The sequence below is a fragment of the Lacerta agilis genome, chromosome 10 (genome assembly GCF_009819535.1).
Source record: "Lacerta agilis isolate rLacAgi1 chromosome 10, rLacAgi1.pri, whole genome shotgun sequence".
In the NCBI taxonomy this organism is placed as follows: domain Eukaryota; kingdom Metazoa; phylum Chordata; class Lepidosauria; order Squamata; family Lacertidae; genus Lacerta; species Lacerta agilis.
This window is the reverse complement of record NC_046321.1, coordinates 44,885,497-45,029,675: the sequence shown is the minus strand read 5'-3', so window position 1 is coordinate 45,029,675 and position 144,179 is coordinate 44,885,497. Positions and strand designations below refer to the sequence as shown.

Sequence of the window (144,179 nt, the reverse complement as noted above, 5' to 3'; positions counted from 1 at the left end):
ATGTATATATGTCTGCTTTTAAAAAAAAAAAAAAAAAAAAAAACACTGAACTAAGCTGCCTAAAATAGTTTTTTTTTGGATCTTGGATTTTCTCTTGAAAACTTGCCCTGACAGACAAAGCTATAGTCCTCATTAGATAATTTGTCACACCTCCCAGCCCAGGCAGTTGCTGTTATTCATGGCAGCCATATTTGACTCTGAAACTGTAGAGTGCAAAGATAGTGCAGGTGAACCCAGTCTGTTATATAGCCTGTCTTGCACCAACTTACTGGAATGTCTAGTAGACTGGAAATGGGGTATATATACTGAAAGAAAAATGCATCAGAAAGTGAGTCCGCGATATTCATGTTGCTAAATGTTGTTTTAAAATTACTCTCATCCTCCCCTCCCAAGTCAGCAGAGCAGTTTGGGAAGAAATGGTGAATGCGTGCTGGTGTGGTCTACTTGCTGCACTGTCTTTACTTCTGGATGCAAGGTATTCAGTCAGTTTACAATTATGCTTCATTCTTCAGAGCTTTCTGTTCTTACCTTGGCTTTGAAACAAGTTTGAAACCTAGAACCTCAACTGTGTTGAGTGCTGAGGTAGCAGAGTTCCCAAGGACTAAAGAAGACATAATTATACATTGAGGGGGAAAGTATAAAACAGGGGTCGGCAAAGTTTTTGTGGCTTTCATGGTCCTGCAGACACTGTGGTGGGCCAGAGTATGCACGCATGCACACATGCACAAACACTATTTCCGGTGCTCCTTCCAGCGCGGAGAAGGCGTGCGCAGCCAATGGGAAGCTGGCCAGCGTTGCAGAAGGCAGTCCATGGGCTGGTTAAACGACCCCCATGGGCTGCTTGTGGCCCATGGGCCTTAGGTTGCCAACCCCTGGTATAAAAGATTGGACATGACTCAGTAATAGATTCATTGGGTGTTAAAAATACCAGTGTTATATAGGCCGTTTTTCCTCTCTGCAGTTATATTTTATTATTTACTTAGCTTTACACTGCTTCAGTTATAAGAATGCATGGCACAGCTGTGTGGAAATGATTTGTTTACTCTTCTAAGACAGCTTTATTTATTTATTCTTCACATTTTTACAGCAAAGAGTTTGCCAGTCAGTCAAACTGACTAAAATGCAGATAAAATAGCAAATGAATCAGTTAAAAATATTGTTATACATTTGAAAGTGTTAATCCCCAGCCCATTTCCAAATCAATATGGTTTAGAAAAAACACCTTTTGTTCTGCATCTATGAAATGTGTAGATTTTAAGAATACAGTATTATAAAAACTGGTGTTATTTTTTTAAAAAAAACTTGATCAGTTAAATGTCTCCTGTATCTTTATAGTAATTTTTTTGTCAGCGTATTGTGACATTTTGGTTAGTCCTAGTAACCTCCTGTGAATTTTGGGTTCTTCCCCCACCCCCATGGGCCAACATGGCTACTGATGCTTTTTGAGTATTTCCATAGAATTTTTTCCTCACGGTAAATGTGTAAGCATGAGTGTTCCCTTTTTGGCTTCTTCTTGTATGTATGGATCGTGCCTTTTACTTATTTGTACTATTTCAGCACCGATGAAGCTGCCACAGAAAATATTTTAAAAGCAGAATTGACTATGGCTGCACTGTGTGGAAAACTCGGGCTCGTAACATCAAGAGATGCCTTCATTACTGCCATTTGCAAAGGTTCCCTGCCTCCTCACTACGCCCTAACTGTGCTGAACACTACTACTGCTGCCCTTTCTGGTAAATGTAAGGATATTATTTGGTCTTACTTTTCTTCTTGTAAACAAGAACATACACAATTATAAGCAAACACCAATAACACGGTTGCTTTGCCAGACACATATTTGATAAACAAGTGCTTGGCAGAATGGTGTATGATGCTATGGAAGTGTTTGAGGTGAACCATAGTCTAATGTGAAATCATCTGGTTTTCCCTATCCACAGTCACTTGAGATATATCCTGATCCTGAAAAAGTAGTTTGTTTTTTTTCTTTCAGAGGCAGAACCACATTAACAGCCCACATGAGTGATCTGTTCTTCACCCCCTGTAAAGCCTTGCAGCTTGATTCCTGTTATAGACTGAAAATAATATTTATAGTTTTAAATGTAATGGAAATAGTATTAAGAACTTTAGGTACAGCATAGTCTTCATATCTTCCACAGACCATAAGTGTGACTATAACCCATTTTTAAAAAGAAATGGCTTTTAAAGCCTTTAGAGCAACTACACTCCCTTAATTTTTTTCTACTATATTTTCTTGTTTTTTTAAAACTATATATATACATGGGTGTCCTTTTCCTGTGTGAAAATCAGTGATGTGGGGTGGGAAATTATCCAGCTCTTTTATTTTTCCTATGAAAAAATTATATTTCATAAGTTCATTAGTAAGAATGAATGGGTGTGTTTCAGTGTTAAAACAGTATAAAAATAGTTTGGTGTTGGTAACTTAAATAAGTAAATTTACTTCTGTGTGTGTGTGTGTTTTCAAACGTCATATCCTTTTCAGAGGGTTGGATGCAGGCTTTATTTCCACAGGCGAAAGCAACTTCTGAGGAGAGTTGCAGTCCAGGGATGCTTCTATTGGGGACAGGCAATTTTTGACAGCCTCTCCCTGAAATTCACAGCAGCAGCACCCACTCTCTTCCAGAAGGTTTGGGAACCTTTCTGAGTAGTATGAGAGGTGGGAATTGCCCAAAAATTCTGTCTTGGGAAGGTAAAGTCTGTATCTTATAATTGAAATCTTAGAATTCTTCTTTTGCTTTTTAGCATATTCCATCCAGGGGCAGAATGTTCAGATGATTAGTCCATCAAGTGAGTCTCACCAGCAAGTTGTAGCAGTAGGACAACCACTCGCTCTCCAACCACAGGGAACAGTAATGGTAAAATATAATTTGTAAATATCATTTTCTTATTTGATGGTTTAATTTTACTAGACTTTCACTTTTATCTCAAAAGCCCAGTCACTCATCTGCCCCCATAGTCCAGCAGATATATTGGAGTGAGCATGTAATGCGGAATTGGATTTGAGGGACTTAGCAGGAGTATTTTTGATGCATGGCACATACTTAATTACCGTTGTGTGTTAAGGAAATGTCCCACTGTGTCCAGTTTTGGTCACCAGTATTTAAGAAGGTTAGCAATTCAGTTTATGTTGTTTAAAATATTAACATCTTAATTTTGCAGCTTTTAGAAAAGCACCCAGATCACAAAAAGTATCTAGAAGAATTCCAGTGGTTTATATCTTAATTTATGTGCAAAGATGGAGCCACTTAACATATTTTCTCCTATAAATATCATATAATAATAATAAATAATAATAATAATAATAATAATAATAATAATAATAATAATAATAATAATAATAATAATTTTATTATTTATATCCTGCCCATTGGCTGGGTTTCCCCATCCACTGTGGGTGGCTTACAGCATATATAAAAGCACAATAAAACATCAAACATTTAAAAACAGACTATCTTATAATTTAACAGCTTTTGGGATAAAAGTTGACTGTAGCAACAAAAAGATTATGGACAAGATCTGCACCAGCAGATGCAAAGGGATTTCCCCTTTCTTTCCCTCCCACGTGTGCTCTGGAGGGTCCTCCAACCTTTCAGAGCAGAAGTAGGGGAGCAGGGGCTGCAGGGAGAAGGACAGGAACATGAAGTCTCATGTGCACAAGCAAGCTGCATGTCATCCTAAGCCTGCAAACCTTAAACATACTTACCCCATTAAACACACATTGGATTGTGCTGTTAATCATGTGTTGCAAGTATGTGTACATCATAACATATGAATGGTAGCATAGAACATGGTCTAAATATACCAGTCAGGGAGTTGTATATGGCAGCTTTCCAAACCATATGTCCAAACAAGAAATCTTGCACTCAGTGCTTTTCATGCATTTTGAACCAGACGTTCTTTTAGGAACAAATCAGAATGTGAATCAGCATCTGGAATCTCGGCTTGTTTGCCATGGACTTTTATTCATCCTATTTTCAGCAATATAATAATTACACATTTATATAGGTCTGGGTGAATACTTCAGTTAAATGGTATTCACATTTCAATTTATATATATTCCCAGATTAGAAACTGAAACATTCCCAGGTCCCCACCTCAGTCACTTTCAGGGTCTTTTTAAAGTACATTCTCCTCCTTGAATGTCAGCCACTTACTTATACGGGGACAAGTACGGGGATGCTTGGGGAACCCAGCCAGCTCCTGTCTTTGTAGTACTGTTCTGTTGCATGGCTATGCTAGAATATAACCTAATGTTGGAATTAGTGCTTATAGATAGATTATGGGCATGGCTTATGAATTTCCTGTGTGTCTGTTTGTTGTCTGCTCTTCCTCTTTGTACCATTTGTCTGTCAAGCTGCTTCATCCATGTTTTCCCCCTTAGTTTTCCTTTTTCACCAATCTACTACGAGGAACAGCCACCCAGCAGAAGCAAAATTTGCACCAGCTTCCTTCCCTTCCTCTCCCCCCTGTTTCCTGCATGCAGAGAAGGGGGAGCCCAGCTACACACCCATCTCTTCAGGTACCCTCCCAGCAGCAAGGTGGCCATTTTGGATGAGGCAAGCCAGAGTGCCAGTCTTGGTCCCAGTCTTGGGACTTTCGTTGTCACTGTAGATTATTGTTCTGGCTCCTTCCTGCCTGTTCTTCCATCAGACATATACTTCTTCTATGAAACCAGCGCTAGGTTAGGAGCCTTGTAGTAGGTTTCCTTTCTAAGCTGACTGGATAGAGTACGTTCCCTCCTCTTTTACAGTATACAATTTCTGCTGCTCTCTATTAGTCCTTTTAAGAGTTGCCCGAGGTAAGTAACTTGCCTCTTGTTGCTTTCTCTTGCCTCACTTTCCAGTATTTTGGTAGCAAAATAATTTGTCCTAACTTGAAGAATACCCATTCATTATGGCTGGATTGCTGTTCCTGTGCTCGCTTACATTAGAATCCATCCTGCTGCTTTGGATCTTAACCTTCCCTTTTCTATTATAGTGCTGGTGAAGTGGGTGGTCATTCTATATTGCTGTAATGTTCACTGATTCTTTCTTGGATGAGTCTTGCCTTTTTCATGTTTTGTTTTGTGTCCCCTCTTGCTATCATACCATATACCTCCATTTGTTACTGTGAATTCTGTGGTCTGAATATCTAACAACGGTTAAGGAGGGGGGGGGGGAACTACAGTTCCATACTATCCTTAACTTTTAGCTGTCTAACTTAGCCCTGCTGCTACTCTCAATATGACCAAATTGAGAAGGAGATTGCTGTTTTGTTCCTAAAATCTTGAAAGACCATGTTTTACTATTAATGGGATAATACAGGTAGATATAGTAAAACAGGATTGAGCTTACAGGAGATACACAGTGAGTTTGTGATGCTAGGTTAAGATTGAGGTTGTTTTAATTTACTAGTTGCAAATATAAACATAATTTCTGCACTGGGAGGATGTTTCAGATTTCTAGAAATAATTCCTTAAAGTTAACAATATTTTTCTTTAAGAGGTAGGTAGCCGTGTTGGTCTGCCATAGTCAAAACAAAATAAAATAAAAAATTCCTTCCAGTAGCACCTTAGAGACCAACTAAGTTTGTTGAAAGCTCATACCAAGAACAAACTTAGTTGGTCTCTAAAGTGCTACTGTAAGGAATTTTTTTATTTTATTTTTCTTTGAATATTTTTCTTTGATATCCTGTATATTTAGATGAATCTACCAGCCAGAATAAAAGTTCTTTTCGACAGACTTAAAAGACCAGCCTTGTACTAAAATTCACAATATCAGTGCAACAAATGCAATGTACAGTTTTCATTCTCTGTGTAGATTGAGTGGCAAATGTTTGTTTATAACCCGGAGTTCTGCATCCATTGAAGTCAATGGGACCATGCTGAGGAAAGGGTGTGCAAAAAAAAAAATTCTTCAAACAATAGCTGTTTCTGTTTCACAGTATCAGTCATCTGTCCAGTAAATTTTAAAACTTGAAGTAAAACCGCAAATAAATAAATAAATAAATAAATAAATAAATAAATAAATAAATAAAGGATGCCAAGAATTTCACTGAGTATATGCAGGTTTTACTTCAACACATTCTTTTGTATCCCGGACTGATGTTTCCAGTTGGAAAGGAGAATCTTCTTTTTCTGCCCCATTTTCGCTTGAAGAGTAGAAAATAGTAGGACAAACTAGCTATCATAGTGATTTGCATGTTGGAATGGAAATAGAAGGATTAAGAGGTTTGAATGAATTAAAATGGTTAGGTTCTTCCAGTGCCATTTAGCTGCTGTAATTTAACTACAATATAAATTCATCACATACATGTGGGTCTAGACAGAGGGGGGGAAATAAAAGAATGGATTGCAGGTTTTTCCACCATTGTGTTTGCTATTACCATTTTTTTCACAAATGCTATTATTTTCTCTATTTCAAAAATTCTAACTGTTTAAATGCTCTCCTAGCTTACTTCTAAGAATATACAGTGCATGAGGACATTACTTAGCTTGGCTCATTGTCATGGAGCTGTCCTTGGTACATCCTGGCAACTTGTGTTAGCTACTCTCCAGGTGAGTAATGGGTAATGCTTGATTTACCTTTTTTGACTTGCATTTTGTTTTAACTTCTTGGGTGGATATCTCTCTTTGAGTGAAACTCCTTCCATGATGCAAATCAGCCACACACAATTGTGCTTTTCAAACTTTTTGTAATTAAAGCTTGGCTATTTTTGTAGCTTTATATGAACATGGTCAGCACTGCAGCACATCAGCTTTTTGTTTCCCTTACCTTTCTGTGACTAAATTAAATGTACCCACAACTGTAATGAAGATAGCCAAGCTCGGGGGGGGGGGCGGGGGGAACCATCCACAGAACAGTTGGAGGATTTAAGTAGAATTTTTAAAGTTGGAATATTAGTATCTAATACACTTTGGGCAGAGCCACACCATACATTTAAAGCACACCCCACACACATTTAAAGCACATGACTTCCTCCAAAGAATTCTGAGAACTGTACTGCCATCCTCACAGAGCTACAATTGCCAGCACCCTTAGCAAACTTCATCCCCCAGGATTCCTTGGGGGAACTAATGGGCTTTCAATGTGTATTGGATATGCTTGAAATGTATGATGTGGATCTGTCCTTTGTCGCAGAAGTGCAAATCTTGAAAACTATTTTTTTTAATGGCCTGGTTTGAATGTCACACTAACCCATAGTTTTAAAAAAAATTGTTTCATGTAAATGAGAAGTGTCTTGGTGCATGCTGCTCTTACGTTCCCAGAGCTGGAATCGTGGTTTGTTTCTTTTCAAACAAAGCAGAAGCCTGAGTTTGGACAATACAAGTCAAACTTTGGCTTGTTTCATGTGCAGCACGGCAAAATGCAAAAGAGAAGCACTGCAGAAATGTAGTGAAGTGTGCACCACATTCTGCTGCTCATAATGTGACTTGCAACCTGGACCTTTATGGAGTACTTAAGTTTAAAAATGTGTTTTTCATTTCAGCATCTTGTATGGATTCTTGGTTTAAAGCCTGGTGTTGGAGGTGCTTTGAAGCCTGGAAGAGCTGTGGAAGGACCTAGCACAGTAAGAATTTGTTTACTGTATAGCAAAATAAAAAACATTGTAATTTTATGCTATGCATTTGCTTACATAATTTAATTGTATCCTTTCAGGTTCTAACTACAGCTGTTATGACTGACTTACCAGTTATCTCCAACATACTTTCCAGGCTATTTGAAAGCTCACAGTAAGAGAACTGACTTTTAGATCACAATGTTTGTTTCTAATCCCTCTTGGCAATAGTTCTAATAATTTATCCTTCCCACAGGTACCTAGATGATGTTTCATTACATCATTTAATAAATGCACTTTGCTCCTTGTCTCTGGAAGCAATGGACATGGCCTATGGAAATAATAAGGTATGGTATATTTTATTCTGCTTTTCAGACATGCTTTTTATAAATTAACTAACTCCTAGCTTTGGTTATTAAATTTCTTGCAGTGCAATATATTATTTGTTAAGTCAGTATCATAGAATGAATTGTGCTGATGATTCTGCTACTGAATTTAGGGCATGATATGTGAGCTTCACAGGAAGGTATGCTAATGCAATTGTTTATTTAAAGTTTAAATGTACCATATTAAAATGTGGCGAAACAGCAAATAGAAGGATTAGCATTAGGAACTAACTCAGAAAATCATCTGTTTTAAGGAAGTAGAAATGCAAAGTAGAAATACTTTAAATGGAAAAATATAATGCAATAGGTTGTTAAGTCAAGTGACTGTTTTAAATTCTGTTTATGCTTAGGAGCCATCACTGTTTGCTGTTGCTAAGTTGCTCGAAACAGGACTAGTTAACATGCATAGGATTGAAATTTTATGGAGACCACTGACTGGCCATCTCCTAGAGGTAAACAATATTTTTTATAGCCATTAGGTGAACTTTTCTATTTTTCCTCTGTGGTATTAAAACTTAAAAACATAAGGTTTGGTGTGTGTTTTTGAAAGCCAATTATGCTACGTTGATTTTTAATTTCATCTTATTTTCTATTCTGTTTCTAGATTATTTTTTGTTTCTTATAGAATTTGCATTGTTTTTCGCTCAATGCTATTTAAGTGTGGGTTCTGTAGCTTCTTATTAAATCAAGCTGTTTGATGATCTTGAAAAGAAGGGCCCAGGCAAGTTGACATATCATGCTTAAAGGCATACATCTGCAAAGGCAGAAATAAAGGTGTAGTATCTTAGAAAATATTACAGAATGTAGACGGAGGAACATAATACTTACAGCGCAGTCCTATGTATGTTTACTCAGATGTAGTACCAGTGTGTTCAGTTGGACTTAATTCTAGGTAAATGGGATGGTGCTGTCAAACTGATTTTAATAATCTCAAATGAAAAGGCACCTAGTATTGTATCCTTGACTGTAGCTACTCTTCCTGGTAACCCAATTCTGTTCCATTGTAGTTCCAGGCTTAGGAGTTTCCCATAATATCACTTACTGTAAAGAGACTGTGCATGCAAAGAATGCTGGAAATCTATTTACCACTAAGAAACCTCTTTGTTGTTCACTTCCTCTGATAAATCCAGTATTGAGCTGTATAAGGGCCTTTGGTACAAGGCTGTGTGTGTGCCTGAGTACTTTTCCTCCTGGTAGGATGATGATTAGTTTGGAAAGGATCCACATGATAAACTCGATTACATAGTTGTGATGTTCTCATGCATACCATAGTTATTTCAAATAAGTCACTTGTGCTAGTATAGTCATCACCTGGGAAAAAATTATGCACATGTCTGTTCATAAGTCAACTATTAGTCTTGTTTAACTGCTTATGAATGGTTTGTCATATATGGATTTAAGTGCACATATGTGCAATCCCATCCTATAGAAACACTTATTGGAATCACTTGTCAGAAACTGTTGCTTAATTGCAAATTAGTGAAGGAAGCATCCTGATGATACATAGGAATATTGCTCTTTATACAATTAGGATAGAGCTGTTGTCTGTTCTAGTTATAACATGGCTGGTTAAAATGCCAGGATTACCTTAACAGAAAAATGCGTAGACATTTGCAGTCTATGTAAAATGTAGCATTTTTAAGTTGTCAATAAATGTTTGGTTGTAGATAACAAATGTATATATAAAATAGAAACAAAATGAGTTTCACTGGCTAAAATGGAAGGACTTGTACTACCATTTATACTGAATTTGAATGAATTTTTTTTGTCTCATAACTCACAAAATTCTCATATCTGAATTTCAAACTGGATCCTACTGGAAAATGCAGTTTTGGATTTAAATTCTATAGGATTGACTAACACCCTTTCTTACAAGTTTATTCGTGGAGCTTTCCTTTTTTATTACAGAGATCTCTGTAACTTGATAAGTAATAAGGGTGTTTTATAGAATGTTAGGTTTTACATACTAATGGTTGGAAAAAATATAAATCCAAGATGATCTGACAGGTGGTGATTCTCCACAATGGGGTTTTTCAGCCCAAGGACTGCATTCTCACATGGGGGTTGTTCTGGGGAACCATATACAGTCAAACCTTGGTTCCTGAACGGCTCCATTTTGGAACGTTTTGGCTCCTGAATGCCAAAACCCCGGAAGTAAAAGCTCTGGTTTTCAAATGTTTTTTGGAAGCTGAACAGCTTACAGGGATTTTTTTTCTTTTTTCTCCATTGACTTTGCCAACCACCCTTTGAATCCTCAGTTGTCAAACATTTCGGAAGTCGAACAGTCTTCCAGAATGGATTATGTTCAACAGCCGAGGTTTGACTGTATGAATGGAGGGCGGGGCCAGAGGCAAAAGTGGGTGGAGCAAAGGATGTGACACTTACTTTTATACACTAGACTACATTCCAGCCCCACAAAAGTCAGATGTAGAGTGTGTGTCTTCACCCACACACACCTACACTCCTGCTATCCAGGCAAGCAAGATATATTTTCATAGTAATCAGTCAAGCAGAAGGAAGGTGTGGAAATAGAGCCAGGGAGAGATGTGGCCTGGGGTGAAGGCATGGCCAAGGGGAGAGCCCAGGTGACCACATTCCTGTCACACACACACACACCCAGCCAGCCGTGGTTCTATAGCAAGGAGGGAAATGCATGTATGGATTTGGGGGAAATTCTGCAGCATCTCTTTTTAACATGCAGTGTATATATCTCTTTCATTCACAAGGGATTAGCAAATGAACTTTTTCACATTTTTAGGATTGATAGACATCATAAAAGTGGTTTAGTTTTAGAGGCTTGACAAACAATAAGACTTTTTCCCCTTGGAGAAATAGATCAGTTCTCAACATCTATTTTACAATATTACAGAACCATTCTAATCACACAGGACACACTATGGAAACACTGTATCTCTGTATTAAAACTGTTTATGGTGTAAAGCTCAGTGATGATATATTAAAGATTATTGCTCGCTGTCTTGGTTTCATATTTTTTTACTTCTTCCCTACTGCTTCCTCTCTCTTTTTATTCAGAAGGTAAGTTTTTCTTGCAAGTTTGTCTTCCTTATTTACTATTTGACTTTGTGCTAATGAGTGGATCTTTTCATTTTGCTGTTTGATGGTAATATATCATATTGTAAAAGCTCATAAGCAAAAAAAAGATTGAGCTGCAAAGAGAGATTTTGATATACATAGAATGACTCATTTGTAGCTTAGGGCCAGCTTGCACAGTTGGTAAATCTGCAATCACATATATCATTGGAATTGGATAGAGAATTTATTAAGATACAAAACATCTAAACCTAGAATTAATTATTAGTCAAATAAGAAATATGTATCTTGTATTTCCTATTTTCAGAAGCCACATGAGATAAGAATGACAGAGCACCATGCATGCTGAAAGGGCCGCAGAAATTACTATTAATATAATAACAGAGCAATTGTATATGTGTACCAGATCAGGTTATGGTTATCTGTATTTTAAAAGAATTCATAGATTGAAAACCTATTATTAATGTTGAATGTTTAGTAATGTGCATTCTGGCTTGAATAAAGGAAGCTATATTGTATATTTAGGTTTGCCAACATCCAAACTCACGGATGAGGGAATGGGGAGCAGAAGCTTTAACGTCTCTCATCAAGGCTGGGTTGACATTTAACCATGATCCTTCACTCTCTCAGAACCAGGTAACATAACGCTCCAGGAAATAAAAAAATCTTCTGGAAATTTTGCTCCATAGCAAGCAGTCATTGTGTAATTTATATTAATTGTCAATAAGAATCAGAAGTTATTTTCCACAGTTCTGTGCATTGTTAGCTATATAATGAATATATAGCTGGAATGTCTGTGCTTCTGGAATTTCCCATCCTACATAGCTGACTTGATGAAATAACAAGGCTGCTCTTCCAGCCAGTAGAAGTGGCTCCTTGTTGGGCTAAATAGCAGTGCTGCCCTATGTGTGCTGATTCAGATCTAACGGGCTTACTCCCAAGTTAGTCAGTATAGAACTGGAACCCTTGTATTTTGTTACAGTAGCTTCATACCTAGCTAGGTAGATACCAGAACAGTATGTTGGCTTCCAACCTGGAGGGTATAAGGTTGCTTCTGTTTCTGTTTCTTTGTTCTGCTCACAATTTATTTTTTACAAGATTCAGCACTACAATAAACAGGAGGCTTTATTGCAGAATGGAGGTTGTGGGGTATTAGGGGAATCATGTCGAGTAACAATGAGGCAATAACCCAGGCATCTTGTGTGGACTTTTCACTGTATATGAGTAAGCAGCAGAAGACACAGACAGCTGGTGGCTACTAGGCAATTACCGGTATATTTTCCCGCTCTTTTCTCCTCTCTTCTAACCCTTTTGGCATAGATCTGGCTGCAGCTACACTTCTAGTGATGATATGCTAGAAAAGTAGCTGCTGGCCAGGATCTTTTGAGTTGAGGCAGCTGGCAATACTGCCTAGGCTGGATTTATGCTGGAGACCACCTGTTGTAGAATTTCAGTGATTCGCTTTCTGTCCCTCCACAGCTACCATTGGTGTTCAATAGGTCCCTGCCTCCCCACTGAGCTTGTCACTTCTGTGTATGATGTTGTTTAGCTTCAAGATGCTTTAGGAACTAAAGTTCAGTCTCTACTTCCCTTTTATTTCTAGAGACTTCAGTTGCTGCTTCTAAATCCACTGAAAGAACTGTCAAACATCAATCACCCTGATATTAGGCTCAAGCAACTGGAATGTGTGCTACAGATTTTGCAGAGCCAGGGTGACAGTCTAGGGCCTGGGTGGCCCTTGGTACTTGGAGTCATGGGAGCAATCAGAAGTGATCAGGGGTGAGTTTCTTGAAGCCAGGATGCAAACATTTACTATTGCTAATCTTCATTGCTGCTTCTGTTTTTTAGGTCACTTTGTGGTGCTGCTCTGTAGTCTTATTTTTTTATAATTATTGCACCAAATTATTGTGCAAAATATAGTAACATTATTCCTAGGGTAACAAGTTTTCTATGGCTTTATGACTAAAAAATTAAATAATCTGATGTCCTCTAAGCTTCATCTTTCTTGCACCTAGTATTTATATGAAAAGAAAAGCTGCTTATTTTCACCCAAACTTTATTACATTTTAGCTAATACTCTCAAATATAAACCTTAAATGTATTTAGTTCATTGCAGTTTGTTCTTGCTTCTGTAAAGTGCCTATGCCACACATACAAGACATTGCATGATGGTCATATGAAAGTCGAAGAGAATGGTGGTATTACATGTGACAAGCCTTTAATGTGTAGACTTGCCAGTTCCATACAACTTGGTGGTAAAAGGTAAAGGACCCCTGGACCTTTAATTCCAGTCAAAGGTGACTATTCAGTGCGGTGCTCATCTTGCTTCAGGCTGAGTGAGCCGACGTTTGTCCATAGACAGCTTTCCAGTCATGTGGCCAGCATGACTAAACCACTTCCGGCACAACAGAACACCATGATGGAAGCCAGAGCACATGGAAAAGCCGTTTACCTTCCCACCGCAGCAGTATTTATTTATCTACTTGCACTGGTGTGCTTTCAGACTGCTAGGTTGGCAGGAGCTGGGACAGAGCAACGGGACCTCACCCCGTTGTGGTGATTTGAACTGCTGACCTTCTGGTCTGCAAGCCCAAGAGGTTCAGTGGTTTAGACCACAGCGCCACCCGTGTCCCATAATTTGGTGGAGGGGATTGGCTTCCTTGACCATGTTAAAAATTGTCAGGTCTGTACAGTAAGAAGCTAAGCACAAAGAGTTTGACTGATGCAGAGCTACCATGTATCAGTTGGGCAATCATCTGTTTGGTATTATGATATTTTATGACCATTTGATAAACCTATAAATTTTTGTTTTGCTTTGTTAATAGAGAGTCTCTAATAAGGACTGCATTCCAGTGCCTACAGTTGGTTGTGACTGACTTCCTGCCAACGATGCCATGTACTTGCCTACAGATTGTTGTAGATGTTGCTGGAAGCTTTGGGCTTCACAATCAAGAACTCAACATTAGCTTAACATCAATTGGTCTCTTGGTGAGTGTTTAGTTTAATCTCTAGCTGGGAACCTTAACTTTCTAATGTTTAGCATTATTTCGCATAATTTAACAGAGAGATTGACTTTTAAGTAAATGTGCATAGGACTGCCCTGTAAGACTTGGACTGCATACACATACCATACATTTAAAGTGCATCCCCCCCCCCCCGAAAAAAAAATTGTGGGAATTGTAGTTTACCCCTGACAGAGCTACAACTCCTTAACAAATAGCAGTTCCCAGGTTTTTATGTTTCAGATATTGAGAAATGCAATTCCTGATTCATTGATACAAAATAGGAATTGGTGTGCAAGTTCCAGAAAACATATTCTATGTGTTGAGATTTTTTGAACTGATTGGACACAGCATTCAAGGGAGAGTTAAGTGTCAAGTTCCGTTGATTTTTGGTGTAATTTAAGCAAATTCTACTTTCTCTGGATTGTGCTTATTAGTTAGAATCAGGCACCCAGTAGGAAAAGCTGAGTCCATTGAGATGAAAGCTAAGTCTTTCTTTGGAAAACTAAAGTCGTTTTACACCATTTCAAGTAACAGGTTCTGTCCTGTATAAATTAATAATGAGCACAATTGTTCTAAGACCTTCTTGCCAGAAATGAGTAAGAGGAGCATCAGCATGACATACTTTGAGTATTATTTTGTCCTATATAAAATACGGTTTATTGTTAAGTGTGCAGCAGGATTGAATTTGTAGCCTGGTCTTTTATTTATTGCTATAATTCACTGGTCAACCAGAATATGTTCTTAGATGTAACCCCTTGCTGCTGGGTTTATTTATTTATTTATTTATTTGTTCATTCATTCATTCACACTTGTTCCTTTATTTTTTTTTTAATGAAACTCAAAGCGTTAAGACAACCTCACTGTTTAAAGTAGTATTTAAAACCAGCTACCATAAAAACCAGAAGCAGCTTTGTCATGCTGGCCACATGACCCGGAAGCTGTCTACGGACAAACGCCGGCTCCCTCGGCCTATAGAGCGAGATGAGCGCCGCAACCCCAGAGTCGGACACGACTGGACCTGATGGTCAGGGGTCCCTTTACCTTTACCATAAAAACCCATTTAAAAGGGAACTCAACTTAGCACTTCTCAAAACTTTCCTGCATAAAAATGTGAAAACTAGCCAGCAAAACTAGTACTAGCATGGAGATTGACACAATTTTTAGGGTAATTAGTTCAACAGGATGGCTGCCATCCTTCTCTGTGCTCTGTAAATATAATTTATGAAGGTGCATTCTTTGTTTTTGCAGTGGAACATTTCAGACTATTTCTTCCAAAGAGGTGAAATTATTGAAAAAGATCTGAACAAAGAGGAAGCATTGCTACAGAAGCAAGCAGAAGAAAAAGGAATAGCACTGAACCGTCCTTTTCACCCAGCGCCACCATTTGACTGCCTTTGGCTATGTCTGTATGCCAAACTAGGGGAGCTCTGTGTAGATCCACGGCCTGCAGTGAGAAAGAGTGCTGGGCAGACCTTATTCTCTACAATTGGTGCTCATGGAACTTTACTTCAGCACTCAACGTGGCACACAGTTATTTGGAAGGTACAATATGAAAACCATACATCTTAAAACAGTAATAATACAACTGTGTCTTATCCTAGTTGTATTTACATGTGTTTGGTATTCTCATTTTTCAGTTTTGATTATCTTGGCTGCAATTTACTGCAAGAGGAAATCGCCCTATTCTCTATTGGTCCTTAGTGCCCAATCCATTTGTTTGACTTTCTGCCAACTTTTGCCAAGTAATTCAGTGGGCTTTAGCCTTTCCAGACATATAACTTACTTTAAACTGCAACATGGGCTTCTTAATAATTTGCCTTATAGATGCACAACTTCCTTCTCATGCATAATCTATTTTTCCTTTCAGTCTCTCTTATCTCAACATTCATGACATTCTGCTTCATGTGCATCTTAGCTAGGATGGAAGCTGTGCCGTTTTTGAAATATGAGCTTCCACATTTTCTACAAAGTCACTGATATTGGAACACACCTTTATGAACTCCCATTGCAGTCAGTGTCAGGCATGTTGCAGCAAATGCTTTTTGAGAAAACGTAGTGGAGTGCTTGCCAGCGCAGACTATTTTAAGTGTGGTTGTGAACTTCCAGGTGAACATTGTGTTGAAATGTACTGATACTTCTGAGCAAACATCTATGGGCTAAAAATGTTAGTGTTGGTAAAGTTAAGTAAACTGGGATCTTTCACATACTTCGCCTGAGGAAGAAAATGACTTGCCCACATTTCTGTTTATTATTTTGTAAGTTTCAGTTGCAAGGCACAGCTAGACTATTAACTTCTGGAATGCTTCGTTTTATAGGTTCTGTTTCATTTGCTGGATCGAGTGAGGGAGTCATCTACAACTGCTGATAAAGAGAAGATTGAGTCTGGTGGTGGCAATATTCTCATTCACCATTCAAGAGATACAGCAGAGAAACAGTGGGCTGAAACATGGGTGTTAACGTTGGCTGGAGTAGCTAGAATATTTAACACAAGGAGATACCTGCTACAGTCTTTAGGTATAATGCCTTCTTTGCATGTTTATGGCCAGTGAATATTTTTACTTGGGCAGGGGAAGATCCCACAGTTATAGGTTGATTTATTTATTTTTATTAAGATTTGTATCCCACCATTCATCATAAAATAATCTCAGAACAGGTCACAACACAACCTCTGCTGCCTGGCCTTATCCGGCCTCCAGAGGGTGGGGTGGTATGCTAGTCTTGCCTTTTTATAAATACAAATGCATTTTTAGCTTTTACTCTGTTTTAGTTTTTTCGAATGTGCTCTTTTTATAAGTCACTTTGAGTTACATTTTGTAAAAAAAAAGAAAAACAACTAATAAGTGCAAATAATATACTGCTTATTCTGTAGCCACAGATCTTTGGCAGGCATAAATGCTGCCCTGTAACAGTGTGTTCTTGGTTATATAGCACACCTATCCTCTGATTTCTCCTGCTGAGCTTTTTTCTTACGATGTATCATCGTTATTATGCCCCTTACTAAAAGTCATTTTTAAAAAGGAGAAAGGGGGGAGGGCATGATAATGAAATGGATCACTTTCTGAAACTTTTTTTTCCCCAACAGGAGATTTTTCTCAAGCTTGGGATGTCCTTCTTGATCACATCCAGTCAGCTGCACTCAGCAAAAACAATGAAGTTTCTCTGGCTGCTTTGAAAAGCTTTCAGGAAATCTTACAAATTGTGTCCCCTGTTAGAGAAACTGAAAAACCTGACACGCCACCTGCTATTAATATGCCTGTGCCTGTCCTCATAGGAACAGTGACTGCCACTGGCCTTGGAAGATCTTTTATGAGAACTGATTCTATAGGAGAAAGGATTGGAAGGTATAATGTTGCGGAACCTCCTGTAATAACAGATGAAATTGAAGACTTGAATCTTTGGTGGGCTGCCTGGAACAGCTGGTTTAGGATTGGCTCAGAAAGCACAAAGCCTCCAGTTTCTTGCGATAAAATGACTTTTATCCCCAGCCAGCCTTTTCTAACAGCTTTAATACAAATATTCCCAGCCCTTTACCAGCACATCAAAACAGGTTTCAGTATGGATGATCTCCAAAAATTGGGTGTTATTCTACATGGTGCAGTTTCTGTTCCAATCAGTTCAGATGCGTCCCCTTTCATCCTACCATCATACACGGAGGCAGTTCTAACAAGTTTGCAAGAAGCGGTTCTAACAGCTTTAGATGTCTTACAAAAGGTAATAATGTAGTTTTTAAATACTTTCTGAAAGGCAGACACTCAACTTCATATTGCCATCTATAATGCGAATAGGTTAAATATTGGTAGATATAATTGGCAATGATAATTGTTTTATAAGGTACTTCTGCTCCTTGAGAGCCTCTTCCAGGCCTCTCTTTTCTGCTTGCTGCAGGTTTCTTCCTGTTCAAACGTGACTTCAGCAGATTACATTTGCAGTTAGGTCATCTTCATAAAGTTGTTAAATCAGATGTTCATACAGAATACCAGTGAATCAAGAATAATTTTGTATGCTATTTTAAAGAAAATGTTAAAAGTTGATTATGTGAGAGGCGCAGGTAGCTTACGGGTTAAGAATCAGCAGCTGATGCTTTCAGCCGTAAGCTTTAAGGCTCCCTTTACACAGAGAATCCCTTGGAAGCCAAGACAGAGCCACCAGCAGCCTTTTGATAAATAATTAGCCATACTCATATGAAGAAGGAAGGAGTGTCATGCTAAACGCAGCAACCATTCTGCAGCCTCACTGTGGTGCTACTTATTCCACTCAATGTGCATAGAACACATCGTATTTATGTTTGCATTGCTGTGTGAGGGGGTTGGGAAACTATTTCAAGTAATAAATATAGATGACACGGAGACAAAGAAGAATGCCTACTTATAGGAATAAGCTCACAGTAATAAATATCATGAGCTGGTTGGTAATATTGAGGAGAAAGCAGTGCACTGAGAAACAGGAGAAGCAAGTTTCCATCACTGCTGAACCAGTTACGTTGCTGTGCAGTGTGAACATTTTGAGACGCCCAGGGTGAAAAAAGATGGCAACCCCTCATAGGAATAGTTTATTTCCCACTGGTCACACACTACTGTAAGTCTTACTTGTGGACTACATGACACTGGGAAAAACATACTTTATAAGTATGGAATTGGTGTCTAACCTGTGGAAAAGCAAGGGAGACGTTGGAGTGTGTGTAAATTTAATCCACTTCTTTTGATGACATCATGTTATGCCATTGTCAAGGACAGGGAAGATCTAAGAAAGCATAGGATTCAGACTAAGCTCCGCTCTGCACCTGCAGCACCCTGAAATCCACTTATTTTTGTCACATGCACTGGCATTGTGTACCACCATCACAACCATAACATTATATAAGATTCAGTTACAGGTGGGTAGCCGTGTTGGTCTGCCATAGTCAAAACAAAATCGAAAATTCTTTCTAGTAGCACCTTAGAGACCAACTGAGTTTGTTCCTGGTATGAGCTTTCGTGTGCATGCACACTTCTTCAGATAGGTATCTGAAGAAGTGTGCATGCACACGAAAGCTCATACCAGGAACAAACTCAGTTGGTCTCTAAGGTGCTACTAGAAAGAATTTTCGATTTTGTTTTGATTATATAAGATTGTATTTTACACACAGAGTGGAATTTTAGTTGGGTTCCCATCCGTTTAGTGTATTTTAAGGATAAGATGGTACTGAGAGTTCTTATTTGATCTTACTTTTAAATGTTTTGTTGTGGAATGAATGCAGAGCACAGGGTGGATAAAAATCAATTTTTTAAAAAAAAAACAGTTTTTTTAAAAAAAAATCAGGTTTTTTTTTTAAAAAAGTGTTTTTTTTAAATCTAATTTTTAAAATAAAATGCTTTTGGAGGAAAAATCTTTCTAAATATAGTTTTCTATTTAAGTTACATTATAGTCCAAACGCTATTCATCAGGAAATAAGGATTTGTTCTAAGTTTTTCATGTGTGCTAAAACTCAATCTAAGTTTTTTTAAAACAACAACAACAACAACCTTTTAACCACATCAGCAAACATGGATACATATGCTATAATGTTATTGTTTTAGTTAAATAAATTGTTTAAATTGCTATTAAGGAAATGATTATTTTTCTCCTTCCAATAAAGTAGCTACAGCAGAAAAGTTGTCCAAATATAAACAGTTAACTTATTAAACCTCACAGTAATTTCATAATTATCTGTCTATGTATTTCTAATAATATAACCAAATCAGTAATTTTTTATATAACTGTAAAAACTACTCTGAAAATTTATTATTCCAAAAATGAAATCTTCATCTGGTTGTAAATATTAAGATTATACCAGCAAGAATGGGTCTTTCTGTCAAAAAATGATTTAAATCAAGTTCTACTGACTAGTGATTTAAATCAAGTCTTACTGACTAGTGATTTAAATCAAGTCTTACTGACTAGTGATTTAAATCGTGATTTAAATCACATCCACCCTGGCAGAGCAGTTACCAAGTTAATCCCAGCAATTGATGCATATTTTCTGTTATAATATTACAGAACACCCCTTCTGAATGCTGTTGTCACAGTTCCACAGACTGGAATGCATCCAATGTATGTTTTGTGTGTGCTAGTAGTTTGTTGTCCCTTTCTTCATGCTTCAGAAACTAAATGCCCACAGCATCTCAGATTCTTGTAACACATGCTTTCAAATTGTTGACAGTGTGTAAATGTGTTGTGGCAGGGAAGAGAGATACTTCATAACCAACATCAAACTTAATCATCGTTGCAACAAACGGAGGTTGGGCTTGATGGCCTTTAAGGTCCCTTCCATTTCTATCATTCCATACAATATATGGCCAGAAATTAGTTAACCCTCTTGTTTGTGTGCTTATGCGATATACTGTTGATAAGAATGTAAGAAGAGGTCCGCTGGATCAGACCAAAGTCCCACCATCTAGTCTAGCATCCTATTCTCCCAGTAGACAACCAGATGCCTCTGGGAAGCTCGCAAGCAGGACCTAAGTGCAGCAGCATTCTTCCCACTTGGGAGTCCCAGCAATCGGTATTCAGAGACATACTGCCTCTGACGGTGGAAGTAGGACATAGCAATTCTGGCTATTAGCCATTGATACACTTCTCCATGAATCTGATTCTTTTAAAGCCACCCAGGTTTGTCATTCTAACTACATCTTGTGATAGCGAATTCCATAGTTCAGCCGGGCGCTTTGTGAGGGAGGTAATTTCTTTAATCTATCCTGAATCTTTTAAAATGGAGCTTTACTGAATGGCCCAGAGTTGCATTATTGCGTGCTTTATGTTTCTAGAAGAAATATTAATCCTTTCGTTTTGCTTCTTATAGGCCATATGTGTAGGTTCAGAAAGCATGCAAATAATGTATCCTGCTATCTTTGATCAGTTGCTGGCATTTGTTGAATTTTCCTGTAAACCACCCCAATATGGACAGCTAGAAACAAAGCACATTGCAAATGCAAAATACAATCAGGTGAGGTGTGTTGAATTTTAGCAGTTCTGTTTTTGAGGGCACTGGCTTCCAGATATGATCAGCTTTGCATGAGTTATTTAAATGCCATCATTTTCCTGCATTTGGACATTTGTGTTATCAACTAATTTAATAAATGTTTGCTGGTTTTTTCATTTCAAGTTCTTTCCTTTTTTCTTGTTACCTTTCCATTTGAGACTGCATTCTATTAGAAAACTATACATTTGTAGTGAAAACTAGCAAAATATATCTATATTAGCCTAACAAAGTTGCCTTAATCAACCTGCACTCAGTTTTGCATTCTAAATTTTCCTGTTAGGCTCTCTTTTCGTTCTTCTGTTTTGTGATACCATTGCTTTGAATGTATTTGCAATACTAATCATACTCAACAGAAGAATGAGTCATCAGAATTTTAATAGATATTATGTGTATGTGTATTAATTTTCCCTTATTCTGTTTATCATGCAACACAATGGAATCACAATAGATACAACTGTTTGCACCGGTGAGTTCAAATTCTTTAAAGATTGTGCTTAGTGTTCTTGCTGCATAAATTGCAACATTTCACTTGCTTAAAATTTACCTTTAAATTTCAATTGTGCACCCCTATTCTCAATTCTGTATATGTAAGGGCCTGGAAGATTTCTTTTTGTAAGTTTTTCATGGATCAAATATTTTTCCTTGTGGAATTTTCAAAATTGTTTGCATGGCATCAAAATAGGTCCATTGCAGGATTTGGTGTTTTTTTTCAGATAGTCTTGTTTCTCTACATGCACTGATGTCCTAATCTTACTTTTCTAGGCAGAGTGGGTAGCATTGAATTATGTACCATTTGCTGAGAGGTCTTTAGAAGTTGTAGTAGACCTGTACCAAAAGACAGCTTGTCACAAAGCTGTTGTAAATGAGAGAGTTCTTCAAAATATTATCAAGGTAAATATTCATATATAAATTTTAAGGTGATTCTTTAATTGTAGTTCTTCTGCTCTGAGGTTAGCTTGTGGAATGGCCCTGGAGCCCTAAGAGTGATTCTGTTTTGATTTTCGCAGTAACCATTTTCTGTTACAAAAATTACTGTCCATAAATATGTTCTGCAGAAAATTTGGGTCAACTTTGACAGCTACCCATATAGTTGGTGCTTGGATCTTTGTTTTAGTCCCTTGCACACTGGAAAACAATGCCACTGTTGGAGACTAGAATATGGTAATCAGAAGCAAGATGACTAGGTTACCCTAGTACTAGTGTAGTTGAATAAAATCTGCAGTTGGCTGGCATGTAATGACTAACCTCTATTACATTTAGGAACACATTGCTGAGTTTGTGTGACATTTGTTTTCTTCATGACACATACACACAGCTATACATATATAAATAATGGTGATAATCATGGATTTCCTGCTGGCATCATCAGGTTGGGCTCTTGCTGCACCAGGTGCATGAAAGCAAGAGAAGAAACTCTTGGGGATTGGACTCAGTTTTTGCTCCTGCCTAATGACAAAGCAGCCATGGCACACACAGACTGGGGGAAAGGAATTGGCTGTGACTTCTTGATATATGTATATTTCAAACATTACCATTTTTTTAGTAGGAATGCACAGCGAAAAATTTTTACCCCAAGAATAGTATTTGAAATTTCCACTAGTGCAAACCAAATGAAATGTGCAAACCTGTGTGGATTAGCATTTATATTCATTTTGAAAATGGGTTTCTATCAAACGTAAGTGGAGTATTCAGAACTAGGCAGTAAAAAGCATTCTAGTATTAGAATGGAAACCTATGTGGCCATTTTTGCTTCTTTTTTCTTTCTGTCTTCCTTGCCTGCAGGCACATTCTTTCTCTATTTCTGTATTTGATCTATACTTTAAGTGAGCTTCTTTCTTTGGGTGGGAAGCGTTAGTGTTACAAGTACAAAAAATAATAAAGTGCACATTTCTTTCTTGTACACCTTTCTGCTTGACTTACGTAAGCATACTTATTTTTGCAGACATTGAGAATGCCACTTAGTTTGAAGTATGCTTGTCCTTCAGAAAGCACCTGGAAGCTGGCAGTTTCTTCTCTCCTGAAAGTTCTTTCCATTGGCCTACCAGTTGCAAGGCAGCATGCTTCCTCTGGAAAATTTGACAGCATGTGGCCAGAGTTAGCCAGCACTTTTGAAAACTTTTTATTTACTAAAAGGTAAAGTGCAACATCTTGTTTGTGTGGGATTAAAGACAGAGTGAAGAAACTTAAACTAGAACACATCTGATTTTATTATTTATGAAACTGGCTCTTAAACGCCTGTGTCTTAGAACACTTGATTCTTCCTCAGACTTTGGAACAGTTCCATGACTAGGAAAACGCTAAGTAGACACAGATGCAAATTATGAGAATTAACACCATTATGTAATTTCCTAAATTATATTACCTTATGAAAACTTTGACGCTCATCATTTTTCCTCAATGTGTGTCACTAAAGCAGAGCTTTCCAACTGTGTGTTGTGACACGTTAGTGTGTTGGCTGCAGTGTGTGAGTGTGTCATGCGAACGCTCCCCACACTCCTCCCAAGGCTGGAAAGGGGTTAGTTTAACCTCTGGTTTGATAGTAAAACTGAATTACTGTGTCATGAAATGATGCAAAACTGAATTACTGTGTCGTGAAATTATACATGTCTAAAAAGTGTGTCACCAACATGAACAGTTTGGAAAGCTCTGCACTAAAGGTTCTCAAAAGCTAGATGGGCATGTGTACTAAAAACTTTGTAGTCTTTAGCTGGTGAATATAGGCTGAACTGGTCCAACAAATAAGGATGAAATAGCAGTACTGTACCAATAAGTGAAACCTAATCTTTTTTTAGTATAGGATGCATTAAGCAACTGTAATAGGCATTATATATAGTGATATATTTTCAGTTGTGCACAAATTAAGATGGCACATACAGCTTCTTCCTTTGAAAGACATTTCTGCACAGTTTCTTAAATTTTGGAATTAACATTTCAAATTAGATAGATAGATAGATACTTTATTGTCATTGTACATAGTACAACGAAATTGAATGCCATCCCACATTAACAGCCACATATACGCATTTATACATTTACAACCACACATACACACAATCCATTGCGACTCCCCAAAGATCATATCATTTGGTTACAGCATTTAAAATAGTTATAGCTCTTGGATAAAAACTGTTTTTTAATCTATTTGTTCTTGATTTAATTGTTCTGTATCGCTTGCCCGAAGGCAACCATGCAAACAGACTATAACCAGGATGAGATGAATCCTGTAAAATATTGTTTGCTTTTTTAAGACAACGGGAGCTATATAGTTTGTCCAAAGATGGGAGAGGATTAGCGATAATCTTTTGGGCTGTGGTTATTACCTTCTGGAGCATTTTCCTGTCGGTGACTGTGCAACTGGCAAACCAAGCACAGATGCAGTATGATCTTACTAGAATTAATGTTTTTACAAAGTTTACAGTCACTGGGTTGCATCCAATGGTATTGCTCAGCTGATTGTTAGATTAGTGTCAGCAGAAAAGGAAGGAAAACAGTTTTCAGCTACTCTTCTTCCCCCGTCTTCAGTCTCCAGCTCTCTTTCTGCTTCCAAACTGGCTCCAGAGGGTCACCCAGCTGTCTGTAATAATTGGGGTGGAGTGGAGGTCTGCTGTGCAGAGAGAAGGAATTGCTGAGAATTATTTCTCTCTCTATTTTGCTGACAGAAGCCTGTCAGCTTAGTAACACCATTAGATATGACCCACTATTTTTATATCAATATCCCACTGCTCATTTTTTGTTTCACAGAAAATGAATTTAAATATTTAGCTATGGCCAGCACAGTTTTTATGCAGTAGAAACATAACATAATGTTTTGGAGATGGTCTTGCCTTCTGTCTCTGCTGGCACGCAGTAGTTTAATTAGCCCTTTCAATATACCAGATAGTTTGCAATAGTTACCTAAATTGTGATAAAGGAAAATTCTGTGCTTGTCAAATTCTGTACTTGACATTTTGAAAAACAGTGAGAGGCTCTCTGAAAAGTCAGAATAATTATTCCTTGTTTTGAGATGCAAAAAGACATAATAGCATTCAACAGTGTTGTGTTCTGCCATGTGTCTTTGTCTCACTTGAAAGCTGAAAAGATAGGGATATATTATTTCATTTATAGTAAGTGCAAGAATAATCTGCTTTCAACTGTCCAGTTTAATGTACTAAGTTGATTAAGCATGAAATGAAACAGGGAGGTATAAAATGAAAGTGTGCAATAAATGTCTTTTTAACTCTCTGGTTCAGTGCATGATCCATTCTTTCAAATCCCGCTGCTGTGTGGCTTACTGGATATGAGTATCAGCCTCAATTCCCCATTTGCAAAATAAGAAAATTAAATACAATTTGCAAGTTGAAATATATAAGGATTGTAAACTATTAAATATACTCAAATTGCTCATAAACGATTTGCACACTGGGATATTTAGTATGCTCAAGGGTCTGAAAAGCTTTGTCCCGTGGTTCCTCATATAATATTGTGAATTTCATATATTAATTGCTTCTTGTGAAGCATCTCAAAATGATTTCACAACACAATAAAACATATAAAGCAATTGTGTGTGCGCGCACGCGTGTGTGTGCGTGTGCACACACACACACACACACACACACACACACAAATTGGTCTCTCAATCCCATATGTTAAGGCTATTCTCCATTTCCTTTCAGTTCCCCTCCAGATAATCTTTCTATTCAAGAGTTTCAGAGAAATGAAAGCATTGATGTTGAGGTGAGTGCATATTCCCTGTCAAGTGACTCGAAATATTTGCTAGAAAAATGTTTAATTAATCAGAACTAGATTACATAATTTAGTTAATATACAGGGAACCTATTCAAGTAAGGATTAATGCACCTTTTGGTTCACATTCAAGGTTCTGTTGATGGTGCAGGGAGGGTGTAGGAGCCCAAAGCTTGCTCCTGTGCTTCACCCTAGACATGGGCCATATGTGTACAGATCTCATGCTTAAAAGGCAGAGGTTCTTTATACTCGTGTTTCCTGACATTATTTATTTCTGCAACGGTGTCTAAATCGCCTGGGTATTAATGAACTTCTGGTGAATGACTTTTCAACATAACATTTATATGTTCTCATCTGTTATAGGTGGTGCAGCTCATCAGCACAGAGATACTGCCTTATGCTAACTTTATTCCCAAGGAATTTGTTGGTCAAATTATGACTATGCTCAATAAAGGCTCAATACATTCGCAGTCATCTTCATTTACAGGTATGTTAACCAAACAATAAAGTAGTATAAGGAGATGCATAGAAGGATTCCTTATACAGTAAACATTTGGACTGAAAATACTAAATATCATGTACACTAGATGAATAATTATGTGCAGATAACACCCTTAAGATTAGTGTAGTTTTGTTCTTTAGCACAGCTGAACAGTGCACAAGAGACTTATTTTTAAATGTGATTAAAGTTGTCCAGTTTATTTATACTTTCAATGTATATATTTATATATATTATCTCAGATACAATTTGCTTTTGTAATCATTATCCTTTCCCATATGCTCTGCTAGTCCAACAATTCATTTAAAATAAAATATTTCAGTAAGTACATTTAAATAGGGTTTGTTTTTGTTTTGTTTTTGACAGAAGCCGAAATAGATATTCGTATGAGAGAGGAATTTTCAAAGATGTGTTTTGAAACATTGCTTCAGTTTTCATTCAGTAATAAAGTGACAACTCCTCAAGAAGGCTACATTTCACGAATGGCACTTTCGGTTCTCTTAAAACGATCACAAGATGTGCTGTATCGCTACATAGAAGATGAAAGACTAAGTGGCAAGTGCCCCCTTCCACGGTATGTACTGTGTGTGTGTGTGTTTAAGGGAGCTGCTTATTTCTGCTTACTAAGGTTTGTATGTTGCTGTCCTCCTAAAGGCCTTTCTGTGTCGAGGTTCTCATGTGCCCTCCCAGTATCTAAAAGAATGTTGTTGCAAAAGCATTGGTAGCTGAAAGCCTTGTATATCTTGGTCACCTGAAAATAATAGTAGCTATGTCTTCTAGTTTACTACATATAATGACCATAACAAAAGTATAATAGAATCTTAGTTGATTTGGTAGATACTGATGATCAGTTAAATCTTTTTGACTAATCACCATGAATTTGGCCACAGCAACTCTTTAAGAAGCATTCAGAAACGGAGCGTGAATTTTACCACCCAAAATGTAGCTTAGGGTTAGGGAACCTTTTTGGCCTAGTGGTCCAATTGTTTACCTCCCCCAACTCCCATGGGCCATATTTGGCAAGTGGGTGATATGACTCCCACCTGTCAAAATTCGCCAGTTTGGGAGATAGTGACCAAGCATGACTGAACTCCCTGCTGATCAGCTAAGATTTGATCTGTTTGAATGGGAGACTTCCATGCCCCAATGCCGATGTTGTTGAGCTACAGCTTCCACCATCCCTGGCCATTGGCCATGCTTTGCTGGGGCTGATGGGAGTTGTTCAGCAACATCTGGAGGGTCAAAGTTTCCCAATACCTGCCCTAATGGAAGCTGCTTTTGAAATATCCCTTAATTTCCAAATGATGTGCCTGGGGATTGCTCACTGCAAAATTATTTGTATCTCTGCCATAGTATTTTTAAATTCCTAAAAATGATGCATATTAGAAACAAGTTGAAACTGCAAAACAGTTCCAACGTGGGGTGTTCCTGTTCAGGCTTCAAGCTATCTAGTGATGCCTTTTAGGTTATTCCCCCAATTCAGTTCCTGTTTTGTTCTGTTTTGTTTTGTTTTGACCAGCAGACACTCGGCATTCTGTAGCTGCTGATAATACTCAGAGCTTTGCTTGTACTTCTGCAAACTTCAGTTCCCCTGAGCATTTGATATCTGCTCCTTATTCTTCAGGGGATCCATCTTGGTTGGAGTCCTGTCAACATTCACTTGATGACGTCTCTATTGTTATTTATAATACTCTCGTACTTCATTCTGAAAATGAAACTAGATATAATCCATCCTAAATTGAGATGTCACAGTGAAAAGATGATAATTTTAAAAGTTCAGTTTTAGATTTTGTTAGAAATCATTGCAGAAATTTATTTTGCATAAGCTCAAGTTAATCAAATTTTCCTCAAACTTAAATTCACATCTGATTTTGTTTTTCCTTTTATAGGCAACAAGTCACAGAAATAATATTTGTTTTAAAAGCTGTCAGTACCCTCATAGATTCTCTTAAAAAAACTCAACCAGAAAATGGTAAGTAAAATAAAAACTGTGTGTGTGAAATATGTATCTTCATACGTTCCTCAGTGAGATGAACCCTTATAGTACTATACCATAGGTGCCAAGTATGTGGGGCTCGGGGGGGTGCCCAGGCACCCACAAATTTTAAATAAAGGGGCCCAGCCCGCCCAAGATTCTACTGGGCAGTGTGCGCACACCATGGGACAGGTGCGCATCACAACAGCATGCCCCCAACATGACATGTGCATGCCACAGTAAAAACAGCACACCCTGGGCACTCACTGTCATGGGGCAAGGCGGGCGCACCTGTACTACAGAGTTTACTTATTGAACAGTCTTAAATAATACTATGCATAGTTCTTTATATGTTGACTCATGGTTAGATTTGCCTGTACATTTTCTAACAAATGTATCTCTAAGCAAGTTCTAATTTTTACAGCTCTTGAATACCACAGTAAAATGATGGGTCTAAGGATGTAATAGTCAATTCATTCCGGTTAATTATTTTAGCCTTCTGAAGTTCACAATAAAGTATGAACTGGCTAATGCTTCAAACTGTGTGAGCTTGTTTTATAGAAGTGTACACAGATTCTGTCATTCAGATGGAAGAATCAGAACTTAAGGTTACAATCCTAGGCCTACTTTTGAATAAAAGACAATTTAGCAAAGAAATTAAGATGCTGAGGAAACATATATTTATTGAATCTAACCTGCAGTGGTCTTTAGCTAAACATAGTTTTTCCTGTTACATTTATTAGCTGGGCCGGTATGAGAGGCCATCTGCATTTACTTTTTTGTTATTCTGTGGATGATGTGTATCTTTTTCATCTTTACCTCGGGGTGGGGGACTTCAGGTGGGAAAATATTCTTTAAAGAATACACTATAAAATTACTTACTTTCATTTTTTTTACAGTTGATGCTAACACATGGGCACAGGTTATTGCTTTGTATCCAACTTTAGTAGAATGTATCACCTGTTCATCTTCAGAGGTCTGTTCTGCTCTCAAAGAAGCTTTAGTTCCCTTTAAGGACTTTATGCACCCACCAGCATCCAAGGTACAGAATGGAGAGTCCTGACCAAATTTTTGCTTTTCAAGAAAAATGCATCCATCAAACGAATGTTTGTTCTAATCTGAGAGATCTTTGACGAAATCTCATGACCAGTACTTGGCAAGCAGTGTTGACCGCCTTTAAACTGTACTAACCAGAATTCTGTGATTCATATCACTTCAAGCTTGCATCTCAAATGTTTCTGGGTGAATAGCAATGCAAGCCTTTGACTCACTGACTGGAATCCATTTTAAAGTACAGTACTTGCTACAGTAACTTGAAGTAGTGATTGAAAAGTGGGCTTATGTACAGCTTGTTGTGTATGTGTTAATGATGTAATTAAGAAAAAAAGAAACCTAATTCATTTGGATTTATTAGGCAGGTGTTTTGCACCGTTTTTTCAAGTACAAAATTGTACTAAAATTTTATGCAAGAAGGTACTGTAACATTCCACATTATCTGTAACCAGCCTTTGTAAACAAAGGGAAAATGTACTTGTGTGTATAATAAATCGTACAGTTCTGTAAAAAAAAGTTGCATTTATTATTTAAATTCTTTTTTAAACATCAATAATGTTAAAAGCTTGAAAATGTATTTATTATGAATACTAAGTTGTATGCTTGCATTTTTACTTAATATTTGCCTTCTTTGTTGGCAGATATGTTCATTCATATCTGATCATGCAGATGATTTTTTCCTTTTCTCTTTTGGCAAATTTGAATGTATCTTATCTGTGGCCAATGAATAACAATTCTGCTAACAGGACGTATGAATAAAGATAGTGGCAAAAATCTGTGAGCTGCCATGTTGAAATAAATGAATCTGCATAAGCAGAAAATTGCTGTGTAGCACTCAAAACACTACCATACCTCATTTCACTAAATAATTGTTTTGCTGTCAGCCCTTTTTTTTTTTTTTTTTTGGTAGCTCTGCTTTTTTAAAAAGCCTTTGAGTTGAAACGTATTTTTTCCGGTTTTGCCCTAAACAGCATTGGTCACTATTGTTGAATTATGACTAAAGCAAAATGATTTTAAGTATCAGCAATATTTTACTTGTATTTCTTGTCATTGTTTCAATAATTTTAAGTGCTATGTTTTGTAACGTCTTTTCAACCTGAAGAATAACTGTTCTACTCCTTGAGAATAATATGTGTGTGATACAAACCGAGAAGTGTATTTTTGAAGATAGTTTAGATATATAGTAAACTGTCATGAAGTAAAATTGTTTGTTTCCCTTTACTATGAAGTGCCATGGAGTGGGTATTTCCTGTGAAACCTCTTCATTGTTGCAAAGAAATCTTATCCCTAGACCACACCACTTAAATTTTAGTCAGATCCTAATCTTGATAATACTGTAATAATATGTTGGATAGAAAGTTATTCTATTGTCCATTCTCTGCTGTGAGAACCTCAGCAAAATAATAAGTTACTATGGAGGTGACACACTTTACAAACATGTCTGGTCACCTGCTACATAAATAGTGTCACAGATAAGGCACATGCCATTAACTACTGTACTATAATGGAGCCCTTTCTGTGCTCTTACCTCAGAAGCCTCCATGGTGACTGTTGTACTGTATGGTGCTTTGTAGACTTGCACCTTTTGCCATGGAACAGCCAAAAGGCATACTTGTATGGATTAAAAAACTATATATATATATATATATATATATATATATATATATATATATGAATGAATGTAGTACAGTACAAATGAACATGGTAAAGTCTGCACTTACAAGCCCAAACATATTTAGCTGAATCCTATCCTATCCACCATTAGTGCTTACTTTCAATTATGTGTCCCCAGGATTGCAGCCATTCAGTTAAATGAAGTCATCTTGACAGTTACAGTGGATCATGTGCTGTATATGATGCAAGCTGGATACAAAGATTGGGGAAGAGACTATTCCTGCTACCCCCAGGACATGCCATCTTGTATTTCACCAGAATCACCCAATGAGCTCATACCATAAGCTCTGCAATGTGCTCTCAAATTATGACTCTTATTTGCCAGCCAGATAGCTTGATATTTGCTTTCTGTGTTGTAGAACAATAATAGTCTTTCTGATGCTTACCTGCTCCAAAAAGCAATATGAGCCAATGATTTGAATTAATGTGATCTTTAGTAGTAAATTAACTTTTTTATAGTTTTCAACCAGTGTACACCAGTGTGGTGTAGTGGTTAAGAGCGGTGGACTCGTAATCTGGGGAACCGGGTTCGCGTCTCCGCTCCTCCACATGCAGCTGCTGGGTGACCTTGGGCTAGTCACACTTCTCTGAAGTCTCTCAGCCCTACTCACCTCACAGAGTGTTTGTTGTGGGGGAGGAAGGGAAAGGAGAATGTTAGCCGCTTTGAGACTCCTTCGGGGAGTGATAAAGCAGGATATCAAATCCAAACTCCTCTTCTTCTTTGTTTAGAAAATATCAGGCATAACTAGAAAATTTGATTTGAATTATTACAATTGGTATTTTCTCTTATTTTCTCATAGTAATGTAAGGCTAAAACTCTCTACATCAGTGTTTTTCAACCTTTTTTGGGCAAAGGCACACTTGTTTCATGAAAAAAATCACGAGGCACACCACCATTAGAAAATGTTAAAAAATTTAACTCTGTGCCTATATTGACTATATATAAAGCAATTCTCTTGAATAGGAATCAAATAAACACAAAGAAAGTATTTTATAATTACTTTATTATGAAATAGTAAGTAAACAGAAATATGAAAAATTATAAAATACTTCATTCAGTGCGCAACCAGGGCCTGTTTGGCTGAACACAAAGCTGATATTCTGGCTGGAATTTTTCCCACGGCACACCAGGCAACATCTCGCGGCACACTAGTGTGCCGCGGAACAGTGGTTGAAAAACACTGCTCTACATACTTACTGTACATGGGTAAGTCCCCCATATAGTGTATAGATATTTTTCAGATTGATTTACGTTTACCACACAATCTACCCTGACTTTATGATTAATATAAATGTGTGAAAATGTACATTATATGTTGGTCTTTAGCATGTTTAGCAGAGCAATCTGTCAGATGGGAGAGGGAGAAACCGAGGCAGAGGAAGTGTCAGTTAATGCAGCCTGGGAGGGATGAATTTCCTGCTTTTAATTTGGCCACTTAAGGCTGCTTTTGTAATATTTTTTCTCTCTCATTGGGAGTTTCCCCCCAGCTCTACTTCCTGTTCTAAACAAGAAAGCTTTTGATTATGTGGATCCACAGCTTCTTACCTTATCAGTAAACGTGGTAAACAACCTGTATACTCCTTGTATAGATCTTGTTTTTGTCACTTAGGCCTACACTCTTTGGGTATAAGTTCACTTTTCTGCCTGTAACTTTAAAGACAGCTACTAAAGCATGCATGGACAGCACAAAATATAGTAAAACAACTTTTGGATCTTGGCGCTAGCTGCTAATGTGTTCAAGTTTTTAGCTTTAAAGCCTTACTTCAGCCTTTGGTGGAAACACATAGTGCCACATGGGCTTGTGTTAAGCTCTTCTGGGGAGGCTTTCCTTCTGGAGATGATGTCAGTTACAGCAGCAACAAGCATGGTTCTCACTGTATTGTAGGTGCCTGCTAAAAACTTTATTTCAGCAAGTCTAGCCAGATAAATAATTTAGTTTTTAAGTTTTACTTTTTATTTTGCTTATTTTTTGCATATCATGTGCCCTGCTTATGTTTTGATTAATTTGCCTCTGTATTAATCTGTATTGATCTGTATTAATGGCGGTAGTAATGAGGTGGTAAGATCACCTACAACTTTTTTGTGGTTTAGGCTGCAAGCCAATACTTACTTTACGTTATAAATCCTAGTCAATTCAATGAGGCTTACTCCTGAGTAGGCATGTATAGGATTTTACTACTGGTTTCCCTTTAAAATCTTTCCACATACTATTTTAATATGGGTGATACATTTTAACTTATTGTTGTTTTGTATGTTGCCTGCTTAGAACGCCTAGAAATTATTTGCAGCAAAACATGAGTTTAAATGCATTTCAAAACGACGACGACCACCTTTGTCTATTACACTGCAGGTGATTAACAGTCTCAGTCAGATTGTATATATTACAGTGGGTTAAGTTACAGTATGGTGCTGCATGATTATTCAAAGTCCCGTTATGTTCAACGTGACTTATTTTTAGGATTTCAGCCGCATCACACAGTATTTTTCGCCTTTTATCTGTTGTGCCCCTATGCAGCTCGATAGGCAACTTAACGCCTCACAAACCTAATCGTGCAAATATTATTCGATTTCCCGGCTAGGCCTAGCTTGTCCTGGACTACATTTCCCAGCAGCCTTCGCTCGGAGCGCGAGGCTGGTCGTCAGGTGCCCACACCCCTCTATTTTCGCGCCGAGATTTGCTCTTCCTTCTCACGCGAAGAAAAGGGGGGGAACACATCCCATTTCCCAGCATTCCTTGAGGCAAGGACTTTAAAGCGAGTTCCTGTTTGCCCGAGGGGGTTTAATTGACCAGCGCCGTCTTTTCCTCGGGGGCCGCAGCAGAGAAGGTCGAGAGCACCGACCTCCCATCCCACCCCCCGCAACCCCGCTCCGTTGCCGGGTCTGTTCTTGTTCAACATGGCGCTGGAAGGCTATGTGGCGGGCCAGGCCTAGTAGTCACGTGAACAAAGCGTGAGTACTCGCGCTCCCCCCCTTTCCCCATCTCTATGGTTTGGGTGGCCGGGCGCGCCAAGAGGGAGGCGAGCAATAGGCGGAGGGAAGAGGGGGGGGGCTTTTCTCATCCTTCCGGAGAAAGGGAAATCGGCGGAGCCTCGGAAAGGGCGGGAGCGCGCCGCGGCGTCTTTCACTGCGATACAGCGCGCGCGGAGTGGAAGCGCGGGGGGTGGGTAAGGCGGCACGGAGAGGAAGATGCTTTCGCCGCCGTCAGAGGAGCAGAATTTAACTGCTGTCCTTTAAAAAAGGGACCGAAAAAACCGTGTTTTTGCTTTCTCTTCTCCCGCCTTCGTCTATCTGCTTGGCGGCGGCGGCGCGAGGAGGCAAGCGCCATCGTGTGCCCTCAGCCGCCATGAATGGCGCCTTGTCGAGCGCCTCACCGCCTTTTATTCCCTCGGGGGGGGGGGGCCGGCGCGCGCGCTCGGGCGGTTGGTGGGGGGGGGAGCTTGCAACGGTCATGTTCGAATTTTGAGGGGGGAGGGCACCAGTTCCTGCTTCTCTCTCCGCCGCGGAACGATGCCCTAAAGCTGAGGCGAAGGCGAGTATCGGGGAATATGGGAGCGCGAATTTTCTCCTCAGTTTTTTTTTTCCTCCTTCCCTCCCGCGCCTTCGCTTTTCCTTCTCGCGCCGATTGACAATTAAGCTCCTGGGGACTGCACCAGCTGGGGCCTGTAATGTACCTAATAAACGAGACTCCCTCGCGTCAGTTTCAGGTCATGCAAGGAAAAGGGCAGAGCGGGCGGCGGCGGCGGGGTAGGTGGGGGGTGGCGGCGGCGTTGTTGTAATGCGCGCTCTGGGCGGGGTTTCCTCCTGTCCTTCGCAAAGAAGGGAGTCTGGATGATGTCTGCTGCAGATAAAGGAGACAAGAGGACCGTCAGAAAGAGCCCGAACCCTTTTGCAATGGCTCCTTCCCCCTTCTATCTCTCTCTGGGCTCTTCGTTTTACTGTGGGTGGAACATGCCCGCCTTTCTTCTCTCCTTCCAGGATGGGGTCGGGAGCACCATGGCCCTGGCTGAGGTAGTAGTTTGTGCTGTTGGTCGGGTTGTGACATTGCCCGCTGTGGAGATAACTGCGCAAGCTACTGCCTTGCTAGTGCTGGTGATGATCAGCTGCAGATGAAGACAATGACAATGGGAATCCCCTTTGTTTTCCCAGGGATTACTTGCGTACGGAAGGAGGGGTGGGCAACAGAACCAAGCTTGCATTTGCCGTTTCTGTGTGCGTGCGTGTGTTTAATGCCTCTCAGTATATGGCTTTGCAGAGCTTGGCTTCGCACAACTGAAATGTTGCATTTTCCAGCTTTTTATTTCCTCAGAAAATGTCTGAATTTTGAAATGCACAGTATTTATGTCGGTTTTGCATGTTGTATTCCTTAGTGACCTCCTGACAGATACTGTACTATTCAGATTATTAGTTTGGCTAAAGAACATGCCTGTTTGTTGTTATCTATTACGTATCCGTGGAGAGCTAAAATGTGTTGTACGTCTTGCATGTGGTGAATAGACAGCATCTCATACGACAAATCTCTTTAAATCTTTAGATGGGCACTTACATCTTTATAGTGAAATTTTGATACTTGTATTACACCAGCAAGGACATATGTTTAGATTGTGTTGCTGGGCTGATGAGTTAGGACATAATGAGTGGCAATTACTGTTTGAATTCTGCTTATGGAAATGACATCAATAAAACACCATTTATGATGTTTTCATAAATTTTAATGACTGTACATTTATTCTGCACTGCATATAAAATACTGAAAAACAGTTGCATTGAATAAGACAATGATATCAATACCTAATATTTAGTAAGAATGATACATAACGTCACATGCCTTCCTAATGACAGATGCTATAAATTAGTCTTCAGCTTTAGAATTGATTAACAGTGCAAATCTACACATGTCTACTCAGAGTCCCATTGAGTATAATGGGACTTATTCCCAGGTAAGTGCATAGCTTCCTAACTAGTTTGTTCCCCCTCCAGTGTATCTTTTAACTAATATTTAATTAAGTATAGAGGCACTTAATGTTTCATGAATTCCAATATCTCCATATTTTAAAACCTTAGGATAAAAAGTAAAGTGAAATAGTGACACCCAGCATTAGTCCTGCTCAGAGTAGATTCATTAAAATCAATGACTTAAGACAATTGATTTCAGAGGACCTACTTTTGAGTATGATTCATGTTGGATATAACTCAATTTACCCAAATTGCACTATTATTAGATGACAAAATTAAAAATAATTGGCGAAAGAACTGTGGATAAAATATCTTAAAGGCTTTTTAACACTAGTATGAAACACAAACTAGTATGATCACAATATAAAATCTCATTAATTAAACTACAGTTTGTCCTTGCTGAAATGAATATACTGAGCTATAGATTGGAAAACAATAGGTTCTTTACTTGTAAAGGTTCATTGTTCAGTACTTAGTTTTGTGAGCAACATTCTCTCTGTGTTGTATGCTTTATTAGTTAGGTGTTGGATTTCTTTTTTCTTCTTCAAACTTTGTATGGCTAAATCATGAAAAGATAGGAATACTAGTTAATTTGAAAAGCTTCCTTATATAATAAAACACATTTATCTTTATTTGATATCTTTGGTGCTGTATGATGAGCTCCAGTGAGTTTCTTTGTTTAAAATAACACCTGAAACTTAGAAAGCTGTAAGGTAGGGTGGCCTGTTAAAAAAGATTTGATGAAAAAATAAATTGAGGACACAAGTCAGAGCAGTAATGGGGAAATGTACCCTTTGTGGCAGACGTGTTATTTTTCACTTTATCTAAAATATGTAGCATAAACTTGGATCTAGAACACTTAAAAAAGTACTTTCAGGAATACACAAGGAAACTTTCTGATTAATTTTTTTAAAGATTCATTAAACACAAACATTTCTACATTGAATAATTTTATGAAACCTCAGGAAAAAAATTCTGACCATATTCATCCTCTCAGTAGTATTGTTGGAATGATATGACAGCTGACAACAGTATTCCGTAAGAATGGGGAGTGAATGTAGGATTTTTGAAAATGTGCAAAAAAAAATTCCTTGTAGATGATAACATGAGGTCAGGATTGTACTTCAGATGAAATTGCTTTTTAAATTTTAAAAGTTTCAGCATCATCAGTTAGGAAACCAATCAGATTTTTGCACACAACAGGGAACTGTGATGCACATTTACTCATCCAAGTTCAAAATGTCTTTGTAATACAGTTTGAAGCACATAATTGCATGTGGGTACACCAAGTAAGAGAGAACTTTGGTTGTATCCAACTAAGTTCTACTCAGAGCAGACCCATTGGAATTATTGACCTAAGTTGGTCGTGTTCATTAATTTCTCTGGGTGCAACCCTTCATGAACTTTAGCCTACATAGCTTTAGGAGTAATGTTTTCATTTCAGCTGCTAGTGAATTCTGCAAAATGCTCAGCACTTCTCAACAAGATTTATTCCATTAGTGTAGTATACAAAAAATAGGGTAGAATTCACTGTAAAAGCAGTTTGTGGGTTGCAAGTAACTCTTCTCTGTATGTGTGCATACATAGGTAGATATATATTGAGTACAATTTTCTTCCCCTCCCTAGTTCCAGGGTTGGGAAGAATATAGTTAGTTCTGCAATTTACAAAGCATTGAATAATTGGAGCAATTTACCGTATTTTTCGCTCCATAGGACGCTCCGGACCATAGGGCGCACCTCATTTTTAGAGGAGGAAACAAGGAAAAAAAATATTTTTCTGGTTTTCCTCCTCTAAAAGCCCTGGGGTTTTGGGGTTGTTGTTTTTTTGGAGGATCAGCTAAAGGTTTTGCTGCTGTTTTTGCAAAGGCAAAAGGCCTTTTTTGAGAATCAGCTAAAAGTTTTGCAGCTTTTTTTGCAAAGGGAAAAGGCCTTTTTTGAGGATCAGCTAAAGGTTTTGCAGCTTTTTTTGCAAAGGGGGAAAAGCAAAGCTCCTTTTGCAAAGGGGGGAAAGCAAAGAGGAAAAGCCCCATTTTTATGGGGTTTAACTCACATTTCTGAAAAATCCTAAGGAAAGGGAGCCATTTCTACTGTTTTCAGACAGATAATCTAATCAGCCAGTCACATGTCCTGGGGAAACAAACAACCTCCCTCTGCAGCACATTCAACAAAGGAGGGCGGGGCTGAAAGGGAGCAGGGGACTCTTATCTCTCTCCCGATCTCTTGCTGATCAGCTGCTGAGCGGGTCCTTTCAACACTCCCTTTTCTCTTTGTAAAATGAAAAGCACAATTTGCTTTTGGCCCCTGGGCAATTCAGCTCCAGGGACCACCATTCGCTCCATAAGACGCACAGGTATTTCCCCTTACTTTTTAGGAGGAAAAAAGTGCGTCTTATGGAGCAAAAAATATGGTATGTTTTGCTCTTAAGTAGATATCTTTCCCATAGCTAAGTCATCAGTTGCTCTTCTATTTTTCAGACTAGTGCCCATCATTCCAATATGACCCCTACCACTAGCAAGACAGCACAGTTCTATAATTTAATCCTAGCAGTTATACAGCTGGCACTGCTTTTTAAAGATATATGCACAAAAGCAACATAACTGCATGGAACTAGACACAATTTAAAATTCATTAAATTAATTGAATGGGAGCTTTTCTTTCTCGTGAGTTTTGCCTATAAATAACCTTTTCGGGTATTTGCAGTTGTATTTCATTGGTATCAGTAGATAAGGCATTAATGCCTGGGGCTGAGTTCAGTATTACATTGATCTTATTGAAGCAGAAATAAGGGCTTAAATCCAGAGACCTGAGAAGGATGAGAAAATGTATTAGTCCTGTTCTGTGAACTTTTGCAGAAGCTACCAGAAGACTTTCTTTATGTGCCACTCTGTCAGGGTATGAGAAATATGTTGAAAAAGGAAGACACAGACTGACCTTAAAAACAGCGTTACAGAAAAACTTAGTACTTGGGTTCACTTTTCTCACTACTAAGTTGGGAACCACTTCCATGAACAAAATAGCTTTCTACTAACTAAGCCTTTATTCAAGCTATTGTATTAAAATTGCATTCCATTCCCTTCAGGCTAATTATTTTAGAGGGCATTTTAGGAAAGTGGGATGGGCTAGTAGAACTCTTACACAGGATGGGTTTAAAGTGAGCAGCTATTACATGTAGGTGTAGTTAAGAACATAATTGGTGCTGAAGGTGCTGTTAAATGTTACATTTCCCTACACTATTCCAAGTTTTTTTTAGTAACTTAAAATTTGTGAAATCTGCATGGCTCGAGAGCAAAGTTTTGAGTACTTGTGGAAAATACTGAGTTGTAGACATAGATTTACCGTATTTTTCGCTCCATAAGACACACTTTTTTTCCTCCTAAAAGGTAAGGGGAAATATCTGTGCGTCTTATGGAGCGAATGGTGGTCCCTGGAGCCGAATTGCCCAGGGGCCAAAAGAGGATCGTGCTTTTTATTTTACAAAGAGAAAGGGGGTGTTGAAAGGACCCCGCTCAACAGCTGATCAGCAAGAGATTGGGAGAGAGATAAGAGTACCCGGCTCCCTTTCAGCCCTGCTCCCTTGCCCAGGCCTCCATTGTTGAATGTGCTGCAGAGGGAGGTTGTTTCTTTCCCCAGCGACATGTGACTGGCTGATTAGATTATCTGTTTGGAAACTGTAGAAACGGCTCCCTTTCCTTAAGAAGCTGTAGAAATGTGAGTTGAACCCCATAAAAACGGCTTTTCCTCTTTTCTTTTCCCCCTTTGCAAAAAAGCTGCACAAATCTGAGCTGATCCTAAAAAAAATACCAGGGCTTTTCCCTTTGCAAAAAAGCTGCAAAACTTTGAGCTGATCCTAAAAAATACCAGGGCTTTTCCCTTTGTAAAAAAAAGCTGCACAAATTTGAGCTGATCCTCAAAAAAAACAGGGCTTTTCCCTTTGCAAAAAAAGCTGCACAAATTTGAGCTGATCCTAAAAAAAAAACGGCTTTTAGAGGAGGAAAACCAGAAAAAAAAATTCTTGTTTCTTCCTCGAAAAACGAGGTGCACCCTATGGTCCGGTGCGCCCTATGAAGCGGAAAATATTGTAACTAGTATAGTGAGTCTTTACCCATTTATTAAAGTATATCATATCCTGCCTGTCTTTCACAGAGTTTACCATGAAGCCAAACCATTCAGAAATGCTGCATAGTACATTCTTCAGATTATTCCATCTCATGAACGGGAAGAGAATGCTTGAATATTTGAATATTCATCAGTGTTCTGGAATGGCTCTTGTTGGCACTTCTTCAAAATTGTCAGTGGGGCTAAAAAGTTGGATGCAATTATATGATTTTGTATACATCACCTTCCTGTAACTTGTTAAGAAAGTGCTTACTACAAAATAAAACTATAATAATAAATTATATATAATACAAGATTTAAAATAACCACAGCCACAGAGAACAATGAAGTAAATCTACTTTTCCAACACCTGGTAGAAAGATTTAGTTACAGGTAGGTAGCCGTGTTGGTCTGCCGTAGTCGGAAAAAAATTGAAAAATTCCTTCTAGTAGTACCTTAGAGACCAACTAAGTTTGTTATCGGTATGAGCACACGAAAGCTCATACCAATAGCAAACTTGGTTGGTCTCTAAGGTGCTACTGGAAGGAATTTTTTATTTTTTTTATTATGGTAGAAAGAGCTAGTCTTGGCCAAGTTCCTAAAGACTAGCTGTGGTTATGGCAGGCAAATAATGGCTGGGATCATACCATACATTTGAAGCATATGATTTCCCCCAAAGAATCTGGGACCTGTAGTTCACCCCTCACAGAGCTAAAAATTCTCAGCACCCTTAAACTAGCTTCCAGGATTCAAACGGCTGTTTGTTGCAGCAGCCCTGGCTACAAGCTCTCCAGGCAAATGGTGCCTCTGGGGCTGGCCATGGGGTGCTTTCCAGGCCCCTGTGGGCAGTGTGAGGAGGCACCTCTCTGGGGTGGGGGTGGGGCAGCTCAGAGAACAGGGCCCGTGGCTGCCCAGACCAACTCCTAAGGTGAGGGGAGAGGAGATGAGGCTGAGGGAGGGTGTTTGGAAAAGGGTGAGAAGCTACCAGCTCTGCAGGCAAGGGGTGACATAACTGGACTCCAGATTCCCCACAGGGGTGCTGTAGAAAGAATGTAGTTGGTTAAGAAAGCCATGGACTCAAAAAGATTGAAAACTTCTGCCATGGAGGCATGAGAGTTGTGCCACTTAAGAAACTCTTACAAGTGCTCATTCTTTGTATCCTCCTAACTAGATCTGGCTCCTTGGCAGAAACACCCTAAGACCTATTTAATTTTTCTGGATACACCTTTTAATGTGCAAAGTTTGCTTATAAATGTTTGGCACAACTAACAATTATATAAAACTTATTACCCATGGCTGGAGCTGAATTGTTTTTAATGTTTATAGATTATGGGAAGGGAAGATATATTTATTATCCAACTCCTTCTAAGGGAGATTGATGCAGTCATTGTTTGCCTTTTATAGAACACATCTTCATTCAAGTGGACTGCACATTGCAATGCCTTTTGGCTGCAATTCAATAGGAGGCAAATATTAATTTATGAACTACACATTGGCGTTTATGGAAGGTTATTCCATGAGTTGTGCCGTGACATAGTTGTATAGAAGATAACAGAATGGAATGTGACGATTTTACATGCTGTTACACTCATTCTTCTTGTGTATGCAATAGAGGCCATAGGAAAGAAAGCAGTGTAATTCATTTGTTCCTGTATCAGTAGCCTTAAATGTTATGTATGTGCATAAAAATAAAAAGCCTTTATACAAATTAAACTGTTCTTTAGACTAGACTAAAATCTAAGAAGATTAAGGAAGAGAATGTGATTGTGCATTGATGCACCACTACTAAATAGCAACTTAATTGAAAGAGATATCATTTACATTTAATGCTGTCACTGGCAGCTTGCCATTTTTAAACTAGTCCAATGAACGTGGTTGTTGTGCTGGTCCATATTGTCATCTTTGTATGCCTATTTATTGCTATCACTCTTCTATGTAGGCATGCCACTTTAATACTCATGAAATCACTTAGCATAATGCCCACTGTTCACATTGGTACCAAGTCATGCAGCTTGAGATTTTGTTATGTGCCAAAACGTTTCAGCTATATCTTTAGCTTTATTCCAATATAATATAGACCCTAGCACAGATTGCGTAATGCTGTCTCCTTTTACAACCAGTAGAATGTCATGGGGCTTTAATAGCACATGATTTTGTTTTTTAAAAGACTGTCCTACTGAGCAACAACAACAAAATGTTACTACCAGTAGTTCTGACATACACTTGCTGTCACTCCACTACACAGCAACACTTGATCAGTACAATAAATTGTTACCAATGGTGTTATAAAGGGCTTTAAAAAGTATTGAGGGTTCAGTTGCCAAGTACATCTGACTCAGTAGTTCAGAATTAATAAAGCCACTCAGACACATAAAACCTAGAATGACCTATCGTTCTTGTGGTGCCGTTGCTACCGCTGCTGTTATCAGATAAATCACTTTCACACTATTGAATCAATAATCATAAATTAAATACCTATTGTTATACCATCTTAAGAGAAATTCTCCTGGGTTAATTCAATAGCTGTAGTTATCTGCCCCTTCCAAGAAAGAAATAGCTTTAAAAAAGCAACTCCATTGTGATTGGGAAATTTATAGTGAACTATTTGTTTCTACATAATATATATATAAAATGGAATTCTTCAGCCTATCCCAGCTAATTCATGTTTCGATTGTACCCAGCTGCTTAAATTGCACTGCTCAGAGATTGCCTTGATCCCCAGGTGCAGGTATTCCATCTGTGCTGCTCTGAAAGACTATTTACGGCAGAGGTTAGGCCAGTGATTGCTGGGATGGAAAACTCATTTCTCAGCCAGGCTTTTATTTACACTCTTATTAAAGATCCTTTCACTCATGTTGGAATGGCAGCTAGTGACTGCAGCGAGTATTTGGCACCAAGCCAAGCAGTAAAATTACAATGTTGATGAAAGATAGCCTGCTTCCATTTTAACCTTTCCCTGTTCACTCCATCTACATTTGCATGAAGAAGAATGATTATTGAACAAGATAGTGGGGGACAAAGGGATAAGGCAGGCCTGGGCAATTGAGCTCTCCAAAGAAAATCAACTGTGCCACTGATTTTGAAACAAGTCATTGCTTTGCTAATATGTAATTACCCTTAATTATTATTAGAAATTATTTTGAAATAGAATGGTGGCGCCACTCATGCCATTTTTCTCACTTTAAAATTGCTGCCTATTTCGCAATAGGAAAACGCACACGCAGGTTTCTATTTCAAACTTCATGTGAGCAACAAAAGGTAATGCACAAGGAACATCCTTAAAATGTCTTTTAAATGGTGATAGTTTATAAGAAATTCATGGACAAAGTATAAAAAGCAGTATTATGCTTTAGAAAGGAAAGTTGTGGCTCTTCATTTTCTGGTCCCATGGTAAAATTACAAATATATTAAAAAGGTCTGGAAGAGTAACCATATTAGGGTTTAGCTAGAGCCAAATACCTAGCTGCTGCCATCCATGTGCCTCTTCCTCATAACATCTAAACCAGCACAATTGTTTCTCCCTTTATGTCATACTTCAATTCTATTCAAATGTATTCTGCCTATATATTCCTATATTGAGGTTAAAATGAAGTGTATACTTGCTACTACTGGTGTGAAATTCTGATTACTGGTGTAATATTCTTGCACTTTCTGTTATGGAGGGTGAAAGTAGAACTTGAAAAGTGAAGTTAGTTTATAGGTGGTCCCTGCAAGGCTAAGTTTACAAATGGCTCCCATTTGAAACAGTTGAGAAGCAATGGGTTGTATACAACTCTGCTGTTCTGCTCAAGCAAGAGACTTTCCACTTGCATGAATTGACTTTCCCCTTCTCCATGTGGTTCCCCATGCATCCTCAACATCTGCACCAGAGGGTTGAAGGGTCCTCTGGAGCAGATTTTGGGACACATGGGAGGAGAGGAAGGGGAAACACTGGTACACAAATGGAATTCTGCTGTACAGTGTTAACTACAACCCACAGGTCTATCTCATTAAGGCCTTAGGTCTGGAATCAAGTAACAAGTCCTGCTAGCAGAAGCCCATACAACTTATGATCGCTGATCAGATGGTTGGCAGTTTGAATCCCTGCGACGGCGTGAGCTCCCGTTGCTCTGTCCCAGCTCCTGCCAACTTAGCAGTTCAAAAGCATACCAGTGCAAGTAGATCAGGGTAGGCAACCTAAGGCCCGTGGGCCGGATGTGGCCCAATCACCTTCTCAGTCCGGCCCACATACAGTCTGGGAATCAGCATGTTTTTACAGGAGTAGAATGTGTCCTTTTATTTAAAATGCCTCTCTGGGTTATTTGTGGGGCATAGGAATTCGTTCATTTCCCTCCCCCCCCCCCAAAAAAAATATAGTCCGGCTCACCACAAGGTCTGAGGCACAGTGGACCAGCCCACGGCTGAAAAAGGTTGCTGACCCCTGAAGTAGATAAATAGGTACTGCTGCGGCAGGAAGGTGAACAGCGTTTCCGTGCACTTTGGTTTCCGTCACAGTGTTCTGTTGTGTCAGAAGCGGTTTAGTCATGCTGTCCACATGACCTGGAAAGCTGTCTGTGGACAAACGCTGGCTCCCTCGGCCTGAAAGTAAGATGAGCGCCGCAACCCCATAGTTGTCTTTGACTGGACTGAACAGTCCAGGGGTCCTTTACCTTTTTACTTTTATGATAGCACAACTGGGCTTTCCCTCTATGCTATCCTCGCAGTTGGCTGGGGTCAAGAGACCACCACCACCCAGGGGGAAGATTGTGTTAGGATTTTGTGTAGTCTCTGCTGCGTCAGCTTGGCTAGTGTGATTAGTTTAAATCACATGAGTTGTCTGAGAGAGTGTGAGACTGTCTTATCTCTTCCGTCTGAGAGTGTTATTGTAATGTGATGTACTTTCACTTCTGCTGTGTGCAGTCTTGTTCTGCCAGAGCTTGGAGAACACAGATGTGGAAATGGATTCTCTGTATATAGAATGTAAATAAACATAGTTTAGATCTATGGATGTTTCTGTCTTCTTGCTGCGTGATGCTAGAAGACTTGTGTGCACTTTTCATAAGAGAAGTGTCACAGTGAAAGGCACTCTGGAGCATAGCTGTCAACCTTCCCTTTTTTGCGGGAAATTCCCCTATCAGTACTATAGTCTATGTAGTATAGTACTGATAGGGGAATTTCGCACAAAAAAGGGAAGGTTGACAGCTATGCTCTGGAGTGAGGGGACATGCCATTCCAGAGGGGGCCTTCTGGGAGATGCTCAGGGGTCTTGGAGTTCGCCGTTTCCGAGATAGCATCATTCCAACAAATTGGGGGGGTGTCATTTTGTCTGGCAAGCTGAAATGCTTGTGCTGTTAGAACAATTGCTAGAAAAGGCTGGGGAGTAGTGCATTTTACATACCATATTTTTTATTGTTGCATACACTTTAGGGATTTACTTCTTCAACAAATGTTAATTTTCAGTTTGTTATCCAGAGGAGTGTTAAATAATTTTGATCCTGTAAAATTAAAACAATGGGGGAGACTAACCAATAGCCTTCAATTTCTTTAAAACCGTATCTATACATATTTACAGTGGTGCCTCGCAAGACGAAATTAATTCGTTCCACGAGTGCTATCGTATAGCGGAAATTTCGTCTTTCAAAGCACGGTCGGAGGAAGCGCCGCTTTACGGGGGGGGAAACCCGCAAAACGTTTTCGTTTTGCGAGTCGCAGCCATAGGAAACTTCATCTTGCGAAGCACCCTTTCGCTAGCGAATGCCTTTCATCTAGCGAGGCATTCGTCTAGCGAGGTACCACTGTATCTGGATTTCTCTATTTTTGTGCATCTATTCAGAGCATTATGGCATATGCTCTATCTCAAAGGATGATGAATGAACCTGCTGCTGAGGATTGTTGCCCTTCTGGAAAGCAAGGCGATCCAGCTGAGCATCAAGATGCAGACAGGCTAACTGCTATTGAAAGAAGATTGGACAATATAGAAGCGCGTCAGACTGTGATACTACATCACATTTTTTTCATCACATAATTACATCACATAATTGCCACTATGGTGAAGAATATCCAAGCTGTCAGAATGAGAATGGCAATTTATACTAAGAGGGATGAAGCTGGAGGATATATTGGATACATGTAATAATACCAATTTTATTATAGCTTGGTCTGTCTATTCCCTATTGGTTTAAAAAAATAAAATAAAACAATGGGGAAACCTAGCTTCCTTCCCTAGTCCATTCTCAGTCTTGGGTACCTCATAAATCTATACTAAACATATTATGCCAGCATCAGCAATGCCATCTCCAAATATGTGTGTATGTTGAATTCAAAGAACTGTGCCACATATTAGGAACTAATTCTCAAAACAAACAGTAGTGCCTATTATGAAATATTTGCAAGTACAAACAACGATATCAAAGAGAAATATTTATCCTATATATTCAACCAATGCCTTCACAGGAAAACAGGGCTCCGTATGTTATAAGATTATTTTTAAAAGAAAGAGAAAGAACTATGGTTGCCTTGCTCAAGAAACTGCTTTTAAAATAAACTCGGACAACCTGCAATATGATTCTGTAATCAACGGTGGATTCTCCTGAAACAGAATGTTTATGAATAGGTAACAAGGGTAAATCTAACCTTTGGAAATTGCTATCTGGCCCCAGCAAAGCCTCCAATACGGAGAACCTCCATCATACATTATACATCTCACCTTGATTCTTCCATGGGCTATAGTTAAGTGTCCCCCCCCCTCCAGCTGGACCATCAACCAAGCTTAGAAGAGCTTTCCCCTTATTATGCAACCCATCTGCTCACTTCACTGCACAGGCAAATCACTGTTTATCTGAGTGAAAGTTATAAGAAGAGGGCCCTGCTGAAGCCCCTGTTACTATACACACTGGAAAGGAGAGCACTGGCTAACCCTTTGCTGTTATCTTTTTCTCTCATCCCTCTCCCTTGTAGCTAAGCCACCCCTTCCTCATCAGCTTAAAGCCTTGCACATGGAGCTAAAATATTCCCACTTCCCTTTGTTGTCTCAGCATTATACAAAACTAAAGTTTTTAAGCTTCTTGGTATTGTTTGATGTGTCTAAACCATTTTTAATATCCTTTCAATTATTTAGAAACACAGAATCCTTTTAAAGCTCTCCCTGATATCTGCCAGTATTTATAATACACTTGCAGAACAGAATTCATTGCTAGCTGTGAGTTATGGAGTTTGTCACCAGCCAAACTTCAGAAACATGCATTACAGCTTTCTCCAAGTTTTATTATTAAGCAAGCATTTATCTTCTAACTTCTGTCTAATTACTGAAAAGCAATTAAAATACTATAAAAACTATAAAATGCTAGTTCACATATTATTCACTTGACAGTAACAGTAAACTTTTTAAAAGTAATTTTGTCCATATGTAGCAACAACAGCTGTTCACTTATTATGTGCTTCTGTGGAATTTTACAAGCAGCACTCCACTGACCCAAATCATACAAAAATCTAAACCAACTGGGCATTTGCTCTGGAATTCAGTTGGGTGATTTTACTTACATCAATTTTCTTCTCTGCTTATTCCCATTTTGTTCTTTCAGCAAGCAGAATTGATAGCTGAGTGCTTGAACATGCACTGCAAGAGAACTTAACACATGGGAAAATTTTAAAAGAAGGTGCAGTATGCACCTATGCAACTATAGTTTGGCTGAGACAGCTCAAAAGAAAGCTGAAGGATGGGGAATTGTAGACTATATCATATTTTCACTGACCACATTCACCAGCTATATTCCCCAGAAAAGAAGCTCACAGCAATACTACCCAAAATAAGTTTTTATATTTATTTATTTTTTACAATATCATTTTAAAACTTTGTTGTGCATACATTTTTCCAGCTTCCTTATTTCACTGCACTTAAAAGTTTCAAAACACATAAAATATATCCCTTTACTAAACATTTTTGTTCTCGGGTTACAAAAAAAGTTTTGACATTTCACAGTCACAACGCTTAAGTACCGGTACATTGATCCAAACAATTTTTATCCAGAAGACTCTTTTCATTGTTTGGAATGCTGAGCCCAGAATATAGTACATTCCTTGCTTATAGTCACTGTGCCAATAAAGGAAGAAAATGGCAAAATTAAAATGAACTACAATGGAACATCAAAGTAAAGTGGAGGTTGACAGGGAGAAGCCTCCTTCAAGTATAATGTAGGTAGAATTTGGCAGAATGATTGAAGAGGTATTTGGCCACTGTCTATGTCATCTTCATACGACAGGAAAGAAAAATTACATGTGTGCAATTTTCACATAACTCACAACATAAGATACAAAACTGCAAGAGTGCATTAAGCAAAGGGCAAGAAAACTAAAAGAAATTTAGTAGGATTGTGCTATATGAAAGACAAGTACCTCTAAAGTTCAAGCAACAACCTACAAAATATTTTATTTCAACATGTCACTTTTAGAAGTACTTATAGAATAAGTATCCTGGACTGCTAGTTTTAAAATTGGTGCTGCAACTCTCTTTATGAACATAGGGCAAGTACTGAAAAAGAACTCTTTGATTATTTGATAAAAATAGAATAATATTGGTAAATTACGATTAGGAATTAGTTAGACATCTGTTAGACATGAGTTACAGCTGTCAGATATTTACTGGAAAAAGGAATTTCCCTTGAATTGTATGAACTGGAAAGGGCAGGCAGAATCAGGAGGTTGTTCTAGAATGTTTTAAAATCGGGGGAGAAGGAAAGAGTAGATAAGCTAAGTGATCTAATAAAATGTGTCTCAGGCAATTTCTGTAGTGCTGATCTGCAACTTTGGACAATGTTATCATTGAATATTTACAATCAGATAGCAAACATTGATCATGTGGCTGTAGCAGCTCCATAAGACAAGTGAATTTCCTCTCTTATCTCTATCAATTTTTATTTGCCTAAAAGCTCTTCTAGTTCTGGCCTACGTGAGATGGTATGAAAGACTGAGTTTTCGCCATTTTCTTTAGGCAAGTTATTCTAATAATTTCCAACACTGTTACCAACGCTGTTGAAATTGATGGTGGCCCAGTGACGATTTTCCAACTCACCACTTTCCCAAGCTATAACCTTAATTTCCAGTAACATTTCACCTTTAAGATATATGTAACCTGTTTACTTTTTAAGCATGATTTTCAACCTTGTCTTGGATTATACAACTGTTGACGCAACAGCAGCAGCAAAGTGAATTATTTCTAGACAATACTAAATTCCATATTGCAATTTCTTTTTAAAACAAAAAAACAGTATTACTACACACCTGGAATTCAGTTATTGAAGTGTGAATGAAATTTTGCTGTCCAGTTTGCATAGCTCTCAGCTAGGCTTGGCAAATGTCCTGTGCTGCAGCCCAATAATAAAGTGCATGGGCAAGATCCATCCCTTACTGAATGCATGAGCAGAAAACACTTGCTTACCCACAGAAGCAAAAGTAACAGTTCCAAAAGTTGCCTTAAAGTTTATAGGATGTCAGTCTGGAGAGTTTCCAGCAGTGAGAGGAGGCTTTTAAGGGGAGTAGGGGTTGCCACTCACTTCTTTCTGAATCCTGTCTACTGGCTCTCATAAAATGTATTCATCTAGATAGTGCATTGCTATTTTGAAAAGATTAAAACAATCTAAATGTTCTATACAGCTCTAAGTTGGTGAAAACCATTACTGAGTGTATCTTATAAAGATGGGGGCAAGTAAAAGTTCAGAGTAAGTTGACTTAATTTCTAAATGAATTGAAAGAGTTTGTTTAGTTTTAATTAAACACAAATTTTATTTAACAATCCAGAGTTTAGCTTTGGTCTCTGGGAATTGCTCAGTAGCAAATACAGGATTACTTAAGCAAAGCCTTTGAAAGGAATGGTGCAATTTGGGTTATTGATTCAGTCCTAACAGTATATCTTGAACAAGTTTGTGTTTTTCGCTACTTTGATTTACCGGTAAGCGTTTCACTGCTGCCTCTCTTAAAAACAAAGTGGCCATTTCCAGGATTACTCTTAATGATGTTACTACTGATATATATTTATTGCATACTATTCAAATTAAGCAGCATTTGAAATTGTATCACCAGATCTGGATGAAGTATCGTAGATGTGCAACACTGATAATTAATGATTCATTTAAATGTTTCAAAAATTATCATTTTTTCATGACATGGTAAAATGTAGCAGTCTAGATAATATTCTAGGAAGAATTGGATGCACCTAGAACTGCTGGTCATTCTGAACTAGTTTGATGTACAGGTGTTTTCTGGAGCTGCAACCTAGGTTACTATCATATGTAGCGTGTTCTTATGAGTCAAAATGAAAATCCAATCTCAAGTTTTCCTGCACTGGCAAACGTTTTATTTTGGTTGGTCCAATGGGATTGTTTGCCACTAAATACGTTCTTTTCACATATGGCACTGGAAGTGGGAAATGTGTTCAAGTTCTGTGCAAAAGTATACAAACAGAATGAAGACAGTAACACCTGTAAATCTTACCCAGGGTGTATATATTGTGTTAGAAAGTGTTGTTACATTAATAGTAACATTCTACAAATGAAATGTTTGCTGCTTAAGAATGTCTCTCATCATGAGATTGAAAGCAAATGATGACCTGATGACCCAGAAAAATGATATTGCCTGAACTGAAAAAACAGAAAGGCTGTGTGGAAGGGCTACACTATCAGTTTTTTAGGCAAAATGTGTCCACCTAATTTGAACATATGATTGGAAAAATGAGGTACTTTATTGAGAATGAATTTGAGAAGTATTGCTGATTTGTGAAAAAACTGCATTATGAAAATCTACTTTTCATGAAATTTCAGATTTTATGATATCAGAAAAACATTATTGCAAGCAGATTTACTTAATGTCAGAACTAGTACTTTTCTGAACTATTCAGTTGCAGATTGAAACTTATTTGGTGCTGCAGCAGCATATTGAAACAACTTAACATCTGGTGCAAGGGTGGAATGCAAAGTTGACTATAGTAGCATTAATAAAATGCCTACTTGCAACAGAAATGTACAATACCTTGTTTAAGCAAATAATTATTTCCAGGCTAATTCTATTAAGAGTATTGGGGGGGCAGAATATAAACACAGAAAGACTTATGGGAACATGTGGTACCATCCCCTTGCTATGTTGGTAGCTTCTCTTCAGAAAAAAACTTAACATTTCTGAGATTGCTCATCAACCGCCCACTATCACTGTCAACTCATTTGCTCTCAGCTACCTAAAACTACTGGGGTTAAAAAATAAATAAAAACACCACAAGGATATGTTTCTCATCCTAGAATACATAAAATGTGTGGTTGTACAGGTAAATGTAAAACCTTAAGTTTCTATTCTGATGCTATGTTAATATTCAAAAGCCTAGGTACAGAATGTCAAACAAACTGATGAGTCTTATCACTCTGCAATGGCTCCTCCCTCCACCTTTTGGATTAGCAATGTGTACTGGCCCTTGCAATATCAGAGAAGCAATAAACAAAATTGATGCTTGAAAGGGCATTGGAAAAAAAAGATGAAACGCTACTGTTCTGGAGGAGACTTCTGAAACATACCAGCCTTACATAGTTAATAAGAGAGAAATCAAAAGACAAAAAAATTACCAAGTACAATAAATTAAACAGTACGTATATAACGATCCTTTCAACAGGATATAAATTAGAGGAGACAAAAGCATTCAATGAATGAAAACGTGTGGTGCCAAAGGAATGGTGATTTCTGGGGAAATCTTTCTAAATCAAGAATTCTCCCAGTCTGCTACATCATAGTTATAAATACAAAAATCTTGACAATAAGGAACACATTTCCCAGCCAAACAGCTTTCCCTATTCTCTTAGGCAAGTGTGCTAACAGGAAGTGTAGATTAGACCATGTCAAGAGAAAAGGTTGGCTTCAAAAGGTTGGGTAACTGTGAGGTTCCAAAGTATTTATGATGGTAGAAAAGGAAAAGCTTGATTTATTGACATAAATAAAACTCATCTTTTTGAAATTACCCACTGAAACTAACAGGATTTGAACAAAAAAAAATTAACTGTCGTGTCAGGTTTTGTTCACCTTAATAACTTACAGCTTAAATTTGCTCAAAAGCAAAGTTAGCTAGTCAATTAATAATGGAGGAAATGGGCTACATTACCAATGTTAACAATAGCTTTCCCAATTTGCATCTCATGTGTTATTTCTGGCTACATTAAACTGGGAAAGAAAAATATTCTATCAGGTTACACTAGGGTCCTCACCAGGAGGGACATTAAAAATAAATCACTAATATACTAGCAGCATTAAAGTCCTGGTCCTGATATGCACGCACACAAAAAACAAAACCCCACAGGGAAGCTGCAGTTTCTAGGAGATGCCTTTAAATCATTGCAATTCAGCGTCTATGTTTCACGTAGAAATATCCCAGTCTAACCAAGCTTAGTACATAATTTTAAAGTTAAACTTGATCTCTTTTCTTGATAGCCTGCCTTTTCCAGAGGTTCTTACTGTGTAAAAAAAAACCCCCAAAAAACCCTTTCCTATTACCAGTATTCGTGCTTGTTTTACAAGACTCTGTTTCCATGTATTAAAGGAATGACGAAGACAGAAATGTCATCTCCTGAGCCCAGTCTGTCATTGGATATCCTCCAGCCTCTGTCTTTCAGCACTCCTCTGGCTCGCATTACCAAATCCTGAGCTGCTAATGTGTACCTGCATGAAGAAGAAATAGTCACAGATTATAGATGATGTATAATAGTAAAGGTTTATTACTTGCTGGGCAAAGAAAGCATTCCATATATCCCCTCAAAAAGTATAAGATTTGAAGTGCAGGATTTGTGTTTCTATTTTACAGAACAGTCCAAACGGAGAAGCCTGCCAGCCCTCTGCTTGTATGGCTGTCTTTTTCCAACCCAGTCATCCAGAACACCTGGAGAGCACACCATCCATCAGCCTCAAGCAGCATGGCCAATGTTCAAGGAGGATAGGAGTTATATTCCAGAACATGTGGATGGCACTAAGATGGGGAAGGCTGCAATACAGGTTGTTTTACAATGCACAGGAAAGATACTGATCATGTGGAAGAACCTGGCAGTGTGAACATCCTTTTAGTTGGATAGGAAAGGGTAACGGTGCACATGTCAAGCACAGTTGCTAGGAACAGTCAACACTGCCCCAACATTAGATCTATGCACAGTGGTAGAACTTGCAGCAGTCAAAAACAGTAAACCTGAGAGATTAAGAGGCTTAACCATTTCTTCTTCCAAAGTCCTTTCCATATCGGAGATCATAACTATTTTATCAAGCTTTAGAATTTTTGTAAGGATGTTTGAGGAAGGGGCATAGCGCAGTAGTAGAGCACATCCTTTACATGTGCAAATGGTCTCCTAGGTTCTTGAGGTCAACATGTCCAGGGCGGATATACAAAGGCTCCCTGGAAAACTGCTGCCAGTGTATACAACAGTGAGCAAAAGGAACCAGTGGCCTGGCAGTGATGGAAGGTGGTTTTCTAAGTTCTTAAGAAATAAGTTGGGAGAGGGGTTGTGGTTGATATTTTTTTAGATGTATGTGGAAAATGTTCCATTTGTTTACTTTTTGATGAGTTTTATTTATTGTTTATGACTACTTTTGTTATATTTGTAATTGTGCACATTTTTTCATGTTGTAAGCTGCCTTGAGCATGGTTTTAACTATGAAAAAGTGGCATACAAATAAAATGATTAATATATGAATGAGACCCATGATCAGATCTCTTTCTCTAACATACTCATGCAATCAGCCATGCAGAAAGCCAAATTGCATCAGGATCTCATCGCTGAGAGACCTTTCTCTTTGCACCATGGGTCTTAATAGAAAGATGTCTGGCAAATTTATGGGCAGGGGTTGGTTATACTTTTGTACCATGTATGGAAGATTCTTATTGTCTGCTGGATGTTCTCTCCTTTTCAGTAAGGAACTGAGAGAAATCCTGTAGAAATTTGCAGTCAATAGCAGAAGAACCTAGGGATCATCATTACTGGACAAAGCAATTAAAACAGATAAATATACATATATATCAGACACTAAGATCCACAATGTGTAAAGACTTATGGTAGAACTGCTGTATTTCAAGGTAAAAGCATATTATCTTCATATTCTTTAAAATAAAATAAAAAGATGGAGGGGGAATTGAACTGAATTATATTACTATTACTATTATTTATGCGTCTCCCATCTGACTGGTTTGCCCCAGACACTGGCTGGCTTTCAGCAGAAAATAAAAATGCAATAAAACATCAAACATTATAAATTTCCCTATACAGTACAGGGCTGCCTTCAGATGTCTTCTACAAGCCATGTACAGTGGTACCCCGCAAGACGAATGCCTCGCACAACGAAAAACTCGCAAAACGAAAGGGTTTTGCGAGTTTTTTGTTGACTCGCGAGACGAATTCGTCTATGGCCGTGCTTTGCCAGACGAATTCGTCTGGCGAGGTACCACGTAAGCCGCCCCGGAGCCACGCGACGCCGCGTTTTAAGGCTGCAACAAGCGCTGCAGCTTTAAAACGTGGCACCGTAGCTAAAAAGGCTTACCCTTTGGCTCCGGTGGGGAGGGGTGTTTTCCGCGTCGCGTCCGCCATTTTGGATCGACAGCGCGTGTCTGAGTCAATCCAAGATGGCGGACGCGACGCGGAAAACACCCCTCCCCACCGGAGCCAAAAGGTGAGCCTTTTTAGCGATGGCGCAGCACCGCGTTTTAAAGCTGCAGCGATTGCTGCAGCTTTAAAACGTGGCACCGTGCCGGTCGGGAGGGGCGCGGGCTTACCTTTTGGCTCCGGTGGGGTGTTTTCTGCATCGCGTCCGCCATTTTGGATCGACTCAGACATGCGCAGTCGATCCAAAATGACGGACGCGACGCAGAAAACACCCCACCGGAGCCAAAAGGTAAGCCGCGCCCCTCCCGACCGGCGCCGGTGCCGGCCGGTGCCCCTTCCGACCGGCGCCCCCGGACTTTTTTCCCCATAGGAACGCATTAATTAAATTTTAATGCGTTCCTATGGGAAACGGTGCCTCGCAAGACGAAATTTCCGCAAGACAAAAAGTCTTGCTGAACGAATTAATTTCGTCTTGCGAGGCACCACTGTAGTTGTTTATCTGTTTGATATCTGATGGGAGGGCGTTCCACAAGGTGGACACCACTGAGAAGGCTCTCTTGCCTGGTTCCTTGTAACTTCACTTCTTGCAGTGAGGGAATCATCGGAAGGCCCTCAGAGCTGCATCTCCATGCTAGGCCTGAATGGTGTGGGTGGAAATGCTGCTTCAGGTATATAGAGCCATGGCCGTTTAGGTCATTAAAGGTCAGTACCAACACTCTGAATTGTGCTCGGAAACATACTGGGAGCCAATGTAGATCCTTTAGAACTGGTGTTATATGGTCCCGGCAGCCACTCCCACTCACCAGTCTAATTGCCAAATAAGCATTAATTCAGGAAAATCAATGCTAAACATAAGGAAAGCAAGCAGTGGCAACAGGAAAACACACTATACATAACTGGAATAAAAGAGGGAGGCTGCCCCTTCTTAGTAACAAATAAATGAGAGAGCATTTCAGGAGCTTGGAGATTAATATCTGTAGCAGTGCATTACTGAATGCTTTATTCACTAATGTAGCAAATTTGGAATGCAACTGTCAAGGCAACTTTACAAAACTGCTGAGGTAGTTTTCAAGCAACTCATTCTCCTTAATGAAGGACCTAATTGGAATAAAGCTTTTCAGAATGTGCATTTGTTTCTGCTTAAGCTTCTAATATTGATCAGTGGAAGCACTGCAAAGGCAACAAAACACTTTCCTGGCAAGCAGTCTGAATCTGAAAAGCACCTTGCTAAGGAAATATAAAAGGGAGAGATTACAAACCTGTGGGGGTCATCAGGGTCACAGTTTGGCAGGAAATTAGTGACCGCTTCTGCCACTTCTTCATTTAATAGTACATCCCAGAGTCCATCTGTTGCCAAGATCAACACATCATCAGGTCCATGCTCATACTGGAGAAGATCATATACCCTCACCTGAAAAACAAAAGCAAACCATTAGGTGAAGGAGAAACAAGGGTTTGTTTTTGTGGGTGTCTTTCTAATGAATGTTGTATGTTTCTGCTACCCAAAAAAGACCACTTTCTGAAGGGGGACTCCGGTGAGTCACATCAGCATTATGCCTGAGTGCTGCTTTCACTCGCTTTACAGTCACCTCTAAGTCAATACGTTGAAAATATTCCTTTTTCAACTGAGCCTCATCAAGTAGTACAGGAAATCACTCGGCATTTTATTTATTTTAAAACAGACCTAGCTGATCTGGAAGCTTTGGAAGGTTCAAGGCAGGAATACCATTACAGACAATTCCAGTCCATTTTAGTTTGCAGCAGCAGCTTTTCACTAAGCTCCCACCTCTATAAAGGCAAAACACTGGGGAAACATGTACGGTTCAGCTGCATGACAATCAAGAGAAGGTAACATGCCCTAGTCTGACAAACCAACCTGAAGATGATCTATGTATGTGACGATCAGGATATTCTCAAATGTTTTGAAAGAAATGGAACTAACAGAAAACTCACATACCAGAGTATTTCTCATAGTCCTGCATGCTGATAAAAAAACTTTAAAAAATAAATGTTCACTTACAGCCTGCTGAGTATGGCATCCAAAATATTCCTTGGCTGCACTGACAGATTTTATTGAACCAGCTTGAGGATAAAGGTCATTTTATCTATTTCCAAATGTGTCTTCTGTGAGAGATACAGGTCTTCTAGCTGCCTGCTTCATACTTCCCCATTGTCAAGCCACCTGGCTCCTTGAAGTCCGAAAACAAAACCTTCAGGAGTCCTTCTGAATTACTAACAGAGCACTTTAATTACTCCAGCAGTAGCTGTATTTTCAGAGAAGTGAAGTGACCTTGTCACAACTGACAAAAGGAAGTTATTATCTGGACTAGGATTTGGAAACAGCACACCTGGCTGGGAATGCTGACTTATCCTTATGGCTGGCAGGGTCAGTGCTCTACGGTTGTGTTGGGAAACACACTTGGCATTGCTGGAAGAGAAGCATTTATCCTCTCTTTGTGTTGTGCTATCTTTGAAATCCAGGATTAGGAAATGTATATGGAGTATTTAGACTTCTTAATGTAGTTAGATCCCAGTGCAAACATTCAATATTCCCTTTAACTAATGGAGAAACTTGGATTTTAAAAAATGAGATATGTCATTTACCAAGGTGGAAGATGTGATTAAGGACTTAGAAGCTGATGAGCCAGACACACAATTGTTCATTCCTCATTCAAAGTGTCAAAAATAAAACCCAAAAGTTTTCAAGTCCACTGCAGAGGAACATAACTCACACCCTCTAGACACCAACGAAGTGTTACAACACCAGAGACCTATAAACGCAGCACAAAGTATCCATTCTCATTCCCCCTTCTCATTAGCTAAAAGCAAGAAGATAAATGCAGTGCATCTCTTTCATGCAACTAAGGTTTAGACCTCCCTCCTATTAAAGTGTGTATCAGAACAAACAACAGAATACTTAGTTGGCCTCTAAGGTGCTACTGGAAGGATTTTTTTTATTTTTTGTTTTGACTATGGCAGACCAACATGGCTACCTACCTGTAACAGAATATATAGTGGCTTCTGCTTGTTTATAGCAATGTACTGGTAGCCTTTAAAAATATAGTTAAATCTATACAATGAACACAAAATTACACAGAGGCTGTATGTCAACACTTAACCCTTCTTTGCTTGCTTTATGTATTTATTAATTTTCAGAGAAAAAAAGCCAACAATTAAACAGCAAGTTGAAAGGCAAGAACCAGATAAACATTCCCCAACCCCAGAATGGCAGAGCCAGCTTCCATATTTAGTGATTGTAATCCCACAGCTTTTCAGAAGTGCCAGTCACAGTGCCAATATCCAATGTCTCAAGAATCGACTACTAAGTCATTTCTTCCTAATTAAATATGATGTGTGGGTTGGGTGGGCTGGATGGAGAGCTAAGACAACTAATGATGGGATAAATGTGGCACATTTGAGAAACAAAGCTTGCTCTCAGTGCCCATCAGCTGACCAATGCCGAATGTAAGCCCTCTGAAGGCACACTGTCAGCTGACTGGATCTGAGAGCATGCCTGCAAAGGGTCTCACTGGATTCATTACACCTGCAAAAATGGACATTTTCTTTTCACTGCAGATTGGTACCGGAGTCCAAGCTACCTTGCCAGCTGAGCCCTGGCTACCAAGAAAGAATCAACAATACCTACCCTCCACAACATGTCAGTTGTGGAGCAGGTAGGGTATGGGGGGGGGGGAAATAGCCTCATGGGCCAAATTAGGCCTATGGGCTGGGGGTTCCCAACCACTGCACTATGTGTTCCATCACTATTTTCCTATAGTGTGTGTGAGGGTGATTCAAGATAGCTACCTGTTTTGAGCACACTCTTCATTTTTTTGCTTTATGGTGCAGCACCCAGCTAGGAACAAGAGCAGCGCCATCTTGATACACTCCAAGACCTGCATGTCACTTGTCTCCTTTAACCTGGGAGTTATTCTGGGCTTAAGAGTTTTATGTGAAGATGTCCAAAATGACAGGAAATGTGTTTTAAAAGCTTCACCAAGTTCAAAGCACAACATGCAACACTCCTGATATGACCCATTTTTCACTATGGAATTCAAGGGAAACATAAGCAATCCTTGGCTACTTTACAACTGATCAACAGAGCTACTTAAATAAAATAAATCCCCTCTTAATTGCATTTTTCCTTCTTATCCAACTCACTGACAAACATAGAAATACAATGCAAATGATTTATATGTATCTTTTAAAGTCTGGTACTCAGCTTTATTATCTGCTGTACTTGCCAATTAACCCCCCCCCCTTTTTTAAGGGTTTGCTTTAAAAAAAATAAAACACCAAACAGTTCCTCTATGTTTCCTGTCCTGTAGTCAATTTCCAGTACAGAGTGCCAAATGTCCACTTTATGGTTCTATAACTTTTATACTAATGTTTGTCAAATGTGTTTTATGGGCTTTCTAAATCCCTCTAGACAGCTATAAATTTAACTTACATCCTCTAGCCGTATTTGACCACAATCCTAAACTTGCTTACTTGGGAGTGAGCCCCACTGAACAAGGGGACTTACTTTTCAGCAAACATGCATAGAATCGTGCTCTTAGACAGGGGAATGAGTTTTGACCATCTTTTCATTAAGCCATGACCATTCAAGGTGTTCATTGCAGCCATTTGTCATGTGGCGACCTCCTAAACATTTCACAAGCAGGTTAAGACGTGTTGCAAAGATTTTTAAAGCCATAGTTTAGGTCCCTTTTCCTGTCCCCATAAAAAAGGTGTGAATGTTTTACCTCTGGCGACGAGGACAAAAAAGGTTTGATGTAGATGTTTGAGTCATGCACCTTCAAGTCATGGTCTCCAAGTCCTCTCGTAACCCCAATAGTTGCCATGACACGAGCCTGGAAACGGAGAAAGAAACCAGTTACAGAGCTGTTCTGGAAGGCAGGTGTCTATGTGAAAGCTGTTACCAGCAACTGCACCAATAAATCCTACTCAAAAGCTCACTTCACATGTTTGCTTGAATGCATGAAGGGGCAAGTAGGAACATATGAAGAAGTCACACCCCACCTAGATTATTTATGTGCTGGATATCCTCCCCAACAAACACACGATCAGCATTTGTTGGGTGGGGGGTTGCTATCTTATTCCTACGTAGAGTTTCCAACATGGGCGCATATTCAGAGTTCCTGCCCCATGTTGGAAAGCCTACACCCAAGGAAAACAACCCCCTTGAGTCTAATCTTGTGTTGGCTGGGGAGTATGCCCACCACAAAAAGGCAACTGGTAGAAAGCTGTTCTCATCACCACAGCCATCCAATCGTACAGAAGCAATGCTGGATCAAGAAATGGCCTCAAGCTGCAAACCAGTTTCTTCAGGGTGAGGGCAACCCCATCCAAGACAGCCTGCATTCCAGACCCTGAAGTATGTGGTTACATATCAAGAGCCCCTATCCTGTCATGAGTCAAAGCCAATATTACCAAGAAGTTGAGGGAATGTTGCCCAAGACTAGTGACCTGAGACATGCAGTTATAATGTGTGACAAATCATATAAACTCACCTACAGGGCATAACCTGTACCCTTCTTTCATTATACAAAAAAAAACTTTGGCAAGGACTGGGGAGGTTTTGGCCTAAAATAGAGGCAACAATTTTTTTTATAAAGCAATGAACACAACTACAAATACCTAGCAAGAAAACTCTTGAGACAGCCTCCCCCAGCCTGCTGCTCCCAGAAGTTGACTACAACTATAACCATTACTGACCACTAGCTGTGTTGGATGGGGCTAATGGAAGTTGTAGAAGGGCAGAAGGTTACAGAAGGCCATCACAGGACAATTAAATGTCCTCTACCAACCTCCCTCCTTCCTGACACCTTTGCATCAGCCCTGGGGTATTTCCAAGATCCCTTAGCAAAAGAGTAGGATTCTTGAGACAGCTTATGATGCAGATACTGTACCTCATTTTACTGATGATACTGGTTTACTGACAATACTGGACACACTCAATTCTGGCTCTAAAATACACTGCGAAGTAAACCCACTAAGCCCAAACACAAAAATAGGCAGAAAAATAAATTTAGAAGTAGCAAGTGTACAAATACTTCTGAAAACAAACCAGCCCATCAAATCGTACAGATACGCCACATCAGGTTTGAGTCCTGCATAGCTAGATTAATTCTGAAGATAGGCTATTAAAACAAAAATCAAATAAAGCCATTGGGAAAGAGTTGCTTAGAAACAGTATGAGCACACCAATGCCAATAATCTTAAGACTTCAGTGCCCTTTTATTGATCCTAGAGTTGTGTATCTCAGGCATGCTGGGATCAGTGCAAATAACCTTGCTGTTTCTAATTATGCATCTCTTTCAAGAGCATTCTCAGTCTTTCCACACACACCCCTCTCCTGAAAGATAATTTTATTCCTAAGCTTGAACTGAGCAGTGAATGCAGCTAAGAAGACACACACAAAATAAATTCATGCACCAATTGTGCAAGTTCAGTCTTGCTTGCTCCCAATACACTAAGACTCTGCTCAAAACTAACTAAACAAACATTACGTCTTTTGTCTTTTTCCAGCTTAGTGGTTCACATTTAACATAGTAGTCAAACTGCAGTAAGCTGTCTGCAAATCAAATAAATAAATATTTTATTTTCAAAAAGCCTCTCAGTCACGATTGCTTGAAAGAAAACAAAATAATTAAGTGGGTGAAAAAAGAAATTCATCCGTAAATGTTATTAAACTGCTTTCACACACCCCCACAGACTGCATTTCCCCCCTTACAGACAGCAGGAACTGATTTACGGCAGGCACAATATTCTTTCAAGCTGTCAGAACGATAAAATAAAGAGATAGCAAGTGGAAAACGTTGGACTGCTTGAGGCTAAATTGAGTAGTAAACAGTTATAAGGCACCATATTCCTTTGAAATGGCAAAACACTGGTTCCTACCTTCTTGCCTTCTCCATATATAAGAGGAAACTTCAAGTCATCCTCTTCAATGGTTTTGTATGCCCTGTGGGAAGATAAAACAGCATTTTATAAAGCTTGCACTCAATTATTGACCCAATGCCCTGACACTAGGTGACTGTTTGTTTGTTTTTGCCTTTTCCACACAAGTTTGTCTAGGCTCCAACTTTATAATGCATTCCTGATTTCTCTCTCTTTCTCTCTTCATACTACACCTGCTGGATGGTACCATTTTTGCAAAAGAAAAAGTTAAGCAAATAACATAATGTAATTTTATAAACAAGCCCTACCTTCTCATTTTAATAACAGATGGGAAAGTAAGTTGGGAAAACATTCCAATTACTAGAAGTGTGGGCCACAGTGTCCCCCAAACAACAACAACCCAAATCCATTTAAGAATTAATTTAAGAATTAATTGGTAGCTGTGAGAAACAGCAGGGTTTGTAGATAAAGGATGACATAAACCAGCTCTTTTTTTAAAAAAAAAAATCCATACATAAATACATAAAGGAAAGCTTGAAGTTTGATATAGCTTTCATCAGGTTATTTAATGCTCACTTGACCTTGACTATGACATTCAAACTTGCCAGAAATTCTCAGTGCCAGGATCCCTTACACCTTCCAAATAATTACTGGTAAGCCAATATGGAAAGAAACTCCCTGTTGGAATTATCACGCCAGACACTTGTAGGTTGATTGGCCTATATGGGTGCTTATACCTGCTGCATGTGCCCTGAGAAGCTGTAAATGACTGAAGGGTCCACTATATACAGGGATAGTTTACTGCATACTACTTTTTGTGCACAATTACATTCCACATGGGGAGTGTCCTTACCCAGGGTGGTAAGAAGCCACCCTAAGAAATAAAATAGGCAGGTCTGCTCTGCTTGTATTTCATAGAATCACAGAATTGTAGAGTTGGAAGGGACCCTGAGAATCATCTGGTCCAACCTCCTGCAAGGCAGGAATCTCAGCTAAAGCATCCATGACAGATGGCCATCCAACTTCTGCTTAAAAACCTCCAAGGAAGGAGAGTCCACCACCTCCTGAGGGAGTCCCACAACCACTATTGTTTATCTGGACACTGAGGGATGAGCATTTAGGATTCTGTTAGTGAGAGACAGGAAAGCACAGAAATCTACAGCTGATGACCAAGACTATGTACCATTGCCAGTAGATTTGAGCATGAAGATTCTGAAAAACAAGATTTTCATGGATCTGGCCATTGAGTATTAGACTTGGGGAGGGGTCCTGCTTTTTAACCTTGGCTAATGGTTTATTGTTCTGGGACATGGACAAAACTGGACCTGTCAAAGAAGAGGAAGCAGCTCTTTTTCTAGTTGACAGGCTAGCAATTGTTGAAAGGGACTCAAAAATAAGCTGTAAAAAATTGTTCAATACACCTGCCCAGTCTCCCTCTCCCATCACAACATACGCCCCATTTTTATTTTACAGTGCACACCCATCTGGGCAATTTCGCTTGACAGCAAAGCAATAAAACTATGTTTATGCTGTCCATGTCACTTATAGGCAGAGCACAATGTGTTAAATATGCTGTGCCACTGCTGTCATCCCACAAACCCAGATAGAGAGAAAGAGAATAGAGGAAGCCCCTTTTCAAAGCCTGCCAGCATGACACCTCTGGAGAGATCTGTTTAATCCAACAGCACCAAACAATAAAATCGCAGCTAAATGGCAGCTCCACTGCCTTTGAGAGTCAACAGCTGCCAAAGCATGACAGAAACTGTAGTAAAGGTGAGGCTGCAATATGGCCCTGAGCCTAACATTCTCTCGGCACCAGATCACATCAGGATGGCTTTTAAAAGCAAATGCAGGATTGTATATTCTGAACGCTGTGTTTTCGAAAGTTGCTGCTGCTTCCTTCCATCTCACCACCCGCATGGCATTTGTGAAGGCCTCTTGCACTCGACAGGAGCGCTCATTAAAGGGTAAGCGTGTGTGCAGGCTGGCGGTTGGATAAAAATTGAAAACGAAAATAGTAGCATTCAACATTTACAAAAGGAAGGCCAGAAAAACAACAACACACATAGCAATAGCTTGGTACCCCCTCCACAAAAAAACACCTGGGAGTGGCACAGTAGCACCACCAATTGGCCTTGTCCCAAGCAAACTCCACAGAAACCTAACACAGACTCTGTTGTAGTTTTTCTCCCCTTTTGACAAATTGTCCCTACCAGGCTTTTAATTCAGTGATGGGCATTTACCTCCCCACACTTCTTCTTTTTTACACCCATGCTTTCACACAGACACCATCTCTTAGCTTGGAGGAAGAACAACATGGATGTCACTCACTAAACAGGTATGTATCTTTTGCCCTAGTCCAAGCTCTTTTCAGGCCTTTTAGGATGGCCTGGGGTGGGGCGGACATACAAGAACACAGGTGGGGGGGGTGAGCTTGCAGGTGCATGTTCCTACTCCCCAATTTAAGCCCCACACACCTTTTAAACGCCTGAATGTGCCATTGACTGGGAATCCTCTTTTCTTCATATCTTGTTATCAATTTAAAACTGCCTTTTAAGGACAACAAACAACAAAACAAAACAACAACATAGTGTGAACATACTCAAAAAGAGCACGGCTGGAATTGCTGGGGCCTGTTCCAAGTGTACAGCTTAAAGGCAGGTGTCAGGATTTTACCTCTATTATGGATACAAAGGAAATACAGGGATTTCCAGACAACCCTGCGAAGGACATAGCAAATTTTTCAACAGCATCAGGTAGGGAGTAGGATGTAGCATAATGATTTACGGTCCCAAATTAGAACTGCCTTGCTAAAGGTCTAGCTAACACAATAGTCCACTTCCAATAGTGCTCAGCTGGGTATCCCTGGGAAGCTGGTAATCCTGACAAGCAGGTCACAATGGAGACATCCATCTCCTCTTCCCGACAATAAATTATTCCTTTTGTTCTTTGCCTAATGACCAACAGCCCATTGAAAGTCCCAATTCTCTATGAACTTGCCTAACATTCTTACAAGCTAGGTCCCATCAAGTCTCACAGGATTATAGATGATATTTGACCAAGTCATACATCGAGTACATTCAATGTAATCACAGTATGATAAAGTTAATTTCAATGGGTTTACTTAATTTGTTAGATTTCTTACCCACCATAACTTTCCCAGGCAGACTACAATATCAAAGACAATACAAACTGAAACAAAACCGAACATCAATACCAAACAACCACGGAAATAAGATGCAACTTCAGGAAGCTCATAAAAATACTTTTCCGTTGTCACAAGACCAGGTAAAGAGGTATGTCTTTAGCACATGCCAAAAGTTGAAACAAAATCAAAAATTCTTTCCAGTAGCACCTTAGAGACCAACTGAGTTTGTTCCTGGTATGAGCTTTCGTGTGCATGCACACTTCTTCACGAAAGCTCATACCAGGAACAAACTCAGTTGGTCTCTAAGGTGCTACTGGAAAGAATTTTTGATTTTGTTTTGACTATGGCAGACCAACACGGCTACCCACCTGTAGCCAAAAGTTGAGTAACGACAACGCCTGATGCACTTCTATGGGGAGGGAGTTCCACAATTTTGGAGCAACCACAAAGAAAGCCCTCTCCCAGGCTGCTGACCCTTGAACCACTGAGGGTGGTATAACTACCAGGAGGGCCTCTTCTGCCAATCATATTACCCAGGGTGGTCTGTAGGAATGGAAGACATCTTTCATATATTTGGGGCCCAAATTTGGGGTTTTAAAGGTCAACATGAGCACCTTGAACTGGGCTTGGAAATAAATTGGCAGCCAGTGCAACTGCTTTGAAGCAGTTGGGCTGCTACTACGTTCTCAAGCACCTTTCCCAAAAAGGGTCATTTAGGTGGCAGTTGTTAAAACATTTTTGGGTCCAGGGAGGTCCTCTTAACAAGTAGGCACACCACCACCTTCTCCAAGACCTTCCCCTCTTCCAATAAAGTATTGATCACTTGATCACTCGCCTAGTCACCCCCCCTTTAGCTAGCTTTAATAAGCCAAGATGGGGAACGGTCAAGAAGATAAGTGGAAGGAAGTTGTTCACTGACAATGTTCTGGACACCTCCATAGGGCTTGCTCCATCTGTGACACATAATTCTGTCTTAATCTCAATGATTTATCTGAAGGGCCCTCTCAGTAGTGGCACCCACCCTGTGGACGCCCTCCCATCAGATGTCAAGGAGATAAATAACTATACAACTTTTAGAAGACATCTGAAGGTAGCCCTGTATAGGGAAGCTTTTCATGTTTGATGTTTTATTATGCTTTTATATTTGTTGGAAGCTGCCCAGAGTGGCTGGGGCAACCCAATCAGATGGATCAGGTACAAATAATAATTTTATTATTATTATTATTATTATTATTATTATTATTATTATTATTATTATTATTTTTAATTATCCTAGCAATATTGTCCCATCAGGCTGCTGGCGGAATCAGAGCACTGCTCTCCTGGCCATTCACCACCCATAAGACCTCTGCCAGACAGCTAAATGCAGGTGCAATGCCAACACCACCACTTGATAGGTGCAATAATGCTCCCTCACCTGTGCTCATTCAGGTTCAGGTTGGAATTTCTGCACCTGCCCTCTAGCTGCTGTGCTTCCTGCTTCATCACACACAGATACCTGGAGTGCCAAGGCAACCTGCACAGTCTGCAGGATCAGTGTGGGCAATTTTACCTGAACTACTGTAGGTTGCCTAGGGGACTATGTTATATACGGAAACAAATGTCTTGAGGTTCATTCAAGTTTGCTATGTGTTGATTCATACATATTCAGAAGGGTGTGCTAGTAACTCAATGCCCATGGGTAATCTATATTTATGCAAACATAAGCAAGAGGGGAAGTTCTAGTAGGCAGCTGCAGGAGGTGTGAACCACCCTTTTTTAGTAAATGGCAGTGGGGAATAAATAGAGACTCGCCTCTTAACTTTTTCTCAGGGCTACAACCAGTGATGCATTCTAAAAGGTCTGCTCTCACACTTTGCTCTCCTCCAAAGTCCCTAAGCAGCACAAGTCTCTTGCTTATGCACCGCTTCAGATTCCAAATGCAATTCCTTCCCTTGAAGAAATAAAGAAACCATAGGAGGAAAACGAGGCCACGGAAGATGCAGAGCACCTTGTGGAAAGGCCAGGAACAGACCCACAAGGATGAAGGAGCTAAATCCAATTGCAGCTTGGTAAGAGTGAATGTGAAAGAACTGTGGTTGCTTTCATACTATGCAATGCATTATAAGAAGGTGGTGATGGGATGACAAGTGAGGTCTGAACACAGTATGAAATAAAACTGCAGGTGCTAGAAGTATCCAGTACCAAAGGGAAAGAAAAAAATCCCAACAGGAAGACAGTGCAAATCAGTATTGTCAGCATTTTACATCCTTGCAAATGCTTTTAAAACGGGGTTCATTTAGCATCAGAAGATTGCCGGTAACTAAGTTTGTTCTTCAGATATCTGAAGAAGTGTGCATGCACACAAAAGCTCATACCAAGAACAAACGTAGTTGGTCTCTAAGGTGCTACTGGAAGGATTTTTTTTATTTTTTATTTTGTTTTGACTATGGCAGACCAACACGGCTACCTACCTGGAACTGCCACTTTTCCAGGAAATGTAAAGAAAGAATCCTTTCAGGAACAATCTCTTTTTTATTTTGCTAAAAAGATATGTCATTGGTGCCCTTTTCTTGAAATGTGAGACTTAATCCCAGTCCATAAGAATGCAAGAGGAGGGTAATTTGTTATTGTTTTTTTTGGGGCGTGTAATTTTATAACAGTATTTACTGAAAGTCAATAAAACACACAGAGACACTTTCTATATTAAAGGGGGGGGGGCGTTCTGGATTTTCAAAGCCTGGCTAAGCAAGATTCTTCAGTCAGCTGTTTATGCAGAGTAAGAGAAATCAAAGCTAAGGACAAGCCCATTAAACAACATGCACAATTCGGGAATGGCTATTTTCTTCACTCTTGCTTCAGCTGTGTTGCTGTCAAAGATAGTAACACTTAACAAGCAAGCCAAGGCAGCAGTGTTCCAACGATTCAAACTATCCAAGGGTTAGTCTATTATTACCATGTGCCAACACAGCTGAGTGTATTGTGCAAAATCCTTAGCAATGTCACAGAGAATGACGGCCAGAACACACCTCTCAAGTTCATGTGATGCTATCGCATGGGCTAGCTCTGTACAAGAGACACTTTCAGATAGAAGAATTTCATACAGAGGCATTATTATATATATATTATTTAGGGCATAAGAAATAGAATCTAGAGTGAACCCAGTCTGAAACTCTTGTGTGACACTTCATTTCAGTTTTATTAGTCATTGTCCTGGACCAAATATTATTTGCACATGCACTTCCTTATCGGAGGATTTCTTGTTTAAGCCTGGATTTGTGCAAGTGCAGCTATGTGCTCGCTCTCTCTCTCTCTCTCTCTCTCTCTCACACACACACACACACAATTGTTCAGTTTACCAAATAAAAAGATCAACCAGAATTCCACAGACCTCACATGTGAGATCAAAACCTTAGCTTCTGTTTGTATTACTTGTGTAGGCAGATAGATAGGTGCAACATTAAAATGTTTGCAAGGTTCCAATAACGAAAGAGGAGGGGTGATAACAATTTATAGGAAGAGGAAAATAGAAAAGTTGCACAAGCGTAAGTTGCACAAGACCATGCACTACTTTAATGAGATACAGTAGGTGAAGCTGGCAGTGGTAGAGACCACCCAGCTGGCTTCATAGGTGAATGGGAATATGGACCTGAGTTTCCCAAGCAAGCACACAGAGAGAAGAACATAGGAAGAGCCTGCTGAATTAAAGCAGTGAAACATCTAGTCCAGCATCCAATTCTCACAATGGCTAACCAGGAGTTGCTTTATCATTTTGGTTGCCTTTTTGCATCTTCTAGTAATGATACCACACTGGCATCCAGAATGCTGCAAGATTAAATTATCAATTAGGAATATTCAGGTACCAATTAAAAGTACTTATTGCCATCCAAGGTCCTTCTGTGTTAATGTGGAAGGGAAATGACACACTAAACGTATCTTGGGAGGTTTACAGCAAAATTGATAAGGCAGACTACCAAAACACATCTTGCCCTGCTATTCTTTCCTTCACAGTTAGGGGGTGCCTATGGGGCTTCTCTGGTTTGTTTGTTGTCTCCAGCTAGCCCTGCTCCAACAGCACTGGCTCTGTTCCTCTGGCATGTGTGCACTTAGGGAAAGAAGAGTCATTTGTCATTGCCAGGAGATGTGCTGTACACAGCAGGTCAGATCTCCTCCCCTGCTGTTCCTGCAGTCAGAGCTGCAAATCTTGAAAAGATGCAGAACATGCATGTTGTGAACAGCCATTTATCATTCCAGAAACGTGTTACAAACAGAATACAGGGAGCTATGTTTCTCTGGGGCACATGACACCGGGAACCCAAAAGTACCCGTGCAAAGCACTTTTGTTAAATCTAATTCTGCTTCTATCTTCTGTCTCCTTCTGTTGTCAGTAGCTGCAGATTAACACAGCAGTCATCTTTCTTTAACCACCCCCCTCCCTAAAACAGGACTGCTGTCTCCATAACTATTAAAAAAACACAAAAGCTACTTGAATGAAATATATATCACATGCTGGGTGGGGGAGGGGTTGTTTAATTACGCACTTGAGACACGTTCCCTCTCTCAAAATCATGATCACTGCTGGAAGTTGAAATGTTTCACTCGGAAAAACAAAGCAAAACAAAAAAAAAAAACCAGCTAAACACACAGACACCATTTTCCATGGGAGCTCATGAGAATTATACGAATTAGAAAACAAGGTGTAACTGAGCAGGTGGAAGCATAAGGCAGGCAGGCTGCGGATTGCTCTTTGTACCCTGGAGTCAGACTGTTAGAGAAGACCACTTATCTGAATAAGACTAATAAGAGCTAGCTAATTAGGCCCGTCGGCATGGGCTGGCAGATAAATCCAGGTCTGGGAAAGGGACATTGCCACTTTAAATACTGCCTTGGGATCTGTGGCAAAGCTAATGAGGACTGTCAGTTGGGCCTCTTTTATTAGGTGGCTCTCTGGAGGATAACACCTAAGGTTTTGGAACCAGGGCTTCTGCACTTGATTCAATAAATCAATTTATATTAAAGAGGAGGGGAGGAGGCAGTGACGGTCTGGTGTTGGCTTCATAAACTATTCTGTGGCATTTCTCAATCTACTTATTCCCTGCTCTGCCAGACTGCCTGGCTGGGCTGTCAAGTGCCACTGAGCAGAGCAATAAAGAGGAGAAGCGCCCACAGCTACAACATTTGCTGAACGCAACATGCAAGTTACACAACACAAAGCACACATGAGCTGCTGTGTTTAGCAGGCTTCCTCTGGGACTATGGTTTGTGGGGGGTTGGGGTTTTTTTGGGGGGCAACTGGAATTAAACAAGCAGAATAGCTTTGGCGCTTGTTGCAAGAGAAAAGCGAAAGATCAACCCCAGACGAAATTAGAAAAGAAACAGGAAGCAAGATTAGAATGCAGCTGCTTGTTAAAATCAAATACTCAAGAGACCTGAATACCTGCTCTATCAGGGAGGGAGGGAGGACAATGCCAACTTGACAGGCATCATTCCATTTCAGGCTGCTCCTAGGTTGCTGGTTGGAAAGGTTTAAGCTGGCCCACAGAAAAAAGGCATGGGAAACATTCCAAGCACTTAATACAGTCACACGAGAACTGTAATTCAGGCTTTTTTTCTGAATGTCCCAATTTCTGCTTTCAATCCCAAGGACATGAAGTGTACTTGGACTTTAAAATGTAATTAAATGTGACCAGGTGGCAAATTTCAGTCTGAGGTACCTCAGGTTCTTGTCCTGCAAGAAACTGTTCCGTAGCTACAATGCCAGCCACAGTAGGTGTCAAGACACTGAGGATAATAAGCATCAATCTCCCATCTATGTAACACTCTAGGAAGTTTAGTTCCTGACAAAGTCACCAAGCTACAGTGATAGGTGATGCTTGAAGAGAGTTAAGAGTAGCAGCCTTGAACCAGCCCAAAGACTAAATGGATGGTCCAAGTCCTGGGCATGAGCCACCTTCAGCAAACCTATACAAGCTGGCCAGCCAATTGCTCTGAAAAAGTTCCGGAGCCCAGGAGAAAAGAAAGTTTACAAAGAAACCAACATCACCTCAAATCGGACCCATCTAGCGTAGATGTGAAATTGTACAATATGGAAAATAGTTTTAATAATCCAGTTTTGCCTCCCCCCCCAAAAAAAAAATATTCTAATGGAATGTGGCATTAGGGAACTGGCTTTTTGAACAATATTGCTAACATGTCGCACTAAATTTCATTCGCATCACAGGACGTGCAGTGACACAACAACAAATGCCAATGGATGATGTCGCTACCCACCCACCCTTTCTGAATATGTATGTGCTTCTGTTCTTCCACAATTCCCCCAGGAAAACAGCAGCGAAGAACTATAAACCAGTACACTGCCCCAAATTTCATCACTTTACTCCCACATTTTTCCAAGTTAAGATGGTTGCAAACGGATTATCTCTGGACTCAAATAACGCGGAAATGAGTGCTGAGCATGCACTATGGTCCATTAGTTTTCCAGAAGTGGCTTTTTGCATGAAAGCCCAAATATAATGCAGAAATTAACTGTTAGGGAAATGGAACAAACTGCTGTGTGGATGCTGCCTTTTAAAAAAAGAGGAGGCGTTCTTACCAGCCAGTCATATTGAAGTCTCTGTAGAGCATTCTTTTCCCAACTTCCTTCCTCTGGACCCTCCTTGGAAACTCAAAGTGTGTAAACTCGTTTCCCAGCAAGTGTGGCTGCATATATGCCTACAAGATTAAAAAGGGGGGAAATGAAAGAGGGCAATCATTATTGGAACTCTTGCATTGTTATTCTCTGTTTTCAAGGAGAGGTGGTAATTGTAAACAAATGATGAAAAAAACCTCAGAAGCCCACTATTATAAAGTCTTAAATAACTTCCACTGGATAATGTCTCCCTCTCCCTACCCTCAAACCTTTGAACTACTGCAAAAACATTTTGTTACCTCTTCTGTCCTCAACTTACACCACTGCTGTGCTTCTGCCAATTATTTTCGGTTCAGGACAACTTGCCTATAAAACCTGGTACAGTACTGTACATAGTTGAGGGTAGGCACTGAAATGTGGCTCTTCCATCACCTTTGGCACCAGTTTTGGCCTTCGAGTTCTGTACGCACTACTGCCATTTTAGATGGGTGCTACAGAAAAATCTCTTTAGACAAAAGGCTCTGCCCCTGTAATGATGGAGAGGTAGAGATCATAGGGGACATTCTCTTACGCTGCCCCTGCTACCAAGATATAAAGATAATTGCCCCATTATTTGAAGGAATGCCCAGAGGTTCTAACTGGGAATTGTCCCATTTACTACAGCATTGGTTGCGAGATTTTGTGCAGCAGCCTACAAGATACGCCAGTTGTTCTTGCCTACTGGGTCTACACAGTCTTCCTGTTTCTCTTTTAAATTGCTATGTCTTCAGTTTTGCCAGCCTACCATTCTATTTTCCTTTGTTTCATCCCTATTGGTATTTGCTTTGTTTGTTGTATTTGATACAGCATGCTGGTTTTTAACCATATAATAAATCACTGCTAGTACCATGCACAATGCTCTAGCCTTTTGTACTGTCAGCACTGTTGTTAGCTCTTTAGATCCTATTGACCAATTGTTGGGAGGGAGGGGAACAAGGATGTCTGGATTCAGTCCTACCCAAGTCCATCAAACTAAACTGGGTCAGCTGTCTGTTCTGCATATGGGTCTGTTCCAGGCTGGAACAGAGCATGTGTGGCCCAGGCTACTAGATACTGGGGTGTTATGTTTGCAGTGGTACCCCGCTCGACGAATGCCTCGCTAGACGAAAAACTTGCTAGACGAAAGGCATTCGCTAGCGGAAGGCTGTCTCGCAAGACGAATTTTTCAATTGGCTTGCCTCGCAAGACGAAAAATTTTCGCGATCCCCCCCCCCCGTCAAACTGCTCTTCCCCCATTGGTGCTTCGCAAGACGAAATTTTCGCTATACGACAGCACTCGCAGAACGAATTAATTTCGTCTTGCAAGGCACCACTGTATAATAACTTTCCTATATATCCCACCTGTGTATGTAGTACCTGTTTTACACGGGGATTCTGAGATGTGGTGCCATTCAGAATAAAAAGTGGATATTAATACAGAAGAACAAGCACATGACGTTTGAGCTTGACTTAACCTGAGTGTCCTTGGCAGAAACAAATGAGCAAATTAAAGGAAACATGCAAGCTATTTGCATACTCGTCAGAGTATCAGTACATTTGCTGAAATAATGGACAGCATATGCTTGCATGAAGCAAACCAAACAAAATTACCCGGAGATCTGCTTAGTTCAGCATTGTCATCAGGAGTTTTGATACCCTCAGCTTTCCATGAATGGTTCCAGTTCATTCTAAGCCAACCAAAGCAGTTAAAAGTTTTCCTGATCTTTAAAAACAGTTGCTGTGCTTAAAGCAAACCTAAAGAGCTATTTTGTAGCACAGTCATATCTTGGTTTTCGAACGCCTTCTGATTCTAACGTTTTGGCTCCCGAATGCCACAAACCCGGAAGTGAGTGTTCCGGTTTGCAAACTTTCTTTGGAAGCCAAACGTCCGACACGGCTTTCGATTGAGTGCAGGAGGCTCCTGCAGCCAATCGGAAGTCATGCCTTCATTTTCAGAAATCGAACAGACTTCAGGAACTGATTCTGTTCAAGAACAAAGGTACAACTGCATTCTTTTAAAACCAATCTTGCTCAAAGCCCTCAACTATTGGGAAAAACGTTTGCTTGTGTGTGTAGGCACAGTGGTACCTCGGGTTACAGACGCTTCAGGTTACAGACTCCGCTAACCCAGAAATAGTACCTCGGGTTTAGAATTTTGCTTCAGGGTAAGAACAGAAATAGCGTGGTGGCGGCGCGGCAGCAGCAGGAGGCCCCATTAGCTAAAGTGGTACCTCATGTTAAGAACAGTTTCAGAATACATTCAGAAATGGAAGGAATTTTTTGGAACCAAATTCCCTAAGACACCAGAGGCTTACCTCATAGGTATAACTATACCAGATATACCAAGAAAAATGAGGAATTTCTTCTTATATGCCTCAACAGTGGCAAAAATTTTAATAGGATCAAAGTGGAAAAGTGCAATAATACCAAGCAAGAGGGAATGGTTATACAAAATGTTAGAATATATAGAGCTTGCATATATCTCAGAAAAGATAAAAGATAATTCGAGAGAAAAGTTCATTGAAGAATGGAGCAGCTTTTTGCAATACCTAAAAAAAAGATGTAGCATTAACACAGTACTAGCTTTGGAATAACCCCTGTCATTTTGGAAAACGACATAGGAATAAAAAGACGCACGAGATTATACCATCATGAACTATAAGAAATAAAGTAAATGAGGTCGGTGTCATAATTTTATTTATGGTAAACAACTTTCATACATATTCTAATGAAGAGGTGGACAGGGAAGTCGATGAATGAAATTATTTAACAATTTAGTCATACCGTGGTAAGCGGAAGGCTAGAAAGAACAAGTCTATACTTTTTAAAAAATAATCTATGTAATAAAAATATATTTTGTCTAAAATGAGTTTGGAAGATATATAAATATTTGGATATATGTATATGTATTGGTATACGGTATTATAACTGTTATATAACTATTATCATAACTGTAATTGTATGAGTGTAATTGGGTGTGTGCTATTTGTGTATGTGTGAGTGATGTGTAAATGTAATTGTATAATGTATTAATATATGTGATCAATAAATAAAAATTAAAAAAAGAACAGTTTCAGGTTAAGAACGGACCTCTGGAATGAATTAAGTTCTTAACCTGAGGTACTACTGTATATGTGTGTGGGGATGGAGATAGTTAACTTTCATTTGTTTTGATACTTGAATCAAATCAATTTTTTTAAAAGAAAAATATGCTAATTTATCAAGTGTTTATAATAGGAGTTCATAATAAATTTGGAGGAAGCTAGGTAAGGTTTCCAACAGGGAAACAAATTTAAATTTTAAAAAAAGAACTACGTGAAGAGGAAAAACCACAAGACCTCCTTGAAACAAGAGTCAATATGGAAATCCATGATGGAAGAACTGTGGGAAATAAGTCATAGATGGCTCAGAGCTTAGAACACAGAAAGCAACTTCTAAAACTGGAATTGGTAAAATACTAGAAATTTATCGTCTAACTTTTTTAATGCAAGTCTTACAGGTTCAATGGCTTATTTGAGATTCCTCTTGCTTGTTGACAAGAGCCTAAGTAATACAATATTCTCTTTTTCTTGTAATAACTAAACTGTTATTTCAATTTGTGGACAGGCTTAATGCTTTTATATATAATTTGCAAATAACGTATTATGTGCTTTCTTCAGGAACTGCTAAATGGAAGAGAAGGGAACATACTCAGGCACTTCCCTGTAGCAATTTTTTTTTAAAATAAAAGTTGATGTGCATAAAATCACTTTTATTTATTGAAATATTTATACCCTGCCTTTCCTCAAGGTGATTAGCAAGAAATATTAAATTAAGAAACAAGTCACATGCACCTTGCTTTAATGTACCAAAGAAAAGAAGCAGTTCTGTTTATTTCGGGCAGCAGATTTTTACCCCAAATAATTCCTTATAAAACACGAAATCAGATTAAATATGAAGGGAAGGGTAGGGATGGAGAGAGGAGAGAATCAAATATAAGGAAAGGACTTCTGAAAGTTCTGTCAATATTAAGCTATAACAACTGTAGACAACTGCAAGGAGAAGCGCATGAGTAAAAATGCTAAATCGAAAAAGTGGTACAGAATACTCTTGGGAAAATTATTGACATTTGTTTTTGAAATCATCAATTGCAGGAGTACTTGAAATTGCAGGAGTACTTGAAACAAAACAAGAGTAGTCATAAACCTAACAGCAGTAGGTGAGAACTGGTCAGAAATATCAATGGTCCTAAAATTATCTTCTACATGTTACTTCCAGTGCATTTGAAAGGATCTCTCTAATGTGGTTTCACACTTCTGGTATCTCCCACCTACTTCCTTTGAACCTGATAGCCATAACCCAAGCGCATTTGCTACATATGGGGATGCAGTAAACAAACAAAGGTAAAGAAAAGAGTTAGGGGAAGTAGCAGAAATATTTTTCAAGGCAGCTGCTATTTTCAGATCTAACCAGAATGAAGATCAAAAGAGGCTGAAGGAGGGAAAGACCCTCTCAGGCAATGTTTTATCTCTGCTTTCTTCAAATGAAACCCCAGTCTCAAGATGCTACAGATCCCTGCTAATTTAAAAGACAAACACGTTTGGGTTGTGTGTGTGTGTGTGTGTGTGTGTGTGTGTTTTGCAAATGCAGGCAGCATAAATATTTATTGCAGATGCTTTGTATTCATCACCGTGAAAAACGAGACTCCAAAAGTAGCTCTTCCCTCTGAAATGTTTCAGACTCTGGCAATGTAAACAGCAATAAAATCAGGGCGCAGAAGAGTACGGTCGCCTCCCTGCAATCACCACAACCACACACATTCCTTTCAGCATTTATAGTCAGCCAAGCATTGTTCTACTGAGAGCGAGCATTTCTGAGAAAAGAAAGGCCATCTGGCCTTTACAAGCTTGTCCCCATCAGCTTCTGGACACTGTGGGAGAGGACATACGTTGGTTTTAAAGTGAAGTTTCAGAGACAGGGAGAAACAGGCTGGTTTGGAGCATCTGCCTGAAGTGCCAGTTGCACTGGTGGAATTTAAGGCACAGGCAGATGCCACAGCCTTACAAAAGGGATTTCAGGGTGCGTGTTTTCTTATACCCACAATGGCAGCTGAAAGGGCAAGGATGACCACTGCCGGGTTACCCTTCCAATATCTGCCAATTCTGGAGAGCATAATAAATTGGGTGAGCTGTCAGTTCTGAAAGATACAAAGTACCCTTTCTCAGAGAAAGCCTAAATGTATCACTATTATAGATACCAAGTAGGGCTGGGCGATATATCAATAAATCATACAAAACTGGTTAAAAGTTCACATCGTGATAATTGTTTCATAATATTTGAGCTGGAAATATATCACCAATGACAATGTGTGTAAGGTCTAAGCCAGGGGTTAGCAAACTTTTTCAGCAGGGAGCTGGTCCACTGTCTCTCAGACCTTGTCGGGGGTCGGACTATATTTTGAGGTGGGGAGGGAATGAACAAATTCCTATGCCCCACAAATAACCCAGGGTTGCATTTTAAATAAAAGGACACCTTCTACTCATGTAAAAACACGCTGATTCCCGGATCGTCTGCGGGTCGGATTTAGAAGGCGATTGGGCCGCATCCGGCCCCCGGGCCTTAGTTTGGCTACCCATGGGCTAGGCGGTATCTGGTTTCCGACATCACAATAACTCACCAGCTAAACATTGCAACGTTATCACCAGGTAAACCTAACAATATCACCAGCTAAACAATGCAATCTACCACAATGTCTGAAATAAGGATGGGAACTATACAGATGTGAACAAGACAATGTCCTGGCAACTACTAGTACTTAGGGGACTAAAATGGATAAATGACAATATTATCAATAATCACACACTCGGTTTCATCAGCAGGCAAGCCAAAATGCATCACAACAGGACTTTTGGTTTGGGGCTTGGCTACCAAATGGTAGTATTCAGGACAATTCAAAGTACGGTGATGAGCCATAGTGAATACGAATACAGTGGTACCTCCGGTTACGGACTTAATTCATTCTGGATGTCCATTCTCAAACCGAAACCGCTCGTAACATGAGGCGCACTTTCGCTAATGGCACCTTCCCACTGCTGCCGCGCGACTTTCGCTTGCATCCCGGGGCAAAGGTCGCAACCAGGAGCATCTAATTCCGGGTTAGCGGAGCTCGTAACCCGCACCATTCGCAAGGGAGATGGTACGTGACATGAGGTTCCACTGTAATCTGGGACTGCCAGAATGCCATGAGTCCTCACAGGCCACTGCTGCTACAGCCGTCACTCTCTATCACCACCGCAAGGCCTTGCAGGTTGTCACAGCTACTGCTGACATGTACCGTGGTCGTGGCAAGCTGTTTCTGCCACTGCTGCATCTGCCTCCTAGCAGGCCTGCTGGCAGTCTGGCAATCTCAGATTATTTATATTCACTATGACTCATTACCGTACTGTGGATTGTCCTGAATACCACCATTTGGTAGCCAAGCCCAAAATGCAAAGTGGATGCATTTTGGCTTGCCTGCTGCTGAAAAGTGACCATGAGGTGACTCATATTATCATCATTTATCAGTTTTAGACCCTTAAGCAGTAGCAATTGCCAGGATATTGTCCTGCTTGCTTCTGCATAGTTCCTTCCTTATTTCAGATATCATGATATATTGCAATATTGAAAAATTATCTAATACCTACTTGCCAACTCAAAATATAGTGCAGATCCCCTCTCCTACAGCCTGATGGGAATGGGGCAGCACATCTCTCCATCAGCTTTGCTAGAAGACCAGCAACTTTTAGTTCCTCCTCTTCTTGAAAATCTTTCTATTATGGCTAGTCATTACAAGAACTCTGTGACTAAGAAATCATGACCGAGTTTGCTTTTCCTCCCTCCTCCCTCCCAATTCATTTTCCTTTTGGATGTAAGCCTGTAAACCTGACAGCAGGGTATATTCACCCACATTTCTTCAGCCTTTTTTGGCTGAAGTGCAGGATAACAATATAGTTCCAGAAGGACAGTACAAGTTTCATTTCAGATAAGGGCCGAGAAAGTGATAGCTCAATGCACACCACCACCCACTAATCCAAATCTTTAGGCCCCTTACCAGATACTGAAGACGCTGACGTTCTGTTTCTGGAGTAAATTCTGAAGACATTGGAATGACTTCTCCATTTCTGATTATTATGGCCCTGCAATGTAAAAAAACAAAAACAAAACAAAACACAGTGAGGGAGTGAAGGAGATCCATATTTTAAGAACTGCTAAAAGTCTATTCAGGCAAAGCCTAGACCCAACAGTGTATTACTAAAATTGCCAGACACACTACTTTTCCATTGCATTTAATCCAAACATTAAGAAAAGCCTATTTGCATAGGGGACTTTATAGCACAGATTAGAGGACAAACCATTGTACGCTATGATCTCTGCGGTGTCCGATGTGCTATAAACCTTCTGGCTTCAGATGACTCATATACCGGTAAGTTGCTTCCCAGTCACTCTGGTTGTATGTCATGTCAGAACATGACCATTCTAGCAGCAAATGGAGAAGGTATAGCAAATCCTGTCTAAACAAAAATTTAACTAGGTACCTGCCAAGGGAGACAGGAAATGGGATGATTGATAACTAAACTGTCTCTCTCCCTCTCATCTCAGAAAAGCCTACCTGCAAACGCCAATGGGAAAAGAAAATCCTCTCCAACAATGGGCATTTTCCTGTTATTTCCATGGCATAACTGTCACTCTAAAACCTTATGAAGGAGACATCAGACAAAAAGCTATAATTTGATCTTATATGACCTTGAAAGGTGACTGCCCCAATAGTGCAGTCAGGATGTTTGTTGCATCCTAATAGTTGGAAGTTCATTCTTCTTTATGTTTACAAGTTTTATCTCTTTTTGTAGTCTGGCCTCATTTTGCTATATTTGCTCAGAGAAAGGGAAGGCAGAAAATGGAAAGAAAAGGGAGGAGCTATGAAGGAGAGGAGGACGCGGGTGGCGCTGTGGTCTAAACCACTGAGCCTCTTGGGCTTGCCGATCAGAAGGTTGGCGGTTCGAATCCCCGCGATGGGGTGAGCTCCTGTTGCTCGGTCCCAGCTCCTGCCAACCTAGCAGTTCGAAAGCACACCAAAAAGTGCAAGTAGATAAATAGGTACCACTCCGACGGGAAGGTAAACGGCGTTTCCATGCGCTGCTCTGGTTTCACCAGAAGCGGCTTAGTCATGCTGACCACATGACCCGGAAAAACTCTCGGCGGACAAACGGCGGCTCCCTCGGCCTGTAAAGCGAGATGAGCACCGCAACCCCAGAGTCGTTTGCGACTGGACTTAGCTGTCAGGGGTCCTTTACCTTTACCTTTTTTATGAAGGAGAGGGGATGTGTGAAAAGTATTTAAATACTGCCAAGTATATAAACCTTGTCAGGAACCAGCTACAGCTATGCAGCTGTACAAAATTTTATCCTGAAACGAGAGACTGAACGAAATCCAGAGTGCAACGGCTAAGTGAAAACTATCAACTCATTCCTTCTTTACAAAAATCAGACCATAAACAATGAATTTAAGCTCCCCCGCTGGGTTAAATAAAATGCCACTTTCATTTGTGCAAATACCAAAGAACATCTACACTGATAACTATCAGCGAGAAGTAAGAAGCATCCAATGACAACTCTTGACTGGTTTCAGATATAATGCTGTACTATAGTTATCATTGCTTTTCTCAGCAACTTTTGGATTATAACATGGGTAGGCAAACTAAGGCCCGGGGGCTGGATCCGGCCCAATCGCCTTCTCAATCCGGCCCGCAGACGGTCCAGGAATCGGCGTGTTTTTACATGAGTAGAATGTGTCCTTTTATTTAAAATGCATCTCTGGGTTATTTGTGGGGCATAGGAATTCATTCATATATATTTTTTTCAAAATATAGTCCAGCGCCCCCCCCCCATGTGCTGAGGGACGGTGGACTGGCCCGCGGCTGAAAAAGGTTGCTGACCCCTGCTCTAGAGCAACTGACTTTAACACACACACACATCCATCTAAATCACTAACGAGTCCTAAGTAAGTACTGTATATTCTGGAGTATAAGACTACTTTTTAATCCAGGAAAATCTTCTCAAAAGTCGGGGGTCGTCTTATATGCCGGGTGGAGAATCTGCGGTCGAGTATATCTCAAATTCTATATTTTAACTGGAAAAGTTGGGGGTCGTCTTATACGGCCAGTCGTCTTATACGCCGGAAAATACGGTAATGACCTGAGTGGGTCATGGTCATTCATTTCAGTGCGTCTACTCTTGAGTGAAAACCTTTTACCTATTAAGGAGCCTAGAAATGCTTATCCAGTTCTCATGCATAAGAAAATGATCACACAAAGTAAAACAAAACAGAAGTAGGGCACTGGGATCTGGGAGAAGTTAATACTGTGGAAGTAACCTGGAATGAAAGAAAGGTTTATTCTCAAGAGTGAGTGGGAAATGGTTCTATTTACAAATGTGTGATTGGATACCCACAGGTTGTTTTAGTTTGTTTTTTTACTTCTTGGACCCATAAAATCTATTTCGAAATGGACTCAGATGACCAGAGGAGCAGGAGGAGTGATACTACAATGAGTAACACAAAAAAAGTCCAATGCACCCTTTTCTACACTTTCAATTTTTCTCTGCAAGCACAATCATTGAAATAATGTTTTAAAGCAAAGGTAGAGTACTAATGTATTTCACTTGGATTCAAATGTTTCACAAATATTTAAGGTAGAGTACTAACATATTTCACTTGGTTTCAAATGTTTCACAAATATTTGAAATGAGCAAGCCCTGCATGAAATCACAATGCACCTAAAGCTACATTTCACTGGCAAGAAGGGCAAACAAAATCTCTGAAAATGACACCTCGTGGCTGGAATCCAATGAGCAGCTTTAATACCCAACAGGATTGTTTGCTTTTACTTTCTACTTTCAATGGCAGACCACCTCTGCCCCTTGCCATGCTTTCAAACTGATTTTGAAATGCCCCTTAATTTCAGGAGAGGTTTGCCATACAGAATTTGGGGTGGGCATTGTGTATTGAAAAACTTATGTTCAAATCCCTCCTAGTCACACTGAACAAATTGCACAGTTCTTCGGATCCAGGCCAAAGGTTTTTTTCTTTTAAAACACCTGGTGGGAAAAGCTGTTTTATCATTTTAGAGGGGGGGGGGGGTACCAAAGGGCTTACAGATTGTAAGGACTGCCATAGCTTGAGAGTCAACCTGATTTTTCCCCCCAGGCCTACATTATTTTATAGATGACCAGATTTTTTTAAAATGATCCTGAATGTTCAATGATTGCACACCACTAACCTAGTGCTTAGCAGCTGTTTTGGACTATAATTCCCATCAGTGCCAGCCAATGTTGATGGGAGCTGTAGTCCAAAATATATGGTGGGCACTAGGGTTCAAGAAGGCTGTATAATCACACACAAAAAAGTGTGTTTTTGTTTTTAAATCATTTATTAAAACTCAGGCGCTCTCATTAAACAAAATACATGAACTACCCTATGACATTTCCATCACCTCCTTCCATTCACCATGTTCTTGCTCTGTAATAAAAAATATCGTAGCTCCAGATCTTTATCGGTTCTTTCCTGGAAAACACAGGTACAACTTGTGATTAAATATGTTGCTGTTGTGCCCATCTATCTGAATGCAATTACGGCCTTTGAACAAGGCAGTTACAAGAAGTGAGAGTGTTTTTCAAAAGGTCAGCATGTATGGACAAGGTAGCCCAGCGATGAAGCTTCAGAAAATGCCACCCAACTTGAAATTGTAAGATAACCATAGGAATATCCTTCAAGACTTTCTTCTAAATGGCCCCCATTAAGACAAACAGGAGTTATCCAAAGGGTATAATTGGTTGATTGATTGTGCCCGGAGTAAAACTGAAGATAGAAATTTAGAAAATGGAATATATAGATTTTTTTTTAAATAGCCATACTCAGAAATACAACTATTTGTTTTATCAAGAATGACAACAGCAACACCTAAAATGGAAAGTGAAATGAACCTAGTCCTCAGGCTTACAAGCATCACCCAGAAAATGCTGGTAGAAGAGTGGAAAAGGGTGTTTTGAAGAGGCACTTGAAAGTACTAAAAACCAAGAGAGTGAGATGTCAAGTTTATGGGCATTTCTGTAGTAGGGAGAAGCAAGCAACGAGGAACGGAAAAAGGATTTCTTAATGGGAAGGAACATAATGTAGAAAAAGAAGGGGAAAGAGAAAGCAAGAGATAAAGATGATATGTAGACATTTTCAAAATATGGTAAGCTTAAAGTGAAGCTGAAAAGGAAGGACAAAGAAGCCAGCAAAGTCAGCTATATAAATATATGAAATGTTGAATTGTTTTAAATTATATTTTATACATCACACAAACACACATCGGGGGGAGGAGATAAGCAGGGAAAGCGCCAAATGTACGATGGGCAGCAACACTAGAGACGGAAAGCTCAGTGACAAGGGAGAGCAACAAGGAGGATGTTGCATGAGACTATGATAGAAATAGTAAAATTTTTGATACTGTACGTAGGGAGACAAGAGAAAATCCTAGCTTAGTCAAGTGAAAACGGCATGAAGTGACCACAGGATGGACAAACAGGCGAAAGGAAAGAGAAGAATTAAGAAAAGCAGGACTTTTAGGAGTGGTTTCATGCATAAGACTTGCAACATTTGTATGGTGCAGTTGGTTGGAAGGCAGATAATGTACATGTGTGGATTCAGAGTCATGTTGAATGCTGGCTTCAAAGAGCATATTGTTTGGATATAAAGTATTGACCTCTCAGGCTGAAGCTGAATGGCATGCTTCTGGTTCTCCTAAAGACCAGGGCTCCACAAACTTGGGTCAACAGGTTGTCCCAGAAGCCTTTCACCTTTGTGCCCACGTTTATAGCTATCATTTCATGTGTACCAGTTACACTTAAGGTTCTTTGCCTGGCAGTTCCAAGTAAACTGAACGTCATGGGTTAAGCTGGTGTTTTGTTGTGGGCAGGGGAAGGAGGGTTGACTGGAGTTTGTCGCTGTTACTGCAATTGTTAAACCTGAAATTCAATAAGCCTTAAATAAATTTAGAATTAGGAGGAGATAACCATCAACTAAGAGCTTTGATCACTGGACAGACCCTGTTAAAGGCTCTGCGTGGGCCATGTGGCAGACTCATGTGGCTATGTGCTATTCAGCAGCTGCTATGTCGCTGTCATGACATTTGAATTGGCCTCTAATCAGTCTCAGCAGATGCCTGCCCAGTCTCATCCAGTCTCTGCCAGCAGCACTTCTACTGCTGACGACGACAAACCCTTTCTGTAGAAATCCTTTTTAATTCACCGACTATCAGTTCAACGCACACACACACACACAAACACACTTTAGAGCCACTTTGACAATTACTTTAAAATGCAGTCAATTAAAAGTACAATCTACTGAGAGATTGGACAGCTAAGAGCATTAAAGAAACACTACCCAGCTTCGTAAATAAACTCTGTAATTTTCTGTGGCCTTCAGATGTGGAATCCAGACCTGGTAATGCATTTGCAGAAACATTCTTCCATCATTAACGTTTATATATTTAGGGTCTGGCAGAATGAGTAAACCAACCAAACTGGCCAGTAGAAGTATTATGTCCTAAATTAATGCATAAATTTGATCATTTCCATTTCAAGGCAGGATTGAAGTGACAGAACTGTACACTTCAAAACCCTTAAATATGTACTTGAAGGAAATATCTAGATATGAAAGCTACTGGATTCTAAGAGCCAGGGCGATTCAATCTGTCATACTCTGTATTGTCATTCATGTATTTTACAAATATGCAGTCAGATTCAGTAGTACCACTGCTAGATAAGGCAGGCTGACTTACGTTGGTGAAATGAGAACATCAACATTAACTGAAGGGCCCTCGGTGATTAAATATCTCTACATGTGCTCCATCTTGAACAATACATCTTTCAGCCCAAAGATACATCTTTTCAGATTAAGTGTCTTGTTAGTATTTTTAGCACAATATGTTACAAAATTAATCCAGAATGCGGCAGCTAGACTGGTGACTGGGAGTGGCTGCCAGGACCACATAACACCGGTCCTGAGAGATCTACATTGGCTCCCAGTATGTTTCCGAGCACAATTCAAAGTGTTGGTGCTGACCTTTAAAGCCTGAAACGGCCTCGGTCCTGTATACCTGAAGGAGCATCTCCACCCCCATCATTCAGCCCGGACACTGAGATCCAGCGCCGAGGGCCTTCTGTCGGTTCCCTCACTGCGAGAAGCAAAGCTACAGGGAACCAGGCAGAGGGCCTTCTCGGTAGTGGCGCCCTCCCTGTGGAATGCCCTCCCATCACAGGTCAAGGAGATAAACAACTACCTGACATTCAGAAAATACCTGAAGGCAGCCCTTTTCAGGGAAGTTTTTAATGTGTGATATTTTTGTATCTGATTTTTGTTGGAAGCCACCCAGAGTGGCTGGGGAAATCCAGCCAGATGGGCGGGGTACAAATAATAAATATTATTATTATTATTATTATTATTATTATTATTATTATTATTACAAAAAGACACACATTGTTCCAAACAATTAAATGGAGTGATATGGTACACATCCTTGGTCTACATTAAGAAGAAAACAAGATGTGTGATTCATACTCAAGTCCCATCAAGAAAGTTACTGTAGGTAAACCTGAAAAGTTCCAGCAGGGGAGTCTTTAGCATATTCACTGACGGGGTGCAAAGATCCGCCCAGCTCCCCCAAGACTGACAAGCGCCGTCTTTGGTAAATGAATGCACAAAGTCGAAAGTCCTTTAGTGAAACAGTATGTATACATTTTGGTGATACCTAGGTTTATATGTATTTTGTTTTTCTAGCTTGATCAAATTTATTATTTCATACCAGCTAGATAGTTAAGAGCTTAGGCGGCTTCAGCGGCGGGCACCTAGCACCCCCCAGAATTCGGTGCCCAGGTGCCCCACACCTCTTGCACCCCCAGGTAACGATGGCCCTGAGTTCCAGTTGCTGTTTTTAAAAGAACTTTGTGCTTGTGGGATATGATGGCAATAAAATGTTAATGGATGAGAAACCAGGATACAAGTAATAAATTCCAATATTTCAAACCTGATGACTGTTCCACCCATGTTCAGATTGCTGACTTGGATGCGGTGCAGAGCTCTTTGCAAATCAAGGGCCAGTCTCAGAAATGTGCACTTTCCCTTTCATTTCTTTGTCAGCTTAGTTAAAACACAGCATCTGCACTGACTAACCATAGTTACACCAAGCCATAGTCCCTCATATGTTTCACATCCTGGAACAAACAGTATACTTTTTGAAACTTAAATCTTCTTTGCAGTGAGGATGTTCACAAATTTGGGCTCATAACTGCTGATCCATTTATTATTTCAGCTAAAAAGGGATCCTCACATCTCTAATATAACACTGGTGCTAACCATGGTTTCCCCCCCACAATCACTTTTGTTGTTGTTTTTGCTAAGGTTCACAACTTATTTTTTTTAAAGACTACTGAGCTGAACTGATGAATTTAAGGAAGACAAAAGTTAGGCCTATTGATATTCCTATGATCAAAACAACAGCAAACTTTCCTCCCCCTGTTAAAAAGAGTATTCACAGCGTGCCCTGATTCTATTGCACACCTTTTCAGCCAAAAATGATCTGAAACAGAACACTGAACTGCACATTTTTATAAGGTATACTAAAATCTGGCAAGAAGTGACAAAGAGAAACCAATTGGAAAACTCTGTTTGACAGTGTGTTATGAATTCCAAGCCACAGGGAGGATGTGCTCATTTTGTCAACAGGCAGTTGAACATGCAGGTGAGCTAGAAGCATCTGGCTTCTCTGAAGAGGAATCCAATATGCGTCTATTGCGAAAGAAGAAGAAAGTGGGCAACTGAGCAGATGGACAGAATAAGGCAAGGGGACTACATTATGTCAATATAAGTAGATTTTGATTATATGGGTCAGAAAGCAACCAAAGCAGTTGGAAGAAACTGAAGGCTACAAGTATAGATTCCCTCCCTCCCCCCCAGCCGTTTGCTTACTATGGCAGCCAAATATGCACACAGAATCATGCCTGGAATGCATCCACTGATTGTTTACAGAACATAAGGAGCAGCTGAAAATAAGCTAAAAAAACTTCTCTTTTCTTTTAGCAAGCATATCCAGGCATATAATTTTGTTATTTAAAAGTCTGCTGGTTTTATCTCTATATTGGCAATAATCATTTTAGTTAAAAAGGTAAAGGGACCCCTGACCATCAGGTCCAGTCGTGTCCGACTCTGGGGTTGCGGCGCTCATCTCGCTCTATAGGCCAAGGGAGCCGGCGTTTGTCCGCAGACAGCTTCCGGGTCATGTGGCCAGCATGACAAAGCCGCTTTCTGGCGAACCAGAGCAGCGCACGGAAACGCCGTTTACCTTCCCGCCGGAGCGGTCCCTATTTATCTACTTGCACTTTGATGTGCTTTCGAACTGCTAGGTGGGCAGGAGCTGGGACCGAACAACAGGAGCTCACCCCGTCGCAGGGATTCGAACCGCCGACCTTCTGATCGGCAAGCCCTAGACTCTGTGGTTTAACCCACAGCGCCACCTGGGTCATTTTAGTTAGATGTTTATAAAATCTCTTAAATCAGAGGTTTCCAACCTTTTTGAGCCCACGGCTCCCTTAACCAACTACATTCTTTCTGCGGCACCCGTGTGGGGCTCAGGAACCCAGTTATGTCACTACTTGCCCGCAGAGCCAGCAGCCTCTCACCTTTTTTCGAACACCCTCCCTTGTGGAGTGTTCCCTCAGCCTTCTCTCCCCTCGTCCTTGGGAGTTGTCTGGGCAGCAGCCGCTGCCTCCCCTGGTCTCTGAGCTCCCCCCCCCCACCCGTCCCAAAGAGAGGTGCCTTCCAGAGGCACCCTTTGCCCACGGAGCTTATAGCCAGGGCTGATGCAATAAACAGCTGTGCAAGCCTTGGGGAGGCAGAGACGCAAGAGGCCATCAGAGGAGGGAGGGAAGGAAGGAGGGACAGAGGCCAGTGTTGCCTGCGGCACCCCTGACCATCATTCAAGGCACCTCAGGGAGCCATGGCACACTGGTTGAAAACCACTGCCTTAAACAAACAATTACATTGCTGTTTTCTAGTAATGGTTTAAAAACCACTGGCTTACTTACTTGTAATATGTAGTATTATGGAGGCTGAGGCACTGTTCAAACAAATAATCTGTGTTGGTTTTCTCCACTTGGATTACATTATTATTATTATTAAATTTATATCCTATCCTTAATTCTCAAGGATCCCAGGATGGCAAACACATCTATAATAGTAGGTAAGTAGGTAGGTAGGTAGACAAACATTCTTTCAACCAGCACTGTCTTTCAGCCATTTCTTAATTCCCTTATCAATAAGAAGAGAGACAGATACACCTCACCAGAGAGGGCATTCCACAACCTTCCATGAAAAGGCCCTTTCATGGGTCAACGCCAAGCAGGCATTCCTCAGGTGTGACAGCACCACACACCTGTGTGGAGAAGATCTCACATGAACCCAAATGACCACATAGGGGAATGATGGAAGGCATCTCAATAAATTGTGGTAACTTGGAGAAATAGCAGGTGCACACATGAAAAATGGATATAGGAGTCCCCATAGATAGGGCCAATTCCTCCACACACAAACACACACACACACACACAACTTCTCTGTTTGTTTATTTTAATATATGGTTATGCTATTGGACATGTAAACAGAGTTTTATGCATGAACCAGTCATAAGTAAGGACAACTTTTTTGTTTCATGTGTTTGTTAATGGGAGATTATTATTCTTTTTGTTTCTTCACTGGAGTGCTAAACCAGAAGAGTGGACAGTTTTGAGTTGGCAGGTGCAAAGCAAGGGCGGAACTGGTAGGAGGGATGGAATGAAGCCAGTGTCTAATCATAGTAGCCTCCAGTTATTTTATCCCCCCCCCCACACACACTTTCAATACCTCAAAAGATGCAGTGGACGGAGACAAGCCCAGATAAGCAAATGAGTATGCAAGCCAGCAAACAGTTTGCTAGGCTAGGACATACCTGTCAAGCAATGCAAGCAATGCTGAAAATCAATTTGTTCTGAATTCAAGCACGAGCAGCTTGCAAATCAGCTACCCATGTGTCTAGGGATGTGAAGGGAGCCTTTATGCTTACTCTACAAACAGCATTCTCCTAGAATACATTGCAATAGTGGGAGGTAAAGAAGTGACAGTGTTTGCTGTGTGTCATCTGCATTCCTGGATTCCACCTGAAAACTGGTTATCTTCCCTGGCACTTGAACACATCCACTCACCAAGCAAGCATCCTTGTTTTGGGAGTTACACGGGGGCCCAGGCAAAAGCAGTGACACCATATCATAGCTCCTGCTGTGTGAAAAGCACTAGAGTTGCATTCCTCCCATGATCCTACACCACTACCCTGTGGATCTGCAAGCCCCCTCTCCAATCACCATGTGAGCTGCTGTGACATCACAGAATTCTCAAAAAACATTCTGCCTATTGAAGGACAAGATCCACATACTGAAGCAATGGGTCAATAAGCGTGGCTGAGGAAATAATGGTGCAAAGAGGCAGATAAGTAAAATATTCAAAGGAGAAGTTACTACCGGTAATTAGAAAAAGGCAAGAGGGGCTGGATTGTATATTGATCCAAAACGACAAATTTCTGGCTACAGATGTGTAACAGCTATTACAGCAGAGCTGTAAATTCTTTACTGTAACAGCAATAGTTTAGTCTAGAGTTTATAATGCACATGCATTATAGTGCATTGTGCCTAGCACTGTAAGGTGCTGCTGAAACATTAACAGAATAGTAAACAGCAATGCTGCAGTAGGTGAAGAAAGGCTGAGAGAACATTGCTGAGGTTGGTGCCTGCATTTCTTTATGCAATTTCCGAATGACAGAAAATCAATGCTTTGACCTTGATATCAACCCCTTTGAAAAAGAACATACTGGAAAGCACTCTCCTCCACCCATCTCAGGAAAGGAGACGTTTGCCAAGAACACAAAATAAGACACTTTGGATAAGATTCAGATATAGATTGTGACCATATAAACCAGTTGCCTTTATATGTCAAAAGCCAAGAATGAGCTAACACCATTTAATGTGTGAATAAAAAAGGGTCACATTAGCTCTTAAAGGTAAAGGGACCCCTGACCATTAGGTCCAGTCGTGTCCGACTCTGGGGTTGCGGCGCTCATCTCGCGTTAATGGCCGATGTACAGCTTCTGGGTCATGTGGCCAGCATGACAAAGCTGCTTCTGGAGAACCAGAGCAGCGCACGGAAACGCCGTTTACCTTCCCACCGGAGTTGTACCTATTTATCTACTTGCACTTTGACGTGCTTTCGAACTGCTAGGTGGGCAGGAGCTGGGACCAAGCAACGGGAGCTCACCCCGTCGTGGGGATTCGAAATGCCGACCTTCTGATCAGTAAGCCCTAGGCTCTGTGGTTTAACCCACAGCGCTACTAATCAGGTTCAAAAGAAGCCACCTCGTTGGGTTTTTTTTTTAATGTATCCTGGATTGTATAACAGGACACTTGCTTTCTATTTGAGGAAAAACTTTCCTGTCCTCCATCCCCGCAGCAGGAAAAATCTCATCTAGATTTGCTGTATTCCAGGACTCCTGACACCAATGAACTTGACAGATGATGGGTTAGATATTTTAACATTCACCAGACAGGACTGAGTCATAAGGCTAGCTTCCAGCAGGTTGGTAGCTGCCGCTTACTGAGAGGAGAGCTCAGTTCTGCTCAGGAGCTGCTTGCTGTGTTCCCATAGGCATCTGATTGGCCACTGTGAGAACAGAATGCCACACTAGATGGGCCTGTGGTTCTTTTCTTATATGTTCTTAACTTAGCAAGAAACGTGAAGAATTGTGCCTACCTGCTATCGCCAGCGTTTGCCACATAGAGCTTTCCTAGCAAACACATCACAATGAGGGCTGTACAGCCGCCAGATATATTGTACACAGCCCTTTCTCGCTCTATCTGCAAGTCCTGAGGAATAAAAAAAGAGAGAACCTGTCACAATTTAACGCATAGAACCACATACTGCCTTTCTTTTCCAGGTGAGCGGTAACACCGTCTGAAGCATAGTTATATAGAAAAGCAGACAAAGCTGGATTTTCTATTTCAGGCGCTTCAGAAAAATCAAAGAAGTTATAACAAATGTTTGATACATAGCAGAGAAGACCAGAGACTGAGGAATGCAGCAAGAAGCTGACAGGGAAAAGGCAGAGGAGTACAAGAAAGAGCAATTACCTCATGGACAGAACAAAAGGAAAGCCCAGTCTGCATGTGTAGCAGAATGGAAGCAGGGTAGTGGACTGCATTAATTCCGCTAGTGAGGACATTTATTATTATTATTATTATTATTATTATTATTATCATCATCATTCTTGCTACTATTAGAGACTGCCCATCCAGTTTTGCCACCTGAGGCAAAATGGGAAGATGGCAGCCCACATGTGCCATCTGCCCACACCTGCTGCCCCTGTTGAAGCCTCACTTATTGGGGTCACACAGCTGTGGCTTCTGGGTTCCAGCAAGATCTTGAAAGAACCCTGTGAGATCTCACGGGAAGCAGCTACTTCTCCTCACTTCTCCTCCAACGGCAGCAGGGAGGGGGGCGCGCGAAGAGGCGACCCTTAGATTCCACCACCTGAGGCAGCTGCCTCAGTCTGCCTCATGGACGCAGCCCAGCTCTGTTATTACAACTTCTACACTGGGAAACATCTAAGAATGCAATTCCCTCTTCCTGTAGACTGTAGTGGTATGGTCCATTCTACTACCTCGCTCTGGAGCCATGTGTATAACCACACACACCTGTTTTAGGCAAGTAAGAAACCGCAGAAGGAGAACCAATAGCAAGAGGAACCATTTTGAAATTTGGTAAAGCTGCAAGCCTAATCATGCCAACTCAGGAATAAGTCCTATAAATTCAATGGGGCTTACACCCGGGTAAGTGAGTTTAGGATTGCAGCCTTATACACAGGAAGGTATAATAAAGGAAAGAGAAAGAAACACAAACACACACACTCAAGCCAAGTCACATTCTCACACTCTAGAACAGGGTTTCCTAAACTTGGGTCTCTGGCTGTTTTTGGACTATAGTTCCCATCATCCCCACATTTAAGCCAGCAACTGCTTCAAGAAAGTCACTAGAATATTCAGATCTCTGCACAACATACCAACCACTTCCATGGTATTGTCTTTAGAGCAGGGGTCAGCAAACTTTCAGCAGGGGGCCGGTCCACTGTCCCTCAGACCTTGTGGGGGGGGCAAACTATATTTTGGAAAAAAATATGAACAAATTCCTATGCCCCACAAATAACCCAGAGATGCATTTTAAATAAAAGGACACATTCTACTCATGTAAAAACACGCTGATTCCTGGACTGTCCGTGGGCCGGATTCAGAAGGCGATTGGGCCACATCTGGGCCCCGGGGCTTTGTTTGGGGACCCCTGCTTTAGAGCATGAAGTACTTTGTGGATGTTGGGTCATCCACAATTAAGAGGCAGCCTGGAGGCAATGCGATTAAAGCTTACATAACAAAAGGCATTGGTTGGAGCCTGAGCACCCTCTCACCCTGCCATGTTGCCAACCAAAAGAGTCTCTCAGCAGCTGCTCTTTACATTTCAGACAAATTATCCACAGTACCTTGCTATTTATATAATAAAAACTGTATTTCAACACAGTTAAAATTCAATTTCTATATAGTTTGGCCCCCAAAGCAAGTCATTCCTACCCTGAGTTTAGAAACAACGATAATTCCCCACGAAGTATGAAATAAAAATTTAACTGCACAACAGGTGGACTTCTGAAAGGCACACCTCACCACAAGGGCAATGGTTTGCTGTTATTATCTTATTCACTCCGTTTATATAACAGGAGGAGCCCTCTGGACAGCTCAGAAAACACACACACACAGAGAGAGAGAGAGAGAGAGGAGAGATTCAAATGCCATATAAATGAAAAACATTTTTTTTTTAAAACTGAAATGCAAAATTTCCAACTCAATTGGTCAAATGCTGACCAACAAATGGTCACACATAATACAACTGGAAAGCATAACTTAAGCTTTCATGACCAGAGATGCATTTAAACACTTTCAACCATTGCATATACTGCAGAAAGGGTTGGGAATGAAGTGGCAAAATGGACTGTACCATTTTAGGCTGCAGGCGGAGGTTCACTTTTTTAATGTTACTTATGCAAAAAAAAAAAAAAAAAAAGCAGACTAGCCAGACTTCAGAAAGAGTTTGAAAACTTTGTACCTTTTATACTTGATTCCCCACCCCACCCCTGAAGGGAGTTGCTTGTGTCAATAGAATCTGCCATGTGCAGGGAATCACTTCTGAATTTTGCTATAAAAAAAAAAAATCAATACCAGCTCTGAGCTACTTCCAAGCTGGAGCATCCAACATGGTGTTCTCAAGGCGACGTAGGCTATGGTATCCATCATCTCCAGTCAGAATGACCAATGGTGAGGGATAACAGGAATTACAGTCCGTGTCCGAAGGGCACCAGGTTGCGAACCTATGTTGCACATTAACAAACTTGTACCGTACTTTTCCGTGTATAAGACTAGGTTTTTTTTTACATTAAAATAATGTTTAAAAATTGGAGTAATCTTACACACGGATAGTGCTGAGTGTATTTTCTTAATTTTGACTTCCCAAAAATAGAGGGCGTCTTATACAGGGTGTGTGTGTGTGTGTGTGTGTGTGTGTTATACACGGAAAAATACTGTACGTGTGCCAAATGTGCATATCCAGCCTTTTTGCTTATTTTCTTTTCTTTTTTAAAAAATCTTGTTAAGATAGCTGAGGGAACAGAATGCATAACATTAGCAAGAGTATCAATATTGAACGGCTGCCAAAAGAGCCAAGTTGTGTACACATAGCACATTGCCAAATGGGAGACAAATACATTTCCTCACAAAGAAGATCACACTTGCCGTCCTTTTTGCAGGCCCCTGAAAAATACAGTGGGATCTATTCATTTCGTTTTTCAATGCCCTGGAAAAAACAACAACCCTGAAACAGGCCGTTTGTCATTATAATGTGGAGCATTCAGAGGCTGGATCAAAACACGCCGAAGACAAACCAACCGCATTGCTTTCCACATATCAAAAACAGCCAATTTGTTTAGCAATTGCCATTAGTCACCTGCCATTTAATGTTACTAATTATAAGACTAGTCTTCTCGCAGGAGGAAAGGCTGGCTAGTGGTTTGTCCCCTGGCCCTTAGCTACATATTCCCCTTTCAGGTCAAGTCTTGCCCCAGAAGGGCATTCCCAATCCCCTTGTGGAAAATAAATGTATTGAGGGCAACACACAGTAACAAACAGCAGCCATGACAACTAGAGATAAGACACACAATTCCTATTGACAACCAAGCCCCACAATCATGCTTTTAGATCCAGTAGGCACCAGGTTAAGTAGAGCAATAGGAAAGTTATTTTGCACATGAGAAATTTAAGAGGATTGCTCGGCAGGACTTGGCAGCAAGCGCTCCCCAAGTGGGCTGAAGCAGGGTATATGGATTGTGATGCTAATGGCATCTGTCACAAATAAGATTCTGTGCAGTTCAGCACTGAGGGCTCAATCCCATTTGCTCTACGAATTTCTGTGATGGTTTTGTGACAGGCACAAGCTGGAGCAAGATGTACTGGTAAACTGCCCAACGAGGCCACCTTCTGGCTCAAGTGTGAACTGCACTTCAGGCTCCTCCAGACAACCTATTTACTATTCAGTATTCGTCGTGTTTGATGAACACAGAGGTATAAAAGTAACAAAGCCCTCAAAAGCTAGTGAAGTTGTTCATATCACAAACGCACTAAGTTTATCTCCCCACTGCTTTAATATTTTTATTGTACGTTTTGTTAAATTCAGCATGGAGAAGCAATCTGGAGATGAGTCAAATGGTTTATTATTAGCCGAATTTATTTTTAATACCTTTTTAAAAAGAAAAAGAAAAACATGCACATTTGAACATGATCCACAAGGAAATACTGCTGCATACGGTTTTGTTCCTGTGCACGCTTAAAGTCATCTCATACAACAGAAAGGCAGACCGAACTCACTGCATCCAAAGTTGTTACTCTGATAAATGGCACTATGCAAACTGGGTATATATTTTTTCTAGTTGTATGTGTTTTTACATCTAATCTCTTCAAAATTCACCAGTGTTAAAATAAGATGTATATAGGATTTGCAGCACTTCTATATAGAGATGGTTCTAAAGGTAAAGGGACCCCTGACTGTTAAGGTCCAGTCGCAGACGACTCTGGGGTTGTGGTGCTCATCTCGCTTTACTGGCCAAGGGAGACGGCGTACAGCTTCCAGGTCATGTGGCCAGCATGACTAAGCCGCTTTTGGCAAAACCAGAGCAGCACACGGAAACGCCGCTTACCTTCCCAGCGTAGCGGTACCTATTTATCTACTTGCACTTTTTTGGGCGTGTTTTCGAACTGCTGGGTGGGCAGGAGCAGTGACCGAGTAACGGGAGCTCACCTCGTCGCAGGGATTCGAACTACCGACCTTCCGATCGGCAAGCCCAAGAGGCTCAGTGGTTTAGACCACAGAGCCACCCACGTCCCTCAGAGATGGTTCTAGTGAAGATCAAATCCCCTGCATATTGATACGCAAAGTAAATCAAGAAATTCGGCATGGTAGTGCAGTAGCATGTTAAGAGGTACCAGTTCCAATCCTTGACATCTCCTACAAAGTAGGGCTGCAAAAGACCCTGGTCTGAAACCCTAGAGAGCTGCTGCACTGTTGTATGAGATGACAGTGTGGGCAATGCTGATTCAGAAAGAGGCAGCTTCCTACATCCAAATCCAATTACAGTGGTACCTCGGGTTAAGAACTTAATTTGTTCTGGAGGTCCATTCTTAACCTGAATTACCACTTTAGCTAATGGGGCCTCCCGCTGCTGCCGCCGCGCTGCCACCGCGCGATTTCTGTTCTCATCCTGAGGTAAAGTTCTTAACCCGAGGTGCTATTTCTGGGTTAGTGGAGTCTGTAACCTGAAGCGTCTGTAATTCGAGGTACCACTGTAAAATCAGCACACAGCATTCATTTGCGAAGCAAGGACCATAGCTCAGTGTTCACACTGGATGCAGAACATACCAGGTTCCCCCCACCAGGTTCAATCCCAGGCAGGGCTGGGAGAGAGAGCCCTGGAGAGCTGCTGCCTGTCTGCGTAGGCAATACTGAGCTAGATGGGCAATGGCCTGACATCGGCATATAAAGGCAGCTTCCTGTGTCCCTACAGATCCTGCATGCTTTATTCTGAACTCAAGAAACCAAGTGACGTTTTGTTTACCCTTTGAAGGGCAGTGTAATGGACGGGAGGTAGGAGATTAGTGCCGCAGGGGCAGAGTGGTGGGTTTGTCAGGAAGCTCCGTAAATAATGGAGCTTTTTACATTTACTGGCCCTATCCAGCTCTATCTGTACATAAACAAAATGTACAGACAAACTGCCTAAAAAACATGGATGAGAGCACATATCCAAATACACACAGGACCGCACATCCAATGGAAAGCGATGTGACTAAATGCTTCAGACTGAGACTGGAACTACAGGCAACAATCTAGCAAGGAAGAGATGCCTTAGTTGGGTCTGGGCAACCACTTGCAGCGTGGACCCAAAGAAACACAGATAGAACTCTTCTCATAAGACAAGGTTTCCCACATCCCTCCTCTTCAACTGCTGCCCTTGGGGACCTCCAAGATGCCAGTTCTGAGCATGGAGCATGCAAGGAGAGTGACAGAAGACTGCACACATCAATGTGTGCAGAAGAAGGCAATATAAATCATGGGGCCAACTTGCATGGGTCAGAAAAGTCCCTTTCTACTCAAGCAAGCCACCTCTGAATCAAACCTGTGGATTTCTCAAACACATCCAACTGTACGGACTAGAAACTGCCCATTTTAAAAAGGGCATAAGATTCTCAAGGTTTTGCACTTGCTTTGCACATTCCTGTAGGTGTGAATGCAAGAAAACCTAAAATGCAAAACTAACATTTTTACCAAGGGGTTTCCAAGCATTAACTTATTTTTTATATTCATCTGGTGAAACCAATTTTTTTTCTACATAAGTTCAGTAATATTCTGGTTCTCATGTTTAATCAATATGAATGTTTTAAACAACTTTTAATTTTATCTTGCTAATTCATGCTTCTGCCCTCAATTATTTTTCAGCCCCAATTATTTTTAAACAACAGGGTCTCTCTAGGGCTTCTGAAGCAGTATCAAAGAAGGGAAAACCACAAAAGATGTAACCCATGGAGATGATCAGAACAGTAATTATCAAACAATTTAATGATTTATAGTTACTGAGAACAATTTAATTATTAGCAGCCAGTGGACACAAAGGAGGAAAAATCCCACAAAGTCTGTACAAAGAAAGGGCCGTTTTTTTCTCCACCATAACACATGTGACCAATACGACTTGCAAATGCAATCTCAGAATCTGATTAGTCTCCATACTTTGTCCTAAATTAATGTTAACTCGTTTAATTAGAACCCAATTCATTCCCTATATTTCCAAAGTTCATGGGTGACTGTGAATTTAACAGCAGGTTTGGGGGAACCTGAAGGTTTTCAGAAATAATTTTTTTTTTAACCACCCCAGATGGAAAGACACCCAAAAACAGTCTTATGAGGACTGAGAATCCTAAGTGGCTACAGAATGCCGACTGATCGTTAGGGCCAGAGGAGGGAGAAACAACAAATCAGATGGCACAGAATGGAGTGTCATAGAGAGGGGCATGGTTGGCTAACGGGAAAATGGCAACATTTTGTCATAGCTTCCATGTGTAAAATAAACATTTCTAGCTTCTCACACAAATACATTCCAAGACAAAACAGAGGGAGAGAGAAGGAGAGAGCAAGAGGGAAAGAGGGAGCAGTGCTTCACTCATAGTCAGTTTGCAAATCTACTCCAAACCATGGTTTATGAAGGAACCATGGTTTGCTATGGTACACAATGTAACATGGTTAACATAGGAAGGGGGGAAAGTGGTCTATAAAGGAGAGATGAGGCACAGGAACAGTAGTTCACAAAACTAGTTATGGAGTACAAATCATGATTTTATGAAGTCAGCGTTACATTCGCACTGGGGAAGGTGATGCAATGCATCAGCTACTGGCTATACACTCTGGTTATACTCTGTCATCAACTTAGGGCTCTTCCGGTGAAGTCTACCATAGGCCCAGCAAAGAAAAACAGGTCTACGTTAACTGAGTCGGGTCACAGATTCTTGGGTGCACCACTGCAATAGTTGCCACCTGCTTGCCCTCCACTGCCACATGGATCATGACTGTCGCCTAACTCTAAACCAGTGTTCTGTGCCCTCTTTTAGACTGCAACGTGGAAGCTCTCACCTGTGACACTGAAGGCACACACTGTCTGCCCACAATTACTCATATTAGGACCGTTACGCAGGTTTCTAGTGGAGGTTCATTTTGCCAGTAAAAGCCCAATAATACTATTAAGAAGACTGGCATTTAGTTTATCTTTAGCAGACAGACTTATTAAATGTGCTGACGTCGGCATGTCAATTCCCCCTCCCCACCCCCCAGCTGTACCCAAAACAACAGAGAAGGATCCTACCAATAGATTACTAAGCACAACAGAAGAGACACCTACCATTTCCCTGAAAGCTGTCTCAATAGCCCCCATAATGAGGCACTGGTGAGATATCTTCTTCTCTGTAAAGAAGCGAGTCGGAGGGGTGCTGGGTGATCCCGGGGCGCCGACACTCCCCCGTAAGGAGGCTGCTCTGGTTAGAGTTCGGGTGTTAGCAGCCATGCTTTCTGGCTCCTCCCCCAAGCAGGTCGGGGGAGGGACGGCCGAGTTCTTCAGGATGTCCACAATCTCCTGCAGCTGCTCTGCAATATGATGCTGAAGCAGCTTTGATGCTACGACAGCCGCCCCAGATCCAGCGTGCCCATCAAATAACGACCAGTAGTGGAAAGATACGCCGTCCGATTCCTGCGTAAGTATTATATATATATATAAAAAAAACATAAATGAATGGGGTTTCAAGAGTGGCTCCAGCCATGAACAAATGCATTTCCCAATGTCAATTCCCAATTCCAAGGATGGCTCGATCATGTTAAGATCTGTTTTAAGTGCTGGTCATTTATAGTCATTTAGTTCCCTTTGTATTTCACCACTGAGATAGGACACCCAGAAATAATAACCAGTTTCGCTGTGGTTCTGCCACAGGAAAACCTAAAAATCTGCCACCAGATAGTTTTTTAAAAAAATAATTAAGTGACACATTTGTGTTATTTTATTTATAAAAGTATTTTATAGGGAAGCTAAAGGTAAATGACCCTCGGGCGGTTAAGTCCAGTCAAAGGCGACTATAGGGTTGTGGCACGCATCTTGCTTTCAGGCCAAGGGAGCCAGTGTTTGTCCACAGACAGCTTTCCGGGTCATGTGGCCAGCATGATTAAACCGCTTCTGGTGCAAAGGGACACTGTGATGGAAACAAGAGTGCATAGAAACGCCGTTTACCTTCCCGTTGCTGTGGTACCTATTTATCTACTTGCACTGGCGTGCTTTCAAACTGCTAGGTTGGCAAGAGCTGAGACAGAGCATCAGGAGCTCACCCCATTGTGCGGATTCAAACCGCCAACCTTCTGATCGGCAAGCCCAAGAGGCCCAGTGGTTTAGACCACAGCGCCACCCGCATCCCTGCTAACTGGCAGGTCTACTCAGAACTAAACCGCAATAAGGTCAATAAGACTCACACCCTGCATGCAGGGTTTGATTTTCTGAGCATAGTTCAATATATATGAATAAACACTCACTGCATGCATCTAACCAAGTATCCCCTGGCCTGTGACAATTCATTGCACAATTTCATTTTACATTTACAATTAGATCCATACGCTGCTTTTCCACCCAAGGCCCTCAAAGCAGGTTATGACCAAAAATAAAAACACAAGCCTCATTTTATGAAACAAGATTGGAGTAACCCAAGACAAAACAAGATCAATCAGATATTTGATAACTATGCATAAACATTAGATTATTAGCCGCAAAAACAAACAAACAGTAAAATCCAAAATTTGAAGCTTGGCTGAACAAAGAGAGGACTAATTGCAGTCGTTAACAGTAATCAACAGGTTTTCCACACCCATCAGCCAATCACCCATTCCCACCACCCTTCTGAGTAATACCCCTCCTCACTCTCTCACTATATATAAGGGTCTGGTGACTTCTATTTCAGTGTATCTGAAGAAGTGTGCATGCACATGAAAGCTCATACCAAGAGCAAATTTAGTTGGTCTCTAAGGTGCTACTGGAAGGATTTTTTATTTATTTATTTATTTTGTTTTGACTATGGCAGACCAACACAGCTACCTACCTGTAACTAATACAGTTTTGTGTGTGTGTGTGTGTGATAATTAAGAAAAAAGCACATGTCACAGTACTTAAAATTGCTTTAAGGAGTACACCAGTACATTTCCAAGCTACTAGATTTTCCCCCAAAATCTTTCTGAGGCTGTCTGCAAGTTGATGTGATGCTGGGAGACTTCTCCTAAGTGCTTGCAACCCTCAGGTTTTTATCCATTTGCTTTAATAAGTTTTGAGAGATGCAACAATATCTCAGCAAGACACACAGAATGAAATGTCTCACTTCTGTGCTACTACCACACATTAATGTGGCACACAAGGAAGGCCAGCTTCAGATTCTTTTAAAAAGGGAGCCCAGTGAAATGGGCTAGCTTCTGGAACAAGACTGCCCTCTAGTAGCAAGCGTTTCGCAGCAATCATATTTTAAAGCTAATCTCTTCTGAAACACTGAAGCTCAATAAACTCGGGCTATATATTTCAAAGCATGTTATCATCTATACATATATTAAATTCTTAACCGGTTTTCAAATGAGGCACCCAGAGAACTGGGAAATGAACCATGGAACAGCCAAAGTACAGTTTAACATTTGTATGCTCAAGTCTAACTTAAGACTATTGAATCTTATTTGAGGACAAGAAGTTCCTTCACAAAATCTACAACGCAGAGAAACAGGTGTGTGAGCAAGATTTTATGGGTTTAAAGCAGAAGAGGGCACAGATTTGCATATGATGATTTATATTCTAGGCAAAATTGTGTTCTCATTTGCGACTGAGGTACAGGGACTGAAACTAAATGAACTAAGATGTCTGACAGTGAGGTCAGCAAATTAAAACTTTTCCGTAACTGTATTTCTATACTAGAAATGACTTAACCTGTTGAATCTCTGCCTGTCAAAGAACTTTCAGGCAGAAGAGCCCTGATCTGCAGCAGTGCTACCACTAAACCATGCAAAGCCAGTTGTTGTTTTACTACATTTTCCTTTTTTAAAAAAGCCAAGAGACTAGAGTGTACGATTCAGGGTTGTCGTACACTCTTCTCTCAGTCCTCCCACCCTCAATCCACCTACCACTGTATAACAAAATTGGGCTATATTGGAGGGGTGACATAGCCCATGCTCTCTCTCTGCCGCAATGCCCCCCCATATATGGATATACTAAAATGGGCTGGACGTGTGTGGCAATTCTTTTAATGTTTGCATACTCAAAAGAGGGGGAATCACATTTCTGAAAGAAATTAAATCAGTTAGAAAGAGCAAATAATCTCCTGTGTTTGCAGCCAACTTTCGGTTTTGGGTGGGGACACCTAAACTAAAACCTTGAATTCCTTGATTGTTTTCTCTGGGCAGCAACCACTTCTTTACCAAAGAAAAACAAAGGACAGCTTCAAAATGAACCAGCAAGTCCTCCATTGTCTCAAGTTACGTTGTTCAGAGAAGGGACTTCCTGGTTAAGGCCATTTTTGGATCTTCCCTGGCACACACACCTGCGATTCTAGAATTTCTCTACAGCACTCACAGCTGTGACTTTACTCTCATTTTCTAAAAGCACTGAAAGGCAGGAGTGGATTCATTTCACACATTTTGCTTTATTATCTCTCATTTTACAAGTGCTAGAGACTTTCATTTCTCAAAAGTTTTTTTTTGGGGGGGGGAACAAGCTCAGAGTCTCCTCCCTCTTGTTGGCCCCAGGTAAACTGGCATCTTTTGGGGAAAGGGAGAAGCTGCATCTGTCTCTGGCTGCACCTGTTATTTGATGAACCTCAAATCATGTACCAGGAGCAGAAGCTGCAGAGCTGTAGCCAACTGGCTCACCCTGAAGAGTAGATGCTCTAAAACCAATGGACTTAAATGAGCATGTCCATTAAACTAAATGGGTCTAACTTAGTTGGATACCACACGTAATTTTGAATGTCACTGCTCCCAAGGTGAATCATGGAGGCGAACAGGAGCTTCTGCTCACAGCTAATGAGCCTTACAACCTGGGCATCCTAAGCAGTTTCACCCTCTGCAGCCACCATGACCAGCTGTAATCACCTAACCCTTATTTATCATACTAAGAAGAGTTCTGCCAAAGGCTCATCTGAACCCCACACCCCGTTCTCACAGGGGTGAACCAGGTGCCAATGTCAACTTCGGAAATAGGAATGAGTGCAATAGCGAGTCTTGCCGATAAGTCTTCTCCTCTCTGGATTTGTCTGGTCCTCTTTTTAAGCTGCCCATGAGCTGAAGCAATCATTGGAAGCATTTCAGGGGGTGAACCCAGAGCTTATAAGTCAATCCACATTTTCAACACAATTGTTCTTAGGGGTGCAAAACAACCTGAGCAATCAAAGACAGCACCAGAAGCTGGAAAGAATGGGAACTATTGCCCATTCTACCCACAACTGCCATGCTTACACACATGTGTTTTACTGAGAGAATGTTGCAGCATAGACTACTTGCACAAGGATTCTGCAAGTGAAGCAACCATCTCACTGTGGACAGATTAAAGAAGGAAACGGCAACTTACTGAATTCTCTTTCAGCTGCAGTCCTTCCCCATTTGGCAACGAAGACCTCCGTTTAGTAGAGGAGTTTTTGTTTGGTGTGGAATTAGTTCCTCCTGCTTTCTTCTTAACTGAAAGTACTTCACAACTGGCCTGGTCTTCATTGTGTGTACTTTTACCCGCATTGATCACCCTAATAAATAAACAAAATATAAATAAGCTGAGTAAGAAGTTATTAAAAAAAAAAAGACAACAACATGTGTTTGTGTTTATTTGAGGAATTTGTACGCCACCCTTCAATAATATACACACAGAGGAAGAATACATACAAAATTTTAAAAATACAACATTCAGATTCAATTCACTTGGAATAAGCCATATGCCTACTCTGGCCTAAGCAAGGGCTGCTGGGAATAAAGCCAGAAAATTCAGTCTACAATTCTGTAATTCTCCACAATCATTTCTTGACTTGGAGGGAATCACACTGTTGGGACACTTCTGAAGGGACAGGAAGCTCAGAGCACAAAATCCATACTGGATAAAATTAATGGTCCATCTTACACAGCAATCTGCCCATCAACAATGGCCGCACATCTGTTTCATGGATGCTCAAATAAGGACATAATGGTGGAACCCATTCCCTGCTTTTAATCCTAAACATATGGTAAATAAGGACTGTTTATCTCGGAAAACTGAGGCTGCATTTTGGCTACCATGGCTAGCAGAACCCAAAATTCCTATTCATGTATTCATCTAATCTACTTATTTACAGGGATTTCTGCCATACACCCATCAACTGTGATTAGAACAGCTACTGGCAGCTACAACTGCAGTACAAGATTATTTCTTATCCATCCCCTTCCTGTGTCCAATGTTACTCAATATGGAAAAGGCTTGTTGCCAACATTTTTTCCCACATTGTGACATGCAATGGCATCACAAAATACAAGACAGCAAGGCTTCCAAGGTGGCATGGTGAAGTCTTTCAAACTCAGGAACTTCCTGGGCTCATTGTGAAATTTTGGTTGGTCCCAATAAAGACGTCGCCTGCTGCAGCTTTTATAAAGTTTTCTAGGAAACGGGTCTTTGATAGTATCAACTGTTTCCTTGCCCCTTTGTCTCCCAAATATTGTTTCTCAAATCTGTGAATTGGTTATCCAAGTATATATGGCCAGAGGGAAAATCTCAAACATTCATGCTGTCATAATTAAGATTTTGGACAGCATGGCAGTTATTTCAATCTGTATCTCCTGAGGTGCCTGAAAAGTAAATAGTCACACTGTTTCTGAAAGCAATGATGATATTACTTTGAGATCTCAGAACAGCTAAATTATTTCACAATAGTGTAACATGCGAAACGGGCCTCGTGGCATCAGCATTTCCAGACATTCTATGAATGAGATGGATTTTTCTTGACTATGTTGAAAAATCAGCCTTCCCCCAACCTTCAACTACAACTCCCAACAGCCCCAGGCACAAGAGTCAGGGATGCTGGGAGATGTCTTCTGAAACATCTTGTGGGCACCAAGTTGTTAAGGGCTTCTTCAGATCAAGCCTACACAGCATATAAGCCGCCAAGCTGAACATACTCCCCCCTTGCCTCATATTTCACCCCACTAGAGACTAAGAACTCTTTTGCTTTTTGCTGCCTGCCTGTGATAACAGAAATAGGGAGACCACAGTAGATAACCAACAACCTGCATTTGGCTTAGTGGGGCTCTATCTGTGCAGAGCTGCTTTGGACAACAAGATTTTAAACAAAGGTTTCTGCAGTGCTGTAAATGCCACCAGCAAACACCTGGGAGAAAGCCTTATGAAACAGCACAGTAAACTAAAGCAGAGGGAGACAAGAGGAACACTCATATACTGGGGGTAATCCATCCATCTCAATACGTCATGAAAACTGTATCTGTGAGTGGTGAGCTGCCAGGAGCAAGAAACTAAAAATTTATCCAGCATCGACCTATACCCTGGTTTTCCTCCCAAAGGTGCCCAAAACAACTACCCATCTAGAACACAAAAAAACCTCAAATCAGTTCAAGAAGTTACAGAAAGAGCAGCAGACTAAACTGTCAGCTGGAATAATCAGGTCTTTTAAAAAGGCACCCGAAAACCATTACAAATCTAACTGTAGCTACAAACAAAATAGGAAATTCTTTCCAGTAGCACCTTAGAGACCAACTAAGTTTGTTCTTGGTATGAGCTCATACCAAGAACAAACTTAGTTGGTCTCTAAGGTGCTACTGGAAAGAATTTCCTATTTTGTTTCGACTATGGCAGACCAACACGGCTACCCACCTGTAACTGTAGCTACAAAAAGGTTCTCTCCTTCATGTCAAACATACCTCCCAGACCAGTGTGACACAACATGGAGCTTCCTCAACCTGATCTCAAGGTGAAGTTCACAGAAGGAGGGGAAAGAGATTTAGGCATTCTGGCCCCAGACTGTATGCAGTCCAGACACCCAGTTCAGACCCTTGGGACAAATGGGTCTCAATAGTCAGCAATAGGCAGGCTGACAGTTCTGTTTTATTACCTCCCTTAATCATAAGAAAACCTGATGCATCCAAATGCTTGCTTTCAGCATCGGTCATTCAAAAATGCTACCCTTTCTTCCCAAGCTATCAAAATTATGCAAATTGTGACACCTTTGTGCCTAGGTGCAATGTGGAGGTGCCAATTCACACTCAATGGGTGAAGACGAGCTGAACTGGGTTGTTATGTTACAAACAAACAAAATATTTAAGTGTGGGACTGCACACACAGCAAAGATGAAAGCAGACAAATGAGAGGAACCATTAACTTTTTCATTAATTTTCTCTTACGTTTTCCAAACAGGGCCTTTCAGATGGGACATGTATGAAAGGCTCCCCCTTCACTCCAGGCAGACATGTTAAGACATTCTTTAATCTGCCCTATTACCGGTACCTTATTCTCCTCCCTCTCTAAAACTATCCCCCGTATTTACAGAAAAATCGAATGTAGGTCTCCTTGGAGACAGCTTCAATTTTGAATCAATTTTATTAAACATTTTCAAGATACAATACCATAAAAACCAAGCAAAGCTATTATCTAAAGAGAGAAAAATAATAAAAGGGGAAAGAAAAGAGAGAGGAATAGGAAAAAAAGAAACACACCCACACAAACACAAAATGTTATATTCTATCAACCTTCTATCTTAATCTACAATACACAGAGACCCACATCTTCCTGGCTCCCTGGGACTTATACTTAATATTATTTAATATATATATATATATTTTAAAAACTATATTGGTGGTAGTTTCTATTCACTTCCATGATACTTGCTCCCAAAGTAGTTCATATACAACCATAACCTAAATATCACAATAATATAATATCCCACTGAAGGCACACATCTTTACCCTGGCCTAGAATATTTGTGTTGTGTGTTTTCAGGACCCCATCCTATTTCTGTGACTGTAATTTGTTTTAGATGTTTTGAATACTGAATGTTAAATTGCTATAACTCACCCTGGGACCTGCTGGTGGAGGAGGAGTAATAATAATTAATAATAATAATAATAATAATAATAGCAATGTGGCAATCTGCAGACTTGGGGTCTCCCAGGGTTCAAGGAAAACAAGATAAATGGCTTATGTAAAATTATTTCAAGCATTTAAAATTCTCCTTCACGTTTAATATGTGTGGAAAGTTTAAACTGAGAGTTTGGCAGTGGTGGCGCTAATCCATTTTGATACAGCTGTCAACTTAAATTAGCACACAGCTATTCACGTGACTGGAACCAGTTCACATATGCCAACAGAGGATTTTTTTTCCCTTTCTTAGTACTCACTCCCTGCAACATACATATATAGCATGAAATAATGTCATCCGTTTATCAGAAAACTACTGCAGCAAAACCAGAAAGCAACACACCATCTTTGTGTGAAGTTCTCCCCTACATATGCATGTTTGCTTGGAACCTGATTCTAATGGTGAGAAGTTGTAGTGAGAAGTTTTAGCAAAGGAAATCTATTTTTTGCTTTTGCAATTAAGATTCGGCAGCTTTGTCTTATTACGAGACAGACATGTGGTCTCTCAGCAGCAGGATTCTTCTTATGTTCATTACACTCAATAAGGGAAAATAATATATTATTTATTTATTTAATCTGTATACTGTATTCTGTTCACAACAGAAAATTACAGTATACAAATCACAAAATATATAATAATAATAATAATAATAATAATAAATAATAATAATAATAATAATAATAATAATATAAAAACACAAAAGACATAAAAAACAAAGACAGTAAAACATGGCGTTTCACTCAGCAAGATAACTCCTCCTAAGCACATTGTGAGTCATCCTTTAGAAAACTCCCATATGTCTTTTCACTGTGATTCTTGCACTTCTTGCATGTGTAGAGGATGCTAACAAAACCATCCCAAATCAGGCTCAGAAGAGAATTCAGAGACTCAGTGAAGTTTCTCTCAAAAGGAAAGGCAAACTTTACAAGGCCTCAAATACTTATCTGGCTCAGGTAAAAATCTGAGCCAGAGAAGAACTGCCAGTTTTACTTGCCTTTCATGACAAAAATATCCAGGGTAAATCCAACAAGAGGTCACTAATCTGATGGAATAAAGAAGAGTTAATTCTTTGCAAACTATCTATTACATACACCACCAGTTCCTATTAAAGCACTGCTGGCATTTATGTGCATGCAGGCAAACACCCAGGTCCCGCAAGAGCTCCCTACTGGAGAATTGAGACTAAGCATATTTTGTTAAGGTCACTGTGGTTCAATAACTTTTCCCTTTCCTCCAGTCAGATATACATCTTTATATGCCTAGAAGCATGAGATGAACTACACTTACTAATAATGATATCATACAGTTTGGCAAATTAGGTTTTGCTATGCTTATTACATCAATTTATAGATGCTAGACAGCGGCTATTACAATTTAGCCACTAATCTCCCCACAAGTTCTAGCATGAGGATGATAAAATATTTAGAAGGAATCTGCTCGGAAGGCAAATGTTAGCTTCTAATTAACATTTTCAAACCACCACAACATGATAATTATATCCCTGAGATATTTATGCTTCGTGGATCTGTAGCATACATCGTGCCCTGGTTATATTGTCAGAAGACTGATTTAGAGGCAAATTAAAAACAAAACAAAACCAAGTGCATTAAGAGCAGCTAACAAATCCATAAACTTTTTCAACAGGCTTTCTCAATCATAATACAGAGCATTATAGCTATGCCAAGATGTGATGGCATAGCTATAATGCACTGTTTGTAATAGAAATAAACAGTGCAAATTTTCTTGCTTCACTGGTTGTTGCAATCCTGTTACCACGTGGCTACAAGAGGCAGTGGCTCTGTCACAGTGACAATGTCCACATTGTGGCACATAAGCCAGTCAGCCCCATCTATAGAAAGAGTAAGAAAACGGCGAGCACCCAGAATAAATCAGAAAAAGGGGAAGGAGAAAAATCTCAAGATGTTGGATATGGTTTTATTTATAAGCAAGCCCAATGTGTCAATTTACGCAAGCTAACATGTCCACATCTTGATATTTCCCCCCTTCTTTTCCTTTTTCTCTCTCCTTCCATTTGGAACAAAAGCAATCCATGCATCCTGCAACATGAGCAGTGGTGGGGGCCCTTTGCGTAAACCACCACCTTGTGGACCTCCTTAACCTGAAACGAACAGGACATGGAAGCCAAGACTTCATCTTGGGCACACCTTACAAAGCAAGAATGGCACTTTTGTTATGGCAACCAGCCCTCAGGCAGGTTTAGGGCACTAGAGCAAAGTCCAATCATGCCATCCTTGGGAGCCAATCTTGAACAAGATCATTATGCCCTAAGACACCCTAGGATATCAAAGGCCACACGATGCAGTGCTATCCTGGATTGGCAGCCCTGGGCTCAATCTTGACCATATCAGTCCATGGGATCAAACCTGAAGCAATTGGATTGTGTTCTTTTTCAACCATGTTCCAGTGAATCACATACTGTTAATCTGGAACATACGGTATCTGTAAATGTTAAAGTTTCCCCTTGCCCTTAAATTGGAAATGGCTACCAACACCCTAGGTCTCCCATGTTGTCTCGCCACCTCTACCTCCCACTGAGAAAACCATCAAGAAAGCACATACATATTTGGCATGTGCTACCTGATTACAATCACATCTGGAGCAAGAGCGGGTTTGCACTTCCTGCATCTGCCCCCTCTATTGTATACTAATTGCCCCAGTCTGCACTAGGTAGGGCTGGGCAAGATATCAATATATAATCCAATACCGGTTTGAAGTCCATAATGTGTAATCAGTTTCTTAAATTTTGAACTGGCAATATATCGTGCATCAGTGTGTGTGAGTATGTGCACTATGCAAAAATCACAACGTGGGGGAAACGGCTAAGCCAGTCAATGCTTCTCTCAATTCCTGCAGCCCGTTAATGTTGCCAGCTCAGCTCAGCTCTCCCTGGCCTCATGCAAGGAGCAGCAAATCACAAGAGCAGATGCCAGCAAAAATCACGTTGCAGGAAAAATCGTGAAGCCAGCCCATGCCTCTACATAGCTCTATCCTTATTTCAGACATTATGATTTATCAGTATACAGTGGTACCTCGGGTTGCGGAGACAATCCGTTCCGGGGTGCTGTTTGCACCCCGAAAAGTCTGCAGCCCGAGCAGCGATATCACGATTCTGCGCAGGCGCAACCTGCACAGAATGCTTCTGCGCATGTGCAGACCGCGCAGAGCGCTTCTGCGCGTGCAGCAAAACCCGGAAGTAAACACTTCCGGGTTTGCCGCGTTCGTAACCCGCGCCGTTCGCAACCCGCAGCGAACGCAACACAAGGTACGACTGTATTGCAATGTTTAGTTGGTGGTGTATCACAATGCTGAAAACCGGTTATCTCCCAGCCTTAGTCTGCACACCTCCTAGGTGCACTTGAGAGGCTGACATCAGTTTGTAGGCTCAAAACACAATTTGGAACCCCGATGTAGGGCTTCAGAATTACAATAGGGGGCAGTGGAACATGGGCATGCCATTTAGGAGCCAATTCCCACGTTACGCTTAGCAGTACAATGGAACGTCTCTGATCTCAGTTACCTAAACCCTTTTAACAAGTAAAGCTTCCACGTTGTTCTGGTAAGATAAACATTAGTCCAAAGTCATTTATACTTACAGTCTTTCTTGAATAACGTGTTGCTAACCAGCAACCCAAATCAACATACTGTACTACAGTGCTGTGCATTCTGATGATTCCCCTGTACTTGATTCAGTTTGTTAACTGGTTAATTTTTAAAATAAAAGGTAGCAATAACTTAAGCTTCTAATTTCAAAACAGAATTGTGTTGTACACAAACATTTTTTCTCTCTGGGGAGGGCTAGCAGCTCCAAAATTTGTTTTCCTGTTTCAGTTTTGCTAAAAAGCTCACAAAGTACATTGCAAGCACAATCAGCAATCGTAATGGATACTGTATTTGTTTTGCAATGTTTTAAAGGAGAACTGGCCCTGAAGTGCTTTTCTGAAAGCTTTTACAGAACCTGCACACCTTGATTCAAGATGACAGAACTGAAGGCCTGATTTGATAACCATAACAGATTGCTTCACATTTTTCAGAAAGTGGTAAGTCAATTTTAACTCGGCACGCTTGGGTGTGTTTCACAATTTGCTATCAGGGTCCAAAAATGTGTCTTTTTGTAAGGGGGAAAGCGCCTCTAGAAAACAAGGTAGCTGCCCAGTTAAGAGACAGCAAATTAGCTGGGCTTCCAAGAGTGCATTGTTGTATGTTCACCTTACTTCATTTATCAGGTTCATATCCCGTTATTTTTTACCTTATTTTTTTCTTAACTGTGTCTTGTTGCATCTACATGTGACAGCGATCTTCAAAATATTCACCCTGATCTAGCAATCAGCGTATGGTCGTAGTAAAAGGCTTTGTTGATATAGCACAGGTGTTCCAGTGTTAAGTTTCTAGGAGCTAAATGGCACCTTAAACCTAGGTTATGGGCGCAACAACGAAATGTCTAGGCGTGCTTTTTCATAAGAATACAAAGTTGAAAATGAATGAACTGCAGCTTCATTTTTCATATGGTCTAGACTCTAGTCCTTCTCCTGCTCGCCCCCTAATATTCTTAAGAGAGTTTCTTCTCTTGTCTTCAGAGAGTAGCTGGAAGTGAGGAGGCAGAAAAGGGCACTCCTTTCCTTCCACTCTGCAGTTTTAATCTGAAATCTTGGGCGCTGCACCCAGAGCTCAGAAACTTCTTGTACTAATGAAATTCCCTGTCGCAAAATGCGCCTAGAACAATGGGAGTTCTGAACACTGAACTGTTCAGCACATGAAAATATGAACAGGAAAGTACTTTCCACTACAGTGGTACCTCTGGTTACGTACTTAATTCGTTCCGGAGGGCCGTTCTTAACCTGAAACTGTTCTTAACCTGAAGCACCACTTTAGCTAATGGGACCTCCCGCTGCTGCTGCGCCGCCAGAGCACGACTTCTGTTCTTATCCTGAAGCAAAGTTCTCAACCTGAAGCGTTATTTCTGGGTTAGCGGAGTATGTAACCTGAAGCGTATGTTACCTGAAGCGTATGTAACCCGAGGTACCACTGTACTTGGAAAGAAGAGTGCAGATCAAAGAGATTTATCTTCTATGTGAGCCAGAGATGGTCACAAATAATGATAAAAAAAATAGTTCCACTTGACTGTATGATTTTGCACCTGCCTTTGCTTGTTCATAAGGTGCTCGTTTCAATACAAATGCATGCACTCCTGCAGAAAATTGAGAAGGTGCACTTCTCCCTATATTTCTCAATGCAACTGCGATTCTGAAATTCTTTCTATGATGAATGGTGGTACGGGTCACACCTAATGTTTTTTTCCTGTACCATAAGCACTTATGACATGGGACCATGATCATTTACCTTTCCAATTAATCAAGTGTTTCAGGTACTGTTTTTCTGACAGGAAGTTATCACTGGAAAAGGAACAGTTATTTCCAGCATTATGAAATAGCTTGGGCCTTCTAAAAACAGAAGCATATTCAAACCTAATTAAGAAGCCCTGATAGTTAAATAAGCATGCCTAGAATTTCCTGCTGAGCTTTACAGGATGGCAACAACAATCATGATGACAGGACCGTTCAGAAGCACACATTTCTCCAAGTAAAGCTTGTAATGAACAACGCGGTTCATTAGTTTTAATTAAGTACCCATTAGATAAAAGTTTTGACTCCTGCTCAAAGTTTAGAATGTTCTAATCTCAACTATCACTTCCCCAACCCCCTTCCTGTACTCACCTATACAAAGGCTATAGGCCTGAAGATGCTCACTTGGAAATTAAGTTCTACTCAGTTCAGCTGGGTTTTTTTTCTCTTTCAGTGAACATTTCAGATTAGAAACCAGGTGCACTGATGGGATAGTTTGCTCTAAGGGACTAGCACACTGTTGGAAGTAAAATTGAGACATTAAAGTTATTGCAAAGCTCTTGACTTGTTTGGTGTTAATGCCGGACTAGAGATATTTAAATTACCGTTTTAACTAATACCTCTGTGAAACAACAGGGATTTCTAAATTGAATGATTATTTGGCAAACCAAAGCTCCATTTTACTTCTCCCATGTCACCTGCCAACAGTTCTTTTTTAAGGAAAGACGCCAGAAATTCATGCACTGAACAAGTGTCAATTTTGAGTCCTGATTTTACACAGCATTATTAAAACTTTTTGACTTAAAACAAAAGAGAAGCTGAACTTTAGAAGAAGCCTGGTTCTTCTCCTCTAGCATCAGTTTGAAAGGTAAGTGAACATAAGCCGTTCTGGCAGGAAATAGAGCTGACAAGTTACATCTTCTCTCTCACTGCAGATTTCAGCATTTCCCTAAAGAAAAAGGATGGGGGGGGGAATCCTCAAGTCAAGAGGAGCCTCTCCAGCAAGGCAGTTAATTCTGCCACTTTGCAAAATGCACAAAAGCAGAAAGCAAAGAGGGGAACTGACCTCAGAAAAACCTAACAATACTTCCACCAATGTGGATAAATGGAACAAAATAAATTCTAGACCAGATAATCAAATTGTCATCTAGATGTTTGAAAGAGGGGCAGCTGGTGGTTTACTGATTTATGGTTTATTAAGCCATGGCTTATTATCAAGAGTGACCCCTGCCTAATAGTTTCATTATGAAAAAACAAAATAAAAAATAAAAAAAATTCCTTCCAGTAGCACCTTAGAGACCAACTAAGTTAGTTCTTGGTATGAGCTTCCGTGTGCATGCACACTGCCAATGAACTACAACCTGGAGCCTTGGTTTGGTGCAGGCTTTCGAACCTTGGGTTGTTTTAAATATGACTTGCTGTTGCATGCACTCCCAGCTTCCTTCCTTAATCGTGGTTTGCCTGACCACACCAAAGTGAATTGTTGGGAGCAGACCCCAGGCCCTTATTGATTTCTTTCTTCTTTGGCCATTGCATCATCCTTTACTGTGTATTGTGGCCAAAAGAAAGCACTGTGGGCTGAATGAGACTCTGTACACAAAGATTACTGGAGATTACACAGATGCTGTATCCATGAACAAGGGCATTGGGGTGTGTGTGTGTGTGTGTGCTTAAGTCCCACCCCACAAAGTCCCAAAGTGCACAGTCCCGCCCACCTTGTCCCTGACCTTCCCCATGTTTAGGGAGGGGTTAAGGTCTGCAGAGCCACCTGATCACACACAGGGTTCAAGCAAATGCAAGTAACATAGAAACCAAGCAACAATGGCTTCCACGTTAAGTCACCATCATGTGTGTCTCTTTGGGGCTCCCAAATCCATATATCTCACCGTTCTTACCTCCACCTTGTATCAGATGCAACCAAAGAGGGTTATCCTTTTAAACACATACACTTCAAACACTTGCATTTTAAAGATTAATGCATTTGCTGCTTCCTTCACCTCAAGTTTGTCAAAAGAATAACACACAGGAAGCCACACTGCAGAGAAAACAGGTGTGGCAACTGAACTTAATGCTTCATTATCTAATCCACCCCGTAGAACCTAAGTGCTTTTGAAGCTAACACAGTTTTTTCAGCTGTGGACAGATTGCTACAGCAGTAGCTCTTTTCAGTTCTGAAAATATAAGCTTGCATGTCCTCCCAGCTGTGCGAACAGCAAGGTAGTTGAGCCCTGAAAATGAGGGCAATGGGTTAGTTGTACAGAAAATGGGGGAGGGAAGTATTTTAATGATGTCAAGAGGGCACATTCCTTATCTCCGTTCAAAAGGATCTAGGCTGAAATGATTAACGCTTTTCTGATTCACACGGCAACCTTTTAAAAATGAAATGTAAAAACCTAGATGAATTTAAATTTGGTACAGACCAAGGCTACACTAACACAATTGGTTGGGTTGGTGTCTATTAGGATCGTGTTGAGAGATAGCCTACTAGGAATACATTGTCAGAGCTTCAGTCTTCAATGACGTTCTTTAGTCTTCCAGCCGCAATGAAAAGTGCTATTTATGACTAGAAACCCTGCAAAGGCATATAAGCCTGCAAGGGCTTAGACCCTATAGCTGCTTATATGTACAACAGGGCTGTGCCAAATGCTTACCCTGTTAACATGTTTGGTAAATTTCCCCAGAAAGACACAGTACAGTGGTACCTCGCAAGACGAAATTAATTCGTTCTGCGAGTGCTGTCGTATAGCGAAAATTTCGTCTTGCGAAGCACCAACGAGGGAAGAGCGGTTTGACGAAAAAAAAGGAAAAAAAATCGTGAAAATTTTTCGTCTTGCGAGGCAAGCCCATAGGAAAATTTGTCTTGCGAGTCAGCCTTTCGCTAGCGAATGCCTTTCGTCTAGCGAGTTTTTCGTCTAGCGAGGTACCACTGTAGTCCATTTCTTCACTGCTATTTCCAGTTCTTCTGACCCCAATACTGTTGCGACACTACCACCATCCCTGGGCTTTGTTCTTCCCTAGTGATTCTAGCCTAGGATTTCCCAAACTTGGGTCTCCAGCTGTTTCTGAACTACAACTCCCATCATTCCTAGATAGCAGGACCAGTGGTCAGGGATGATGGGAACTGTAGTCCAAAAACGGCTGGTGACCCAAGTTTGGGAAACCCTGCCCTAGTCAATGAAGCATAGTATAATAAAAAAAAATAATGACCTCACAATGCTATGGAGCTAATCAGATTTGGCCAGGCATGGGAAACATGGAGTTAAATTGTGTTTTTCTTAATGTGCATAGGATAGCAGCTTTAAGCCACTGTGTTTGGGGCTTGCACAATTTATTATTATTGTTATTTTATTTTCTTACATTTATATCCCGGCTTTCTACCATCAAAAACTCCAGGGTAATGTACCTTTGGTTCTCGGGCAGCCTCCCATCCCAATTCGGTTGAAGAAACTCACATCAATACATACTTCCACATGTGGTGGGAGTGCCCCAAAATCCAAACATTCTGGACAACAACCACACAAGAAATATGTAAAATAACCAAGCAAGTGTTAGAAACCACCAAGAGTTGGTCTTACTAAACATCTTCCAAGACAATAATGCCCACTTACAACACAAAGAACTCATAATCCATCTACTCTCAGCAGCCAGAAACATCATAACCAGACACTGGAAAGACCTGACAGGAGCAAACATGGACCAATGGTACCAAGTAGTATGGGAAACAGCCCTACTAGAAAAACTAACCAGTAACCTGAAACTGACACGGGGACAAACAGAAGAAGACACCTTCACCCCGGTATGGTTCCCCTTCATCACACACACAGCCCAACAAGACAATGACAAAAATCTACCGACAGCATACAAATCAATATGGCTAACCTGATCCATAACACCCACCAACCCCACTCACAGAGGAAACCAAAGATCACCACAGCCAACCACAAATGAACAATCACACCCTACGCCAACCCTGACCTCTCTCACTGCCAAAGGAGCACAAGCGAACAACAGAGAACCTACACAAACAACGCTGACCCCAAACCCTACTCATATTAAGTAAAATAAAAACATCGTCACCCCACCCCACCTATCTCCCCATCCCACCCACCTCTCCCCCCTCGTCTTCCTAATGTCTCAACAAAAACTGATTTGTAAAAATGTTATATGGAAAAATACAAGAAAGACACTGCACTACCTTTGTAAATCAAGAAAATCTTTAATAAAAATATTTAAAATAAAATAAAATACAGACCTCTCCACAGAAGCAGCATGGATAAGGCACTGCCTAGACCTCATAAAGGTGGGAAATTTGAGAACTTGGAACGACATCTACATGCACAGAACAGTTCTTCTGCAACCAGAGATAACAAGTTCAAACTGCCAACTGAATGAGTAGTTTTTTAATAAAAAAAAACCTGTGTAAAACCCAGTTGTAAAGATTGCCTTAATACACCTAGCTATGCGTTTGAATTTACAGCACCCACGCAAAGAAAAAAATGTAAAATGAAGTTAAGCTCTAATCATATGTGCTACTTTCTGCAGTCGATTTACATAATTCCATGTAATTAATTAATTTTTACTGCTCTACACTAAATGCTTTGAAGTTGCGTTCCCGTCTCCTCTGTGAATTTCCAGTAGCAGTTTTACTATATGAGGAAGGGTTTGGAATCAGTAGCCGTGGGATTAAAAAAAAAACCACCCCAGGATAAGCAACTACTGAACTGTGAAAAATATATATGCCGTGGTAAGAAAATTCTTTATAAAAACAGAGGGTTTGAGCTTTGTATTCAGACTTTACTTTGTTAATCTAATGCCCTATTGCACAATCTCTTCTGCAGGACCATTTCCCATGTTAATTCAGTTGAGTCATAATCATTAGGGTTATATATATATATATATATATATATATATATATATATATATATATACCTCCCCCTGCCTGTGTGCACACACATCCTATGGATGTCACCAAAGAAGGGGGGGGGAGAATGACTTCCCGATTCTGTAGATGTAAAGAACTAGCTTGCCACCCATCGTCAGATGGAAAGAAATCTGGATGCCTATAAAAGCAGACGGAAACCAAAGTGTTGCTCTAATTTATTATTTAACATGCTGCAAGCAGCATTAAGGCTTACAATTGCCAAACAGCAATAATTGACTCCAGAAGGAACTTCAACAACTCCCCTGAACTGCCAACTCTACCGGGCTTGCTCCATCTAATATTAAGCTGGCTGTGTTTATTTTTAACGTGTGATCAGTGCTTCTCATTCAATAGTATGCTTCCCTTCCTACAATTTAAAAAAAAAATGCCGCAGGAAAATGGGTGGTGGGATTTTTTACTTTTAAAAGCTCTTGTAATAGAGCTTCCAAAATAGAGCTGCTCATCAAATTGTGATTGCTTTATTATGTGAACTGATGGAATAGATTCACTTTCAGCTGATAATTCTGTACTTCATTTAATTTTTTTTTAAAGCCTTGCTGCAAACCAGTAGAATTCTGCAAATGCATATGAAATCCACAAATATATTGTCTTACCCACCCAGTCACCTTAAGGAATCGTAGTTGGTAGAATTTCAAGATAGGATTCAGCATATATATTTCTTACCAAATGTAATTTCCATGATGGCATAGATCAGGGCTTCTGACCACATTTGATGACTGTGTGCCATCAACATTCTAGCTCGAATATTCAGCTGCTTTTTTCTTTTTTAAGGATATTAATCTGGATTTCAGAAATGATTGCTAACTCTCAAATGCAGAGAATTTCCTGCGCCAGCAGATCTAACTCTGATTGCATCACTGCATGGATATAAATCTGTATTCCTCCACTTTTTATCAGTTTTGGGGGGGGATTAGATGAAGATTTTAGAAATTATAAACCTTAACAGTAAGGCAGCTAAAATCCATCCTCAAGAGCTATGTATAGATTTGATTCCTGTAAAGCAAGAGAACCATAAAACAGGATGTCAAAGCAAATACTCATCTCCCCCCTTATAAAACTGTAGCTGAGCTACAGGAATGAAGGTAATGAGGGATTGTGATTAAGAGGGTGATGGAGCTCGGGGGTCCAGACTTGCAAATCTAAGATGGGCCTGTTAGTATGTCCTGTGCTGCTTGAGGAGGGAGAGTAGGAGGGGTTGGGTAAGGTTATGTGACCACCATATACTGTATTGGACCGAATATAAGCCGCACCTTTAAAATTCAAGGGGGGGGAAGAAAAAAAGACAATACCAGAATATAAGCCGCTCCCTTAAAATTCCACAGGCACTCACACCTGTTCCGTTTTACCATATGTCTGTTTCAGCACCGATATCATAAAAGCCAATTTTTGTAAGGTTGCAAATTTAAGCTGCACTTTAACTTTTCATGGTCAGAATTTGGGAGGAAAAGTGAGGCTTATATTCAGGCCAATACGGTAACCATACAACCTTTAGAAGACGTCTGAAGGCAGCCCTGTAAGTGTATAGGGAAGGTATTTTAAATGTTTATTGTTTTATTTTGTTTTTATATATGTTGGAAACTGCCCAGGGTAGCTGGGGCAACCCAGTCAGATGGGTGGGATATTATTATTATTATTATTATTATTATTATTATTATTATTATTAAAAAATAAGACATCCTTATTTTAATTGGATAAATGTTGGACGGTATGGAATACAGAAGCTTTCCTTCATGTACGAAAGTAAGCAGTCTATTTTTCTTTGCTTTTGCAAGAGCAAAAAAAGAAAAGAGACAGGCGAACAGCTACTAAAGCCAAACAACTCAAATATTTATTCAAACACTAAAGCAGCAAAACATATGGCTGTATGTCTGGAAAAGCTCTAAAAACAAGATGTGTGGTTTCTTATGTTAAAATGATAATAATAATAATAATAATAATAATAATAATAATAATAATAATAATGCAGGCATGTGCAAAATACAGAAACTGCAAAAGGAGTAAATATATTTGTCCTCTAATCTGGAAGTATTCCCGGATGTTCTGGCAACATTTTATCTTTTCTTTTCACACCTCAATAGCTCACACTGGCCCCCTGTGACTTGTTACACATGTCTCAAAAACTGAGACGTGTGAAGGGAAAACTTCCTATTGTGCTGAGGTAAAAATGGGTTCATAACCTGTGTATTATAGAGATGGCTGGTCAAAGAAGGTGGGCCTCCATAATTCAGCAGTAACATGCGCAAGTCAGTTATGCCTGCTTTACTCCTTCCCACAGTTGAAGAAACATATTGGCAGCAGGACTCCAACTGCCCTGAGGGTGCGTTTTGACATGGGGAGAGATAAAAACCAAGCACCTTACAACAGGTCAGGATCAAAGGGGGTCTGTCACCCATTTGGTCACACCAGGAGGCCATTTGAAGATGGGATTGGCACTCCACTGGAATTCACTGATAAATGGCAGAAGGACACCAGTGAGGTAAGGAAGTGGAGATCTCCCAGGGCGAGAAACTAGGAAAGGAAAGGAAAGCACCTAGGTGAGAGCTGGATGGAGGGTCTGCCATTTTGCTGATTAACAGCTAGTTTTGCTGAAGAAAGCATATACAGTGGTACTTTGGGTTACAGACGCTTCAGGTTACATACACTTAAGGTTACAGACTCCGCTAACCCAGAAATAGTACCTCAGGTTAAGAACTTTGCTTCAGGATGAGAACAGAAATCGTGCAGCGGCAGCCCCATTAGTTAAAGTGGTACCTCTGGTTAAGAACAGTTTCAGATTAAGAACAGACCTCCAGAACTAATTAAGTTCTTCACCCAAGGTACCACCAAGGTGTGTGTATGTGTGTAGAAAAGCTACCCAGATGTTGAAGATAAACCATTAACCATGTTTTACTGTGATGTACGAACTAGGCCAAAGCATGAAGATGACTTTGGTTTATACATGAAAACAAACAATTATGGCACATCACATCCCGAAGACCTGATAGGTAGACACTGGGAGCAGACTGATCCTTCAGACCCATAGTAACCCATTTCTGTGCTGTAAAAAAAAATGCCTTGGGAGTCCCCTCCCCCCCCCGCTGTCTAGATTGAAAAGAGAGTGCGATATTCCTCTCTTGAGCAGCAGAGATTCTACTTTGCAAGTCAGAGAAGGCACTCTAAGCATCACACTAATAATCTCTTTGACAATGGCACCTTGATAAGGAATGTCAGCTGGGTTTTGATGTGTGTGGTTCTTTTTATATATATAAAAAAACAACCCTGCTGTCACTGGAGCTGTTCTGGGAAAAGACATCTCTAGCTTCTGTGCAGCTTCACTAGTTTCAATCAATTAGTGTCTCAATCATAACCCCATTTGGAGTAAAAAAAAAAAAAATTTAAACCACAATTTTCACAGCCACTAATAAGGCTAGCATGTTGTTGTTGTTGTTGTTGTTGTTAATTTATTTCTACCTCGCCCATCTGGCTGGGTTCCCCAAACACTCTGGGCAGTTTTCAACAGAACATTAAAAACAGAATAAAACTTCTAACATTAAAAACTTCCCTAAACAGGGCTGCCTTCAGATGTCTTCTAAAAGTTGGATAGTTGTTTATTTCCTTGACATCTAATGGGAGGGCATTCCACAGGGCGGGCGCCACTACCGAGAAGGCCCTCTGCCTGGTTCCCTGTAACTTCACTTCTCGCAGGGAGGGAACCGCCAGAAGCCCCTCAGCACTGGACCTCAATGTCCGGGCTGAACGATGATGGTGGAGATGCTCCTTCAGGTATACTGGGCCGAGGCCATTTAGGACTTTAAAGGTCAGCACCAACATTTTGAATTGTGCTTGGAAATGTACTGTGAGACAACGTAGGTTTTTCAAGACCGGTCTTATATGGTCTTGGTGGCCACTCCCAGTCACCACCTAGCTGCCGCATTCTGGATTAGTTGTAGTTTCCAGGACACATTCAAAGGTAGCCCCACGTAGAGTGCGTTGCAGTAGTCCAAGCAGGAGATAACTAGAGCATGCACCACTCTGACGAGACAGTCTGTGGGCAGGTAGGGTCTCAGCCTGCGTACCAGATAGAGCTGGTAGACAGCTGCCCTGGACACAGAATTGACCTGCGCCTCCATGGACAGCTGTGAGTCCAAAATGACTCCCAAGGCAGTGTACCTTCTCCTTCAGGGGCACAGTTGCCCCATTCAGGACCAGGGAGGCCCCCACACTCACCCACCCCGTCCCCCCAAAACAGTACTTCTGTCTTGTCAGGATTCAACCTCAATCTGTTAGCTGCCATCCATCCTCCAGGCACTCACTCTATTCTAAGTACTGCTGGCAATGCTGCATGAAGACCAGGATTTCTGCTTATAAACATCTACCCGCAGTACCATCATTGATGTTTTGCTGCTAGCTAACAATCCTATGGATATGTGGAAAGCAATAATCAATGAAGTACTGCGACTATGTTTACTGGCACAGATGTCTTATTGACTGCAACCAACTTTCTTCCTAATGCCATTTCAAATCCAAGTGTTAACAACTTTATAAACTCTCTTTCTTCGGAGCCGCCATTCTCAGAGGATAACGTCTCATTTCGCTTGCACTGACAAACAATATTACAAGGCAGCCATTTAGCAAGGAAGATAACTTGAAGTAGCAATAATTGATATGAAGCAGTCATAAATCCGTAATGACAACTGGGACACATAAGCAGTATATTACTTACGGGGGAGAAAAAATAAGAGATTTCAAGTACAGCAAGAGAAGGGAAGGATGAGAGGGAGAGTTGCCAACTCTTCTAGCTACTCATTATACAAAACAAAAGCTTTCTCCTAATATTCACTCTCTGGCTGCCTGTCAAGATAATGTGACCCTCAGAATCTTGAAGGTCAAAACCACATTGAAAGAAGCCTTCTTCAATCTGGATCCTTCCAGATATTTTGGACTCCCAACTCCCATAATTAATTACCACCGACTAATACTTTGGCCACCTCATGAGAAGAGAAGACTCCCTGGAAAAGACCCTGATGTTGGGAAAGATGGAGGGAACAAGGAGAAGGGGACAACAGAGGACGAGATGGTTGGACAGTGTTCTCAAAGCTACCAACATGAGTCTGACCAAACTGCGGGAGGCAGTGGAAGACAGGAGTGCCTGGCGTGCTCTGGTCCATGGGGTCACGAAGAGTCAGACACAACTAAATAACTAAACAACAACATGGGAGTTGGGAACACTACAATACTTAGAGGCAACCAAGTTGAGGAAGGCTGGGAAACATGTACCCTTCTCGGGGTCTTGTGTAAGGTGCCAGCCCAAATCCAGTATCAAGAGTTACCACTATCAGAAGCCAACATTCCGTGCTCAGGAACAGATTCCACAGCACAACTCACCCATTAATACTGCCATTTATGGAGGCTACTCCCGTGTTCCACCTGCAAGAATGCTTGAAGAATTAAACGGCTATGAAATACCTGCAACTCCTTTGAAGATCAAGTTCACTGTGACATAATGTTACAAACATGTGAAAGGGGGTCCAAGTCATTGTTTCAGTCCACTTGCTCACAAGCTCCTTTTCAATGACTCAAAGTAGAAGCAGACAATGAGTTTCGAAATAAATCCCATCCAAACAGCATTTTATCATAGCCAATCCAAAATCCCACAAATAGATGCAAGTATCTTGATGTAGTTCTAACTGAGGTGGTGGGACCTGCAGAAAAGGCTGCACTGTTGAGACATTTCCAAAAATCCTCTAGAGCAGGGAATGAGGCAAGACAGATTAGGATCTACTGGGTAATTTTGCAGTACGGGTTTGCCATGGGTTTCTAACTCTCAACTGTCTAACAGTAATAACAATGAAAAACTCCGTTCCTCCTTCCAAATTAGCTGCTGGAAAAAAGACACTTGGAGGAAGAACAAGGGGTCTGTTTTTTGTGAAAGGACTTGTGAGCTTGGTTCTGGTGTGAGTACAGGTATCTGGGTTAAACATGTGCTCTGAGGCACCCTTCTTCCTGGCTCCTTAGCACATAGCTATTCACCTAAGAAACTATTCTGTACCTAGTCAGGTGCAAGGCGCATTTTGTACTCGACTATCAGCCACTCGCAACCAAGTGAAGATGCCTGGGTGCCAGGACAGCACATGACATATCCACCATCTAGAGGTACATGCCTGGGGATCATTGGATCTTGACTGTTTGCACACACTAATACCACATCCTGTAGAATTTTATCAGTCATCTGCATAGTCAGTATGAATTTCAGGAACCAAAATGCTTTCTCTGTGCAGCCTGAGCAGAAACAATGAACAACACTATAGCTAATTGTTGTAGCTTCACTTACCCCACCCACCCTGCTCATAGCTGTAGTGTAAAGAATATTCTTATGTTACGAATGGTCTGTCACCATTAAGAAAAAGAGGGAGGTACAGGCCAATAGATTTGGGAACTGTCCCTGGATAAAGTGACTGTTCTTGTTTAAGTTCTTAAAATACTTACCGGTAACCTAGCTCAAGGTTGTCATCTGTTTAACTGAGAATCAATCACAGTCAGTCCATCATTTGAAAAATAAGACTTTAGAGCCATCTTGCCCCAAAATGGCAACATTCAGTTTTGGCGACTGTAACTTTGGTTTATAGAGCTATTTGGCACCTAGCTTATATACTGTATCTGAGTTTGTAACACTGCAAGTAAAAAAACAACAACACCACAAAGTATCTCAGAAGCCTTGATACAGAGAGCAAGAATACAGTAACTAATCTGAAAGCTATAGGAATCACACAACCCTCAAAAGCTTAAGACCGACAACGTCTAATACTGTACATCACAGCGTCTAATATATCAAACGTCTAATATATCACATAGGGAATATGACACAGATCAGCCTCTTCCATCACTTACATATTCCAGTCTGCAATGATAAAACAGTTATTTTAACTAGACATTTTATTGTTCTTCCACTGGATATCTCACATTTGTAAAATGTGACCTCAGCACTTAGGCCACATCTTTTAAACAATTGTGCATAATATTTTGAAGTTTTTAGCCCATGCCACTGTGCAAAGAGACAGTTTTGAGTCCCAGTTCAGTCAGTCTTAGAAATATAAGTGGGATGTGGGTGGCGCTGTGGTCTAAACCTCTTGGGCTTGCTGATCCAAAAGTCAGCAGTTTGAATCCCCACGACGGAGTGAGCTCCTGTTGCTCTGTCCCAGCTCCTGCCAGTTCAAAAGCATACCAGTGCAAGTAGATAAATAGGTACCACTGTGGCAGGAAGGTAAACAGCATTTCCATGTGCCCTGGCTTCCATCATGGTGTTCTGTTGAGCCAGAAGAGGTTTAGTCATGCTGGCCACATGACCCTGAAAGTGAGATGAGCGCCTCAACCCCATAGTTGCCTTTGAATGGACTTGACCACCCAGGGGCCCTTTACCTTTTTACCTTAGAAATATACCACAGTTTTGAATATACAAAATATTCTGACTGACACTCAAATACGCTAATATAATATGGCAGCTGATTACCAGTTTCAAAGAACTACTGTGAGCTGGAGAGGTGTCATGGAGAGGTGTCATGGTAACCTTCTGGAGAGATGTGGTGTCATGAATAAGTTTTAATACTGGGTGGCATCGTATTTACTTCATGTAAATGAATGCCAACGCATAAACTATAATGCATGAACATTATTGGTGAACTGGTGTTTCTCCACTGCTGTCATCACAACGGGCTCTGAAGTGAGCTCTCATGTTGAGCCAGATTCGCTTTGGAGGCGCCTCCCTGTTTCATTGCCCACAACTCCCTGCCAAAGCAAAAAAAAAAATCTCTGTTCAGTGGGAGTGAGCATTTAGGAGCTGCTGTGTCAACTGCCTAACTCCTTTCCCCACAGAACAAGGGCTTTGATTGTAAACTCTCCACGGCTCTCGGGAATCCATCAGCCTATGGGGTGGGTTATCTAAATAAGCTCACCACCCCATGGCAGACTGTGTGTCTAAATCTCACTGGGAAGTGCTCCAATCATGACAACAGTGTGCTTTCCCATTTTTCAAACCAATGCATTCCTACTTAGCTATCTACCACTTGCTCACATACATTTTGGTAAAACACACCAATTCATAATTTTATAACAAACCTCCATCATGCCCCGTTTATAGTTTTTCCTCAAACCAAAATGCCCCAAACATTGGAGCCTTTCTTGCTTCAATGCAGTCATTCCCATTCAGACTCTTTCCTTATCCCTAACCTGCCATTTTCTTTCTTTTACAACCCCTACTGTACACTGGGTAGACACTTTCAGTGAATTACCCAACATTCAAAACACTGTTGATTCTTTTGGATGCCAATTCCTATTTGCCCGCACCTGTACAGCTATGCTAACAATCTCTCTCTCTCTCTCTTGCATATTCACAACCAGTTCAGACCTCTTCAGAGCATGGGAAGATTTTTTTCCTTTCTGTCCCAGTGAACTTACTTGCATTAAATATAATTTGCACTTTCGTTCACTCAGTTTGGAGATACCATTCCAACATTCTTGACAATCTGCTTCTGAATCCATTCAGGGACCATCTGATAATTTGGCCACTTCATTGCTCATTCTGACTCTGGATCATTTAAAAAAAAATAAGTTTAATAGCACTGGTACCACTTGGATCCTTCAGAGTCTCAACTCCTTCCCCTGTCTCCCACAGAAAATTTCTTGTGTGATTTTTCTTCTACCATTTAACAGATACAGAAGAGGATATGTTAAATTTACACAGGAGCTTTTGGTGAGGAAGTATGGATTTCCAACAAAGCTTTTGACAATTTGCCCAAGAATATAACAGTGACAATTTATACAGCTTGCTAATACTGTCAAAGGACTCCTAAAGATGGATGAGGTGAAGTTTCACACTTTTGTTATTTTCTGCATCTCTCTGCTTACAACTCCTATGAATGTAGAAATTGTATAGGCTTCTGTGTGCACAAATTTAATTTTAAGGAAATAATTATAATTTTATCTAGTCCTGTCTTTGATATCTTGCCCTACCAGTGTTCAAAACTCATCCATGAGTTTTCCATTGCTGTATTTATGCAGATCTTGGTTTTAGGCTTTATTTTACATTTAAATTGCCTTGTTTATTGAAGCCACCCAGAAAACTCTTATGTTGGAAAATGGCACAGAAATTCTGTAAATAAACACATTAGCTTAGGAATACAATTGGAAATAGGGGAGTAAAGCAGATGCTTTATGTGTAAAATATTAGGCATGGAACATCACTGATCCCTCTCCAAGGTAATGAAAATTCAAATATTGAGAGCACTGTAAATAATATTACAAATTCTCTGCTACTTAAAAGATACATGCCCTTTAAAGTCAAAACAAGTTAGTTGGCAAAACCAGGGAGAACTGTTACTAAGCATTGTGATGTTTTAGCAAACAAGTTCTTGGCAAGCTCCTGTAAAGTGATAATTTATATAAATATTGTATTACGTGGCTAAGCATTCTTATAGCCCAATCCTAAAGCACAGTACTTTGAAGAAAGCTACAGCTATCATCTCACCAATTCATATTGATTACTTTTTGTCCTATCCTTAAGTGATGTGGCATTAAATTGGTATCCTTTGCAAAAAAAATAAATGGAAACAACATTCAATTAAAGACCTTTCTGAGTGGACCAGGTTCAGCAGCCAAACTTGCATAACCTCCTCCAAGTGACAGATGGAAGATCTATCCTTGTGTGAACAACACATACTGCAGTGCAAAGTGTGAAAGTGACTCAGCAGGGTTGATGGCAACGTACCTCGTCCCCCTCAATGAATTGCTGGACTGTCTGTTCATAGAAACGACCGTGTGTTTATAGGGGGAAAAGAGAGAGGAAAGCTGCACTCTGGAGCATATCTGAATATCTTATTACATTAAACAAAAATAAGACCACAAAGCAAATAGTTGCCTTTACCTAGATTAACACATCCGCAAAGGTAGGGTGTTTCACACAGCTACAAGATAAAGTTCTTTAAAGAGAAGGCCAGTCCAAACAAGGCATTGTTAAAACACCAAAAACTTGGGGGTTATGCTACTAGCTTGTTTAACTAACCAGTTTGCTTAAAGCCACAGTGTATCTGGTTCAAACATAATGCTAAGCCCGGTTTCTTCAAAAATGAAAGTAAACACTGGACGAGTCCTTCTATTTGCATGTAGGGAGAGGTATGCCAGGTGGTATGTGCAATCCTCTCTGGTTGTACACATAGCATTAAACCATAGTTTAGTGTTACATGATACCAGCAAGCTGATTTTCTCAAGCCTTTTAGAAACTAAAAATTATTCTCATTCAACTTTTTACTTTCATCGCCACAGAAAATGCTAACATTGGATACAAACAATAGTGATTAGATTCCTTGCTTTCTTTTTCTGTTGCTGATAGCACCATCAAAATGACTACTAATACATTTAACTCTACTAAAGGTAAAGGTAAAGGAACCCCTGACCATTAGGTCCAGTCGTGTCTGACTCTGGGGTTGTGGTGCTCATCTCACTTTATTGGCTGAGGGAGCCGGCGTACAGCTTCTGGGTCATGTGGCCAGCATGACTAAGACGCTTCTTAGAGCAGTGCACGGAAACGCCGTTTACCTTCCCACCGAAGCAGTACCTATTTATCTACTTGCACTTTGATGTGCTTTCGAACTGCTAACTCTACTAGTACACTAAAACTTGGGTATTTCTGCCCAATATGACTTTGAGACCAAAAGCACAAAATCCTAACTGGAATCCAGAGCTCTGGACCAGAATCTGTCAGGTTAGACAAAGCAAATAAAATATATGGTTGAGCCTACTTATTTCTATCTGTGCCCCCAAGACAAGAACATGCCAAAATCATCTTTATGGGTCAGTGGAAATGTACAGCTCTTTACTAAGTTAAAAAGACTGGACGTTGTTAAGCTAGATAATGTGAAGGATCACAATTAACCACTTTGAACTTTGATAGACATAGGATCTATCAATGGTAAATGGTTAACGACTAGTGTACTAAAATGTGAGTAAATTATTGGAGGGGCAAGAGACACAGTAGAACAAGTACAGATTTTAGACTCCTAAGTGTAAATGGATCTGCTTGAAGTTTAATGATGGAAGGGTAAAGTATTAGTAAATTTCCACTTGTATCCCTTATTGAAAACTATAACAAAAAGAAAACACAAGCAAGTGTTTCAACTAGCAGGTGTGCCACTTTCTGAACTGCACTTCCAGGCTTTCTTCAGCATACAGAGATGATATCTGGAAAGCGCAGGAAGCTCGATATTGCTTTGCAATGGGTACTTTTGTTTGAAATCCATTGTCACTATTCTTCTGCAGCGCTTCCCATCATACTCCATGCATTCAATGCTTTTCGTTCAACATGGTGTCAGATTATCTTGCATGAATAGGGAAGGGCTATAGCTCAGTGGTAGAGTTATCTGCTTTGCATGCAGAAGGTCCCCAGTTCAAGCCCCAGCATCTTCAGGTAGGGCTGGAAAAGACTCCCTACCTGAAAGCCTAGAGAGCCACTGCCGGTCATTGTAGACAATACTGAGCTAGACTGACCAATGGCTTGGCTCAGTAGAAAGCAGTTTCCTGTGTCCTGAATATGAGATTATATGATTCAACACAGCCAGATTCCATGTAGCACATAGGAAGGCATCGTGTAATGATGCAAGATGCCAAGACATCACAAAGTTGACTGTGGGGGGCAGCACAATTCAACTGTTTATTCTACTGAGGGTACAAACAAAAGAAGGACAAGACAGTAGGAATTATTCCAGTGAAAGTGCCAATTATGGCTGACCCCCAAAAGTGAGTCTTGGTTTATTTATTTTTGCTTTTGTGGTTGTATATTGTAAACCACCCTGTGATCCTCAGGTGAAGGGTACCATAGAAATTTAATAAATAATATGCTATGTAAATAAATAATACACTATGTAATATTTACTCAACAACAACATCTACATGAGAAAACACAAAAAGCTATGCCTACACACAGCACCTAATGAAAGGTAAGTGTCGCCTGGTTCCTCACTATTTTCACAAAATTATTATTGCAGCCAAGTAGCATTGTGTTTTGCAGGCTTACAGTTATGCAATGCTACACCTATATCCATTAAGGGCTGGAGATCACCACACAGCAGGCCTGTGGTATAGAGAAGTACTGTCTAGACACCAGCTTTCTGTCTTTCCAAAAATAATGTAGAAACCATGCTTGCAGAAGAACAGTGCAAATTTGCGATACTGAAGTAAACAGCAAAAACTGCATTTACTTCAGCAAGGTCAATACTTTGTCCTAAAGCTATTATAATCTTAAAAGCATTCTGTCTCTCAAGTTAGTGCCACTAATTTTAATTGGATTTACTGATGAGCCTTACATTCTTAAAGGGAGGGGGAAAGAACTCATACGGGGCATTACAGTTTATCTTAAGATTCAGAGTAAAAATATAAACATTTTTTCAGTCTAACATAAAAAGAAGGAAAAGAACAAAAGAAAAAGAAAACACCATCTCAATTTATTATCTGGTTACAAGGAAGCCCTTAGCAAAAATTCTGCAGGGTCACATTCCCTTCTTAAAGTTACGAATACTTCAACAATACATGTCCACATATACGGTACTTCAAACGACCCGACCCGCCCCCCCAGAGCAGACTTGAAACAAAGCATTTTCTGTTTTGCCACACAAAACTAGATGATCATTACAAGTTACCTGAGGAATAAAACCAAAGGCCTAGCAGCAAGGAATAACCATCTCTTGTTACGATACAGAAAGGGGCGGACAGATTGTCAAAGCTTAATAGAACTCAATTCATCTGGTTGATAAAGCAACTACAAGAGAAGTTGGTCTCCCAGGCGAAGTCTTCAGTATAATGTGATTCTTCTGCAGAACCCATACCAATAGTGGTAGAGAGGGGTTTCTGAGCTAGTCTTTCAAAAGTCCCTGGGGTGAGATTTTGTTTTCTACAGAAAACCAACTTTAATCACAAACAGAATTATGAAAGGTAATAGACTACAAGTCCCAACAAAGTACACAGAAGAGCAGTTCAACAAAGTACAGTACAATATCTAAAAATTGGAGGGCATTTCATAAATATACACACAACAATCCATTTGACACAGTGTTAGAAACTCAAGATATATAATCTAATCACCAAATAGCACTTTAAGCCTAGGTTGCAGTTGCCACAATGGAATGTCTAGGCACCGTTCTTTGGTTGCAGTGGAACTTAGTAGTAGTATTCATCATCTCATTTCTATACCGCTTTGCATTTTAAAGAACAAAGCTCAAAGCAGTTTACAACACATTAAAACATCAAATGAAGCAATCCAGAATAAAACAAATTCAAGCTTCAAGGAAAATATTTCAGATCCTCCTCTAAGTGACATTTTGCTTTCCCCAGTTGCCAACCTGGCATCCATAGATCTCCATGTGGTTGCAATTGGACCCGTGCCAGTTGCAAAAACACACCCGGCACCTGGCTAATTCTTAGGACTAAATTTAATTGCAAGTGATGTGGTTATCTTTCAAGTGAATGTGCATAAGTCTCTTTATTCCACGTCCTAGAGCCTGCAATGAAAAGCAAGGAAATAATCACATGACATATTAGAGTACAGTGGTACCTCAGTTTACCAACATAATCCATTCCTGAATTCCATTCTTAAGCCAAATCTGTTCTTAAACCAAGGCGCGCTTTCCCGCCACCGGTGCCCTTCCACTGTTTGGTTTCTGTTTGAGTTTGTAAACCGAATCATTTGTAAACAGGACTGTTCTTAAACCGAGGTACCACTGTACTTGGGATAATTCCCAGTAACCTGTAAAACAGAGGGGGGGGGAACCTGCAGCCCTCCAGAGGATAGGAGTCCATCTCCCATCAACCCCAACCAGCATGGCCAATGGTTGGGGACATTTGGAGTGCCACAGCTTCCCCAGCTCTGCTGAAAAAAGTCATCATAATCCAAATTAACCTAATCCAGACTACATATAAACATTGACTGACTCCTGTGCTCTTGATAGAAACACAAACAGTCGTACGACACCCACATTACATTGAATTTGTGCAAGTGAGACCTAAAGCCCTAACTCCACTGGGGTGAAGTGACACTGTTCACTGGTGAACATAGCAAATATATGGTTTATCATTACTGGCAGCAATATCCCAACACACACAAGTCCCATTGAACTCAGCGCAACTTATTCTGAGTTCTAATTTATCTATTTCTTCTTGACGAGGGGAGATATGCAGTCACTGCTCTCATCGTATTTAATCCTGCAATGCTAAATTAAACTGTAAGTAAAATTCCAGTGAAATTTAATAATATATTTAAGTATCCACTCAGACGGGGACTTAAGTGGTTGCTTAACCTCTGGATTATGCCAAAAATGATTCTTTTGGCTGCTGGCCATCACTAAGCCCTTTTCAAGGAAACAACAGTGACATGACAAAGTGAAGTCATGAACCACAAGCAGCTACTGAATTGACCAGAAAGTTCTTCAACCATTAATCCTGCAGCATTATATTGAGAGGTCGGCTACTAACTTCATTAGACAATGTCTTCCTTCTGAACTGGCCAACAGATCTTTTTATAGTTTGCTCCCTTTTTACTGCTTAACCATTAGAGAGCCTTCAATTTATAAATAAGCATTATGAATGGAAACAAATAAAACACAGCAGTAAGATTCAATTTGGTTACTGCTGAATGCAACGCAGCGTAGCTAACCTAGACCTAATAAGGAGTTGGACAGGATCAGAGATCATCCTCATCTGCCTGCACAAACTTCATCACAGGTAAATTCTCATTTTTATTTGTGTCCAGGGCTGCAGTAACATAATCCATCCCAAAAACACCCTGGGGGAGGGTGAAGCGTTTTGCTACCAGTTCAAAAGCTGCAGCTCCCTCCCATCTTATCAAAATATGCACCCTTGCGAACAAAATCCACACATTTTATTTTAGGAGATCTCTGCTTCATTGTAAGCCTTCCACTCAGATGTTAAAAGCACACGATAAACACAAGAATGATAAAATATGGCACTTAAAACTGAAGAAGTTTGGAATCCGGAGAAAGATATGTGCACAAAAAGCTACTGTAGTCTCCTTCATTCCACCTTCCTAAATCCTGCTTCTACAGCGATAGAGTGATTCGTGTGCAGGGAGGATGGAAAATTTTGAGAATGGAACAGATCAATGACACACACTCCAGCCATCATCTTCGCAGCACAGGCCTGGAAAAGGGGGTGTGCGCTAAATGCCAGTTTCCCATTACCAAAACAGTAAGATAGCACCCAGTCTCTCTTTCTTTCTCCCTCCCTCTACTTCTCCCCATACATTCACAACACTTCCTTAAACCCCCTTCCGCATCAGTAAAAATAAACAATCCAGAGACTTGCAGAACACAGATCTACAGCAGAACAAAATGCTACACAGTCTTTGGGTGAAATCTGCACATGGAGGGGGGAAGAGGGAGAGAGAGACTCAAAGGGCAAACTTTCCACTTTTCATTTCCCTTCCCTTCTAATAAGCCCATCAAAATTACTAGACCTAGATGAGAAAATCTCAAAGAGACACATGGAGTTGCAAAACCAGATGGCGCATGATGCACATGACCCGGTCAAGGATAAGCACTTTATGGCTACAGCATTATGTATGCTTGCACCCAGGAATATGTCTCATTAAAGTCAACCGAATTTATTTCCAAGTAAATATTTACAGAGTCAGGCTGCACGTCTATGCACACCCACTTGGGAGTAAAACCTACTGGATTCAAGAGGATTGTGTTTCATATAAGTTGAAGTAAATAAGACTTAAAAGCAACTTAACTTTTTGCACCCATTCAGAACAGACAATTGAGAAGTGAAAGCTGCCCCCAATCACTTGTGGGAGAGTATTTGACCGAACCAACCCAGTGCATAACATAAGAGGACTTACCGTAACCCGAAGCAGCATTTCTCAAGGTTTCACCCTAACACCTGAAGAGCAGGGCGTTGGAGGTATGCACAGAGCACATTCTCATAACCATAAGTAGTAAATTTTGAATTTAGGAATGGGGGGGGGAGGCTTCCAAGGGAAGATGACATACACACAGCCACACTACATGAGTCCACCTGTGACCAGGCATTGACAGGATCTACCCACAGGGTGGCTGACCATTCCCTCCCAACAGAAAACCTGAAATAGCTCTCTCCCCTTGACTTCACGCCCCCATTTCCAGGGTTGAGTCAATCAAGACAGCTCAGTCCATTGAGCATGAGACTCTTAACCCTCAGGTTCCTGGGTTCGAGCCCCCCACGTTGGGCAAAAAGACCCCCGCATTGCAGGGGGTTGGGCTAGATGGCCCAAGTGGTCCCTTTCCAACTCTACGGTTCTATGGTTCTCCCAGGATGATGGGCTTCCCTCTCACTGGAGAAGTTAAGGCTATATCCATCCAACCCCGGTTGGGAAAACGAGTGTGCCGGGCTTGCTTCAGACGCTCCCCATCCAGCGCTGAGGTTCAGGCAGGTGATCCTACCCCGGCCTCTTCCCCCTTCCCGGCTGCAGCAGCGCCCTTGGAGAGGGGGCGTGGGCGCGCCTCCTCTCCAAGGCGCACCGGCAGCCGAGTGGGGGACGGGACCCTGCCGGCCGTCCTCCTCCTGCTTCGGGACCCGGCTGCTTAAGGGGTGGGAGGTGGAGGGGGGGGTCTGTGCCTGGCTACTCACTCGGCGTATCCCGTGGTCCAGGGCAGGCGCTTGGTCTCCTTGTTGAGGATGAGGATAGGCCGGGCGATGTGGTCAGCGGAGCACTCGACCTCGTCCGGAGACAGAGCCAGGAACTCGGGTCTGCCGTAAGGGAAGCGCAGCGGCAGGTCCATGCCTCCTCCACCACCACCACCGCCGCCGCCTCCTCCTCCTCCTCCACTGCCGCTGCCGTGATCCGAGCTGCCAGCCATGATGCCTCCCATGAAATTGGCCACCGCAGACTTCACCCGAGTCAGCATAGTACTCCTGCCGCCGGCCGCACCGGCGGGGCCGGGGGAAGCACCATCCAGCTCGCGCCGGGAGGCAGGCAGGCAGGCGCGCAGGGCGGCGGCGGAGCGGCGGAGCGGCGGAGTGGGAATCACGCGGCTGAGGCAGCCGCCGCTGCTGCTGCTGCTCCCGCTCCCGCCGACGCGGCCAGCGCCGTCCCTGCAGGAGAGGCGCTGCTGCTTCCGCAATGGAGGAGCCGCTGCATGGAGCAAAGCGGGTGTTCAGCACGGGCAGGGGCGAGCGCGCAGCCACAGAGCCCCGAGCTGGACGCCGCACCGTCGCCGGGGAGCGCTCCTCATGGCGGTGGGGGCGGCGGCGTCGAGTGGGTCCCGGTTCCTCCCTTCTTCTCCTCTTCCTCCTCTTCTTTCCCACAGCCCGGATTGCCGAACTCGACCCGAGCGGCTGGAGCGGCTGCTGCCTTCGCCGAGTCACGTGACGATAATAAGCTCGCCGACGACGACGCGGGAACTTCCTGCTCCGTGAGCTGCAGAGGCAGGCGGGGGACTCGGCCCCGAAGATCCTGCGGCAACAGAGACGCCTCTCTCGCGCCCTCCTCCCCTGTGCGGGTTGGCGTAGCGGGAGAAACGCGCTGGAAGATCAAGGGGCGGGGAACACCAGAGGAGCAGGCGAGGAGGTCTCCCGCCCTGGTGTGCAGACCGAGGAGACAACGCCACGAGGGAGCCTCCCCCCCCCCACTAAAATATTTGAATGGGCCGGCTCCCCCCCACACACACGTATTTCAAATTAAAGATACCCACTTTCAAATTTGGGGGTGCAATGTCATACATAGTAAAGAGTAAAGCAAGGCCCTTTATATGATGGCACATAAGGTCATCATTTGTTTGTCTCACTTTTAGTAGGCTACAAGAAATCTTGGGGAAATGTGGAGGGTCTGATCATGGGCATTGCCATTCAAATAGGGGGGTATGCCGTGTCATGTGATTGATTATGCGGGGCAGTGCTTACCTGAGCCCTGTCCCCCATATTTTAGTCAAATTGGCACCCCTGGTGGCAGACCTACATTTTGGGGGGCCCTGAAGCTGGAACTGTTATGGGGACCCCATGGCAAGCAGCAGTGAGGTCTGAGTGAGCGCTGTCGTCTCCTTCAGTGGGGTTGTTCCACGCAGCTCAAAACACCTTTACAACATCTGTGCCTGTACTACTGACTCTCCAACTTTGGCATTGCTGAAACATATAAACTCACAAAAATAGACAATTGAGTTGTGTGCATGAGTCAAGTTGGGTCTAGTAGACGCAAGAAATTAAAGCAATGTGAACCAGAGTCCCTTTTGAGATTCCTCCAAGGTTAGGGGCCCTGAAGCTTAAGCTTTATTGGTTTTATAGTTTTGTATTCCTGCTTTGGGATCAAGAGCAAGCCCTCAACCTACATATAACAGGCAAGAGTTAGCAGAGCAAAGCCTACATACATGTATACTCAGAAGTAAGACCTATTTCAGTTGGACTTTCTCCCAGGTGGGATTGCAGCCTATAGAAGTGAGCAGCCTGAAGGTATTTATTAGGGGCGAAGGTGCCTTATCCCAAGGAAGGTTATTTGTTCATCAACTTGCGGTAGTTTGTGCATTCTGGCCTCAGCTCTCCAGGCTATGGGTGGAAAGTGGACTTTTAACTGTAGGTATGAACTGGGGCCTTGGGGGCCCCATTGGTTTACCAATGAGCTATTGTGCCCCCTTATAAAATCATTTTGTGCCTTTTATTAGTTTTAGTCTCCTACACCTCCCTGCACCTCCATTCTTCTAAAGTGGCTCACAATTCCAAATACAGTGGACGTACAAATACTGTTTACGTACTTAGTTCATTTCAGAGGTCCGTTCTTAACCTGAAGCACCACTTTAGCTAATGGGACCTCTTGCTGCCTCTGCGCCGCCAGAGCACGATTTCTGTTCTTATCCTGAAGCAAAGTTCTTAACCTGAAGCGTTATTTCTGGGTTAGTGGAGTATGTAACCTGAAGCGCATGTAACCTGAAGCGTATGTAACCCGAGGTAACCACCTCAGTTTATGTTGTTGAAAAGCAGAGCTTACTACTAATAGTTTTTACCTACCTGATGACTCAATAGTGCACCCACCGATACATACCATACCCTGCCATGAAAGAAGACAGAAGGCTGCATGCAGAAATATGAATGCTAAAAAGACAACATAGAGGCAACATGGTGGAAATATTTAAAAATATCAAAACAGGAGTTTCATATGGCACTTGCTCATAACAAATGGGATCGGTTTCAAGCTTCCTACAAGCTGTTCTTTCATACAAAAATGACAACATATATAGAACACAATGTGCTTTCTCGCTTTCGCCATATTCACACCATACATCTAAAGTAATATGATAAGACTTTGAGTAGTTGTGGAATTATTGTTGTTGTTGTTGTTGTTGTTGTTGTTGTCGTCATGAAATTCCTCTGAATAATTATTACAGTTATAGTTTGTTAAGGGTGCTGAAAGTAGTTAGGAGACCTCTATTATCCTCACAAGGCTAGAATTCCCAGAGTGATTTAACATCTAATCCCTCTTCACAGGGATCACTGGGAATTGTAGTTGACTCTTATCCAAGTCATTGACCATCCAAAGTAAGAAAATAAGGCAGAGTCATCTCAATGGTGACACCTCCTTTGTTGAATTCTCTCCAGGGAATTTTACCGGGCACCAACATTAATATTATATAATCCTAGAACTGTAAGGGGACCCAGGTGGCGCTGTGGGTTAAACCACAGAGTCCAGGGCTTGCTGATCAGAAGGTCGGCAGTTCGAATCCCTGCCACGGGGTGAGCTCCCGTTGCTCGGTCCCAGCTCCTGCCCACCTAGCAGTTCGAAAGCACATCAAAGTGCAAGTAGATAAATAGGGACCGCTCTAGCGGGAAGGTAAACGGCGAAGGTGCCTTATCCCAAGGAAGGTTATTTGTTCATCAACTTGCGGTAGTTTGTGCATTCTGGCCTCAGCTCTCCAGGCTATGGGTGGAAAGTGGACTTTTAACTGTAGGTATGAACTGGGGCCTTGGGGGCCCCATTGGTTTACCAATGAGCTATTGTGCCCCCTTATAAAATCATTTTGTGCCTTTTATTAGTTTTAGTCTCCTACACCTCCCTGCACCTCCATTCTTCTAAAGTGGCTCACAATTCCAAATACAGTGGACGTACAAATACTGTTTACGTACTTAGTTCATTTCAGAGGTCCGTTCTTAACCTGAAGCACCACTTTAGCTAATGGGACCTCTTGCTGCCTCTGCGCCGCCAGAGCACGATTTCTGTTCTTATCCTGAAGCAAAGTTCTTAACCTGAAGCGTTATTTCTGGGTTAGTGGAGTATGTAACCTGAAGCGCATGTAACCTGAAGCGTATGTAACCCGAGGTAACCACCTCAGTTTATGTTGTTGAAAAGCAGAGCTTACTACTAATAGTTTTTACCTACCTGATGACTCAATAGTGCACCCACCGATACATACCATACCCTGCCATGAAAGAAGACAGAAGGCTGCATGCAGAAATATGAATGCTAAAAAGACAACATAGAGGCAACATGGTGGAAATATTTAAAAATATCAAAACAGGAGTTTCATATGGCACTTGCTCATAACAAATGGGATCGGTTTCAAGCTTCCTACAAGCTGTTCTTTCATACAAAAATGACAACATATATAGAACACAATGTGCTTTCTCGCTTTCGCCATATTCACACCATACATCTAAAGTAATATGATAAGACTTTGAGTAGTTGTGGAATTATTGTTGTTGTTGTTGTTGTTGTTGTTGTTGTCGTCATGAAATTCCTCTGAATAATTATTACAGTTATAGTTTGTTAAGGGTGCTGAAAGTAGTTAGGAGACCTCTATTATCCTCACAAGGCTAGAATTCCCAGAGTGATTTAACATCTAATCCCTCTTCACAGGGATCACTGGGAATTGTAGTTGACTCTTATCCAAGTCATTGACCATCCAAAGTAAGAAAATAAGGCAGAGTCATCTCAATGGTGACACCTCCTTTGTTGAATTCTCTCCAGGGAATTTTACCGGGCACCAACATTAATATTATATAATCCTAGAACTGTAAGGGGACCCAGGTGGCGCTGTGGGTTAAACCACAGAGTCCAGGGCTTGCTGATCAGAAGGTCGGCAGTTCGAATCCCTGCCACGGGGTGAGCTCCCGTTGCTCGGTCCCAGCTCCTGCCCACCTAGCAGTTCGAAAGCACATCAAAGTGCAAGTAGATAAATAGGGACCGCTCTAGCGGGAAGGTAAACGGCGTTTCCGTGCGCTGCTCTGGTTCGCCAGAAGCGGCTTTGTCATGCTGGCCACATGACCCGGAAGCTGTCTGAGGACAAACGCCGGCTCCCTTGGCCTATACAGCGAGATGAGCGCCGCAACCCCAGAGTCAGACACGACTGGACCTGATGGTCAGGGTCCCTTTACCTTTACCTTTAGAACTGTAAGGGACCCCAAGAGTCCTCTAGTCCAACACCCTGCAATGGAGGAATCTCAGCTTGAAACCATACCGGACCCAGCTTAGCTTTGCAAATGTACTAGCAATTTTATTGCTGCACCACTATCCTTTAAGTTTTTGTTCTCTCAGTCTTTAGTATGTATTTTATTATTGTTATATATTTCATTTATTTGTTTTATCTTGTTTTTGTAAACCACCCTAGAAGCTTTACTGCAGGGGAGTGGATACAAGTCTTGAAAACAAACGTAAGTTTTAAAAAATTGAAGATAGGTGGTCTTCTCAAGGTTCTACCAGTTTAACATGGAGACTAATGAAGGCAGTGAGAGATTTTACTTTATTGGGCTCCATGATCACTGCAGATGATGACAGCAGTCACAAAATTAAAAGACTCCTGCTTCTTGCGAGAAGAGCGATGACAAACCTAGACAGCATCTTAAAAAGCAGAGACATCACCTTGCCAACAAAGGTCCATACAGTTAAAGCTATGGTTTTCCCAGGAGTGATGTATGGAAGTGAGAGCTGGACCATAAAGAAGGCTGATCGCCGAAGAATTGATGCTTTTGTATTATGGTGCTGGAGGAGATTCTTGAGAGTCCCATGGACTGCAAGAAGATCAAACCTATCCATTCTTATGGAAATCAGCCCTGAGAGCTCACTGGAAGGACAGATCCTGAAGCTGAGGAAACGACTAAACGACTAAACAACAACAACAACAACAACAACAAATTATATCAAAACATAGAAGAGAAATTTGTGGGTAAATGGTGCATTATTTACACAATGGGCCTTGCATGATGGGCTGATTCCGGGCTGCTCCTGTAGGCCAATCAGGTCGCTGATTCACTTCCACCAGGAGCTGGATTGGGTGGCTCCTGCAAACCAATCAGACTGCTGCATTCTGGATCCTATTGTTCTAGGATTTAGCTCAGTACATAACATTCAAATCAAGCTACACGCACTTGAAAGAAAATAGAGAAATAAAAAAGTATAATAAGATCTAAAAGAAAAAAGAACAAAGAATATAAATATATACATTTCATTAATTCATTTAAATCTTAAACAAGAAAAGAAAAGAAAAGAAAAAGGAGAGGAAAGACATGAATACATACATAATTCACTCTTCAATAAATAACACATATCAAACGAAAAAAGAAACACACTAATTGTGGACTTCTGCCAACTTCACTACAGTTCATTATTTCTAATTAAAGTTTTTCTATCTGTATTTTCAGTAAATCCCTCATCTTGGTATCGGGAAGCTTTTTCCTTTGCGGGGTTATTCAAAACACAGCCAGATCTTGCCCGTTGAGCCACAAGCTGACTGGTTTTTCTGGTTAAAGGGTAGTAAAAAGCCTTGTAAACCAAGTAGTTTTTAAAGATTCCTTGTGAAAGAATATGTTTTGAATGTATTAACATTTTATTGCATGTGTTTTTATCAAGGTACAAAGATTTCACTGCATTTTCATTTTCTTATGTTTGTTGGTTTAGGGGCATACAGAGAAATAGTATCTTTGGCAGAAATAAGCTGGATTCCCAATGTTAAGTCAGCTTAATTTAACCAGTTCCATATTTCTCTGTCCTAAAAACCAGTCTCAAGCAGCCTGATTGCTTGGGTATATGCTCAGTTTCTTATCTAGCAAGCCTGTCTAACACAAGAAAACCAGAATGTGAATTATGTCATGTAGACATACTTGTGGACCAGCATTTCCCCTGCACCTGCAAAGGTTCTGAAAACCTTATTTGGCTACTTTTCTATTATTGGCTAGATTTTCAGTCCTTTTCCTGATTGTCCAAGTAGCCTTGTCCAATAATTCTAATAAGATCAATTTTCAAAATCTGAAAAGGATCTGAGAGGGAGCATTTGGGGGAAATTGTCTGTCTTCCTTTTTGAGCAGTAGCCTCATGAGGCAGTGGTACTTACCAGACTTCCTAACAGGTGAGTCACTGCTGCTTACCAGGTGGGGTTGGGGTGAGATAGCAGCAAATTCACTCACTGGCTGAGCAGATCCAGCACTCTTGGTGGTACATTTGCACTGCACTATCCTTCCTGCAGCCATGTCCCTCCCCCTCCCAGTAAGCAGCAGCTGCTCACCTGTCAGGAGGTCAGGTAAAGGACCTCTGCTCCAACAAGCTGTTTGGAAAACTGTACACTAGGATGCAACAGGGGTACGGGTGGGTATGGAGCATGGAGAGTCATCATGCTAGAGGTGCATGCACATGGTATATATTTTCTGAATCTCAGTGCCAGACATGGATGCTTTGCTTTTAGAAGAAGAGGAGGAGGAGGAGTTTGGATATGATATCCCGCTTTATCACTACCCTAAGGAGTCTCAAAGCGGCTAACAATCTCCTTTCCCTTCCTCCCCGCACAACAAACACTCTGTGAGCTGCGTGAGGCTGAAAGACTTCAGAGAAGTATGACTAGCCCAAGGTCACCCAGCAGCTGCATGTGGAGGAGCGGGGAATCGAACCCAGTTCACCAGATTACGAGTCCACTGTTCTTAACCACTACACCACACTGACTCTCTAGAAAGTAATACTGTATCTGTTTAAAAAGGCCTGTACCTCAGATGGCCTACAAACACCTCTGTTCAGTGTCTGCCTCTAGGGTGCCTCTAATCCATGAGTTCAAGTGCCATGGGGCACACTAAGCGCATGATTTTTGAAGATGGAAGAGAGAATTTCCAATGACACAATTCTCCCTAGCATCACAGTGAATTGTATTTATTATGGTATTGCATTACCCTTGTAAGCACAGACAGGACAGAATTGTCGTGAATTGTTTTATGAGATCTGGCATGCAGCAGCTTGAGGATATGTTGTCAGTTCTCTTCTATAAATACAAACAACTCTGCAAAAGAGAAAGGGCCATGAATAAGCTGAGGGACATTTTTCATCTGCCACGCCTGAATTTTGCAGTCGTATATTCATCAGATGGCAAAGGACTGTCTGTCACAGCTTTTGCGTTCAAAACGGCAAAGCTATTTAGACTGTTGGAGAGGAGTTTTTGGGTCACAGAATAAATACTGTTGCAAAACCGTATTATTATTATTAGATTGCGTATGAAAGGGTTACCCAAAAACATCAGCACTGCAATCTGGGTGATATGGGCTAACGCTAACCATATTACGAAGCATGTTGAATATAGGGAATTCTGATATTCAGCCTTTCATTTCTGATTCCTAAAGCCCAAGCCAAATATTTTTAGTCATCAAAAAGATGCCACAAACTGTGCAGCAAGAAGACAGCACTGGCAGCACGGTCAGTTCTAAATTTTCTGGTGCTGTAAACAAGACCATATTGATCATTTCCCCACTGTTATTTTTAAAGCTTTCCTCTCCATTTGCTCTTTTATGCAGGAAGAGAGAAAAAAAAACTTTGCTAATTATGGGCTAGAGAAAAAAAGGGTCTGTCTTGAATTGTCTTTGCTGTGTGATTCTAGAGCCATAGCAAGGCAAACAAATAGCCTTCTCTGGCTCTTGGATCTTCCTTTTTTAAAACAACAACAACAACAGCCACTTACTCAATGTTTGACTTACTTCAACGTGGGTAAGAGGCATGCACAAACCCAGGTTTGTGACAACTCAGGGCAACCCCATTGCTTAAGATTGCCTAGGATGGAATCTCACAATCCATCCAGGTTATTCAGACAGAAGAAGATGGTTCACTTTTTCTCTCTTCTCCATTCTAGATCCGTCTCCTTCTCCGTCCTTGGCCACATCCACACCATATATCAAAAGTACTTGGATACACCTTTAAACAGTCATGGCTTCCCTCAAAGAATTATGGGACCTGTCATTTATTCAAGGTGCTGAGAGTTGTTATGAGCCCCCAGTCCCACCCTGCTACATTTCTCAGAGTTCCCAGTAAAGAGGGATTTTAGGGGAATAGGGATTGCCTAACAACTCTCAGCACTCTCGTCAAACTACAGCTCCCAGGATTATTCGGTGGAAGTTGTGAGGGATCCTATTCCCTCCCCTTCAATACTTCCCCAACAGTGACTCTCCCTAGGTTTCTCTAACAACTAGGATGAATCCTTCATATAGGAGTTGTCTCTGGGGTACCTCAGGGTTCTACGTTTGAATACCTCTTGCCACCTATGGAATCTCCCTACCAGGGTTCCCAACTACTGCAGTTTGCCTCCCCTTTAGGCAAATAAGTGGCACACTTGGCTTCACTGTCCAGCCCTCTGTATGACAGGAGAATAAGCAAACAGTTTGCTCTTCCACAGGAAAGCTTTGTTCTCTCCTCCTAGTCACACCTCTTAAGGTACTGATACACTGCCAGAGTCAACGAATGTTTAAGCACATTTAACTTTATTAGGTAACTTGAAAACATGGATGTTTCGGGTTATTACTGGTACAAATCTTCTTCTCATGTAATTCAGCTTTGTTATAATATTTCCTGCATCCCTTTAGCAATGGTAATGACTTTTCCTCCCATTCCCCAAAGCCTAACCTCGCATTTTCTCTCTCTAATCTTCCACCCCCAACTGCCAAACCCCCAACTGCCTTTTAACGGTTGTTCCCCCTCCTTTTAGAATGCCAACTAGCTCCGCCTCCCAGGGAACACCTACCTAAAATGGGAGTGATAGGTTAGCCCATGATGAACCTGAATCATCAGCAGGCATTATTCCGCCACAGTTGTCACTGTTTAAAGTGGCATCATAGTGCTTTAAATGTAGGTTTTGATTGCGGCCAGAGTCTCCTTCCCGGCTTGCTTAATTCATCTGAAGCATTTCTACGCTTACCGAAAGCATTTGTTTAAAGCACTGATTGGTTTACAAAAATGAAAAATGCAACTCAAAGCAACATCAATATCTAGCCAACTATCTTAAAATTCCTAAAAAAACAGCCATTATCTTACCATGCCTGGAAATAAATAAGGCTGCAATCCTAACACCACTTATCTGGGAGTAAACCCCATAGAAGTCACCAGAGCTCATTTCTGAGAAGACATGGTTAGATTTGTGCTGTAAATCAATATGGATTTATGAATATAGTGAAGGCACTTTGGCTGCCATTGGTTTTGAATCATAGCTGGCTATGATTAAAAGCTCAAATAGAGCATGAAACCTGTTCTGGGGGAAGAAAATGCACAGCTATTCCCCCGCCCCCCACTGCATATTGAAACTGAAATACCAGAATGAGAGCATTGCAATAAGCTAGGCATTTCATTTGAGTCCCGGAACAATTATTATTTTTATCCTCATCCTTTTAGTCATAATTTTGTTGCTTTATTAGTATTTATTTTATTATTTTATGAATTCCCTTTCATATAAATTAAATCCCAGACCGTTCTGCTATCTTCAGTTGTGGGCTTTCTATAAGGATTGCTGCATGCGTGTAAAGAAGGGAAGGGACAATTAGTTTCTTAATCTTAAGAGAGGGAGTGCATTGTTGGGGGAGGGAGAACAAAAGAGAACATAGATTTGCATAACATTTGTGCCAAACTTGCTGCCACCTCACCTTGCCATTCTCCCCCCCCACCTCCTGGTAGCAGGGGACGCAATGGGCTGGAGGTCAGGTGCGTGCCACAATCACAACACACCGTCTGCTACTGCCTGCTTCTTAGTTTGGATCCCTGAGGGCAGGTTGCTTGGGGAAATAGCCAACTGCTATGAAAATGGTCCCATCACCTCCTGGCAAATAGAAGGGGAAGAAATGGAGACAGAGAGAGATTTTACTTTCTTGCATTCCATGATCACTGCAGGTGGTTACAGCAGTTACAAAATTAAAAGACGCCTGCTTCTTGGGAGGAAAGCAATGACAAACCTAGACAGCATATTAAAAAGCAGAGACATCACCTTGCCGACAAAGGTCCATATAGTTAAAGCTATGGTTTTCCCAGGAGTGATGTATGGAAGTGAGAGCTGGACCATAAAGAAGGCTGATCGCCAAAGAATTGATGCTTTTGAATTATAGTGCTGGAGGAGATTCTTGAGAGTCCCATGGACTGCAAAAAGATCAAACCTATCTATTCTTAAGGAAATCAGCCCTGAGTGCTCACTGGAAGGGCTGATCCTGTAGTTGAGGCTCCAATACTTTGGTCACCTCATGAGAAGAGAAGACTCCCTGGAAAAGACCCTGATGTTAGGAAAGATGGAGGGCACAAGGAGAAGGGGACGACAGAGGACAAGATGGTTGGACAGTGTTCTCAAAGCTACCAACATGAGTTTGACCAAACTGCGAGAGCCAGTGGAAGACAGGAGTGCCTGGCATGCTCCGGTCCATGGGGTCACAAGTCGGACATGACTAGACGACTAAACAACAACAACAAATGAAAATGTAGAGAACTGAATGTAAGAATGAGAAGCCAAATGGACAGATTGCCCTTCTCTACTAGTAGCGCAAGTGTGCTCCTGACCCAAATATCTTGACACTCACAAGTTTATCTACAGAGTTCTGAATTGGGGTTCTGTTCACATTCAGCTGCATGCAGGACTACCCATTGCAGGGAGACCACTAGACGCGTTCAGCTGAATGCACCTTGAAACCCTTTTGTGTGAAGCTCTGAAGAGGAACTTGCATGCACACCATAGGAACCAAATGTGGGTGCTTTGGCCCCCACAAAATTGATGGGTATTCCCATTCAGATGGTGTGTGTGCACACTGTGTCATGTGATCGATAATGCTAGGGTTGCCATATTTCAAACAGTAAAAAAAATATAAAAAATATGTGGGTATTTTTTTGCCAAAGCTGTTGAGGTTTCTTTTAGTTTTGGAGAGAAATCACAAAGAATGCCATTTTTTAGCTATTTTTATGGAAAAACGGCATTGCCTCCAAGACGCTGCTGAGGACTGCAGTATTTCGGATATATTCCT

General features: G+C 40.8%; 2 protein-coding genes across 10 annotated transcripts in view; one reads left to right on the top strand and one right to left on the bottom strand.

The window, feature by feature from the left end:
- MON2 (MON2 homolog, regulator of endosome-to-Golgi trafficking) overlaps positions 1-30,018 on the top strand; it is a 52,370-nt gene extending 22,352 nt beyond the window's left edge. Inside the window, exons 13-37 of one of the 8 annotated variants that reach the window (XM_033163035.1) lie at positions 394-475; positions 1,558-1,733; positions 2,761-2,873; positions 6,449-6,553; positions 7,486-7,566; positions 7,656-7,729; positions 7,811-7,901; positions 8,291-8,392; positions 10,974-10,976; positions 11,517-11,627; positions 12,595-12,770; positions 13,817-13,979; positions 15,245-15,538; positions 16,312-16,510; positions 17,079-17,707; positions 20,012-20,065; positions 20,814-20,957; positions 21,442-21,459; positions 21,756-21,884; positions 22,936-23,126; positions 25,646-25,706; positions 26,079-26,202; positions 26,581-26,788; positions 28,104-28,186; positions 29,089-30,018. In XM_033163035.1, the coding sequence (XP_033018926.1) occupies positions 394-475; positions 1,558-1,733; positions 2,761-2,873; positions 6,449-6,553; positions 7,486-7,566; positions 7,656-7,729; positions 7,811-7,901; positions 8,291-8,392; positions 10,974-10,976; positions 11,517-11,627; positions 12,595-12,770; positions 13,817-13,979; positions 15,245-15,538; positions 16,312-16,510; positions 17,079-17,707; positions 20,012-20,065; positions 20,814-20,957; positions 21,442-21,459; positions 21,756-21,884; positions 22,936-23,126; positions 25,646-25,706; positions 26,079-26,202; positions 26,581-26,788; positions 28,104-28,186; positions 29,089-29,252 (3,575 nt within the window). In that variant the 3' untranslated portion in view covers positions 29,253-30,018. Of the gene's footprint in view, positions 1-393; positions 476-1,557; positions 1,740-2,760; positions 2,874-6,448; positions 6,554-7,485; positions 7,567-7,655; positions 7,730-7,810; positions 7,902-8,290; positions 8,393-10,973; positions 10,977-11,516; positions 11,628-12,594; positions 12,771-13,816; positions 13,980-15,244; positions 15,539-16,311; positions 16,511-17,078; positions 17,708-20,011; positions 20,066-20,813; positions 20,958-21,441; positions 21,460-21,755; positions 21,885-22,935; positions 23,127-25,645; positions 25,707-26,078; positions 26,203-26,580; positions 26,789-28,103; positions 28,187-29,088 lie in introns of all 8 variants that reach the window. The other 7 variants (XM_033163033.1, XM_033163034.1, XM_033163038.1 and 4 more) reach the window with 7 other exon arrangements.
- Positions 30,019-51,552: 21,534 nt separating this feature from the next.
- PPM1H (protein phosphatase, Mg2+/Mn2+ dependent 1H) lies at positions 51,553-132,992 on the bottom strand. Of its 2 annotated transcripts, none has more exons than XM_033162736.1 (10): positions 132,597-132,992; positions 102,116-102,284; positions 97,886-98,230; positions 90,109-90,221; positions 78,296-78,380; positions 71,173-71,291; positions 61,454-61,517; positions 59,296-59,403; positions 55,810-55,961; positions 51,553-52,628 (listed from the first exon to the last, which is right to left on the bottom strand). In XM_033162736.1, exons 1-10 carry the CDS (start codon positions 132,872-132,874, stop codon positions 52,481-52,483), a joined length of 1,581 nt encoding a protein of 526 aa, XP_033018627.1. In that variant the 5' UTR covers positions 132,875-132,992; the 3' UTR covers positions 51,553-52,480. The 2 variants fall into 2 exon arrangements, with proteins under 2 accessions (XP_033018627.1, XP_033018628.1); XM_033162737.1 differs by lacking the exon at positions 132,597-132,992 and adding an exon at positions 102,862-102,950.
- Between the last annotated feature and the right edge of the window lie 11,187 nt (positions 132,993-144,179).

Bases quoted from the DNA above. Each gene is read 5' to 3' on its own strand.
- PPM1H (XM_033162736.1), bottom strand. From the start codon at position 132,874: ATGCTGACTCGGGTGAAGTCTGCGGTGGCCAATTTCATGGGAGGCATC. The intron at 90,222-97,885 runs GTAGGTGTCTCT...TTTATTCCTCAG, and splicing joins AGACAGCTTTCAGGGAAATG to GACTTGCAGATAGAGCGAGA. The intron at 78,381-90,108 runs GTAGGCACAATT...TTTACATTGCAG, and splicing joins GCAAACGCTGGCGATAGCAG to GGCCATAATAATCAGAAATG.